The sequence below is a fragment of the Tamandua tetradactyla genome, chromosome 16 (genome assembly GCF_023851605.1).
Source record: "Tamandua tetradactyla isolate mTamTet1 chromosome 16, mTamTet1.pri, whole genome shotgun sequence".
In the NCBI taxonomy this organism is placed as follows: domain Eukaryota; kingdom Metazoa; phylum Chordata; class Mammalia; order Pilosa; family Myrmecophagidae; genus Tamandua; species Tamandua tetradactyla.
In genome coordinates, this window is record NC_135342.1 from 4,956,799 (window position 1) to 5,097,103 (window position 140,305).

The 140,305-nt window shown below is 49.6% G+C and overlaps 6 protein-coding genes, 1 long non-coding RNA gene and 1 pseudogene across 18 annotated transcripts; 3 read left to right on the forward strand and 5 right to left on the reverse strand.

Annotated features, from left to right (window-relative positions):
• Positions 1–3,661: 3,661 nt before the first annotated feature.
• On the reverse strand, positions 3,662–31,819 carry LOC143658638 (leukocyte immunoglobulin-like receptor subfamily A member 6). Of its 4 annotated transcripts, none has more exons than XM_077130782.1 (7): positions 9,820–10,013; positions 9,557–9,592; positions 9,084–9,368; positions 8,654–8,953; positions 8,151–8,432; positions 7,538–7,810; positions 3,662–4,219 (listed from the first exon to the last, which is right to left on the reverse strand). In XM_077130782.1, the coding sequence occupies exons 1-7, from the start codon at positions 9,866–9,868 to the stop codon at positions 4,083–4,085; spliced, it is 1,362 nt and encodes a 453-aa protein (XP_076986897.1). In that variant the 5' UTR covers positions 9,869–10,013; the 3' UTR covers positions 3,662–4,082. The 4 variants fall into 4 exon arrangements, with proteins under 4 accessions (XP_076986897.1, XP_076986896.1, XP_076986898.1 ...); XM_077130781.1 differs by having other exon boundaries at positions 3,665–4,219; positions 7,538–7,837; positions 9,820–10,012; XM_077130783.1 differs by lacking the exon at positions 9,820–10,013 and adding an exon at positions 31,605–31,819 and having other exon boundaries at positions 3,666–4,219; positions 7,538–7,837.
• LOC143659944 (leukocyte-associated immunoglobulin-like receptor 2) lies at positions 21,207–21,759 on the reverse strand (annotated as a pseudogene).
• Positions 31,820–36,042: 4,223 nt separating the features above from the next.
• LOC143658639 (leukocyte-associated immunoglobulin-like receptor 1) lies at positions 36,043–41,873 on the reverse strand. Its single transcript, XM_077130786.1, has 6 exons — positions 41,715–41,873; positions 37,686–37,811; positions 37,549–37,591; positions 37,438–37,475; positions 37,191–37,240; positions 36,043–36,693 (listed from the first exon to the last, which is right to left on the reverse strand). Exons 1-6 carry the CDS (start codon positions 41,863–41,865, stop codon positions 36,547–36,549), a joined length of 555 nt encoding a protein of 184 aa, XP_076986901.1. The 5' UTR covers positions 41,866–41,873; the 3' UTR covers positions 36,043–36,546.
• A 32,554-nt stretch (positions 41,874–74,427) lies between these two features.
• Positions 74,428–78,797, forward strand: CDC42EP5 (CDC42 effector protein 5). 6 transcript variants are annotated; one of them, XM_077130790.1, is made up of 3 exons: positions 74,451–75,081; positions 75,386–75,551; positions 78,063–78,797. In XM_077130790.1, exon 3 carries the CDS (start codon positions 78,272–78,274, stop codon positions 78,737–78,739), a length of 468 nt encoding a protein of 155 aa, XP_076986905.1. In that variant the 5' UTR covers positions 74,451–75,081; positions 75,386–75,551; positions 78,063–78,271; the 3' UTR covers positions 78,740–78,797. The 6 variants fall into 6 exon arrangements, 5 of the variants coding, with proteins under 5 accessions (XP_076986905.1, XP_076986904.1, XP_076986902.1 ...); XM_077130789.1 differs by having other exon boundaries at positions 74,452–75,077; positions 75,412–75,551; XM_077130787.1 differs by having other exon boundaries at positions 74,455–75,081; positions 75,412–75,551.
• Positions 78,798–79,729: 932 nt separating this feature from the next.
• Positions 79,730–81,939, forward strand: LENG9 (leukocyte receptor cluster member 9). The gene has a single exon (XM_077130796.1). It carries the CDS (start codon positions 79,827–79,829, stop codon positions 81,627–81,629), a length of 1,803 nt encoding a protein of 600 aa, XP_076986911.1. The 5' UTR covers positions 79,730–79,826; the 3' UTR covers positions 81,630–81,939.
• LENG8 (leukocyte receptor cluster member 8) lies at positions 81,593–93,859 on the reverse strand. 4 transcript variants are annotated; one of them, XM_077130795.1, is made up of 16 exons: positions 93,694–93,852; positions 92,110–92,202; positions 91,420–91,594; positions 90,948–91,049; positions 90,060–90,170; positions 89,134–89,386; positions 88,706–88,847; positions 88,250–88,453; positions 87,514–87,792; positions 87,293–87,433; positions 86,813–87,098; positions 86,151–86,252; positions 85,990–86,058; positions 85,777–85,906; positions 85,490–85,697; positions 81,593–82,909 (listed from the first exon to the last, which is right to left on the reverse strand). In XM_077130795.1, the coding sequence occupies exons 2-16, from the start codon at positions 92,145–92,147 to the stop codon at positions 82,747–82,749; spliced, it is 2,403 nt and encodes an 800-aa protein (XP_076986910.1). In that variant the 5' UTR covers positions 92,148–92,202; positions 93,694–93,852; the 3' UTR covers positions 81,593–82,746. The 4 variants fall into 4 exon arrangements, with proteins under 4 accessions (XP_076986910.1, XP_076986909.1, XP_076986907.1 ...); XM_077130794.1 differs by having other exon boundaries at positions 82,793–85,697; positions 92,110–92,198; positions 93,694–93,859; XM_077130792.1 differs by having other exon boundaries at positions 82,793–85,697; positions 93,694–93,857.
• Positions 93,860–93,998: 139 nt separating this feature from the next.
• On the forward strand, positions 93,999–104,522 carry LOC143658645 (uncharacterized). Its single transcript, XR_013163267.1, has 3 exons — positions 93,999–94,176; positions 96,602–96,800; positions 98,836–104,522. It is a non-coding gene; the product is annotated as an uncharacterized LOC143658645 (long non-coding RNA).
• Positions 103,792–119,718, reverse strand: TTYH1 (tweety family member 1). Its single transcript, XM_077130798.1, has 13 exons — positions 119,531–119,718; positions 116,220–116,398; positions 114,340–114,451; positions 113,536–113,756; positions 110,684–110,779; positions 109,267–109,339; positions 108,969–109,044; positions 108,487–108,542; positions 108,192–108,284; positions 108,017–108,109; positions 104,864–105,006; positions 104,716–104,761; positions 103,792–104,548 (listed from the first exon to the last, which is right to left on the reverse strand). Exons 1-13 carry the CDS (start codon positions 119,654–119,656, stop codon positions 104,510–104,512), a joined length of 1,353 nt encoding a protein of 450 aa, XP_076986913.1. The 5' UTR covers positions 119,657–119,718; the 3' UTR covers positions 103,792–104,509.
• Positions 119,719–140,305: the final 20,587 nt, after the last annotated feature.

The window sequence follows — 140,305 nt, forward strand, 5'->3', positions numbered from 1 at the left end:
TCTTCCTGGCAATGTGGGAGAGGACTCCCAGGGATGAGCCTGGCACTGCCACCATGGGATCAACAATGCCATCCTGACCAAAAGGGAAAAATAAGTATAACAAATAATGTATCAGTGGATGAGAGAGTTCAAACAGAGTCGAGAGGCTACTCTGGAGGCTACTCTCAAGTATGCTTCAGCTTGATATTGCTACTTATCATGGTTTGCCAAACCTCAACCAAAACCATTCCCGCCAACCCTAAAGAACACCTAGGGCTTTATCTGAGATTCTGCAGAAGTTCCATGCACTGTGATTACTTTCCAGAAACCTACAACCCCCAGATGGGTTTCTAGGTCAGATGAGTCCAGAGATGCATAGGGACCAGCCTCTCCAGAATATTGGCTAATTTCATCCCCCATCCCATATTATCGCCATCCCCTTCCAACATGAAAAAGTTAGAATGGGACTAACCCAAATACCTATTAATGTTGGGAAAAAGATCAGAGGAGAAAGTGGAGTAATAACAGAGAAGATAGGATTTAACAAATGAATATGCTTGCTGAATCATATTGATATTTCTTTTAGTGTCTTAGAACAGTTAGGAAGAAAAATGTAAAACTGTGGAATTGTAACCCATACCAAACTTCAAAACCTGTTCTACAACTAATTGTTGCAGTGTGCTTTGAAATGTGTTGCTTTTTTGTATATGTTATTTTTCACAGTAAAAAAAAGAAAGTTGGTGTATTATACTCACATGAGACAAAGTGACATTTTAGGAAAGACAGTTGGTAGAGATAAAGAGGGTTATTTAAAAATAATAAAAGTTTTTAATTTTGAAGGGCATTATCGAAAAAGAGAAAAGAAAATCCAAAGAACAGGAGAATGCAGTTGCAGACCATATATCTGATAAGTGTTTAATATCCAGAACATATAAAGAACTGTTATCATTGAACAACCAAAATATAAGAAACCCAGTTTTGAAAAGTGCAAAAGACTTGGATAGATATTTCTCAAAAGAAGATATACAAATGGCCAAAAAACACATGAAAAAATATGTTCATTCTGAATAGATGCAAATGTTTCAAGAAATGATCATGCCGATGAATATGCAACTATGTGATGATATTGTGAATTGCTGATTATATATGCAGAACGGAATGATTAAAAGTCAAGAATGTTTGCACTTGTTTGGTGTTTTTTGGTATTTTAAAAAAATTTTAAATTAATTAAAAAAATATATGTTCAATATCATTAGTTGTAAAGGAAATGCAAATCAAAACCACAAATATATACCACTTCAACACCCACTAGAATAGCAATTACTTAAAAATGGAAAGTTACAAGTATCAACAAAGATGCTGAGAAATTGGAACCCTTATATATTGTTTTGGGGATCGTAAGCTCCTGTAGCCACAGTTGAAAATATTTTCTTATTTCCTCAAATTGCCATATAACCTGGCAATTCCAATCCTAGGTATATGCCCAAAATAACTGAAAGCGGGAACTCAAATTTATACTTGTACATCAGTGTTCCTAGCATCATAGTTTATAATTGATTGATGTAGAAAAACTCAAATGTCCATCATCAGATGAATAGATAAGCAAAATATGATATATCTATATGTTCTAGTTTCTAGCTGCCAGAATGCACCACACCAGAGATGGATTGGCTTTCAATAAAAGGGGGTTTATTTAGTTAATGTATAGTTCTTCAGAGGAAAGGCAGCTAACTTTCAACTGAGGTTCTTTCTTACGTGGGAAGGCTCAGGGTGATCTCTGCTGGCCTTCTCTCCAGGCCTCTGGGTTCCAACAACTTTCCCCAGGGTGATTCCTTTCTGCATCTCCAAAGGCCTGGGCTGAGCTGCGAGTGCTGAGATGAGGTATGCTGAGCTGCTTTTGCTGTGCTACGTTGTGCTCTCCCATTTAAGCACCAGCCAATTAAGTCAAACTCATTCATTGGAGCAGGCACGCCTCCTAGCCGACTGCAGATGTGATCAGCAACAGATGAGGTTCACATGCCATTGGCTCATGGCCACAGCAACAGAACTAGGTGCCTTCACCTGGCCAAGTTGACACCTGAATTTAACTACCACACCATACTATGGAACATTATTCAGCCATAAAAAGGAATAGAGTTGTGATATATGCCATAATAGGGATGAATTTTGGAAGTTTTACATTGTGTAGAATAAGCCAGGCACAAAAGGACAAATATTGTATGAATCTACTTACACGAACTATCTAGAACAAGCAAATTCATAGGAACAGAAAGTAGATAGAAGTTATCAGGAGCTGTGGAAGGAGAGAATGGGAAATTGTTGCTCAACAGATAAAGAGGTTTGACGAGGTGGGTCATGATAAAGTCCTGGTAATGGATGGTGATGATGGTGCCACAACATTGTGAATGCACATAACACCACTGAAATGTACACTTAATAATGGCTAAAATGGGAAATTTTATGTGTTACCACAATAAAAAAATGATATTTCAATGACAAGAGCTCTCATAATCCTTAATCTCCACCTAAGTGATATAGATATTTTGTAAATTTTTTGTAATTCTAAGAACATGTGTTATCTTTCACAATAATATGATTCTTAGGTGTGGATGGTGAAATAACAACTTTGGGAGAAATCCTCATACGGGTGTGGGAGAGGGAGGAGGAGCAGGCATGAAAGAAGCAGAGGTTCCTGTCCCAGCAGCCAAGGACGGGGAGAGGTTGGGGAAGGGGCAGGGTCAGCAGGAGCAGACACTTCAGGAGGTCCCAGGATGAGGAACCACAGAGGCCACGGGAATTTCTCCATAGTCTTAGTCAACTCTGTACCTGCGGCACGAACTTGACCTTTCTCCCCCTGAATATCTTCATGGAATTAAATGATTAAACCAATGAATAAAAATATACTAAACAAAATACTTTTATGGACAAAGCTATATTGGAAATTTACATCGTGTGGGCACAAACCCTTTTTACTGAACCGCAGTGGAACTCCTGATGGATGCCCTTGTAGGGTCTCTCCAGGATCCTCGTCTGGATTATCAAGCCTTCTGCTCTGCATTACCCCTAACGCCCTGTTTCCCCACCACTCCAGCACACCGCAAGCTGAGTGGGACCGCATTAGATGTGGGCCATCCATCACTCTGCTGGGTCCAGAATATCTGCTCCATAAATAAGGCCAGCGAATTGTATTTTTCCTCCACACATCTTTTCAATAATGGGCTTTGCTACCCAGCACCAAACCACAGCCTGTTCACCCAGGGACTTGGTGATTACTGGGGCCTGTGAGCAAGATTTCGCCCATCGAAGGTGGGGACTCCCAACAATGACACTTAAGAAACTCGGTGTTACCCCGTCACTTTCCAGGTGACTGCCTCTAATGGAGATGAGAGAGATTCTGGAGGGAACATTTCAAAGGTGGCCTCCAAGGACTGTCCCCTAGTATTACAAGTGTGGCCCCCACTCCTGGAGCATCGGGGGATCTCTGGAGCAGGGGCAGGGCGGGAACTTCCACTTAATGCCTTTCTGTTTGTCCTAGACCTGAGCCAGGGGCTTTCCCTTCCCCAATTCGTATGGTGGCCAAGGACACCTTGCTCCTCTCAGTAGGAAACATGAGTGAATGAGGCTTTTGCCTGAGGTATGCATCCACTGGCCACCTGAGGCTCAAAGTTCAAGGTTTTTATTTAGGGTTGCACCTCGCAGACACAATGACGAGCCACAGGAAAGGGGAAGAAATCACTTTATGGTGCTCACCATAAGTCACAATGCTTGTACAAATGGTTGAGAGAAGCTGGTACCCCAGAATTCAAGCCCAGAGACATCAAACACTCGTACCCACTAGGAATGTACGGCATGTTCCAAAAGCCACATTCTGAGTGGTCAGTTGGTGCCTGCCCTGCAAGCAGGCCCTTCCAAGGAGTCCAAGCTCAGACCCGTGAAGAAACTCATCCCGGTACACCAGGCACCTGCCTTAGTTCTCACGCCCCCGAGCCCTGCAGCAGAGTCCACGCAGAACGTGCCCTGACTCTTCCTCCACAGCCTTAGGGGCTCATCTCAGCTTTAGGTCTGTGGATTCTCCAAGGATCTTCAATCTGAGAGCACTCAATTCAGATGCGCCTTGAATTCACCTCCTGGCAAATCTTTGGATCTTTTCTGCTCTGCCAAGCCTGAAATAGCAGCCTCCCAAGAAACAACAGAATCACGCCAGCAGTGGCCATCCGGATGAGATTCTCCACCGTGTAATCTGCGGACAGGACAGAGAGTGGCTGGGGGAAGAACTGACCATGCTCACATTGAGGACCCGGATGGGTGTTTATGTGCCCACCCTCTGAACAGGAAATTCCTCGTCTGCTGTGCTGGGCCTCCGAGCTGGAATTTCCAGTCAATCGTAACTCCAGGAATTGGGGTTGGTGGGCAACGGCTTCACAGGGTCAGGAGCTACTAAGATAAGGGCAGGGCAGGGCATGCATGGTTGGAGCCGTCTTAGCCACCAGGCTCACCAGCTACTTCCTGTTAGCGCTCCTGTCTTCTCATGAAAACATTGCTATGAGTCTCCTTGCTGACCCCAACTCCCTGGGCCCCATGTTCCACTCCAGTTTGTTCAAGTGCTTGCACTTCCATGTGGCCATAACCCTCCTGTCAGTTTTGGTGAGTCTAGGATTTTGGTTTTAGACCCATAGCTCAGGTGAGGGTGTATAAGTTTCCCCATGTGTGTGAATGCTCAACTAAGCTCTTTGCCACCAGATGAGTCTTTAAGCCAGAGAAACTCAAACTCTGCTCCTTGAGATGAGCATCTATATTATTTACTCAACTTGCAATACATGATCGAAGATGAATATGTGGGACTTCAGATTGTCTGAGAATACAGAACACAGAGGAGTTAAAGGTGGGCTCTGCTTTTCCTTTCCTCCACCTCAGCCAGTTCCCTCTCTTCTCTGAATCGGCACCATAAATCACTACCTCACTTCTATTTTATCCATCTACCTGCTTTGTCTTCACAGTAAATGATGGCATGTCCACACCTTTGCCAGGCTCTTTTTCTTGGATCAAGAACTATTACAATTAACAAACCGCACCTGCTCATTCAAATTGGGTGGCAGACAGGGAGGTGGGGTATAAAAAAAAATCACCTAAAAGATAAACAATAAAGGAAACCCGTATTTGGAGGGATACATTTTATAAACTGTGTTCTGTTAATAAAAGAAATTCCATGTTATACTTTGTGTAGGAATTACTTAACTCAGGTCTGAGGGAGATTCTTTTGCAGTCTGTATCACGTGAGGTGAGAAAGAGCTCCTCAGATGAGGTCTGAGAAACAAAATTAGATGGTTAAGGGCGACCTAACTGAAAAACTTTGATATTGGAAAACAAAGAAAGGATCCTAGGGTTACCCTAATTAATTGATAACAAGGATATAGAAAAAGTTGTATAAGATAATGAAGATATGTAACTGTATATGCAAAATTACCTGTGCAATATACCATTACACAAAAATCAATCAATCACTCAATAAAGTAAGGAATACCTACACACAGTACAGCCACTTCTGAAACTGTGTGGTAGACGGAGATACAGGTACATAGGCTATCTCTGAGCAGTCAGATTGTGAAGAGGGGGAAAAGGGTCATCAGTAGAGGATAAACTTATTCTTTCCATATGACCTCTGGCAAATGTTGAGTGATTTTACTTAGATCATTAGTCGCAATAAAACGATGAGTTGGCTTTGGCAGGCAGCGATTGCAGGGGGACACGCAGCAGCAGGAAATGCAGGTACTTGGCAGAAGTGATGCAGTGAGGGTGAAGGATGTTTGCATCAGGTGGGTGGGGAGGGATGTGAGGCCATGGCTGGCTTTGATGTGTGTTGGTTGTAGTGTCAACATGGCTTGGAGTTGGATTTGGGTTTAAAAATGAAGAATTCATCAATTGCTCCAACTTCTCTGATTTTATCTAGAGGGTGGGTCAACATGCCATCCTTCCCCAGTCTCAGGTGTGGAATGAGTTCCACTGAACTCCAGATCACGGAAGTGGAGTGGACAGGGCTGTGAGGAGGGAGGTGCCAAACCTGGGATGACTTTCCCCTAGACAAGAATTCTGACATATAAGCTCCCAAATTCCCTCCAAGGGGACTCAAGTTTGACAAAGAGAAACCTGATCTCCTGATATAAGGTGTCCCATACTATTCATATAAGTGTATTTATGCCAAAAATACAAAGCTCAGATGGTCTTGGATTACGAAAACCAATGGGAGTTGAGGTCTTGAGGAAGCTGTCTCTTTTCCCCAGAATACACTGAACTCATTCCTTAAATTGGCTTCAGCATGACCAACAGGCTCCCAGGATGCCTAAACCCTAATTACCTTTAACTTCTACTTCCTTTTTTCACACCCACAGAATTAGTTGGTATCTGAACCTGGGAGATATCATATCTTGAGGAGGAACGGAGGGAGCCTACTGTAGGTGGTAACAGAGCTGAGCTTCACACCCAAGCGCCTGACTTTAAAGTCCTTGCTTCTCCATAATATGACAGAGGCCCCTACAAAACAGAGAGGCTGGTGCTCACAGATATGGGGTAGGGGGCCCAGCAGGCATGGCCCTGCCCTTCCCTTATTTCCCACGTGGTGACCACAGTTATGACGCGACAGGACGTAGCCGGAGTGGCCCAGAGACGCAGGAAAGCTGCATTCAGATGCCTCTTTCCTAGTGGCCCCTCGGCACACAAGGTCAGAACTGACTGGGCCTTGGCACTCCCTGGTAAAGGTGGACCTTTCATACCTTGGCCAATCAGCACAGGCTTGTCTAGAACTCCAGGAATAGTCTCCATCCCGAGAGACGCCGAGCCAACTCAACGTCAGCTATGACACTCAGGGATCCTCCAAGCACCGTGACCCCCGAAATAAGAGGTGCACATGTTACCCTTTCTAATGTGGTGTGGGAACAGGACCATGGAGAGGGACGAGGGGCTTGCCTGCCCTTCTCTCCCAGCACATCTGGGCCTCCAGAAATCAGGACCAGAGACAGGGGTGCAGGATGGAGGGACTGAGCCCCTGGGCCTCGTCTCTCCCTCATGGCCTGACCCCTTGCCCTCCAGGCACGCTGGAGGCTCCACGGTCACCAGCATCTTGGGGCCCCTGAGACTTGAGAGCCCTCCATTGATCTCATCTTCTTCCCTAGCTCCCCTGCAAAGAATCCCTACTGTAAAGATTTTAAGAGAAGGACAGGCTGTGAGCACGGGCCAGACCTGAGGTGGGGGTGCAACATCCTCTAGGCTAGGGCAACTCTGACTGGACTCAGCCGTCCTACCTCCTCCAGGTGGGGGAAGGGGCTACTGACCGCAGATGCTGCCTGTAAGAGGAGCAGGAGGAGCAGGGGCCTGTGGCAGCCTCTCCTGACCCTTCAGACCAAGGCCAAGCTGTGCCCTCCAGTCAATTAGCCGTGTCTGTGCCCTCACATGAGTTTCATCAACAGAGCCCTCTGTGCCCCTCTCCCCTCCCAGCCCAGAGCTCTTCTGGGGACAGGCCCTGAACTGCCTGTAACAAGGGGAGGACGGGGTCTGGGCTCCTCACCTGAGACCAGGAGCTCCAGGGGCTCACTGGGCTCTGACAGCAGGTGGGGGGCCTTGCTGCGCGAGCCGTAGCACCTGTAGGTCCCCCTGTGGGACGAGGCCACAGGACTCATGGTGAAGTCCGCCTGGAAGGTCCCAGCCATGTTGGAGGCACGAAGGGACTGGGGTGGACCTACTGACCCCTCCTTGGACAGATGGAACATGTCAAACGGCGTCTCGGAGCGACACTGCAGGGTCACATTCTCTCCCGTGGAGACTGAGGGGCCCGGTTGGGCTGAGAGGGAGGGTTTCCTGTCCAGCCCTAGGAGAGCAGAGCACTGTGGTGTGGAGGGGGACGCCCCCTCCCCAGGCCCCTGGACCTGGAGCTGAGGAGCCCTTCCCTGTGCAGGGCCTCTCAGTGATGACCCCCTCTTTTAGCACCCCGGCGCCGTCTGTGCTACTCTATCGCTGTCTCTCGCTCCCTTGTCTCCCCCGTCTCCCTGCTCCAGCCCCAGCTCAGTCTCTGCTCCAGGACCCTGTCTCCCTTGACCCATCCCTACGGGGGGGGGGGGGGACCTCCAGGCCCATGTCCTGAGAAGACCACCTGGACATGGGGCCGCGCAGGGGCTCCTCACCTGTCACCAGGATGTCCAGGGGCTGACTGGGGTCCGACCACCCGGGGGAGAGCCTGTGTCCACCATAGCATCTGTACCGGCCCCCATGGGTGCTGTTCACCCTGCCCAGGGGGAACTGGGGGCTGAGCTGCCTGGCGAGGCCCTGGGGGGCTGTGAGCTCCTCATCCTTGGTCAGCGCGAATGTGTCAAAGCCGGCCTCCGAGTGACACTGTAGGCTCAGGGTGTCTCCAGAGAGCACCAGCGTTCCCGGTGGGCCCGAGAGTGAGGGTGCCCGGTATAGCCCTGGAGATGGGGGCACAGGCACCTCAGGGAACATGCTTCCCACACTGTCCACCGTGGCTGCAGTGGGCGCTCCCTCCAGTGCAGCTCCCGTGCTCTGCCCTCTGGGTCTGGACCAGGAGCCTCACGTCCACGACCGCCCATCCCCACCAGCTCTCCCTGGGCACCTGGCTTAGGTCATTCGTTGTGGGATCCCCAAAAGGGATGGGGTTGGACTCCCTCACCTGTGACCTCGATGGCCAGAGGGTCACTGGGCAGTGACCACACGTCAGGGTACGAGCTGGAAGAGCCGTAACACCTGTAGGTACCCCCGTGGGGGGCAGTCACGGGGTCCATAGGGAAGAGGGCCTGGTACGCCCCAGCAGAGAACTGTGACTTCACAGCACTGGCCGGGGAGGCTCCTCCCTCCTTCAGCAGATGGAAAGTGCCCGTGAGGTACTGAGAGCCACAGGAGAGGGTCACGCTCCCTCCTGAAGCCACCACAGGGCTTGGCTGGGCTGAGAGGGAGGGTTTGCTGTAGGCTCCTGAGGGAGAGGAAGGCAGCTGTGTTAAAGGGGGGCTCCCATCACCCCAGTAGGTCCCTGATGGCCAGGCTCCCCTCCTTTCTGCGTGAGGAGGGAATCATGGAGGAGGGGGCTGGCTCTTCCCTCTTACCTGTCACCACCAGGTGCAGGGGGTCACTGGGCTCTGACCAGCCCCCCGAGCTGTGATAGACACACCGGAACCGCCCTGCAGTGTGTGCGCTCATGGATTCGATGGAGAATCCAACCTTGTCCCTGGAGTCCAGTGGGGTCTGCGTATCCCAGGGTTTGGAGAACCCCTCCTTACTTAGATGGTAGCTGTCAGCCTGCTGGGTCCCCTGACACCAGAGGGTCACGGGGCTCCCCAAGGGGATCATGGAGCCTGAGTCAGCCCAGAGAGAGGGTTTGGGGAGGGTCCCTGCAAAGGAGTCAGGCCTGGAGTGTCGAGGGGTTCCCCTGCCCTCAGTTTGCCCAGCTGTCACTCAAAGGCCCCTCCCAGACTGGTCACCCTCAGCCCAAATCTGCTAAGCCCCCACCCCAGTTGCCTACAGGGGTTCATTGTGTTGAGCCAGGAGATGGGGGCTGGGAGGTCTGGGGAGGACTCACCCGCCTGGACATGCTCCCACCGGCCGCTGCACATCCCTGGAAGAGAGTCCCCGTGAGGGGCTCGTCCCTCCACCCACACAAGGAAGCTCCTTCCACGGTCTGGGCCCCTGAGTGATGGGTCAGACCTGGGGACGAGCACATTCTCTCCATCCCCCAAAGGCTCAGCCTCTCCCTGGGCTTCCTAAGTCCCTGGGGTCTCCAGTAGGACCATGACATTAATGTGGGGAGGGCACCTCTTCCCTCCCCATGTCTCCCCTGCTTACTGAGACAGAGAAGGGCAGTGAGGGTCGCAGTCACCCTGCTGCCTCCCATGGGCCCCAGCGATGCAAATGAATTATAAAGTCCACGGAGACCGGCCGGGTGGACAGCCGCACTGAGAGGGACGTGTCCTAGGCTCTGCGTTAAATGGCAGATGGTTTCCTCATCGCGTCTTCACAGGAAGGGGCATAGTTCCTCCCCAGGGTATGTCTCTGCTTCCCCGGAAGTTGTGTTCAGTGACACAGCAGGTTCGCGAGACCTCCCTGCCAGGTCTGAGTCCAGTCCTGCCTGCCGTGCGCAGAGGCTGAGCTAGAGCACGTCCCTTCCCTCCCGCCCCCCTTCCATCAGCCAGACGATAGACAAACGCTGGCTGAGCGTCAACCATGGGCACCCCTGGCGCCCATCCTGGAAGATGCGTTTTGAAGAGACAGATTCCTTCCTGGGTTCCTGGACTCCGCTTCATAGAAGACAGGCATGGAAAGTACATAAGCGATGGAGAACTCAGCCACATGCACGCCAAGTGGTAGGACAATAGAAGCAGAGGTTCACGGAGACCCCATATCAGGGAGATACCATGCAGCTGGGCCATGGGGACAGGAGAGACCAACACGGGAGTGGGGTGGGCAGGAGTGTAGGAGGGGAGGGCGTCCTGCACCAGGAAGGCTCCAAGCCGGTCAAGGAACTGCACGTAATTGCGTGGCAACGGGGCCCTGATCACACGGCATCTTTGGATTTTATCTTTACGGCTCCAGGAAGATGTTAAGCAAGGGAAACGATAAAGAGATTTTGGTTTTGAGACAGCCACTCTGCAGAGATGGAGGCCAGGAGAAATCTATTCACAGCGGACACTAGTAAAACCCCAGCATTCATCTAACTCCTAGCTTTTGTGCACATCAGCAGCCTAAGTGTTTACACAGGTGCCTCTCGTTCCCTCTACACAATTCTGTGCAAAAGCCCTTGCAGGTGAGTGGAAGGAAGCAGGAAGGTTTACTGGTCTTTATCTTAGTCTCTAAGGTTGCAAAGCAGGGTTGCTGTGTTCACATTGACCAAAGCAGCTGCACAAACTTGTTTAATAATTCAGGGCGCATGTGAGTCTGGGCAGGTGAGAGGCATAATCAACTGCGATGAGCTTGGCTGGGGAAGGGGGAGTTGGTTTGCTGGGGCTGCATGGTTTAGCTCAGACCCAGCTGTCAGGCAGAGATACATGAGTCTTACTTTGAGGAACATGGAGACCTGTGGAAGGATTTTGAATGGCGTGAGCTCAGCCAGCGTCAGATCACTCTTGGGCCAATGAGAAGGTTGAGGTGCAGTAGGGTTGAGGGCTGTGGGGGACCAGGAAGCCGGGTGGTTATGGCACAGACAGGAGGGAGGAGCCTTCAGTGGACTTGGGGTGTGCGATGGGGCAGGAGATGCAGAGCAGAAGGGTCAGGGGGCAGTACGGTGTGGGTTTGCTGGTGGTACACAAGTCAGAAGAGAGTGAGGGATTGAGGATGATCCCTCTCTGCCAACTGAATGTTAGCACCAATGAGGCCATCACAGGGACACTGACCCCAGGGGGAGAAGGAGGCATGGGGAGATGGGTAACTCAGAGGCAAGCACAGCCGTGCCTCCTGGACTGGGTGTGCAGTTCTGCTTCTCTCACACAGTTCCCCTCGCTGACTTCCTAGTTTCTCTAAGGAGCAGTTTTGTTCCCGCCATCACTCCCTGTCAAACCTCTGAGTCATCTCTGCTTCCACACCTCCTCTTCCTTCCTGACCGCAACCCTTCAACTGACATGAATTCTGGTCCACACTTTGGGAAAGAACACTGGCGGGAGGTAGACAAAGGTTTAAATTTAATAAACGGCTGCTACCTTCACTATCAACCTCGAGCAGACAACACCCCCTCCTGCATTTTCATCACTGCAGGAAACTGATAATGATCCCCCCTCCCAGGTTTGTGAGGAACCCGCAGAGCCTGAGCCGCGGAATGGACTCCACCGGTTTAGTTCCAACTCGCAGGTCCATGTAGGGGTGAAAAGAGCACTTAGAGAAGGAAGGGCTAATCGGAAGCCATTCGCTGCCCTCTTAGCCACCCTGGTGAGTCAGAAGCAGCACTATGTTCTGGGGAAGAGCGAGGGTCACAGACTTCGAGGACGCGAGTCTGCCGGTCTTCATCAGAATTCCGTTTGCATCCAAATGGTTATTTCAGAGGGAAGGTGGGAGGCTCACCGTGGGTTAGTGCCTGAGCACTGTGGGATTTCGAACTTCCCTGAGCTCACATAAAAATCCACTGGGTCTTGGTGCAACTTCATTTTTTATTTAACTTTTTTATTGTGGTAAAATATATGTAACGTAAAAATCATTTTAAGCATCTTGTGGCATTAAGTGCATGGACAATATTGTGTAACTTTTATCACCCTTTATTTCCAGAACACAATCATCACCCCAAACAGAAACTCATGCCCATTGAGAAATAACTTTCCGTGCCTCCCCCACCACCGGTAACCACCAGTCTGTTTTCTGTTCCTGCGAATTTGCTTATTCAAAGAATTTCATATGAGAGAAATCCTACAATATCTGTCCTTTTGTGTCTGGCTTAATTCACTCATCACAATGTTTTCAAGTTTCATTTTTGTTGTCTCATGTATCAGAACAGAAAGCTTTCCAGTATTTCACCACTGAATACTATGTCTGTTCTGAGCTTTAAATCTTAGTCATGCTGAGAATGTCCCCTTCCTTTCTTAATTTTCTCTTGGTTTTTGCCCTTTTTGTGGCTGAATAATATTCCTTTTAAAGTTACCATATTGTGTTTATCCATTCATCCGTTGATGGGCCCTTGGTTGCTTCCAGCTTTTGACTACTGTGAGTAGTGCTGCCATGCACATGGTATAAAAGTGTTTGATCACTGCTTTCAATTCTTTGGGGTATATACCTCGAAGTAGGATTTCCAAGTCACTTGGTAATTGTTGTTCAAGTTTTCTGAGGCGTTGTCAAACTGTCGTCTCCAGTGCCTGCACCCTTTTACATCCCACCAATAGTGCATGAGGGTTCCTGTTTCTCTGCAGCCTCAACAATGCTTGTAGTCTTTTGTTTTGGGATTTTTTTTTTCTCGCATGGGTAGGCACCGGGAATTGAAACCAGGTCTCCAGCATGGCAGGCGAGAACTCTGCCTGCTGAACCAGCATGGCCTGTCCTCTGTTTTTTTTTTTTTTTTTAATAGCTATTCACATGCGTATGAAGTGGTATCGCATTGTATTTTTCATTTGTTTCGTAATGTCTAATAATGCTGAGCACCTTTTCTTATGCTTATCAACAATTGGATATCTTCTTTCAAAAATTCTTTCACGTATTTTCCTCGTTTTTAATTGGGTTTTTTGTCTTCTTACTGCTGAGTTGTAGGCATTCTTTATATATTCTTGATACTATGTATTATCTGATAATATGTTTTCCCAATTATTTTGTGCTGTTTTGTGGGTAGTCCTTTCACTTTTTCAATAATATCCTTTGATGATAAAAGCTTTTACTTTTGTTACTTGCACTTTTGGTGTAAAATCTAAGAAAATATTGCCTAATACACGATCCTGAAGATATTTCCCTGGTTTCTTGTAAGAGTTTTGTAGTTTTAGCTCTTAAAATTTAAATCTTTGATCCATTTTGGATTAGTTTGTCTGTATGGTGAAATTGCAGAATTCGTGTATTAATACTAGTAGTTTTCTTGCCAGTTCTTTTGGGATTTTCTAAATTTAGGATAATCTTATCTATGGATACAGATACCTTTATTTTTTCCTTTCCAGTTTGAATACTCTCTTTCCTTTCTCTGGCCTGATTGGTCTGGATAAAACTTTCAGTACAATGTTTGATAACAATGGTGAGAGAAGGCATTCTTGTCTTGTGTCTGATCTTAGGGGAAAGCTTTCAGTCTTTCATCACTGACTACTACGTCTGTTCTGAGATTTAAATCTTAGTCAAGTTGAGAAAGTTCCCTTCTTTTTCTAATTTTCTGTAGGTTTTTATCATGAAAGGACGTTGGATTTTGCAAAATGTCTTTTGGCTTCAAATGAGATGATCATGTATTTTTTCCTTGATTCTGTTAACATGCTATAGTACTTGATTGATTTTCTCATGTCAAACCATCCTTGTATTCCTTGGATAAATCTTACTTGGTTGTGGTGTATAATCTTTTAAATACAATGTTGGATTCCATTTGGTTGCATTTTTTAAAGGATTCTACATTCCTTGGGATTGCTAGGCTTATTTGTTGAGAATTAGAGCAATCAGTTTGTGACTTCCCCATACTTCTGCTCCCAAATAGGGAATGAAAATAGAACAGAAGGTGAAAAAACTGAAGTACTGTCTCTTTAAGACTCTCTGCACTCTTGCTTGAGGGGGGCTGAAACAGTGACTGCCCTCCATGCAGCCCTGCCCGACACAATCTCAAGTGGCTGATCAAAAGCTGTTATCAGTGATCAGACCACACATCCCACGACTTTGAAGGGCAAGGCCCTTCTCACCCACTCTGGCCCCAGCAAGCGGCATCAGAACCCTGGCTGCAGTTCTCCACTGGTGCCTGCCACGTGGTTGGGGGTGGGGGTGGACAGACACTATAGGGAAGGTGAAATTCACCAATATCTACCACCACTTACCATCTTTTCCTCCGGCTCTTCCCTGGATGGTGCGAATGCCCTACTGGACCCCAGAGTTCCAAAATTGTTGATTCAGGCAGTGCCTGTTAGTTCAATAGTTGTTTTTTGGACGAAATGATTCCTGGAGCTTTCGACTCTTCCAGTTTCCATAATCCTTCATTTGCCAACTTCTTTAGGTACAACGAATTTATAGGGAACTGCGTCTGTTTAAGCAGGATATATATACATTTTTCTCATTGTTTGGATTATATATTTTAAAAATTTTATTAATAAAACCAGTCAACATACAACGTGAATATTTTTAATGTATGAACATTCCATACTTGGTGTGCAATCAATGGCTCATCATATCATCACAGTTGTATATTCATCACCATGATCATTTCTCAGAACATTTACATCACTCCAGAAAAATAAATAAAAAGAAAAAAAACTTCATACATACCATAGCCCTTACCCCTCCCTCTCATTGACCACTAGTACTTCCCTTTACCCAGTTTATTTTAACACTTGTTCCCCCTATTATTTATTTGTTTTGAGTCCATATTTTTGACTCATCTGTCCATGCCATAGATAAAAGGGGCATCAGAACAAGGTTTTCAAAATCACAAACATCGTGAAAGCCATATCATTACACAATCATCTTCAAGAAACAAGGCTACTGGAACACAGCTTTACAGTTTCAGGCACTTCCCTCCAGCCTCTCTTATACACTATAAACTAAAAAGGGGTTATCTATGCAATGCATAAGAAAAACATCCAAGATAACCTCTCGACTCTGTTTGGAACCTCTCAGCCACTGACACTTTATTTTGTCAAATTTCTCTCTTCCCCCTTTCAGTCAAGAAGGTTTTCTCAGTCCCTTGATGCTGAGTCCCAGCTCACCCTAGGATTTGTGTCCCGTGGTGCCAGGGAGGTTTACACCTCTGGGAGTCATGTCCCATGTAGAGAGGGGGAGGGCAATGAGTTTGCTTGCCCTGTTGACTGAGAGATAGGCCGCATATGAGCAACAAAAGAGATTCCTGGGGCCTAATTTTTTTTTTTTTTTTTGCATGGGCAGGCACCAGAAATGAACCGGGGTCTCCAGCATGGCAGGTGAGAATTCTGCCTGCTGAGCTATCGTGGTCCTCTTAGGCCTAATTTCAAATAGGCTTAGCCTATCTTTTCTGGGGATAAGTTTCATATGAACAAACCCCACGATTAAGGGTTCAGCCTATTGATTTTGTTGTCCCCACTGCTTGTGAGAATATCAGCCCTTCTCCAAATGGGAAAGTCGAATTTTCCCTCTTTCTCACCATTCCAAGGGGACTTTGTAAATGCTTTTCATTCACTGTTCAAAGAACTCTGGGATTTATCAGGGCATCCCTCTGGACAAACCTACAAAACCTCATCCCCTACTCAAGGTTCCATATACTTATGGTGTTCAGTTAATCTGTCCACATAAGTTATATTAGGAAATGCACTAGTCAAAATATAAATTTTGTACCAAATAAACAGTTTTTGCTTTAGTCTCACACATAAGTTAAAGTTTTAGAATATGAATTATCATCTGTTTTCAACACCCTGTAATACTGACATTCCATTGTTCTTCCTCAAGCAAAAACATTTTTAATTTCTACATTTAGTCACTATTATTGATTATACCATCTCAGTCTTTGTCGTCTATCTTTCTTTCTGATTTCATTTGTGCCCCCAGCCCTCCTCCTTCTATCATTCTCACATTCAGCTTTATTCAGTGTACTAACACTATTGTATTACAGTTACGTAGTATTATGCTATCCATTTCTGAATTTTTACAATCAGTCCTGTTGCACAATCTGTATCCCTTCAGCTCATATTACCCAATATCTACCCTATTTCTATCTCTTAATGGTCTCTATTCTTAACTGAAGTTCTCCAAGTTCATTCATTAATGTTAGTTCATATCAGTGAGACCATACAGTATTTGTCCTTTTGTTTCTGGCTATCTCACTCAGGACAATGTTCTCAAGATTCGTCCATGTTGTTACATACTTCATAACTTTATTCTGTCTTACAGCTGCATAATATCCCATCGCATGTATATTCCACAGCTTGTTTAGCCACTTGTCTGTTGATGGACATTTGGGCTGTTTCCATCTCTTGGCATTTGTAAATAATGCTACTATAAACATTGGTGTGCAAATGTCCGTTTGTGTTCTTGCCCTCATGTCCTCTGAGTAGATACTGAGCAATGTTATTGCCGGATCATATGGCAAATCTATAATTAGCTTCCTGAGGAACCACCAAACTGCCTTCCACAGTGGTTGTACCATTTGACATTCCCACCAACAGTGGATAAGTGTGCCTCTTTCTCCACATCTTCTCCAGCACCTGTCATTTTCTGTTTTATTGATAATGGCTATTCTGGTGGGTGTGAGATGATATCTCATTGCGGTTTTGATCTGCAACTCCCTAAAAGCCAGGGAAGTTAAGCATCTTTTCATGAGCCTTTTTACCATTTGTTTTTCCTCTTTGAGAAGTGTCTGCTCATGTCTTTTGCCCATTTTGTAATTGGGTTGTTTGTCTTTCCATTGTTGAGTTGAACAATCTCTTTATATATTCTGGATACTAGACCCTCATCAGATATATTATTTCCAAATATTGTCTCCCATTGTGTAGTTTGTCTTTTTACTTTCTTGACAAAGTTCTTTGATGCACAGAAGGGTTTACTTCTGAGGAGTTCCCGTTTATCTATTTCTTTCTTCAATGCTCATGCTTTGGGTGTAAGATCTACGAAGCCACCTCTTATTATAAGAATTATAAGATATTTCCCTATATTTTCTTCTAAAAGTTTTATGGTCTTAAATCTAATGTTCAGGTCTTTGATCCATTTTGAGTCATTTTTTATAGGGTTGAGATATGGATCCTCTTTCATTCTTTTGCATGTGGATATCGAGTTCTCTAGGCACCATTTATTGAAGAGACTGTTCTGTCCCAGGTGAGTTGGCTTAACTGCCTTATAAAAGATCAACTGTCCATAGATGAGAGAGCTTATATCTGAACACTGATTTCGATTCCATTGGTCAGTATATCTATCTTTATGCCAGTACCAGGCTGTTTTGACCATGGTAGCTTCGTAACACGCCTTAAAGTCAGGTAGTATGAGACCTCCAACTTCATTTTCTTTCTCAGGATATTTTTAGCTATTTGGGGCACCCTGCCCTTTCAGATAAATTTGTTCATTGGTTTTTCTATTGCTGAAAAGTAAGTTTTTGGGATTTTAACTGGTATTGCATTGAATCTATCGATCAATTTAGGTAGAATTGACATCTTAAGTATATTTAGTTTTCCAATTCGTGACCACAGTATGCCCTTCCATTTATTTAGGTCTTCTGTGATTTCTTTTAGCAATTTCTTGTAGTTTTCCTTATATATGCTTTTTGTATCCTTAGTTAAATTCATTCCTAAATATTTTATTCTTTTGGTTGCAATTGTAAATGGAATTCGTTTCTTGATTTTCCCCTCTGATTGTTTATTACTAGCGTATAGAAACACTACAGATTTTTGAGTGTTGACCTTGTAACCTGACAACTTGCTGCACTCATTTATTAGCTCTAGTAGTTTTGCTGTGGATTTTTTGGGGTTTTCGACATACAGTATCATTTTTTCCCATTGAGGATGATGTTAGCTGTGGGTTTTTCATATATTCCCTTTGTCATGTTGAGGAAGTTCCCTTCTATTTCTATCCTTTGAAGTGTTTTCAACAAGAAAGGATGTTGAATTTTGTCAAATGCCTTTTCTGCAGCAATCAAGATGATCATGTGGTTTTTCTGCTTTGATTTGTTGATATGGTGTATTATAGTAATTGATTTTCTTATGTTGAACCATCCTTGCACACCTGGGATGAATCCTACTTAGTGTGTATAGTTATTTTAATGTGCTGCTGGATTCAATTTGCAAGAATTTTGTTGAGGAATTTTGCATCTATATTCATTAGAGAGATTACTTGCAATTTTCTTTTCTTGTAGTATCTTTGTCTGGCTTTGGTATGAGGGTGATGTTGGCTTCATAGAATGAGTTAGGTAGCCTTCTCTCTTCTTCAATTTTTTTTGAAGAGTTTGAGCAAGATTGGTACTAATTCTTTCTTGAATATTTGGTAGAATTCACATGTGAAGCCATCTGGTCCTGGACTTTTCTTTTTGGGGAGCATCTTAATGACTAATTCAATTTCTTTACTTGTGATTGGTTTGTTGAGATTGTCCATTTCTTCTTGAGGCAATGTGGGTTGTTCATGTCTTTCTAACAAATTGTCCGTTCCGCTTACATTATCTAGTGAGACCATTCAGTATTTGTCCTTTTCTTTATGGCTAATTTCACTCAGTATAATGTCCTCAAGGTCCACGCATGTTGTTGTATGCTTCATAACTTTATTCTGTCTAGTTTATTAGCACAATTTTTTCATAGTATCCTCACATTACCTCTTTTATTTCTGCGGAGTCAGTGGTTATGTCTCCTATTCCATTTGTAATTTTATTTATTTGCATGCTCTCTCTCTTCTTTTTGTCAACCTCGTTAAGGGTCCATCAAAATCAAAATCTTATTGATTTTCTCAGAGAACCAACTTCTGGTTTTGTGTTCTCAATTGTTTTCATGTTCTCAATTTCATTTATTTTGGCTCTAACCTTCATTATTTCTTTCCTTTTGCTTACTTTGGGGTTAGTTTGCTGTTCTTTCTCTAGTTCTTCCAAGTGGACAGTTAATTCTTCAATTTTTGTTCTTTCTTCTCTTTGATATAGGCATTTAGGGCAATAAATTTCCCTTTTAGCACTGCCTTTGCTCCATCCCATAAATTTGATATGTTGTGTTTTAATTTTTATTTGCCTCTAGATATTTACTGATTTCTCTTGTAATTTCTTCCTTGACCCAATGGTTGTTTACGAGTGTGTTGTTGAGCCTCCATATATTTGTAAACTTTCTGGCCCTTTGCGTATTATTGCTTTCCAACTTCATCCCTTTGTGATTTGAGAAAGTGTTTTGTATGATTTCAATCTTTTCAAATTTTTTGAGACTTACTTTGTGACCCAGCATGTAGTCTATCCTTGAGAATGATCCACAAGCACTCGAGAAAACGGTGTATCCTGCTGTTGTGGGAGGTGATGTTCTATAAATGGCTATTAAGTCTAGTTCATTTGTTCTATTTTTAAAATTCTCTCTTTCTTTATTGATCCTCTGTCTTGATGTTCTGTCCATTGTTGAGAGAGGGGAATTGAAGTCTCCAACTATTATGGTAGATGTGCCGATTTCTCTTTTCAGTGTTTGCCTCATGTATTTTGGAGCACTATGGCTTGGTGCATAAATATTTATGATTGTTATGTCTTCTTGTTGAATTGTTCCTTTATTAATATATAGTGTCCTTCTTTGTCTCTTTTAATTGTTTTACATTTGAAGTCTAATTTGTTGGATATTGTATAGCTACTTCTGCTTTTTCCTGATTGTTGTTTTCATGAAATATCTTTTCTCAACCTTTCATTTTCAACCTATGTTTATCCTTGGGTCTAAAATGTATCTCCTGTAGACAGTATATAGATGGGTCCCGTTTTTTAATCCATTCTGTCAGTCTGTATCTTTTGATTGGGGAGTTTAAACCATTAACATTTAGTGTTATTATTGTAAAGCAGTATTTCCTTCCACCATTTTGCCTTTTGGATTTTATATGTCATATCTAATTTTTCTTCTTTTTACCTTTACCCAAAGTCTTCATTTCTACACTTTCTCCACACCTCTCTCTCCTGTCTTTTCCTATCTGTTTCTAGTGCTCTTTAGTATTTCTTGCAGAGCTGGTCTCTTGGTCACAAATTCTCTCAGTGATTTTTTGTCTGAAAATGTTTTAATTTCCCCCTAATTTTTGAAGGACAATTTTGCTGGATATAGAATTCTTGGTTGGCAGTTTTTCTCTTTTAGTAACTTAAATATGTCATCCCACTGTGTTCTCACCTCCATGGTTTCTGCTGAGAAATCTACAAATAGTCTTATTGGGCTTCCCTTGTATGTGTTCGATTGCTTTTCTCTTGCTGCTTTCAAAATTCTCTCTTTCTCCTTGACATCTGACATTCTGATTAGTAAGTGTCTTGGAGCACATCTATTTGGATCTATTCTCATTGGGGTACACTGCACTTCATGGATCTGTAATTTTAAGTCTTTCATAAGAGTTGGGAAAATTTCAGTGATAATTTCCTCCATTAGTTTTTCTCCTTTTCCCTTCCCTTCTCCTTCGGGGACACCTACAACACATATATTCGTGTACTTCATGTTGTCATTCAGTTCCCTGAGTCCCTGCCCCTGGTGGGGACCTCCACAGTGGACCAGGATTCCAGGAGCTCCTGGGGGCTGAGCACCCTCAGGACATGATGTCTCACCCCAGTGGTTACCCTCAAAGTACTGACCCATTCTGGTTGGGGGTAGGGGTCATCCCTGGACAATGTGAACATGTCCAGTGGGAAGGGATCCACACCAGGGGTGTGTGTTGCTTGCACCCAGATTCTGCCTCAGTTTAGCACAGTCCTTGTAGGTTTTCTGACCCTTACCCAACCCCTGGATCAGAGGATCCCAGGGGCTTGGACCACCTCTCCACCCACAGCAGTGTCAGATCTGTACCATCCTAACGCTGGAGCTGAGTGTCCAGGCCACCCGTGGTGTCCAGAGGGGACCCAGGACCTGAAGGCAGAGGGGCTGTGTGCACTGAGGGAGGGGCAGGAGGGTTAGGGAGGGGGCAGGGGGAAGGTGGGGGCTGGGGGCTGGGGACAGGACCTAGGGATCTGGAGACCAATCTGAAGGCAGCACCTGAGATGTGTGGGGGCCCTGGGTGGTGTCCTCATCTCTCACTGTCAGCTTCAGGTAGTCACTGTGCTGGGAGCAGCTGGACCATTTATAATAGATGCAGTTATAACGTCCTGTGGTGTCCTCACTCGCTGCGGCCGTGGGGAATCTGACCTCTGTGTCCTGGTGCTGAGGCTTCTTTTCACCCACTACCTTCTGTGAAGACCCTTCTTCCTTCTCCAGGTGGAATATTTCCACCCCAGGAAGCCCTCAGCATACGAAGTTCACATGGGCTCAATGGCAGGTCACTGGGCCCAGCTTGGCCGAGATGTATAGTTTGGGAAGGTGACCTGGGAGGGAATTAGAGCAGGGACCTCAGCATCCACCCTTGAAGAAATCACCCTTCCCTTTCCCCAGTTGTGAGGCATAAGCATGAGGAAGTGTGGCAAAGACCACTGGGTGCCACCCACAATCCACTCCCCTTTTCTTACTTTTCTCAGAGTAACAATTTAGACCTAGAAACTTAAAAGTTACATATGGTCATATTTGGAGGGAATGATACGTAACTACAATTGTTTTGTGGGACTTATGGAGGGAAGCTTAATGGGTGTTGACTAGTTCTGGAGGGACCTTTTCACCTTTTGCCTATTCTATTATCTGCATTTTCTCTTCCTTCCAACCTGCAAATAGATGTGGTGGCTGGAGCAACAGCAGCCATCTTTGACCAAGAGGTGACCTTAAGCATGGTGGCCATGAACCAAGATTATGGAGCAGATTATAAAGCATCAGCATCCCTGGTGACATCCTGGAGCTGCCACACACTCTCCGGCCACACTCCCCAGAGACAGCCTTTCTGTGCAAGAGAAATGAACTAACAACATGCTCTCTGCTCTGCAGCTGATGTGAATCCTAACTGATACAAAGGGGTGTTCCCTTTGCTGAACATGCAGCGTCTGCAAACACCTGGTCGTGGAGCTTTCTATACCTCCTCATTGCCACCCTCTTGTCATCCCATTTTAGAGAAAAGGAAAGGCAGGCAGTAAAAGGATGGTCTTGCTCAAGATCCCACAGGGAGTAAGAAGCAGTTCCCGAGTGCATCTGCCTACAAAGCCAGTCCCGTCCTTCTCACCAGCTGCCTCCACGGAGGCAGAGGAGCGGGACAGGCTGGCGGTGGACACTGCAAAGGCTGGAGGCCCCCAGCTCACTAATGGCGCTTTAAGGACAAGGGAGTAGGGGACGGGGCCATGGCACGGCAGGCAGGTGGGGCGGTGGTGGGAGGGACATGGGGTGAGGACAAAGCCTGGATGGCTGACAGACCTGTGACAGGTGCTCTCATGTGTACAGAGAACAGGTAATAAGGCAGACACGTCTCGTCTGGGAAGCTTGGTGGAGACCTCACCTCGGGAAGAGATACTGGGGCTGAGCTGAAGTCGACTGGACATCCCCAGATCTAGCTAGACAGAAGGGCTACGGGCATTCGGGGTGGAGGAACTGGTGCCAGATGGTCCTGACTTGAGTGAGAGCATGGAGTGTTGGAGAAACAGAAAGAAAGCCAACGCACCTGGAGGAGAGAGAGGTGCCCAAAGAGCCTGGACAAACAGGGTCAGACAAATGCTTTGAAAGGGGATCTGATTTGACGTGAAATACACGAAGGAAGGGTTTTAAGCTGGAGAGTGGGATCATTGCACCGTGTGTCTTAAATCCTCCTGTAGGTGGAGAACGGACTGGGCAGAGACAGGTGAGACTTGGAGACCCATCGGTATCACCTGTGGAAAGCAAAGCCCTCTGCTCAGGTGAGAGATGGCCGAGCTTCAGCTTGGGGACGAGGGAGATGTGGGCAGGTGTGAGGACATCGGGGGTAAGGTCAGCAGATGCTGCGGTAGATTAAATACGGTGGAGATAATGGGGAGTCCAGGTCGAATGCTTGGCCCTGCTCCTGGAACCCTTCACACTACTGAAGAGAGAAAGGAGGGGCAGGAGGAGAAGATGTGGGGCGAGACTCAAAGGTCTGGCTGTGGAGGGGAGGATCTGAGGGGCACCAGCGCCTGGGCAGGCATTTGGGGACGCCCAGGAGGCTGGCGGGACAGTCCCATCTGAATTTGGGTGGGTGTTTCTAGGTCTACTAAGATGCTCCAGGAGCCTTAGTTATCCCATCCAGAGCTGCCCCCGGGGTGGAGGGGGAGATGGAACTCTGCAGGACGGACTCACCTGTGTGTGCTGGGGTCCCCTGTCCCAGGCTGAGCACCGGAGGGGAAGCTCAGTGAGGACAGAGGCACTGCCCGATCCCCTACACCAGGGTCAGCGGTTGTTTCGTGCAGGGTGGGTGGGGGAAGAGTCAAGCGCCCATCATGTCCAGCATCCTTGGTCAGCATTGCCTCCAAAAAGAGTCACCTCCTTCCTCCGGCCAGGTGTAGGGCGCGTCCCCAGGCGCCTTCCAAATTGCCGGCCCTCCAACCTCTCTGGTGCTGCCCGCCCGGCCCCGGGCCCCCTTCCGGGACACACTGGCGCCCGATGCGGCCCCGAGGTGCAGGGAGCCCAAGCTGATGCCTGCCGTCCACCACAGGATACTGGGAGCGGTCACCCGGCCGGACACCAGGAATAGCCGTCCGTGGGCACAGTGAAGGGAGGGCGGGCCAGGTCCCGGGCAGGGCGGGTCAGCCGCTCCCCGGGAGCGCTGTTGGCTCCCTGGTTCTGCAGAGTTCCGTCTCCCCCTCCACCCTGGAGGCAGCTCTGAATGGGGTGATTATGGCTCCTGGAGCATCTTAGGAGACCTAGAAACACCCACCCAAATTCAGAAAGGACTGTTCTGCCAGCCTCCTGGGCATCCCCAAATGCCTGCCCAGGCGCTGGTGCCCCTCAGATCCTCCCCTCCACAGGGTCCAGCCACGCTGCGCTCATCTTTCTCTCCGCCTCTGCAGTCGGGGAGGGGCGGCCTGAGGGAGGCGGGGCCTCAGGAGCCCGGTAGGAAGTGCAGATTGGCAAGCTCCCTAGCTGTCTAGATTTTTTAAAATATACTTTTTCCATATTATTATTGCAATTATTTTTATTTTATTTGTATACATTTTATTTTACTTTTTAATTTTCTCTTCCTTCTGTGGGTGCCAGTCTGAGTTCACAGCCATTATACCTTGGGGTATCTTCTTCTGAATTGGGGCCTACTTTTGCTGCTGAGGTGTGTCTTTTTAATTATTATTTTCTATTTTATTTTATTAATATTATTTGGGGGGGCATGCATGGGCTGGGAATCAAGTCCGGGTCTCCCACATGGCGGGTGGGCATTCTGCACTGAAATACCCGTGCACCTCTGCCTAGCTTTTAGTAGACCCTCAAGCAGAATTGTAGCCCATGCGTGAGCTCTGGCCCTTAAGCTTGGTGGGGAATTCTGATAAATCAAGTCCAAAAGGAACCTTCAACACAAAACCAAATAAATACAAAACTTTAGGTAAGTGAAGGAAACCACGTGGTAAAATAATTGTATTAAGATAATCAAATGCCCTAACAAAACCTAAAATCCCAAAGCACATGAAGATCCAGGCAGAAATGGCTCAGCCAAACAACCAAATCAAATCACCGGAGGGAACACACAGTATGGAACAACGGCACAAGGACATTTATAAAGAAATAAAGAATATCAGGAAGACACTGGAAGAGCACAGAGAAGAATTTGAAAGATTAAATAGAAAAATGACATGGCTCACAGAGATGAAAGGTTCAGTAGACTGAATGAGAAACATATTAGAGACACACAATAGCAGATACAAAGAAACAGAAGGAAGAATAAGTGAGCTAGAAGACAGAACAATTAAACCAGAGCACATGAAAGAGTAAATGACAAGAAAGTTGGAAAAACGGAACTGGATCTTAGGGAAAAGATGGACAACCAGAGCTGCACAAATATAAGAATTATTTGTGTCCCAGAAGGAAAAGAGTAGAATTCCGGGAAGGTTAGCTGAAGATATAATCAGGGAAAACCTCCCAATGCTTATAAAAGACATAAGTATGCAAATCAAAGATGCCCAATGAGCCCCAAATAGAATAAATCCAAATAGGCCTACTACAAGGCACATTTTAATCAAACTGTCAAATGATGGAAGAGAAACAGAAAGTTATGAAAGCAGCATGAGAAAAATGATCTATAACATATAAGGGAAAAAACCTAAGACTCAATTCAGACTACTCAACAGGCACCATGGGAGCAAGAAGGCAGTGGTATGATATATTTAAGATCCTGAACGAGAAATGCTTACCAGCCAAGAATTCTTTATCCATTCAAGCTGTCCTTCAAAACTGAGGAAGAGATTAAAATCTTCAGAGACAAAGACTGAGAGAAATAGTCAACAAGAGACCCGCTCTATAAGAAATACTAAAGGGAGACCAGTCAGCTGAAACAAAAGGACAAGAGAGGGAGGTCTGGAAGGGGGCACAGAATTGAAGAGTTCCAGGAATGGTAACTTAAATGATAGAAAGAGGTGAAAGAATATATAGCAATGACAAATAAAAACCAAAGGATAAGATGTTAGGTTCAAGAACTGCTTTTACAGTAATAACTTTGAATGTTAATGGCCTAAACTCATCGACTAAAAGATACAAATTGGCAGAATGGATTAAAAAATCCATGCATATGCTATTTATAAGAAATGCATCTTAGACTCAAGGACACAAATAGATTGAAAGTGAAAGTATGGAAAAAAGATGCTCCATGCAAGCTGTAACCAAAAGAAAGCAGAAGCAGCCATACTAATATCAGATAAAACAGATTTAAATGTAGGGACATCATAAGAGACAAGGGGGGACCCTTGATGTTAATAAAGGGGGCAATGCACCAAGAGGAAATAACAATCATAAATGTTTATGCTCCCAATCAAGGAGTTCCAAAGTACATGAGACAGACATTGGCAAAACTGAAGGGAGCTATAGATGTTTCAACAATAGCTATGGGAAACTTCAATATACCACTCTTCTCTATAGATAGAGCAACCAGACAGAGGATCAACAAGGAAATAGAGAACCTAAACAATGTGATAGGTGAATTAGACCTCATAGACATATATAGATCATCACACCTCCAAACTCCAGGATAGACATTCTTCTATAGTGTACATGCAGGTGTTGCCAGGATAGATCATACGTAGGGAGCAAATAGTCTTTATATGTTTAGTAAGACTGAAATTATCCAAAGTACCTTCTCTGACCACAATGAAGTGAAGCTGGAAAGTAATAATCACCAAAGAATCAGAAGTTTCACAAATATATGGAGATTAAACAACACACTCTTAAAGTAATCAGTGGATCAAAGAAAACTGGAAAAACTGGTAAATATATGGAGACAAATGATAATGAGAATACAAAATATAAAAACTTATGGGATGTGGCAAAATCAGTGCTGAGAGGAAAAACTTATTGCCCTAAATGCTTATATTAAAAAAACAAGAATGAACAAAAACTGAGGACTTAACTGCCAAACTGGAGGAGTTAGAGAAAGAAAAGCAAACTAACCTCAAAGTAAATAAAAGAAGAGAAATAACAAAGCTTAAGGCAAAAATAAATGAACTGGAGGTCAAACCAAACAAAACTGAGCAAACCATAGAAAGAATCAGCAAACCAAAAGTTGGTTCTTTGAGGAAAATCAATAAAATTGATGGAACCCTAGGTAGATGACAAAGAAAAACATTGAGAAGGCAAATAAAATCAGAAATGAAAGGGGGGGTCATTACATGGATCTTGAAGAAATTTTTAAAATCATAAGAGAATACTTCGAATAACTTCATGCAACAAACTAGACAACTTAAATTGGAAAAATTCCTTCAACACATGAACTACCTACACAGACTGGAGAAGAAATAGAAGATCTCAACAAACCAATTACAAGCAAAGAGATTCAATCAGTCAACAGCGATCCTACGCAAAGAAAAGCCCAGGGAAATTCTATCAAATATTCCAAAAAGAACTAACACCAATCCTGTTCAAACTCTCCCAAAAATTTGAGGAAAAGGGAATGCTACCTAACTCATTTTATGATGCTAACATCACTGTAATATCAAAACTGGATAAAGACGTTATGAGAAAGGAAAACTAAAGACCAATCTCATCTCCCCAATGAACAAAGATGCAAAAATTCTCAACAAAATACTAGTGAACAGACTCCCACAACACATTAAAAGAATTGTACATCATGGTCAAGTAGGGCTTATACCAAGCATGAAAGGGTGGTTTAACCAAAGAAAATCAATCAACGTAATACAGCACATTAACAAATTGAAATGGAAAAATCACATGATCATATTCATTGTTGCTGAAAAAGCACTGAACAAAATTCATCATCCTTCCTGACAAAAACACTTCAAACGTAAGTATCAAAGAAAACATCTTTAATATCATAAAGGGCATATATGAAAATCCATCACCAACATCATACGTAATGGTGAGTGACTGAAAGCATTGCCCTTGAGATGAGAGACGAGCAAGGCTGCCCATTCTCACTACTGCTACTCAACATCGTATTAGAAGTTCTCACCAGAGTGATTAGAGGAGACAAAGAAATAAAACGCATCCAAATAGGAAAGAAAGAAGGAAAACTTTCATTATTTGCAGATGGCATGATCCTATACTTAGACAACTCCAAGAAATCTATGAGAAAACTACCTGAGCTAGTACACAAATTCAGCAAAGTGGTGGGATATGAGATTAATGTACAAAAATCAGAAATGTTTCTATACACATGTAATGACCTATCTGAGGAGACCAATTCAGAAAAAAAAATCCATTCAGAATAGAAACCAAAGGAGTCCGGTATGTAAGAGCAAGCCTAACCAGGGATGTCAAGGACTTGTGCACAGAAAATTATAAAACATTGCTAAAAGAAATTTAAAATGACCTAAACAGATGGAAGGATATTCCACACTCATGAATAGGAGGTTGAATGTCGTCTAGATGCCAATTCTACCCAAACTGATCTACAGATTTAATGCAATTCCAATCAAAATCCCAAAAACCTACATTGAAGACTTGTAAAAGCCAGTTATCAAATTTATTTGAAAGGGAAAGAGACCCCAAATAGCTGAAGATATCTCTAAAAAAAAAAGTGAAATAGGAGGACTAACACTTCCTGACTTTAACGCTCACTATAAAGTCACAGTGGTCAAAACAGCATGGTACTGACACAAAGACAGAAGGGTTGATCGATGGAACAGACTTGAGAGTGCAGAGAGAGACCACCAAATCTATGGTCAACTGATCTTCAATAAGGCCTCCAAATCCGCTGAACTTGGACAGAACAGTCTTCTCAATAAATGGATATGAGAGATTATGTATCAATAGCTGAAGGAGTGAAAGAAGCCCCCTACCTAATATCCTATACAAAAAGTAATTCAAAATGGATCAAAGGATATAGTGGGGCAAGAGGGAAGCACAGTGAGGGGTGGATTTTAGGTTTGTCCTGCAGAGCAGACAGTGAACAGGCAGGAACTATGGAACAACTGCTGGTGGGACATCAGTGACCATACACACCCTACATCAGTCTGGACCAGGTGGAACAGCTGAGACCCCACACAGAGCTGTGAGTCCCCCAGGCTGCAGAGGCCAGCACCCCTCCCCAACAAACATAGCAGCCTGTTCCCTGAAGGAAAAGGAAATAGACTTTACTAGCAGCAAAGGCTTAGCTCAACCACGCTCCAATTGTCGAATTAATTAACAAATTCTGACTTCAGGAAACAGGCCCCCAGCACAGATATACCTGGAATAAGCACTAAAGGAAGCACACGTTTTCACCCTGAGAAGAGAAGGGGCAGGGCTGATGGGGGGGTGGTTTGAGTCAGACAGAACAAAACACTGGAAAAGGGTTGGACCCCCAAAAAATGGAGCACAAAGAGCTTGGAGATACATAGAGCCATGTATCAACTAAAGCTCTTGATTGGTGGACCTGGGGAGGAGGGCAGGCTCTGAGAAGGCTTTTTATTTTCTTACCTCTTAGCAGCTCATAGATAGAACTGCAAGCACGCTCAGGCTCCAGTACTGCCCTAGGCAAGGGTGGAACTAAGGCATGTTTGAGAGACAAAGTAAGTAGGTAGTGAAAGGGGTTAATTCCCTAAAGGGTGTATCTTCCCCAAGAAAAGGGGGAAAAGGCCCAGCTGTTGTGGAATTCCTCCTTCAGGGAATTCATGATTCCCTGGGACTGGAAAACAGAAGCAATCAAAGAGACCAAGGCTACTGCAGCCTTGGTCTCAATCACACCCTGGCATGAAGAGGCTGCTGAAGTTAAAGGCACCACATCACTTTACACTGGTGGAAAGCCACAGGCAGATGAGAGCCTCATGCTGGGCAGGAGAGGAAAAGTACTGAGCCTAGAGGCTTCATAAGAAAGGCTGACAACCTGCTTGGTCTCACCCTCAGGGAAAACTGATGCTGGCTACTCTTGCCTTCTGAGAAGTGGGCCTGTCTGGCCTGGGAAAACCTGACTGGGGTTGATGATATAGGAGGTGACCCTCCTGAAAAAAAAAAGGCTCAATATAAGCAGGGCAAGAAATACAAAAACAAGAACTGAAAAATTCTGATTGGTTAAGCAGAACCTATGCTAGAGGTCTAGAATAAGTTGAATGGAATGTCGAAGAACAGATAGAGAACAAAGACATCCAGCAAGAAAATCCTAGGTAAAAGAGTGAAAACAATCTCCAGAATAAATTAATTAAGGAAATCAAATGCCTTGATGCCAGCAGAAAATAACGAGTCATACTGGGAAGGTTGAAGATATGGCCCAATCAAAGGAATAACGAACACTTCAAATGGATACAGGTGTTGAAACAACTAACACAAGTTGTTTGAACAGACATGGAAAATCCCATCAAAATAAAATCAATGAGTTGAGGGAGAATATAAAGAAGACATTGGGTGAACATAAAAAAAGAACTCAAATGTTTGAAAAAACAAATTGCAGAACTTATAGGTATGACCGGCAAAAAGAGATAAAAAATAAAACAATGGAAACCTACAACAATAAATTTGAAGAGGCAAAAGAAAGGATTAGTGAACCAGAGGACTGGACATCTGAAATCCAACTCACACAAAAACGGGAGAGTTTAAAACATTTACAAACAGACACTGAGACACAATTGAACAAGAAATTGGCTCTGCAAGAAATACTAAAGGGAGCTCTACAAGCAAATAGGAAAAGGCAGGAGAAAGAGGGCTGGAGAAGAGTGTAGAAATTAAGACCATCAGTAAAGGTAAAAAGAAAAAAAATCGACATGACATAGAAAATCTAAAAGACAAAATGGTTGAAGAAAGTATTGCTCCTACAGTAATAACACTAAATGTTAATGAATTAAACTCTCCAATCAAAAGACACAGATTGGCAGAATGGATTAAAAAACAGAGCCCATCTATATGCTGTCTACAGGAGACTCATTTTAGACCCATGGATGGAAATAATTGAAAGTGAAAGGTTGGGAAAAGATATTCCATGCAAACAACAATCAGAAAAGAGCATGGCCAACAAATTAGATGTCAATTGTAAAATAATTAAAGGAGACAAAGAAGGACACTATGTATTAATAAAAGGAACAATTCAACAAGAAGCCATAACAGTCATAAATATTAATGCATCAAGCCAGAGTGCTCCAAAGTACATGAGGCAAACTGACAATGCTGAAGGGAGAAACAGACACCTTTACCATAATAGTTGGAGAATTTAATTCCCTGTTCTCATCGATGGATACAACATATAGCCAGAGCATCAATAAAGAAACAGAAAATTTGAACAATACAATTAAAGAACTAGACTTAATAGACATTTACAGAACATTACACCCCAAACCAGCAGGACATAGGTTTTTTTTCCTCAAGTGCTCATGGATCATTCTCAAGGATAGACCAAATGCTCTCATCACAAAGCAAGTCTCAATAAATTTAAAAAGATTGAAATAATACAAAACACTTTCTCAGAACATAAAGGAATGAAGTTGGAAATCAATAATAGGCAGAGTGCCAGAAAATTCACAAATATATGGAGGCTCAACAACACACTCTGGAACAACCAGTGGGTCAAGGAAGAAGTTACAAGAGAAATCAGTAAATATCTAGAGGCAAATTAAAATGAAAACCCAACGTATCAAATTTATGGGAGCAGCAATTCTTCCCAAATTGATTTATATATTTAATGCAATACCAATAACTTAATTTGTGGAAATAAAAAAAATAATCAAATTTATTTTTTAAGGGCAGAGTGCCCTGAATAACTAAAAATATCTTGAGAAAGAAAAATGAAGCTACAGTGGTCAAAATAGCCTGGTACTGTCATATAGATATACTGACCATTGGAATCGAATAGAGTATTCAGATATAGACCCTGTCATCCATGGACAATTGATCTTTGATAAGGCAGTCAAGCCAACTCACCTGGGACAGAACAGTCTCTTCAATAAATGGTGTTTGGAGAACTGGATATCCACATGCAAAAGAATGAAAGAAGATCCATATCTCACACCCTACATGAAAATTAACTCAAAATGGATCAAAGACTTAATATTAGAGCTAAGATTATAAAACTTTTAGAAGACAATGTAGGGAAGTATAAAACTTGTAATAGGAGGTGGTTTCCTGGACCTTATACTCAAAGCATGAGCATTGAAGAAAGAAATAGATAAATGGGAACTCTTCAAAAGTAAACACTTTGGTGCATCAAAGAACTGTGTCAAGGAAGTAAAAAGGTAGCTTATGCAATGGGAGACAATATTTTGAAACCACATATCAGATAACGCTTAGTATCCAGGATATACAAAGAGATTCTTCAACTCAACAACAAAAGGACAACCCAGTTTTAAAAATGGGTAAAAGATATGAAGAGACACTTCTCAGAAGGGAAAATACAAATGGCTAAAAGATGCTCAACTTCACTGGCTATTATGGAAATATAAATCAAAACCACAATGAGATATTATCTCACACCCACTAGAATGGCCATTATATATATATATATATAAACAAACCAGAAAATGACAAGTGCTGGAGGGAGAACGTGGAGAAAGAGGCACACTTATCCACTGTTGGTGGGAAGGTAAAATGGTACAACCGCTGTGGAAGGCAGTTTGGTGGTTCCTCAGAAAGCTCAGTATAGAAATGCCATATGATCCAGGAATCCCATTGCTAATTATCTATTTAGAGGACATGAGAGCAAGGACAGAAATGGACATTTGCACACCAATGTTTATAGAAGCATTACCTTTGCAAGAGATGGAAACATTCCAAATGCCCATCAATGGATGCGTGGCTAAACAGGCTGTGGTATATACGTATGATGGAATATTACAAAATTGTGAGACAGAATAAAGTCAGGAGGCATGTAACACACATAACAATGTGCGTGAACCTGGAGGACATTATGCTGAGTGAGATTAGCCAAAAGAAAAGAACAAATACTGTATGGTCTCACTGATATGAACTGACATTAGTGAGTGAACTTTGAGAATTTAAGTTAAGAAAACAGGTTTTCAGGAAATAGAAATAGGGTAGAGACTGGGCAATGGGTGCTGAAGGAATACAGAGTGTGTCACAGGACTGATTGTAAAAATTCAGAAACGGATAGCACAATACTACCTGATTGTAGCACAATAATGTCAGTACACTGAATGAAACTGAATGTGAGTGTGATAGAAGGAGAAGGACTGGGGGCATGTATGAAATCAGATGGAAAGATAGAGGAAAAAGACTGAGAAGGTATAATTTAGGAATGCCTAGAGTGGACAGTGATGGTGACTAAATGTACAATTAAAAAAACATTTTTACATGGTGGGGATCAAATGAATATCAATATTGCAGGGTGTTGAAAATAGATGACATTTGGGAAAAAGTATAATCAATGCAAGCTAGGGTCTATAGTCAACAGTAACATTGGAAAATACTTCCACTGAATGTAGCAGAGGCATTTTGCCAAAACTAAATGTCAACAGGTGGGGGGCATGGGGAAGGGGTATGGATTCTTAGTGGAAAAAAAGGAAATGTCTTCATATAGATTATGGTGGTGAAGACATGTCTATTTGCTTAGGTTGGAGTGTATGATATGTGCATAAAAATGTTTAAAAATGAACAGAGAGAAACAGGTGCTAGAGAAAATGTGGAGAAATAGATGTACCTATTCACTGTGGGTAGGAAAATGAGGGGTGCAGCCCCTTGGAGGGCAGTGTGGTGGCTGTACAGGAGGCTACGAGTGGGGTTACCCTATGATCCTGAAAGCCTGATGCTAGGTATATACCTGAGGAACTCAGTGTGGGGACAGGAATGGGCATTTTTACACTGGTATGTATGGCAGCTGTGTTTGCAATCGACAATGGATGGAGGGGGCCTAAGGGTACAATGACTGAGGAAAGGAAGGGGGAACTGTGGTGTACACACACAATGGACTACTGAGCAGCCGCAAGAAGGAATGAAGTTGGAGACATGCAACCAGATGAATGAACCTTTAGGACAGTATGTTGAATGAAATGTCAGACACAAAAAGACAAATATCATCATGCCTCACTCATATGGACTAACTATAATATCAAAGTTCTGTGAATTGAAGTCGAGAGCATGGGTTATCAGGTTGGGGCCTGTTCTAGTTTGCTAGCTGTCGGAATGCAATATACCAGAAACGGAATGGCTTTCAAAAGCGGGAATTTAATGAGTTGCTAGTTTACAGTTCTAAGGCCGAGAAAATGTCCCAATTAAAACAAGTCAGTAGAAATGTCCAATCTAAGGCATCCATCCAGGGAAAGATACCTTGGTTCAGGAAGGCTGATGAAGTTCAGGCTTTTCTCTCAAGTGAGAAGGCACATGGCGAACACGGTCGGGGCTTCTCTCTTGGCTGGAAGGGCACATGGCAAACACGGCATCATCTGCTAGCTTTCTCTCCTGGCTTCCTGTTTCATGAAGCTCCCTGGGAGGCGTTTTCCTTCTTCATCTCCAAAGGTCTCCGGCTGGTGGACTCTCTGCTTCATGGTGCTGCAGCATTCTCTGCTCTCTCTGAATTTCCCATTCTCCAAAACGTTTCCTCTTTTATAGGACTCCAATACCAATCAAGACCCACCCAAATGGGTGGAGACATGTTGTCACCTAATCCAATTTAACAACTACTCTTGACTAAATCACATCATCCAGGGAGATGTTCTGATTACAGTTTCAAACATACAGTATTGAATAGGGATTATTCTACCTTTATGAAATGGGACTTATATTAACACATGGCTTTTCTAGGTGGAATACTTCCTTTCAAACCAGCGCAGGGCCTATTGTAAAGGGTCCTAGATTGTAAGCTCTTACAGCAATCGCATATATTCAGGAATTGTAACAAGTGATTTATAAATCCTGAGATCCTGAGCTGTTTGTGGATAACCTCACTGTTCCCAGAAACTTCAGGTATTTATGAGACAGCTGAGATTCAGAGTTAGAGCTCTGAAGCTAGGAAAGTCAGCAGTACCCCGTACAGGAGCTGTCTAGAAAGTTGAGAAAAGGAGCAGACTTTGATGAGAGAGATGAATGAAGCGGATCTGGACAGGACTAAGGTGGGTCAGGATACAGGGTAAAGGATGAGAACTTTACCTTATAGTGAGATCAAAAGTAGGATGTTTATTTGGTGTAAAATTTGTATTTTGGGTATTGCATTTCTTAATTTAACTTGTATGATCTGTTTAGTTGAACACCATAAGTACATGGACTCTTGAATCGGGCATGAGATCTTGTTGGTTTGTCCAGGTTAGGGTGATGCCCCGATATATCCCAGAATAATTTTTAGCAATGTGTGGTAGTTAGATTCAGGTGTCAACTTGGCCAGGTGAAGGTGCCTAGTTCTGTTGCTGTGAACATGAGCCAATGGCTTGTGAACCTCATCTGTTGCTGATTACATCTGCAGTTGACTAGGAGGCGTGCCTGCTGCAATGAATAACATTTGACTTAGTCGACTGGTGCTTAAATGAGAGAGCGCAACATAGCACAGCCCAAGCAGCTCAGCATACCTCATCTCAGCACTCACAGCTCAGCCCAGGCCTTTGGAGGTGCAGAAAGAAATCACCCCAGGGAAAGTTGTTGGAACCCAGAGGCCTGGAGAGAAGACCAGCAGAGACCATCCTGTGCCTTCCCATGTAAGAAAGAACCTCAGTTGAAAGTTAGCTGCCTTTCCTCTGAAGAACTAATGAAATAAATCCCCTTTTATTAAAAGTCAATCCGTCTCTGGTGTGTCACATTCTGGCAGCTAGACAACTAGAACACAATGAATAAAGTATTTGCAAAGTCAACTTGGAGCCTGGGGAGAAAGGAGGAAATATTCACCTTCCCCATTTGGAGAATTCCTGATATTCTTGCAAGCAGTGGGGACAACCAAATCAACAGGCTGAGCCCTCGATCTTATGGTTTGCCCCTATGAAATAGGCGGAGAGGCTACAATGCCCGGTAGAACGCCGCCTGGGAGGTGGCCAGCAAGGTACAGTGAGGGGCCTGGGGGGGATGCTCCGGGCTCCCCCAGGGAGTGCCCTCAGCCCCCTCAGCCCAGTCCCCTTCTCAGGCCCTGACCAGGCGCTGGCCCCAGGTGGGCTGCTCACTTCAGCCTCCTGAGCGAGGGGTCCGTCCTGCATGGGCTCAGCTGGACAGAGAGGCTGGTGGTTCTGGTCGATGTGTGCACGTGTGCGCACGAGGGCGATGCTTGTGTGTGCACGTCTGTGTATGTGTGCGTGCCTATAGGTGTGTGTGCGCATCTCCCTGTGTTTGTGCATGTTATTCTAGTGTACATGTGCGTGTGTAGCTGCACACGCTTGTGTGTGGATGTGTACACGTGTGTGCAGTACTTGTGGCAGTCATGACTCAGGCCTCAGAAAATATTTATTGGTGAGCAGAGGGTCTGGGTCTCAGTGGCCAGCTGGGTGGGGACAACTGTCTCAAGGCGGCAGGTAAACTCCAGGGCACTCTCTAGGGTCAGCTGAGAACATAACAGAAGTGGAGGCCCAGGGGGCAAGCAGGGGCTCACAGGGGACATCGCCCCCCCCCCCCCGTGGATGGCTGCAGGATGCTTTATGAACTCAGCTGGGCACTTGCAGTGGGGTCTCTGGGGGCAGCTCAACACTGAGGCCGGGTCAGTGGAAACAGCTGCCACAGGGTCTCTTCAGGGAGCCGATCAGTGGGGGCAGGATCCCCAGATGACGGGTCTCTTCGGGGTTGGTCAGGGGCATCCAGGCTCCTCCACTGTCTCCAGAAAGAGCGGCTGGCTGGCTTTCCAGGCAGGGGTCATTCCACTGGGCATCTTTTCAAGTGTCCACCTCATGCTCCTCCAGGTGACTTCATGTGTCCTCAGGGAGCAGGTGCTGGGGGCCTGTGGTCAGGACCTGGAGACGGTTGCGTACGTGCTGGACTCGGCTGTGGGCTCCATGGGTTGTGGGGACACAGCTCGGGCCACCCCGTGTGTGAGTGTCCAGTGGTCCAGCTGGGCATACGTCACCTCCTGGGGGTCTCCTGCAACAGGAGCCTGAGGGAGACCAGGGTGAGGCAGGGACCCAGGAGGGCCAGGGGGGCCATGGGAGGGCAGTTGGTGTCAGCATGCAGCCTGGCCCCCAACAATCCCAGCCCTGGAACCACGTACCCTCCCCTGGCCTTTGGGCTGGCCTGTGACCCTGAGAATCTGGAGAAGGGGACTGATGGCACGTCACTCCAAGGCCAGATCACGGACGACTGCAGCTTCTGCCCTCTCCTGTAGGATCTCACGCTCTAGGGAGCCGCTGCCTTGGGGGAGCCCACGTGGGGAGGAACCGAGCCCCCCCCCCCCACAGCCATGGGGGTCAGCTGTCTCGAGGTGGTCCCCAGCCCCCCCAAGCCCTCAGCCCCCAGCAGCTCTGGTCATAGAAACCACATGGGAGATGGGAGCCAGAACCACCCAGCTTGGCTCCGCCTCCTTTTCTGAACCAGGAAGCTGCTAAATCAGGGTCCTTTGTTATGCAGCAACAGAGCACGTCTACAGGGACTTACTGAGGTGTCCTTCTCTCTGTCCTCAGGAAGTTTCTCCTCTGTGGCCACTCCTGGAGGTGAGGGGACACGTGGTCACTACTTGGGTGGACCTTGGCAGGTAAACTTGCCTGAAGCGGCACAGCTCCAGCTTGCACCCTCTCCCCATCTAAAACATCCTAGAATGTTCCCAAACATGCCCTCCTTCCCTCCTTGCTTCCTGACTTCCCACCTCTCCTCTGCCAGCCCTCTCCCCACTCCTGCCCCTCACCTGGGGGTCCCTTTTGGGCCTGGACACTGGGGCTGAGCCTGAGGGGAAACGGAGTATTAGAGATGCCTGGAGGCGAGGACAGTGGGGACTCCGCGGTCCCAGTGGCCTCACCTCTCCTGCGGCCTGTGCACCTCACGCTTGCTGTGGGGGGGCCCTGCGGACAACCAGGGGTCCAAACTCAGGCAGGGGCTTCTTCCAGCTCCCCGATCGCCGCCCCAGTTCTCCCCACCCTGCTCCCTGAGACCTACGGTGTGTTCTGCGGTGCAAATGGCGGAACAGGAGGACCAGGAAGAGGAGACACAGCAGGCAGGCCACGGACACCCCGATGAGAACATAAAGATGCTCCGACAGAAGGACTGACAGGCCAGGCGGGTCTAGGAGACATGGGGTGGGATGCCAGCAGCTTGCTCTATTGAGCACCTACTGCACACCACGCGCAGGCCAGGGGCTTCTCAGGGACCTACTTATACCTACAATCTCTCCCCACATCAAATCCCGCCTCCCAAGACTCATTCTCCCATCTGCAGATGGCGAGACGACATCCTGGTGGTGAAGGCGTCCGACAGGAGGAGGCGGCGCCTCGGGTCTGAACCGGGACCTGGCCCACCGCCCGGGCTGCACTCCTCCTGCCCTGGACGCAGGGGTCCTGTCCAGGTGGGGCTCTGCCTCCACGGCCAGGGCTGGGCAGGACCCGGCCCTCCACCCTCACCACGGCCATCTTCACGCTGTCCACCTGCGCCCACTGCCACACTGGGCTCGAGGATCCGTAAGGACCAGAGTCCAGGCTGGACAGAGAGGGCTCCAGTGCCGCCGGCCCACGAGGGGCTCTACTGGACAGCCCTTAGAGAGCTGACGTCCTATTGGTCAGAACAGAAGGATGCTGGCATCCTATTGGACAGGAGTATGGCTGGTGACTTCCTATTGGACAGCCCGGTGACGCTGACATCCTATTGGACAGCACGGGTGCAGAATGTGCCTTCAACCAGGAAGTGTCCATCCTCGCTGCTCGCCACCCTTAGCGGACCGTTGTAGAGACTGACAAGTAGAAATGCTGGACAGAGACCACCCCTCGCGGACCTCCGTCTGGGTGCCCGCCCTGAGGGTGACATGCCCGGTGCCTAGGTTCCTGCCCGGCAGCCTCTGACGGTGAAACCGCCCCTCTCCGGGTGAAGAAGCCACAACCCGGATAGTCTCACACTGCCCAAAGCCCTGCAGATGGCGGGCGAGGACACTGAGCGCCACCCAGGTGGGCCAGGCCATTATGTCCTTCCGCACCTTGGCACTGGGGATGACACTGCCTCGTGTCACAGGTGAAAAGCGAGCCCCGGGGAGCTGTCCAGCCCCGGGACGGGGACAGAGCTGTTCCCTCTGTCTGGAGCACCACCCGTTCCTCTCTCTCCTGCAGACCCTGCCCCTGAATCTTCAATATCCTTAGGTAAAAAAAAAATTGCACCCTCTGGGAGAATTCTTCCCTGACCACCTTATCCCAACTCCCCCCCCATTCTACATCATTACTGCCTAAGCTTCCTCTTATAGCTTTATTGTAATTTAAAATTATATCTCTAAATGCATATATGTTCCTGAAAATCATGTAGAATTTTAAATTTTACATTTACAATTTAAATATAAACGAATCATAAAAAGTATGTTTAATCTGGACTATATCATACAATGTATAGCATAGTGTATACTGAAAATATGTATAATTAAATGTATTACTATATATTTATATACATTTACATATTAATTATATTAATATACAATGAAATCATTATATTGTTGCTATGTATTAGATATTGTAAATATAATACATTATACCGGGTATAATGTAATATATGTCATATAATATATTAATATATTAGATATACTATTTATATGTGGTATATATGTATGCATTCTTATATGTGATTTATATCTATACTATCTTATATTTTAATATATACAATATTTTACATTGTATATAATGCTAAGTATATTATATATGACATGATGCGTTAATATATATGTTGACATATAATTGTATCAAATATGCAATAGAATTGTGTAATTTAAATTGTCCATCTACGATTTAAATCACACATTTCTATACACAGCTGCATCTCTATTGTGCATTCTCTTTCGTTTCTCCCACTAAAGGTCAGGTGGGAAGGAAACAAACCTCTTCCTGCCCGGCCGGCAGGGCTGACCCTTCCCAGGTGGGAGGAAATACCTGTGCCCGGCGGTCAGGGTGACTCATGTTCGGGGTTTCCCCTCGGCAGGCGCCGCCTCCAGCGCTGCTGTGAATGGGCGCCCGTGGCCTCGGAACAACCCTGTGCCTCGGTCCTTTGGTGGCTGCCTTGCGCGGGAGGTCCCCGGGCCCTGATCCTGAGGTCACCCCAAGGGGGCCGCGGAAAGATTTGCCGCAAACCAGATGGCGAACCGGGATCTGAGTGGGGATCCGAACGCGGTCTGCGCGTGCCCGCCCCGGGCTCAGGACCCCTCCACCCCCCACCCCACGCCCCGGGGTCTCTGGGGAGTAACCTGCTCCTCTCCCGGCTTTCCCACCTGTGCCTTCTGCCCCCGTGCCCTGCCTGGTCTCGGAGCCGCAGCCGCAGACGGGCCTGCCCCGGGACTCGGACCTGGGGTGGAGGACAGTCCACAGACGCCTCCCGTCGGGGTCCCCACCCCCTCCTGGGAGGTTCCGGACAGACAGAGGGGGAGGAGGGCGCTGGAGCCTGAGCTCTGGGCCGTGGGGCGGCTGGACCCCCGCATTGTGGCAGGGAGAGCCAGCGAGGCAGGGGCTGGACAGACAGAGGGACGGACGGGTTGGCCTCAGCCCTTCTCCTTTCCCAAGCCGCGGCCCTCGCCGCGGGCGCGTCCTCTGGGCTGACCTTCTGCCCTGCCTGCCCGAGACCTTGTCACCTGACCCTGGGGTGGCGGCGCCGCACGACAGGGGCTGCTTCCGCCTTAGGACACCCCTCGGACCCTCAGCGGAAGGATCGTGCTCTGGGTGGCGGCGGGTGAGCGCGAGGCTCTGCCCACCCGGTCGGAGAGCACTGGGCTGGCGCTGGGGTCTGGGGTCTGCCTGCGATGGCCGATTTCGGCCCTGTGTCTTGGGGTAAAGACTCTTTCACTTAATTTCTGCCCATTAAAGTAGAGGGAGTGTTGGGGGCCAGACCCGCCCTCCCCTTGGGCTTGCCGCTGGCCTTGAGTCAGCTCGGGGTGCTGGCATCGAGTTAGCTTTCCAGAAAGGTCTGCCCGGCCCTCAGGGTGTGTGTGAAGCTTCAGGGCCCTCGCGACCTTTGGACGGGGTTGGGGGCTGCTCCCTGGTTTCAGGAGTGCGAGGCCCAGGCCAGGGCAGAGGGCTGAGCCCCCGGCCCAAACCCCACTAGAACCCCCAGGCCCTGCCGGGCGGGCCTCTACTCCCACAGCTGAGAAGGAGCGCTCTGCGGGGCAGCCAAGGCGGCCCAGGAGTCCCGAGTCCGCAGGAGGCCTGGAGTGGGTGGAGAGCGGGTTCTGGGTGGGCCGGGACGCAGAGGGGCTGCCGGGCTCAGCCTGGCCACTCGCGACGCGGGCACCGCTCCAAGCTCGCGTCTGGCCATCACCCATTACAGATCCCGCCCGGGACGCTGGGGAAAGGGGCAGGGGGACAGGAGCCCGGAGAGTTCTGCCTACCCGGCCTGCCGAGGGCTAGTCCCTCCGCCAGCACCTGCTGGACGTGGGCTCTGCTGGACTCAGGGGCACAGGTAGGAGCAGGCGCCCTAGGCGGGCCACGTGGAGTGGATGGGGGTCTCCTCAGTGGACCAGGATCCCAGGAGCTCCCCGGGCTGAGCATCCTCAGGACGTGACATCTCACCCCCGTGGTTCCCCACAAAGTACTGACCCGTCCTGATTTGGGAGGGTGTCTTCCCTGGACAATGCGAATATGTCCAGTAGGAAGGGATCCACACCAGGGGGTGTAAGTTGCTTGGGATCACCCCAGATTCTGCCTCAGTTTACCACAGTTCTTGGAGGTGGTCCGGGAGGGAGGTGGTCTGACCCTCACCCAACCCTTGCATCAGAGGACCCCAGGGGCTGGGACCCCCTCTCCACCCACAGCAGTCCCAGCCCCGTCCCATCCCGATGCTGGAGCTGAGTGTCCAGGTCACCCGTGGTGTCCAGAGGGGACCCAGGACCTGAAGGCAGAGGGGCCGTGTGCACTGAGGGAGGGGCAGGAGGGTTAGGGAGGGGGCAGGGGGAAGTTGGAGGGTTGGGGGGAGATGGGGCCGGGGACAGGACCCAGGAACCTGGAGACCAACCTGAGGGTAGCGCCTGAGATGTGGGGGGGCCCTGGGTGGTGTCCTCATCTGTCACTGTCAGCTCCAGGAAGTCACTGCGCTGGGACCAGCCGGACCATTTGTAATAGATACAGTAATAACGTCCTGCGGTGTCCTCACTCGCTGGGGCCATGGGGAATCTGACCTCTCTCTCTGCGTACTGAGGCTTCTTTTCACTCACTACCTTGTTTGAAGACCCTTCTTCCTTCTCCAGGAGGAGTGTTTCCATCCCAAGAGGCCCTCTGCAAATGAAGGTCACATTGCCTCCCCGACGGGTCACAGGGCCCAGCTCCGCTGATATGGACGGTTTGGGATGGTGACCTGGGAGAGAATCAGAGCAGGGATCTCAGCATCCACCCTTGAAGAAATCACCAAACACTGAACACTCGTCTTAGGTGTACAATTCAGTGATTTTTAGTAAATTTACAGAGTTGGGCAGCCACTAGTACAATCCACTCTTAGGACATTTCCATCCCCCCAAAACCGCCTTGTGCCCTTCTGTGCGCATTCCAGCTCTCATCACTGCAGAGGAAGGTACCCCACGGCGGTAACCGTCCCCTCATGGGCCCCACTCAGTGTCACCCCTACGGAGAGCTGCAGAGCCTGGCTGCCTCCCTGTCCACAGTCGCCCTCCAGGGGATGGGGAGAGCACAAAGGGTCGGGGGAGGGGGTTCAAGCAAGGGCAGCGAGGAGGCTGGAGCTGGTGGCCAGAAGGGCAGCTGGTCAGTGCCCAGGTGGATTGGGGGCAGCTGGTCGGCCCTGCGGGTTGGGGGAGGGGTGCAGTGCCCAGGACTCTGTGAGAGGCCGGTGTGGGGTGGGAAAAGCCCGGGCACAGGCCTGGCCACAGCTGACGCCCAGCGCGAGGCGGCCCCTGCCCTAATGCGTGCTCTCTGCGCAGCAGTAGCCTCGGCATTGCCCTCTGCGGTTCCGCCTTTGGCTCTGCTCATTTCCGTTCCCCGTCATCGCCTCTCTTGAAAGTGCCCAGCCTTTCCCGGCTTGGCTGAGGGGGGGTCGGGGAGTGAGGAGATGGGCCTGCGGCCCCGAAGCAGGAAGAGTCAGCGCGTCCGCGGGGCTCCGCGGCTTCCACTCCTTGGCGCGTTCCTTCACCCCCCACCCAGCCACCTGCTCGTTCCTTCTCGACTGGTGGACAGTCGCCTCCCGGTGCCGCTCGTTCTGCAAACGGGAGGAGGAGGGTCCCTGCCCGCGCGGAACTGAGAGCTCAGGAGAGAGGACGGACGTCGGTCCGATGATTGTCCAGACCCGCGGCCACAGACGGAGCGCGGGGCGGGGGGCGCGCAGCCCGTCTCTCCGGGGCTGGGCATCGAGACGGAGCCTCGGGGGGCGAAGGGGCCTCGCCGCGCGGGGGGAACTGGTGGAAAGAAGAGGGACCGGGGGCGGGGCAGCCAGCCAGGGGCAGGGCCGCAGAGAGAGGCGGGCGTCTCTCTTCACTGAACATGCAGGTCGGGGAGCTTCGTGAGAAATAAATGTTTGCCTTAAACGGGAAGAATAGACGAAAATGGAGATAATAAATGAAATCAAGAATGAAAGATATGAAATAAAGTAGTTTCACGGGAAGAAAAGTGAGTGTGTGTGTTGAGGTGCAAACAATGTCGCTTTGGTGTGGGCGAGGGAGTTGCAGAAAGCAGGCAGACCTGCGGGCAGACGCGGGGGAGGAGGAGCAGCTGTGTGGGGACGGAGGGAAAGGGCAAAGCAGATACAAAGGCTCGAGAAGGACGCAGGGGGTGAAGTCAGCAGGACCAGGTGATATCCTGCATGTCAGGGGACCGGCAAGACCGGGCTGGGAGGAACTAGATTCTGCCCTGTGTGACTCTATCATCCCCTGCCGGGGGCCCTGGGGGGCTCTGGGCTCATGGGGAAGCTCGGGGTCACCCCTGCCATGTTGGGGGGAGCTATCTTGAGTCCCGGCGCGGAGCCACCAGGCGCTGCGGGAGAAGAGCAGAGAGAACCCGGCTCGCTGTGCATGTGGGGTGACTTGGAATTTGGGGCATGTTTACGCGTCTCCCTCCTTCCACCTGAGCATCGCCTTCTCCCGCCCAGAGCCGCCCTGGCTGGGGAGGGGATTGGGATTGGAGAAGAGACTCACCCGCCTGCGCGAGGGTCATCCCGCCCAGACAGAGCCCTGGAAGAGAAGCCAGAGTGTGAAAACGCCCGCCGCCCTACACGCTGCTATGGGGGCGCTTGAGGGGTGGGGAGGGGCCTGGAGGATTTCCAAAGCACCCTCCCAGCAGGAGCTCCCAGTACAGTCCTTGCTGCCCAGGACGGCGTTTGCCCACCGCCCGGCCCTTCTCCCACCTGCCGGTTCACTCGGAGCAGTCTCCAGCCCCGCTGCCGCTCCCGGGGCCGAGTGGACACGGCCCGCAGGGACGCGCTCCCTTCCCCTGGTCCCAGGGTCTCCTGGATAGGTCTGAACAGGGACGTGGGCCCGCTGAGTCTCCCACCCGCCCTGTCACCCCCCTTCCCCTCCCCTTGGTTCCCAGACTCACCGAGGCCCAGTAGGGCGGGGAAAGCCGGGCGCATGGCACTCCCCATGCCCGCCCTGGTGGAAGGAGAGACCCGGCAGCTGAGACCAGGGCGCAGGATGTGTTGGCCCCAGTCACGCTGTTTCTTCACCAACTGCCTGAGGAAAGGGGAAGAGCTTCATTCTCCACCCTGCCCACTCCTGGCCCACCAGGGAGGGCTCCGCTTCCTAAAGAAGCTTCTTATCCACATGTTTCCAACCAGACCATCCATCCTTAGATCAAATCCCGAAAGTGTCAATGCTACTGAGCACGTGGGAAAGGGCTAGAAGTCTGCCTTCTTGGATTTCAGTCCCCAGTCCATTTGCTCTATGCCCAGCATTTCCCCATCAAAGACTAACAATTTTACTACAAGTAAATGGGACATCTTCAAAGAACTTAGTTGGCATATTAAAGATAATGAATATGAAATCCCTTTCCTATCTTCCCATGCTGTTTCCATTTCAACCCAGAATAAAGGATGCAAATTATATATATATATATATATATATATATATATATATATATATATATATATATATAAATGTACTTACATGTGAAATCTAAAACCAGTTAAAGGTTGCATTGGCAGATTAGACACAGCTGGTTAAACAGAAAACATCATAAAACTTATCTAAAGAGACAGAGTCGGAAAATATGAAGGACAAAGTAGGAGACATGAAAGATGAAGTGAAAAAAGGCTCAACATACATCTGCTAGGAATTCTAGAAAAACAGAGAAGAGAAAATTGAACAGAAATAATAATTGATAGTTTACAGAATTGATTTTAAAATACCAATTGTAGTTTCTCAACATATCATGAGCTTTACGTTAAAAAAAAATCTATAGCTATAAGGGGGGAAATGTACCTTAATGTAAACTGTGGACTATAGTTAGTAGTACAATTATAGTATTCTTGCATCAACTGTAACAAAGGTTTCATACTAATGCAGTGTTAACTAATGCAAAGAAAAAATCTACATGATTTTTCTGTAAACTTACAACTTCCCCAATTTAAAAAATCGCTTTAATATAAAAAAAGTCTACAGTTATCACAGTATATCTGCAGGGCATCACTAACAGCGTTGAAGCAAGAGAGAAAAGGAGGGTGACTTCACAGAAGCAATGACTTGATGGCCGACTTGTCAACAGCAAAAATAAAAGCCAGAAGAGAGTGCAATGACCTTTTCCATAAAAAAGAAAAAATAGTTGCCATCCTAGAATTCGGCGTCTTATTCAAGGAAAAGAAACAAATGAAGATGTTTTAAATCCAGCAAAAACTAAGGAATTCTTACTCTATCACATGTTGGAGGAAAAGCTCACAGGTTACATAAATGGAAAGAAACTATTCTTATATGAAAAGAAGAAATGCCAAAAAACGATAGTAACTACGTACATGAATCTAAACAAAAATTGACTGAATAAGCAGGAATAAAAGCGCATTTTAGGGTTAAATGGCAATATACAAAATATCTTAAAAGCATCAATAATCACATATAACTTGAGTGGGGGAGAACAGTAAAGTGGCAATTCCATTAGCATGAAGGAAGAATCATTTTTTTAAAAACATGATTCTTGCTGAACACAACCGGTTGTGAATTGCATAAAATTATAAAGAATGACACTACACTTGCTCCAAAGTACTTGTAATTTGGAGCAAAACTTTAGTGTAAGAATATGCAAGAAAAGACCTCAGTGTAGTTATCCCCAATACGGGGGTCTGGACTGGGGCCTAGACCAACCAGGCTTCTTCTCGCATTTATGGAGAGTTTGGGCTGGATGAGTCCCTGTTGCACGGGCCCTCCTGCATCGTGGGGTGGCCTCCACCCACCAGACGTCAGGGCGTCCCCCCTGTGACCACCAAAATTGTCTCCAGGCGATGCCAGAGGTCCCTGAGGTTGAGAACTGCTAATGTAAATCAATGCTTTTGTGGGAAAAAAAACCCTACTGTTAAACAAAACAAAAGTGAAACTGTGAGTTAGACTAAAAAATATGATTAATGATATAGGAAAAAATTGTGAAATGAGTAAACGTTAATGCATTAAATTCTACATTCTCCTTTACTATATGATAGTTTGAAAGCTAATCAAAATATGATGATTATTATATGAGCTTCAGAACAAACTCAATATCTCTGCACGATAAGGTTTTGCCCCAAGTTCTTTTTTCTTTTGGTGGTGGTGGGGAGTGGGGGTGTGCACAGGCCAGGAATTGAACCCAGGTCTTCCACCCTACTTCTTTTTAATTTTACTTTATTTTATTTTAATATGGCAAAATAAACATAACATAAAGCATGTAGTTTAATCATATTTAAGTGGACAACTCAGTATAGCATTAATTGCATTCAGAATGTCATGCAACCATCACCACTATTTCTACAATTTTTCATCATTCCCTGCAGAAACTCTGCACCTCTTAAGTAATAGCTCCCTATTTCTCCTTCTCCATTGCCCCTGGTAACCTCTAAGCTACTTTCTATCTCCATGAAGTTGACTATTTTAGATACTTCACATAAATGCAATCATATGGGATTTGTCCCTTTATATCTGGCTTATTACAGCACAATGTTTTCAAGGTTTATTCATGTGGTAGCATGTATCAGAACTTCATTACTTCCTACAGTTGAATAATATTCCATTGTGTGTGTGTACCATATTTTGTTTATGCATTCATCTATGGATGGAGGCACTTGGGTTATTTTCACCTTTTGGAAATTGTGGCTATTTGCCATTGAACATTGGTGTACGAGTATCTGTTTGAGTCCCTGTTTTCAATGTGTTTGAGTGTATACCTAGGAATGAAACTTCCTGGTCATATAGTAAATTTTATGTTTAACTTTCTGAAGAGCAGCCAAACTCTTTCCCACAGAGGCTGCACCATTTTATATCCCACCAGCAAAGCACAAGGATTCCTGCTTCTCTACACCCTCACCAGCACACCTATTATTTTCCATTTTTTAAAAAAGAGCATTCCTGGTGGGTATGAAATGGTATGTCATTGTGGCTTTCATTTGCATTTTCCTAATGACTAATGATATTGAGCCTATTGTCATAGGTGTATTGACCATTTGTATATCTTCTTTGTAGAAACGTTTTTTCAAAGTCCTTTGCCCATTTTTTCACTGGGATATTTGTCTATTTGTTGCTGAGTCCATTTTTAAAGATTAACGTTAAATCACCATATTTTTTATATCTTTGGTAGAATGCAACTTTTGTCAAGCGCAGGTAAAATTAAACGGGAAAATAAAATTTTAGACACTTGTAAGAACTGAATTTCTGTGATTTATTTTGATGACATAAAAACTAATCAGCAAATTAGGGGATGGTCTTGCAAATCTGCAAAATGTTGTCACTTAACACTACCAATTTGGTAGAAGGTACTGAATTGTATTTCCCATTAAAAGTAGATTCTCCCATGGGATAGCCAATTATCACGAATACAATTTTTACATTAAAAGTTACCTTAAATTTTGATACAACTTTACAGAATAAATGTTGGAAATCACCAGTGACAAAAGATGAAGGATGAATTTCGAAAATACAGAATTGTTTTTGCTTTATTTTTTATCAAATGAAAAATAAATACCCTTAACTTGCTAAAACTGCTTTAAAAATCTCTTCTTTCATTCTTGTCTGCATTCCTTTGTGAGACTAGATTCTATTCCATGAGTTATTCAAACAAAACAGAAACCATTTTGGTTTGCATTATATTCTGAAAGTAGCATTGTCATCAACCGAACATGATTGGATTAATTAATGAGCAAGAAGCAAGTTCATCTGTCAGGTTAAAAATGTATCAAATAGACACATTGTTCATTCAAAGTATTCTTATAAGAATTTAGTCAGGGGAATTGCTATTTATCTCATAACTTTTTACTTATTTTCACCTTAAGAATGATAAAAAGTTAATAATTATAATAGCAATTCTCTATGATTATTACCTCCATGAACACTTTCATCAAATATTTTCAATTTTTATAATTCTTTTTTTTCCCCTGTGTTATGTTTGTTGCAATTATGTTTGTTGAATGTAATGTTATGTTTCTGGAATCTGATAATAAAAAATGCACTTATCTTTGTCTTTGTTGTAATGTAATTCAATATTTTCTCGTAATTTTTAAAATTATATTTCATGGACACATTAGCTCACAAATAATTGGAGGAAAAAGCATCTCTCACCACAAATACCTTTAATGTCCTAGATTAAAAAAGAACTAAAATGGAAAATAGGATATATTTTGAACTGAACTACAATCAAAGCACAATATATTAGAAGTATAGGATTTAATTAAAGTGTGATTATTTGAAATAGTAAAGATATTAAAACATTGACCAAAGGAGAATAATAAAAATAGAGACGATGAACAAAATCAGAAGTTAATTATTTGAAAAGATAAATAAAAATATAAACCCTGGAAAGACTAATATCACTTACAAACATGTATTTAATAATCCTAAAGTAAACACTACTAAGTTTTTTGAATTTCATACATTTATATTCTCCTTAAATCAAGACACCATGTCTCTCCACTCTTTTTATTATTAATTTTTATTCTCAAACACTTTAAATCCAAAAATACTAGTAAATGTGAAATATTTCTCATTTATTCTGCACAATAAATTAAGAGATCAAAGGAGGGGAAAATACCCCACAGTAATGCATTCAATACATGTGAGCACTCGTTTATAGTTTAAAATTTTTTTAATATATTAGGTACTGAAGGGGGCTTGTAAACCTGGTAAAGGAACTTCAGTAACAAATCCACAGCAAATATCAACACTTAATAGCAAAAGGCTGGCAAACTTATGTTACAATAAGAACAAAACAAGGTTTAATGCTATCACCAATCCCATTCAACTTTCTACTGAGGCATCCTAACTGAGGCAATCATATCATTAAAAAGAAAAATAATTAAAAAAAAAAAAAAAAGCAGTGGAGGATTGGAGAGAAAAAGCGTTTCTTCTATCCTTAGCAGGCAATGTGATTTTCTTCATGGAAAATTTGGAGTTCATCAGGATTTCTGGGAAAATAAAAACATAGAAGAATTCAATAACATTGCCACAAAATGGCAGTGGTCAGTTAGAAAATCTAATGGTAAAAATATCATGAATAATTGCAGCAATAAACATGAAAAATAAAAAGACTTGAAGTACAAGAACCAAACTGTGCTAAGACCTAGGTGACTGAAAGAGAACACTGGGTTTATTCAAGAAGTATCAGCCATCTGTCATGGCCACAGAGTAGTGGCCTGTGGCGTTTTGTGGCTGGAGATGAGCCTGGACAAGGAGCTAGGGCCAGACATGAAGGACACTGAATCTCCGGGCTGAAGGGCTTGGTGTTTAACCCAGAACAGTGGGGAGCCACGTTGGTTTTTGTGTAGGGGGAGGATAAAGTGGGGTGTTTGTTCCCTCTGGGTCAGGATCCTAAAAGGACTAAGATGGTCCATTCGCAGCCATCCTTAATAAACTTTCAATAATAAGACTATTTATAAAGGCAAGGCCTATTGCCTTTATAAACTATTGCCACCAATGGAGCTGAAGGTTGAGTGGATGAGAAAGCTTAGCAACGGGATGGGAGCTTCTCAACAGGAGCCAATGCCATGGATAGATAAAGGTGCTGGAAAGCTACAGCCTGGCCGGTGGGTCAGTGGGAACAAGTTTCCCGGCCTCTCCTCCCATCTTATCATGTCCTAACATTGCCTCCCATTGGCTGAACTTAACCTGATGCAGAGACAAGCAGAGCTGGATAATACCGTCCATAGCGTCCTCTTCTAGGGCAAAGAGCAGGTTGGAAAAGGGCCAAGAATGGATCTGGGGGGACTGTTGACAGCAGCCGGTACCATCAGCAAGGAGGATGAGCATAAAGACAGAGACGGAGCCAGGGAGGAGATGGTGCAAGTGGTGTGAAGATAGAGAAGGAAACAAGCTCAGGCAGGGATCGTGGAGACAGAGAGGAAGCTGTGCAGCAAGGAATTTGTCTTCCACAGACAAGTGTGGCCTTTGTCCTGGCTCCTGGGGGTAACTTCTAAATCCTTGGAATTTGCTGAGGGATCAGAGAGTCTGTTATTCATAGTGCACTCCTCAGACTCATGCCTGAGAGTTTATGCTGACGAGGTGACTCAGGGTGGGCCCCCTCGGGTCATGTGGCAGCAGCAGGAACTCTAGAGGGGAAGAGAGCTGTTGGATAGTAGATTCAACCAGATGGGCAATGATTCAATCAGTTATGCCTACGTAATGAAACTTCAATATAAACAGGACACTGAAGCTTGGGTAAGCTTCCAGGTTGGCAATATTGTGTGTGTATTGTCACACGTTGATTCAAGGGGGTAGTGCATTCTGAAGACATGGGAGCTTTGCATTTGGATCCTCCCAGACACTGCCCTATGCTTCTCTTCCATGGGCTGGTTCTAATTTGCATCCTTTCCCTAGAATAAATGTGACTGTGAGCATAGTAGCTTTCAGTGAGCTCTGTTTGTCTTCCTAGTGAATTAGCAAACCTGAGAGTAGTTTTGGGAAACTCCTGAACATGCAGTTGGTATCAGAGGTCTTGGGCACACTTGGTCATCTGGAGGACTATGGACTTAACTTCACAGTTTGGGTAACTCTGGGCAAAGGGGGGAAATGTGACAGATGCAAAAAAAAGGGCAGAATGCAGAGCAGGAGATTACTTATTTCATTTGTGAGGAAAGGTGGGAGGAAGTGAAGGTATTTCTTAAGTCTCAGGCTTGGATGAAACTTAGTAGATGGTGATTCTCAACAAATGAGAAACATGGAAGGAGAAATGCCAGGGAGAGATGCTACCACCACCTCTGGGGGAGGGAGCCCTCCACGTGGAGGACAGCAGAGATCCAACCCTCTCCATACATACTCCACAGCCAAAGGAGAGAGATGGTCTACATGTATGCTTCTCTTGTGTGCTGTGGAGAACAGATATAGCAACAGAGGCGAGCCAGGTGCCATCAAACACAGACATGTAGCCAAACAGTCTCCAGAGAGTGTTTACATATGCTCAGGGGAAAAGAGGAAAGAAAGTACCAGCAGGCCAATATCTGCTAAGGAACAGGTTTCATTTCCAGGCACTCCTGAGAAGGAGTCAGCCCACATTTATCACCCTGCCCTAAGAGCCGGCCAACACATCTAACCCCAAGCACAGGCTTTACTTGTGGGTCATGGAGAAAGGCGGCAAGTCATGCTCAGACCATCTCTTTCCACAAAAAAGCAAGTCTGGGAACAGAATGAGTTCCATTTGGCCACTCTGAATTTGCAGTTCCTGCAGAAGGCCCAGCTTGGAGATTTCAAATCAACTTCTAAACTTTTGACCAGTGGTTCAGAAAGAATGATTTGAGCTGGAAACAAATTTAGGAGATATCAAATATGAATAGTTCCCGAGCACATGGAAGTGAAAATAGGTGCTGGGAAGAGTACAAAGAAAAGAGAGCCAAGGATTGAGAACCAAATGTAACTCATTACACTGGTTTGTAAAATAAAAGACTAAATGAGAGAGGTGGGTGGGGAAGTCTCATTACCAAGAATTGACTGACTGAAGAGAAAGGACAATTCAGAAAATCCGTAGCTTCAGGTTGTAATATAAATTATAATTTCTTCTTAAGTAAAATGGGAAAAGTAATTCCTTTTCTATTAACTTAATGCTTGTGATTATATATATGTATAAAATAATTGATAATGTATGTCAATTATGTATTTTATATGTGCATGTATGTATATATTTTGCATATAGAAAGCGTCCAGTACCATTCCTGAGATCTCATGGATTTTCAGAAGGCTGGTATATTATGTATGATTAAAAGCAAAGGTTCTGAAGTCAAAATGTTTGGGTTCAATAAACATTTGCTAAATTTTTTAGTAGTGTAAAAAACACAAATTCTGGGTCAAGCCAATTTGGGTTTAAATCCAATGTTCACTATTTACTAGCTTTGTAAACTTGAATCTAATCCCCTCCAATACACACTTAGGCTCAATTTTCATATAAATTAAAGCCTGTGAACTCATAACTTAAAGAGTTGCTGTGAAAATGTAATTTTGAAATATTTGTTAGGCACAAGGTCTGGCAGGTACTCCTGTTGCATCCAGAGAAGACAACATTCTCTATGGCCAAACCAAGAACAGGATTCTTCAGTTCCTGCCTTCCTGCTGCCTGCCCCAGAGTAGAGTAGAAAAGAAATGGCCTTTTCCGGTGACAATATCCTGAGGTCAATCAGAATTTCTTTACAAGTTGAGCTTTCCCACCTCCTGAGAATTTCTTAGTCATTTTCTCAGTATTCCCAACACTCCTGGCTCCATATCTAGATATCTGTCCTATTTCTCCCTCAGGATCCAAGCCCAGGAGAGTAGATCTGTCTGCAGCACTGATCGAGACTTTGCCACTTGATTTTAGTTTCAGCACCATGGCCAGAGTCTACAACGCAACAGCGCTTTTGCCATTTTCCGTTATCTCTATTTGGCAATTTCGCATAAGCTGACCCCCATCTTTGGTCCTCCTAATAGAGTCTCTCTGGAATGGGCTAGTAACACGAGGCCAAGTTGAAAAAAGATAAGGGCATGGCAGTGGTTGAAGGTAGAGCAGAATTCATACTCTGTATCTTCTGGCTAGGGTTACAATTTTGAAACTCAGGCTGTTGGTTTGGATTCAAGAGGGCAACCACTGGCATGGTCCAGGGTGTAAGCTAGTGTTGGTTCTCCCCCATCCACCTCAGGATCTTCAGGGTACCTGGCTATTGGGCGCCGTCAAAAGAGAACAGACTTAAGGGGTCACATCAAACTGGTTTCAAAACCTGGACCTTCTCTTGCTATCTGTGTGTCCTTGGCAAAGTCGCTTCACCTCTGTGAGGCTCACCTTGTTTTTCTGTAAAACAACACTAATAGGAGTGTCTTAATTGTAGGGATGTCTGGAAGATTGATGATTAGAGATTATTAGATTATGTATCTCCTGGGGAGAAAGTAGCTCAACTAAGGGTGAAGAAGACAAGCTCTGGGGTCAGGCAGGCTGGGTTTTTATCACAGCTCTGCCTCTTATTAACTATATGACTCAGGGAAAGCTACCCACACACTTGTGTTTTGTTGTTTATAAAATGGGGATAATGCTAGTACAGATCTTGTAGTGTTTTTGTGAGAAACTAAGGAATCAATGCATGTCCTGCAGAGAAAGCACTGTGTATATAGTTATCACTTGTTTAATAATGTGAGCAATTATTACTATTATTTTACTATCATCATTTTCATTACATTTCTAGACAGAGTCTGATAAACCATCAATGCTCAATAATGATGGCAGCTTTTATGAATCATTACTAGAATTCCTGGTTAACATCTTTAGACATCTAACACATTCTCTGGCTTACATTCAGCAGTTCTGGACAGCCCTTTCCCCCATTTCAGGTTTATAGGCTCCTTCTCAGCCTTGAGGGATGCCCTCCACTCATTCATTCATTTGTATATTCATTCATCAAACATTTCCTGGGGTGCTCATGTATCACACTTGTGCAGGGAAGCTGGCGCTACCGAGATGGATGGTACCCACCCTCTGCCCTTCACAGACCTGGACTCAGAGAATCAGTCTCATGAACTTGCTGCCATAAACCCAGGTGCTGTGGTAACAAATACGAGTCACCAAATTTTATTCCTAAGATGTGAGGGAAGGCTCCCTGGAAATGGGAATTTCTCATATGGTGCCCAAAGGAGAAATAATTGACCCAGAAAAGGAAGGGAGAGGTAGGGGAGGTTAGAAAGCACCCCAAGACTAAGGAGAGAACTTGGTGGATTCAGGGAATGTCTGTTGGTAACATATGGCCAGAGCTTCATACAGGAGAGGAGATTGAAGAGGGTGCCTCTGGAGCTACCTACCGGCAGTACATTTATCTTAATGATTTTATGATTTGCCATGGAAGGGAGTGATGCAGGGGTGATTTCAGGGGTGATTCAGAGGTGTTCAGGGAAGGAACGCAGCTCTTTGTGGCTGAAGACAAAGGGAAGGGAGAGAGGTAATGGAAGAGGCTCAAGCAATTAGTCTGACTGAGACCCCTGGCTGCAGCCCTGGCCCCCACCCAGAGGCTGCCCTGGAGGCCGCAGGCAGCTGCCAGGAGGAGGAAAGCCACCATGAGGTGTGATCAGGGGAATTCGCAGCTACAGCGCCTGCACAAACAATAAGAGGACATGCTGATGTGAACATCATTCAAGTTCCTTGGCCCCAGCCCAAGAATCAATGAAGATCTAGACATTGGCTCAGAAGATCCTAAAGTCTTAAATGGATCACTGCCAGCTCTGCCACCTGTGGAGACCCCAAACAGCCATCTTGGCTGCCAAAAATGAGAAGCCAATATTTCAGAAGACACCCCAATTCTTCAGTTATCAGAACTGTTAGAAACAAACTCTACAAAACTGAGGACGGTGTGAAAGTGATGCTGATACACCCTGACCTTCCACCACAGCTAATGGAGGTCCAAAGTCTGCTGCCAAGATTCCAGGAGATTTCCATGGGCTTCTGTACTCATGGAGTCCTGAGCTCAGGATTCCAGGACATCATGTTTACGCCGCTTTTGCCGACCTAGACGTGAAATTAAAATATCCATTAACACATCACAACATATGCCTCCCTCTCTGTCAGACAGCTTTCCCTCTCTGAAACCATTTTGTGAGAGGACACCCAGCCTGACCCTACTTAAGTCTCTCCTTCCTATACCAAGTGACAAGGCATCGTCCTACCCCGAATGCAAAAGATGCATCAGAATCGGTCTTACTCAAGCGTCTATGGTGGACAAGCATCCCTTCTTCTCACTACTCTCGGCCATCCCACACCTCTGGACACCTGGCTGTGTCTGGTGAAGCTCACATCTTTTGAATCTACACCTTTCAAAGTGAAAGCAGAAGCTCCCTTTCCTAACTTGCCCGGCAGAAAAGGCGTAGATGTGTGACTGAGACTGTCAATCAGATGCACCCACGTGAGACATCAGTGTGAAAGTTAGTGACATGGAGAATTAAATGCCACGTAGGATCTCTTTAGGCCACACATAAAGCTTTCAGAAGGACCAGTGCAAGTCTAGGTTAAATGTCCAGGGCTGAGCTCCAGCATTGCAAGTTGTGGTGCCTCTGTCAATCAGTATTGGCAGCGAGAATGTCTCTGTCTCAGCTCAGGATGCACTACTCCTGCCCCCCAAATCCTTTCAGGTATTTCCATTCTGCTTAAATGAGTAGAAAGGGTTTCTGTTGCTTGTAATGAATAAATCTACTCGAAACTGAAGATACTCTATCCCTGATGACAAAGTCAATTGTAGACTCTCACCTGCTAGGGGGTTGAATTGCTCTGCCTTGGTCAGAGAGAGCTTAGGAGCAGGGGATCTGTGTGATACATTTAAAAAAAAAACTTAATTGTGGAAACATATACACAACATAAAATTTCCCATTGTAATGCTATTGTGTTTTGAAGTCAGTGATAATAGTTACATTCACGGTATCGTGCTACCCACACCACCACCCACTACCAAAAGGTATTCATCACCCCAAACAGAAACTCTGCACCCGTGAAGCAGTAATTCCCCATCCCTACCCACCCCTAGACCCTGGAAACCCTTCATCTACTCCCTCTGTCTACTTAGTTGCTTATTTCAAGGATTTCATATCAGTGAAATGATGTAATATTTGTCCTTTGGTGCCTGGTTTATTTCTCTCGTATGTGTTGCCTTCAAGATTCATCCATGTCATCACATGTATCAGAACTTCGTTCCTTTTTTGGGGTGAATAACATTCCATTGTATGGATATACTATCTATTATTTATCCTTTCATTCGTGGATAGTCAAGGGTTATTTCCACCTCTGAGTTATTGTGAATTACACTGCTCTGAACAATACTGTACAGGTAGATTTTGAGTGCCTGCTTTCAATGGGTTTGGATATAAATCTAGGAATGGAATTTTCACATCATATTGTAATTCTATGTTTAGCTTTCTGAGAAACTGCCAAAATGTCTTCCACAGTGGCTGCACCATGTTAAATTCCCACCAGCAATGCATAAATGTTCCTATTTTTCCATATCCTCATCAATATTTGTTATTTTTCACTCTTTAAAATCAGAGGCAACATGTGGGTATAAAGTAATATCTCGTGGTTTAGATACTCGTTTTCCTAATGGCTAATGGTGTTGAGTATCTTTTTATGTGCTTATTGGCCATTTATTATGGTCTTTGGAGAATGTCTATTCAAATCCTTTGCCCATTTTTAATTGGGTTTTTGTTGTAGGAGGTTTTAATATATTCTGGATAGCAAATGCTTATCAAATATATGGTTTTCAAATATTTTCTCCCATTCTGTAGGTTGCCTTCTCACTTTCTTGATAATATTCTTTGAGGCACAAAAGTTCTACATTTTGATGAAGTCTAATTTATCTATTTTCTCTTTGCAGCTCATGATTTTGGCTTCATCTCTAAGAATCCATTGTGTGTGGCCCACTTTTACCACATGGGATATGGGTTTTCTTCATTTTATATTTTCCAGAGAAAATATACAGTGAGAATAGAATGGAATGGAGTGGGAGGGGAGGGAGGAGATGGGAAAGTGACGAGACAATGGATACTGTTCTGAGAAATATCAACATTTAAGGGAGAATAAAAGACTAGGGAGACGGGTGGTTCAGTGGTTAGAATGCCTCCTTTCATGCTGGAGACTCGAGTTCAATTCCTGGACCATGCACCAAAAAGAAAAAAAAAAAAAAAAAGGCTGGGAAGAAATAGCCAGAGAGATAGGAAACAAGGGATGTGGGCCATCATGAGAACAGTGGACAGAGTCAGTTTTTTTAAAAAGGAAGTAGTTAGACTTTCGGAGAAGATGGCAGCTTAGTAAGATGCGTGGATCTTAGTTTCTCCTCCAGAACAGCTATTAGGGGAGTAGAAACGATACAGAACAGCTCCCAAAGCCACGACAGAGATAAAAAAAGACAGCGTACCCCATCCTGGAATGGCTGGCTGGCTGTGAGAACCCGCTCTGGTGAGATCGCCGAGGGGCGCAGGCTTCACCGGGCGGGGTAGCAAGCGGCCGGAGTCACTCCCTTCCCCCTTCCCAGGCCGGCTGGGAGAATTGGACAGGCGATCCCCTCAAACCGCGGCGGCTGGTGCCCATACCACGCACAGCCCCCCGGACCAACTGAGAGAATTGGATCAGAAATCCCCAGGCCGCGGAGAACGGTGATGGGGTGGGGGGCCCCTTCCAAACCCGTGACTCCCCGGGAACAGTGCACTCTCCCGGGCGGGCCGCTGCAGCTGGCGCCCTCCCGCCACGCTTGGCGCCCCGGGCCGACTAGGAAATTCGGACGGGCACTTTCCCGAGCTGCGGTGGCCAGCGACCCTCCCCGCGTTCGGACCCCGGGCCGGCTGGCACTCTTCCAAGCCGCTTCGGCTAGCGAAACTCCCGGATGGCGAGAGTTTTCCAAAGTTAAAGGACCCACAGCACCTTTTACTGGTGGGACCCGCAGACAAGCGTGTGCCACGAGCGCCACCTACTGGGCAGAATAAGAAAAACAGAACCCAGAGATTTCACAGAAAAATCTTCCAAACTTTTGGATCCAACACCCAGGGAAATCTGTCTAAATGCACAGACGCCAGCAGAAGATAATGGATCACGCTCAAAAAACTGAAAATATGGCCCAGTCAAAGGAACAAACCAATAGTTCAAATGAGATACAGGAGCTGAGACAACTAATGCTGAATATACGAACAGAAATGGAAAACCTCTTCAAAAACGAAATCGATAAATTGAGGGAGGACATGAAGAAGACATGGGCTGAACATAAAGAAGAAATAGAAAAACTGAAAAAACAAATCACAGAACTTATGGAAGTGAAGGACAAAGTAGAAAAGATGGAAAAAACAATGGATACCTACAATGATAGATTCAAAGAGACAGAAGATAGAATTAGTGATTTGGAGGATGGAACATCTGAATTCCAAAAACAAACAGAAACTATCGGGAAAAGAATGGAAAAAATTGAACAGGGTATCAGGGAACTCAAGGACAATATGAAGCGCACAAATATACGTGTTGTGGGTGTCCCAGAAGGAGAAGAGAAGGGAAAAGGAGGAGAAAAACTAATGGAAGAAATTATCACTGAAAATTTCCCAACTCTTATGAAAGACTTAAATTTGCAGATCCAAGAAGTGCAGCGCACCCCAAAGAGTTTAGACCCAAATAGGCGTTTTCCAAGACACTTACTAGTTAGAATGTCAGAGGTCAAAGAGAAAGAGAGGATCTTGAAAGCAGCGAGAGAAAAACAATCCACCACATACAAGGGAAAGCCAATAAGACTATGTGTAGATTTCTCAGCAGAAACCATGGAGGCTAGAAGACAGTGGGATGATATATTTAAATTACTAAAAGAGAAAAACTGCCAGCCAAGACTCCTATATCCAGCCAAACTGTCCTTCAAAAATGAGGGAGAAATTAAAACATTCTCAGACAAAAAGTCACTGAGAGAATTTGTGACCAAGAGACCAGCTCTGCAAGAAATACTAAAGGGAGCACTAGAGTCAGAAATGAAAAGACAGAAGAGAGAGGTATGGAGAAGAGTGCAGAAAGAAGGAAAGTCAGATATGATATATATAATACAAAAGGCAAAATGGTAGAGGAAAATATTATCCAAACAGTAATAACACTAAATGTTAATGGACTGAATTCCCCCATCAAAAGACATAGACTGGCAGAATGGATTAAAAAACAGGATCCTTCTATATGCTGTCTACAGGAAACACATCTTAGACCCAAAGATAAACATAGGTTGAAAGTGAAAGGTTGGGAAAAGATATTTCATGCAAATAACAACCAGAAAATAGCAGGAATGGCTATACTAATATCCAACAAGTTAGACTTCAAATGTAAAACAGTTAAAAGAGACAAAGAAGGACACTATATACTAATAAAAGGAACAATTAAACAAGAAGACATAACAATCATAAATATTTACGCACCGAACCAGAATGCCCCAAAATACGTGAGGGATACACTGCAAACACTGAAAAGGGAAATAGACACAAATACCATAATAGTTGGAGACTTCAATTCCCCACTCTCATCAATGGACAGAACATCTAGACAGAGGATCAATAAAGAAATAGAGAATCTGAATATTACTATAAATGAGCTAGACTTAACAGACATTTATAGGACATTACATCCCACAACAGCAGGATACACCTTTTTCTCAAGTGCTCATGGATCATTCTCAAAGATAGACCATATGCTGGGTCACAAAGCAAGTCTTAACAAATTTAAAAAGATTGAAATCATACACAACACTTTCTCGGATCATAAAGGAATGAAGTTGGAAATCAACAATAGGTGGAGTGCCAGAAAATTCACAAATACATGGAGGCTCAACAACACACTCTTAAACAACGAGTGGGTCAAAGAAGAAATTGCAAGAGAAATTAGTAAATACCTCGAGGCAAATGAAAATGAAAACACAACATATCAAAACTTATGGGATGCAGCAAAGGCAGTGCTAAGAGGGAAATTTATTGCCCTAAATGCCTATATCAGAAAAGAAGAAAAGGCAAAAATGCAGGAATTAACTGTCCACTTGGAAGAACTGGAGAAAGAACAGCAAACTAATCCCAAAGCAAGCAAAAGGAAAGAAATAACAAAGATCAGAGCAGAAATAAATGAAATTGAAAACATGAAAACAATAGAGAAAATCAATAAGACCAGAAGTTGGTTCTATGAGAAAATCAATAAGATTGATGGGCCCTTATCAAGATTGACAAAAAGAAGAAGAGAGAGGATGCAAATAAATAAGATCAGAAATGGAAGAGGAGAGATAACTACTGACCTCACAGAAATAAAGGAGGTAATAACAGGATACTATGAACAACTTTACGCTAATAAATACAACAATTTAGATGAAATGGACGGCTTCCTGGAAAGACATGAACAACCAACTTTGACTCAAGAAGAAATAGATGACCTCAACAAACCAATCACAAGTAAAGAAATTGAATCAGTCATTCAAAAGCTTCCTAAAAAGAAAAGTCCAGGACCAGATGGCTTCACATGTGAATTCTACCAAACATTCCAGAAAGAATTAGTACCAACTCTCCTCAAACTCTTCAAAAAAATCGAATTGGAGGGAAAACTACCTAATTCATTCTATGAAGCCAACATCACCCTCATACCAAAACCAGGCAAAGATATTACAAAAAAAGAAAACTACAGACCAATCTCTCTAATGAATATAGATGCAAAAATCCTCAATAAAATTCTAGCAAATCGTATCCAACAACACATTAAAAGAATTATACATCATGACCAAGTAGGATTCATCCCAGGTATGCAAGGATGGTTCAACATAAGAAAATCAATTAATGTAATACACCATATCAACAAATCAAAGCAGAAAAATCACATGATCATCTCAATTGATGCAGAGAAGGCATTTGACAAGATTCAACATCCTTTCCTGTTGAAAACACTTCAAAGGATAGGAATACAAGGGAACTTCCTTAAAATGATAGAGGGAATATATGAAAAACCCACAGCTAATATCATCCTCAATGGGGAAAAATTGAAAACTTTCCCCCTAAGATCAGGAACAAGACAAGGATGTCCACTATCACCACTATTATTCAACATCGTGTTGGAGGTTCTAGCCAGGGCAATTAGACAAGAAAAAGAAATACAAGGCATCAAAATTGGAAAGGAAGAAGTAAAACTATCACTGTTTGCAGACGATATGATACTATACGTAGAAAACCCGGAAAAATCCACAACAAAACTACTAGAGCTAATAAAGGAGTACAGCAAAGTAGCAGGTTACAAGATCAACATTCAAAAATCTGTAGCATTTCTATACACTAGTAACGAACAAGCTGAGGGGGAAATCAAGAAACGAATCCCATTTACAATTGCAAATAAAAGAATAAAATACCTAGGAATAAATTTAACTAAAGAGACAAAAAACCTATATAAAGAAAACTACAAAAAACTGTTAAAAGAAATCACAGAAGACCTAAATAGATGGAAGGGCATACCGTGTTCATGGATTGGAAGACTAAATATAGTTAAGATGTCAATCCTACCTAAATTGATTTACAGATTCAATGCAATACCAGTCAAAATCCCAACAACTTATTTTTCAGAAATAGAAAAACCAATAAGCAGATTTATCTGGAAGGGCAGGGTGCCCCGAATTGCTAAAAACAACTTGAAGAAAAAAAACGAAGCTGGAGGTCTCGCGCTGCCTGACTTTAAGGCATATTATGAAGCCACAGTGGTCAAAACAGCATGGTATTGGCATAAAGATAGATATATCGACCAATGGAATTGTCATAAAGATAGATATATCGACCAATGGAATCGAATAGAGTGCTCAGATATAGACCCTCTCATCTATGGACATTTGATCTTTGATAAGGCAGTCAAGCCAACTCACCTGGGACAAAACAGTCTCTTCAATAAATGGTGCCTAGAGAACTGGATATCCATATGCAAAAGAATGAAAGAAGACCCATGTCTCACACCCTATACAAAAGTTAACTCAAAATGGATCAAAGATCTAAACATTAGGTCTAATACCATAAAACAGTTAGAGGAAAATGTTGGGAGATATCTTATGAATCTTACAACTGGAGGCGGTTTTATGGACCTTAAACCTAAAGCAAGAACACTGAAGAAGGAAATAAATAAATGGGAGCTCCTCAAAATTAAACACTTTTGTGCATCAAAGAACTTCATCAAGAAAGTAGAAAGACAGCCTACACAATGGGAGACAATATTTGGAAACGACATATCAGATAAAGGTCTAGTATCCAGAATTTATAAAGAGATTGTCCAACTCAACAACAAAAAGACAGCCAACCCAATTACAAAATGGGAAAAAGACTTGAACAGACACCTCTCAGAAGAGGAAATACAAATGGCCAAAAGGCACATGAAGAGATGCTCAATGTCCCTGGCCATTAGAGAAATGCAAATCAAAACCACAATGAGATATCATCTCACACCTACCAGAATGGCCATTATCAACAAAACAGAAAATGACAAGTGCTGGAGAGGATGCGGAGAAAGATGCACACTTATCCACTGTTGGTGGGAATGTCAAATGGTGCAACCACTGTGGAAGGCAGTTTGGCAGTTCCTCAAAAAGCTGAATATAGAATTGCCATAAGACCCAGCAATACCATTGCTGGTAATCTACTCAAAGGACTTAAGGGCAAAGACACAAACGGACATTTGCACACCAATGTTTATAGCAGCGTTATTTACAATTGCAAAGAGATGGAAACAGCCAAAATCTCCATCAACAGAAGAGTGGCTAAACAAACTGTGGTATATACATACGATGGAATATTATGCAGCTTTAAGACAGGATAAACTTATGAAGCATGTAATAACATGGATGGACCTAGAGAACATTATGCTGAGTGAGTCTAGCCAAAAACTAAAGGACAAATACTGTATGGTCCCACTGATGTGAACGGACATTCGAGAATAAATTTGGAATATGTCATTGGTAACAGAGTCCAGCAAGAGGTAGAAACAGGGTAAGATAATGGGCAATTGGAGCTGAAGGGATACAGACTGTGCAACAGGACTAGATACAAAAACTCAAAAATGGACAGCACAATAATACCTAATTGTAAAGTAATCTTGTTAAAACACTGAATGAAGCTGCATCTGAGCTATAGGTTTTTGTTTTGTTTTGTTTTGTTTTGTTTTGTTTTTACTATTATTACTTTTATTTTTTTCTCTATATTAACATTCTATATCTTTTTCAGTTGTGTTGCTAGTTCTTCTAAACCGATGCAAAGGTATTAAGAAACGATGATCATGCATCTATGTGATGATGTTAAGAATTACTGATTGCATATGTAGAATGGTATGATTTCTAAATGTTGGGTTAATTTCTTTTTTTCCGTTAATTAAAAAAAAAAAAGAGAGAGAGAAGGGGTAATTGGAGCTGAAGGGATACAGACTGTGCAACAGGACTGGATATAAAAACTCAGAAATGGACAGCACAATACTACCTAATTGTAATGCAATTATGTTAAAACATTGAATGAAGCTGCATATGAGGTATAGGTTTTTTTTTCTCTCTATTATCGTTTTAATTCTTATTCTGTTGTCTTTTTATTTCTTTTTCTAAATCGATGCAAATGTACTAAGAAATGATGAATATGCAACTATGTGATGTTATTAAGAATTACTGATTGTACATGTAGAATGGAATGATTTCTAAATGTTTTGTTAATTTTTTTAACTAATAAAAAAAAGGAAGTAGTTAGGAGGCTGTAGACATCAAAGGGATAACAGAAGGGTATGTCGGAGCAGTGGTTCTCCACTGGGGCTGCCTCCTACCCATCCCAGCCCCCCAGGGGACATTGGGCAATGTCTGGAGACATCTTTGGTTGCCAAACCTGGGATGGGGAGGCCCTACCGGCGTTAGTCCATGGACGCCGATGGACATCCTACAACACACAGGACACCCCAGAACAAATAATTCCCTGGCCTAAAGTTCCAACAGTGCCAATGGGGAAAATCCCTGAGCGAAAGTGAGATTTGCCTGCTGGTAACAGAGCTCTGATTGGAGTGGCTGAAACGCAGATTTTATGTGAAAATACAAGAAGTCCAGAGAGGGTGGTCCTCCAGCACTGCTGCGGTGCCCTCAGGAGCTGTTCAGAGACTCAGGATCTTTTTCTAGGGTCTGCTGTGCTGGGCTTCCATGCTCAAGGTCATTTCCTGAGTCAAGGTGGCTAGGGAGTTTTGTCCAGTTTATCCACATTCTCTGCAGAGGAAAAAGGAAGAAAAGAAGCCCTTGCCCCTCCCCCCTTAGAATTCGTCTCCAGAATTGACACTCTATGGTTCTCCTTACATCTCACTGGCCAGAATTTAGCCATGTGACCCACTAGCTGCAAGGGAGTCTGGGAAACAGAATCTTTTCATAGGGCACACGGCTTCCTGAATAAAACCAGGGCTCCCTTGCTAAGAAGGACAATGGTACTTGATGTGGTGGTAGATGGCTAGCAATTTACACCCACTGGAAGTTGCTTCAGGGAGTGTCTGAGTTTGCACAGGCTTGTGTCCAAATTCCTAGCTTAACCACATCTTGATCAAGCAACTTCCTCTCTGTGCACATTAGTTGTAAAACAGGGATAATACAACTTCTCCCTCGAATTGGGTATGAGAGCCAACGCGTTCTTGGTTGTAAAATTCCCAACAACACAGCTGTCGCATGGAAAGTATTCTGGTTACCGTTGATGTGTAACCCCAAAACGTAGCAACTTAACACAACCATTTTGTTTTCTTCATAACTATATGAGAGATATTCAGGGGGTTCTCACCTGGGTCTACGTTGGTTTGGATCTGTTATGTACCCCAGAAAAGCCTATGTTCTTTTAATTCAGCCCTGGGGTGCAGACCTATGTGGGTGGTTCCTCTTGCTTTCCATGAAATGTGACCCTGTCCATTCAAGGTGAGTCATAATTCCTTTGCTGGAGTCCTTTATGAGAGGATGAAAGGCAGAGACATTTTGGAGAGAGCACAGAGACATTTTGGAGAGGGCTCAGAGACGAGAAAGTTTAGAGAAAGAGAGAGCTTAGAGAAAGAAAATGCCCCAGGAGAAGCAAGAAGGACCCACAGAAGCTGAGAGAGCCATTTTGAAATTAGGGCCCAGGAGAGGCCAGCAGAGGTGGCCATGTGCAAATCCATGGGACAGAGGAGCCCCGGATGCCAGCAGCCTTTCCTCAGAGAAGGTATATCTTCTCTTGAGCCTTAATTTGGACATTTTCATGGCCTTAGAACTGTAAATTTGTAACCTAATAAATCCCCATTGAAAAAGCCAACCCATTTCTAGTATACTACATTCCAGCAAATTTAGCAAATCTCATGCAGTTGAAGTAGAAACAGGCTTGGGCTGCAGCTGTCTGAAAATCCATCGTGGCTGGACAACGGAAATGTCTCATTCACATGACTAACCACCAATGCTGGCTGTCCAGCTGGGAGCTCAGCTGTGTCTATTGACTAGGGCTGACCTTTCTAGCATGGCAGTGTCAGAACAAATGTATATGGTGGCTGGCTGCCACCACAGCAAGCGTCCCAAGAGAACCAACTTGAACGAAGCCACATGGGCTCAGATGTCCTATTTTTGCAAGCTATTCAGTGTTATCACCACCATATTCCATTGGGGTGAGCACCAAGGTACACTGTTGGTGGGAATGCAAAACTGAGGAAGCCACTGTGGAAATCAATTTGATGATTCCCCAGAAATTTGAACATAGAATTACCAGATGGCCCAGCAATCCCACTCCTAGGTATATACCTAAAAGAATGGAAAGCAGGCACTCAGACTGGTATTTATTTTCCAGTGTTCATCACGGCACTCTTCACAATAGCCAAAAGGCAGAAACAGCCCAAAGGTCCAACAACAGATGACTGGATCTACACAACATGGTGTCCACCCAGTGGAATTCTATTCAGCCATTAAAAAGGAGGAAGTTCTGACACACGAGACAACATGGATGAACCCCAAAGGCATGATGTTGAGTAAAATAAGCCAATGCAGAAGGACAAATATTGTATGATTCCACTTATATGAAATATCTAGAAGCAAATTCATAGAGAAAGATAGTAGATTAACAGGGGCCAAGGGGGTTGTAGGAAGAGGGTGTTATTGCTTAAGTGCAGGGTTTCTGTTTGGGGTGATGAAAAAGTTGGGGTAATGGGTATTAGTGATGGTGGCACAGTTTTAGGACTGTAATTAATACCACTGAGTTATACACTTGGAAGTGGTTAAGGTTGGGAATTTTGAGTTGTGTATTTGGTGCTGCAATAAAAAGTTAAAGAGAAAAGTTTAAAAAAAGAAAAGGTCATCCTGGAGTCAAGGAGACTCAACCCCAAGCGCTCAACGAATTGACAAGTATGTTTTAGAACCAGCACAGCCAACGTCCATGCAGGGCAGCTATTATGACCACTGGACTGTAAGCTCCAGGAAGGCCGGACCAGTTTCTGACAGGTTCCTGGTCATATCTTCATTGCCTGCAAGTGCGTGGTAGGACTCGACGTACTCCATCGAATGAACGAACATTAGGAAGAATGGGCCACTAGGGTTGCAAACAGGGTCCCGCTGGTCTTCTATAAGCTTAAAAGTCTTCCCAACTCATTCCAAAACACTGTGAAGGCGGGCAGGACCACTTCTGTCCCTCTATGGGGGAAATTATCCCATTGCTGTGAGCATTCAACAAGAGAGCAGAGCACAACACCTGAGAGGTCTTAATCTCTTTCTCAGACTTCTCCAGGCTTGTGGTCCCAGAACCCAAGAGGACCCAAAAGCAAGCAGCAGGTTCAGCATTTTTTTGAAGACTTACCATGCATTGGGTGCTGTCGTGGTGCTAAGTCATTTACGTCATTGAAACCTCACAACGAATCCTAGGACTTTGGTGTTATTATATCTCCATTTACAGACGGGGAAACTGAGGCTAAGAGATGAAAAATGAGGCTGGGTTGCAAAGCCACGCCTGGCTGACCCCAAGGTATGGGCTTTTGCCACACTCCCTCCCTGTACACCTTTAGAGCCAAAGCAGAAAGGACCTCAGGGATCCCTCAACCCGCAGATGGAAAACTGAGGCTCAGAGAGAGGACAGTATGCGAGCAGGAAGTGATCAGCTATGATTCCTTAACCTTTCTCTTCTCAACTTTTCCAGTCACTCCCAGGAGTCTCCTTTTCTTCACAGAACCTGCAACTGGCTCCCAGGAACCTTGCCTGGTGGCTGGGTGGAGAGGTGGCTGGGTGGAGAGGAGGCAGAGCGCAGGGGTCTGAGCTCAGCCCACAGGGGAGGCCCTGAAAGAGGAAGGAGCTGAGGCTCAGAGCAGGGTCTGCAGCCCGCTGGCAAGTCCAGACGCAGAGCCCGGCTGTCCTTGGCACAGTGACTACAGCCCATTCCAAGGGTCCTGACCGCCTCTCCCACGGCTTCTGCTGTGGTCACAGTCTCCCTCCCTCCCTTCCTTGTCCCCATGCATCTCTGTTCTCTTCTTTCTCCATCTCTTGCTCTCTCTGTCTCTTCTCTCTTCTCTCTCTCTGCTTTCTTTGCCTTTGTTTCTTTCTCCCTACCCCCTCTCCTGGCCTCTCTCTCTGGGCCTTGAGCCCATGCCGTGTGGGTGCCTATTTCTGTCTGTCTGTCTGGGGCCTCTGCTCTTCTTTCTGAGTCTGCAGCTCTCTCTGCCTCATCTCCGTCACTCTCCCCGGCCCTTTCTGGCCCTTGCCAGCTCTCTCTGGATCCAGAGGCGTAATGGGCCCTCGGAAACCCTGGGAAGCATCTGGAGGGCCTTCTCGCATGTGCCCACGCCCCCTGCACCCCCTGCCTCGGCCCTGGTGGCTGTGAGCCCGTCTCCTCCCTGCCAGCAGAGTCCATCACAGGACCTACCACCCAGGCCGCCATGGGGCCAGCTGAGGCCACCCAGGAGAAGGTGTCAAGAAGGACCCAGCAAGCGCTCGGGGGGGCTGCAGCCCCCGGGGCGGGGACCAGGCACAGCTCCCCTTCCTCCGCCACCCCAGCTGCCAGCCCAGCCTCCCTCCTCTCTGAGAATCCTGGGCTCACCCCTCCTGCAATCCTGCCCAGGCTGCAGCTCGGCCTCTCCTTCTCCCCCCCCCCCGCCCCCACCTCCAGGAGGCAGCCCCCAGACCCTCCCCCAGTGTCTGCACCTGCACCATCCAAAATGCCGCCCACTGGCCAACTGTGACTATTTAAATTTAAATCATTTAACATTAACTAAAATTAAAATTTCAGTTCCTCAATCCTGCAAACCTCATTTCAAGTACTCACAACCACACCGTATGGGACAGCGTGGGAGCGGGGCAGCGCCATCCTCGCAGGAAGTCCTGCTGGGCACGCCCCCCCTCTTCCCCGCTCCTGGGGGACCCCTCTGCAGAGATCACATCCTCTCTCTCGCCGGAGTTCAAATCCCACCTGCACAACGCATTGACTGTGTTCACTAAGTTACCTAATTGCTCTGTGCCTCGGTTTCCCTAATGGAGATAATAAATACACAATAATGAATTGTTGTGAAGATGTAATGAAGTCGTACCCGGAAGATCAGCTCCTGGCAGATTTTAAACACCCAACAAGCCTTGGTGTTCGTAATAGTTATTACTTACCATCTGTCGTAGTTACATTCAGGTGTCAACTTGGCCAGGTGAAGGCACCTAGTTCTGTTGCTGTGAACATGAGCCAATGGTACGTGAACCTCATCTGTTGCTGATTACATCTGCAGTTGGCTAGGAGGCATGCCTGCTGTAATGAATGACGTTTGACTTAATTGGTTGGTGCTTAAATGAGAAAGCGCAACATAGCACAGCCCAAGCAGCTCAGCATACCTCATCTCGGCACTTGCAGCTCAGCCCAGGCCTTTGGAGGTGCAGAAAGGAATCACCCCGGGGAAAGTTGTTGGAACGCAGAGTTCTGGAGAGAAGGCCAGCAGAGATCACCCTGTGCCTCCCCATGTAAGAAAGAACCTCAGTTGAAAGCTGCCTTTCCTCTGAAGAACTGATGAAATAAATCCCCTTTTATTAAAAGCCAATCCGTCTCTGGTGCGTTGCATTCCAGCAGCTAGCAAACTAGAACACCATCTTTGCAACACTGAAATAAATTCAAGCCTCCTTCTTCTCAAATCCGCATGTGCAAACAGCAATGATTCCCAAAGCATGCTGTTAAATGTAACAAAAAGTTACCCTTCACTTTTTGGTAAAGTGTTACCCCCAAGCACCCAGTGGGATTTCTTCTGTGTATTTAAAATGGGGTGGGGATGGGGTGCAAGGGTGGTTCAGTGGCAGAATTCTTACCTGCCATGTGGGAGACCCAGGTTCGATTCCCGGCCCATGCACCTCCCCAGTAAACAAGCAAACAAACAAAAAAACCTAACAAACAAAAATTCAGCCATGGTGCTGCAATAATGGGATACTCATGATGAAATGTGGCAACCCGCCCCCCGCCCCCCAGACAGCATACCAAAAAAAATGTGCCATATGCTTTCTTTGGACACCATCCATATCGGTCATTCTCAATCAGGGGCGATGTTACCCCAGTGGGCATTTGGCAATGCGTGGAGACATTTTTGGTTGTCAAAACTTGGGAGGGGGTGGTTGGGGGGGGACATTGGCGTCCAGCGGGCAGAGGAGGCTGGGCGTGCTACTGGTCATCCTGCAATGCACTGACAGCCCCTCGAATCAAGGAATGGCAAGACCTGAAACCTCAACAAGGCGGAGGCCGAGAGACCCCAGTCTGTTCCCTGTTAGCTGCGGTTGAGCTTTACAAGGCGAATATGTTCATGTATCACTTGTGTCACTGAAAATTAATTTTAAAAAAGAGATAACTCTGGAGGTCGCTCTTACGCAAGCTTCAGTTAAACATTGCTTCCCATCATAATGTGCCAATCCCCGATCTAAAACATTCCTGCCAGTCCTAAAGAACACCTAGGGCATTATATAAGATTCTACAAAGACTCCATGCACTAGGGAAACGCTCCAAAACCTACAATTTCAGGATGGGTCCCTGGACCGGATAAGTCCTGAAATCTAGAGGACTCAGCCTCTCCAGAACATCAGCTAGTTCCATCCCTCTACCCCATATTATCAACAGCCCCTTCCAACATGAAAAGGTAAGAACAGTCATAGCCCAGATAACAGTGGGAGAAAAATCAAAGGTGATGGTGGAGTTATAGAGATAAAGTAGGGTTTAATAAACGACTGTGATTGCTGAATCATTAAATCAATATTTCTTTTAGTCTCCAGTGTCCTAGATCAGGCAGAAGTAAAAAACCTAAAATTGTGGAATTTGTAACCCATGCCAAACTCTGAAATCTGTTCTACAACTAATTGTAGTGCTGCACTTTGAAATTTATTGTTTTTTTTTGGTATATATGTTTTTATCACAAAAAGAAGAAAAAAGGAGATAAAAGAGTGGTAAATTCATCAAAACAGACCGAACCCTTCCTTTGACCCCACGTGTTCTATCTCTGTCCCCTTCCCTTGCAGCAGATGCCCTGAGCCGTCACCCCTTGTTCTCCTGTCCTTCCTCACCTCTTCGTCACCCTGCCTCCCCCACTGCCATGTGCCTTCCGCCCTCCCAGCCCTCTTGGACCTGCCGTCACCCTGCTCACCAGCAGTCTCAGGGTTGTTACTGAATCCATTGGGTTGCTTTTTTATCATACTTGCCCTGTTTGGGAGACGGCAGGGAAGGAGACTGGGCTTCCTGCCCCAGGTTTCTGGAACTCTCCCCTCCTCCTTTTCTCTCTTTCTCTGGGTGTTGCCAGGACCTAGTCCAACTTCTTTTTCTCCTTCTTATCGCTAAGTGTGTCTTTCTCAGATGCCTTGTCCCAGCACCTCTGCTATTCCCACAGTTCAGTCCAGGACTAGCTACATAATTTACAGGACCGGGTGAAAAATGAAAACGTAGGCCCCTCATTCAAAACTCTCAGGCATTTCAAGATGGCGACAGTCTTCCGAGCGTGGGGTCCTGTGAGCCTGCGGGGCCCCTGTCCTGAGGCCGGTTCTGCTTCAGTCTCCCCGGGGCTCGCCCCCACTGCTCTTCCCCCAGGAGGCTCACTGCGGAAGGCAGAACGGCCTCCCAGACAGATCCCAACCCTGAGGCTTGTATTTCTCAGTTCTCCAGAGAAATAGAAGCAACAGATCTCTGTGCTTATATTTGAAGAGATTCATTTTAAGGAGTGGGCTCATGCAATTGTGGGGACTGGAAAGGCAAGCGCTGTGGGACAAGTGGCAGACTGGAAATCCTACTAAGAACTGAAGTTGCCATCTTGAGTCTAAAGCCCATAGGGGAGGCCAGCGGGCTGGGAACTCAAAGAGGAGGAGACGGTGTAGTCTTGAGGCAGAATATTCTCATTTTCAGAAATCTCAGCTCCTTCTTCTTCAGGCCTCCAACTGATTCAATGAGATTCTCATTATCTCCTTTATGTAAAGCCAGCTGACTGGTGGCGCTGATCACATCTACAGAGCACTTCACAGTGACACTTAGGCTGGGGCACCGCCGCCCAGCCAAGTTGACCCACGACACTCACCATCACACACAGCCAGAGGGAATGTGCAGATTAATTAAGTCTACAGAACTCAAGGCAGGGATGACCTCGTGGACCCAGTCTAATCACAGGAGCCTTTCAAAGAAAGGGGCTTCTCCAGCTGGACTTAGGAGTGGCTGGAGGAGAAGTCACTGAGGTGCGAACACAGGAGGGACTCGACCCGCCATTGCTAGAGAGGATGGCATGGGAAGGATGAAGGGGATTCCAGCAGCAAGGAAGCAGGGACTACCTCCAGCCCAGCCCCTGAAAGAGTGTGGGCGTGGACTCTTCCCCAGAGCCTCCAGGATGGAACCCAGTCCTGAAGTCCCCTTGACTTCACCTTGCGAGGCCTTAAGCAGAGGACCCAGCGGAACCCACCCAGACGTGTGACCTATCAGGACTGAATTAACAAACCTGTTAGTTTAAACCACGACATTTGTCATCACTCATCAGGGCAGGAGTAGAGAAACGGATAGACTATAGGTCATAGGTAAATCCACCACCAGTCTGAGTCGGCCTCCTGACTGTCTCTGGGTCCATGCCTTCCTCTCCATCCCTGTGACCCTGCAGCAGTCTTATCTTCTCTCCCCCAGCCCCAGTCTCCCTGCACCCATCTTTGTTGCCCCCCATATGGAGTGGGGAAGTGAGGCACTCACCCCAGGCACAGGATTTAAAGGGATGTTGAAACGCAGTGTTGTGGTCTGCCAGGGCTGGTAGAACAAAATACCACGTACCAGCTGGCTTATACAACAGGACTTTATTGGCTCACAGTTGGGGGCTGGAGATCCCAAAGCAAAGAATCAGCAGGCCATGCCTTCTCCAAAGTCTGTGGGGTCTTGGTCGGGGCGGGGGGGCGCAGGCCATTGGGTTCTGCCTCGGCAGCAGGATGACCTGCCCTCCTCTGTCTCCTCCAGCGGCTTCCACTTCTGTGACCAAAATCCCTTTGCTTAGAAGACTTCCACCCATACCACATTAAAGCCCACCCTCAAAGAGCTGCTTACAAATCAGTTCACAGCCACAGGGCTTAAACTTAGGACCTGAATATGTCTTTGCAGGGGACGTGATTCAACCTGCCACACCAGGTAACCAGGACAAGCAATATTTTACTGCAGTGTTTCAAAAAAAAAAAATCATATTAAAAAGTCACATTGAAGAAAATATCAAAATTTTAAATAAAGGCAGGATCAGTATTTGCTGATGCTTCCTTTTGACCTCAGGATCCAATAGTATCACAGCATGGGTTTTGCCTATCTTTGATTTGTTGATCTTTTATTCATTGTGGATTGTTTTGCACTTTTAAAAATATTGCATGAAAATATTACTTATCTTAAACCAAAGGTAGTACATCCCTACTACAGAATATTATTCAGCCACAGAAAGCAGTGAAGCTCCAATGCATGTGACGACATGGACAAACCTTGAAGACATGATGCTGAGTGAAAGAAGCCAGACACAAAAGGACACCTAGAGTGTGATTCCAGTTATGTGAATGTTTTGGTTTGCTGAAGCTGATGAGATGCAATATACCAGAAATGGATTGGCTTTTTTTTTTTTGGTGTGGTGGGGGTGGGGTGGGGGGTGGGGGGTGGTCCGGGAATCGAACCCGGGTCTCCCGCATGGGAGGTAAGCATTCTACCACTGAGCCACCCGTGCACCCTGGATTGGCTTTTAACAATGGGGATTTATTAGCTTACAATTTACAGTTCTTTAAGGCCGTGAAAATGCCCAAATGAAGGCAGCATCGGGACAGTATTTCTGCCTGAAGAAGGCACACACGGCGTCTGCTGGTTTCTTCCTTCTCTCATGGGTTCTGTGGCTTCCAGCTTCTGCTTCCTCTCTGAGCCTCTTTGTGGGTTTCTCTCTTGTAGCTTCACTGGGGGCTCTCCTGCATCTTTTATCCTCTTACAAAGGACTCCAGTAAAGGATTAGGACCCACTTGAATAGGCTGGGTCACATCTCAATTGAAATAACCTAACCAAAAGGTCCCACCCACAACAGGTCTGCACCCCCAGAGCAGATTAAAAGAGCATGATCTTTTCTGGGGTACAGAACAGATTCAACCATCACGATGAAATATCCAGAATAGGCAAATGCACAGAAACAGAGAGTAGACTGGTGGTCACCAGGGGCTGAGGGGAAGGGAGAATGAGGAGTGACTACTGACGGTACAGGGTTTCCTTTGGGGGTGATGGAATGTTCTGGAACTAGATAGAGGTGATGGTTGCACAACGTTGCAAATGCACCACATGCCACTGAATCGTGCATTGTAAAATGTACGATTGTAAACTGGTTAATTTTACATTATGTGAATCTTACCTGAATAATAAAGTTAGTTAATAAAAATGGGCCATTAAAAAATATTTATCTTGATTATTGCATTTTCTGGCCCTCTCTTGGCCCTTAAATTCTGCTCTGGACACTTGTCCTGGGCCTGCTCCACTCTAGATGGGCCCCAAAAGGAACTTTCAAACCCGGATCTGACTCTATCCCTCCTCTGGGTTCCCCGGGCCTCAGGTCAAAGTCTAAGCGTGAAATGGCCTTCGAGCTCCTCCCCATGGTCTGACTTCTCTACGCAGATGGCCTCTGCCCCCCGGCTTCTCGGCCTCCCTCTGAAGTCCTTCTTCCTCTCCCCTGCCCTGAAAACTCCCGCTCACACTCAGGATCCAGCCCGAGCTACACTTCCTTGTAATCTCTCCCACTGGTCCCCCTTCTCCAGCACAGGGCTGAATCACCATGCATCCCTCACCTGGGTCTGCTCTCCCCCTCCCCACTGCCCAGCCTCTCCCCACCACCCAGCCTCTCCCCACAGCCCCAGCCTCTCCCCACTGCCTGGCCTCTTCCTACCTTCCAGCTTCTCCCCACCACCCAGCCTCTCCCCACCTCCCAGCCTCTCCCCACCACCCAGCCTCTCCCCACCATCCAGCCTCTCCCCACCTCCCAGCCTCTCCCCACCACCCAGCCTCTCCCCACCACCCAGCCTCTCCCCACCTCCCAGCCTCTCCCCACTGCCTGGCCTCTTCCCACCTTCCAGCTTCTCCCCACCACCCAGCCTCTCCCCACCACCCAGCCTCTCCCCACCTCCCAGCCTCTCCCCACCACCCAGCCTCTCCCCACCTCCCAGCCTCTCCCCACTGCCCCAGCTTCCCCGGTCTCTGCCTCCCCTCCCCACCGTCCTCATACTGGCCTCAGAGGGTGCTTCCAACACCCACAGCCCCCTCTTTTCCGACCCCCTCAGGGACAGGCTCTCCAGTGATGTAATGTCCTTTGTGACGACTGGCTGAAGGCAGGGGCATTAGTCCACGGGACACCTCACCCCTAAAGCAGGGTGCTCGCAGACCTCCTCTGTCCTCCTACTGGTTTCTCTCTCTCTCTCCCAGCCCCCAACAGCTGCAATCTGGAAGAAATTACTCTCCTAAACAGCCATACTTCCCCAGTTTCAGGAAATTCCAGGCTGGGCAAGGGGAGGGGCCGGGCTCTGGGGGCGCGTCCTGTCCAGCCCCCCCGCCCGCTGCGTGTCCTCCACGCACACCCAGTCCCGGCCTCCTCCCGCCCCCACACTCAGCCCTGAGGGCCCCAGCTTTTCCACCAGTGCCTTCTGATCCTTTAAGCCCTTGAGGCGAACTTTTAGGGGAGGGGGTTGAATAAGGGAGGCTGGGAGGTGCCTGCGCTGCAACCCTCCCTGCCCGGGGCTGAGCCGCGCTGGGCGGTGATCCCGCTTCTGCTTGGGCTGCGACCATGGCCCTCGAGAGGGGCTGACACCTCAGTTCCCGGTGTAGGTAGGGGAGGGGCCCGATGACTGGGCCTGCCTGGACCCCCGGGGCTGAGGGAGGAGGGGCTGGGGGCCTGGATCACCGGGTCTGAGGAGGGAGGGGCTGGGGGCCTGGACCCCTGGTTCTGGGGGAGGAGGGGCTGGGGGACCCCCGGGTCTGAAGGGGAGAGGCTGGGGGACCCCCGGGACTGAGGGGGAGGGGCTAAGGGACCCCCCGAGGCTGATGGGGAAGGGCTGGGGAACCCCCGGGTCTGGGGGCCTGGACCCTGGGGCCCGAGGCGGTGGCACTGTGGATCTGGATGCCTTTCTAGGTTCCGCCCGGCTCTTCCTTTGCCAGGTGAGCTCCCTGCGGGAGGAAGCGGGAGAAGCCGCGGGCCGGGGTCCGGGGGCGGAGGCGGACGCCCAGCCCCCAGAGAGGGATCCGGCCTCGGGCGGGAGCCTGAGCGCGCGCCCACCGCGGTCAGCGAGGACCTCAAGGTAAGGGGAGCGGCGGGCGCGGATTCCCGGTGCCAGCCGCAGGAGAGAGGGACAGGCAGCCCCAAAGGCCCGGCAGCCAAGTCCCTGCCACAGCCACGTGGCCTCAGCTGGCGCGCTCTAGAGCCCGAAGGCGGCCCGGGGTCTCCGAAACCGGGGTCCCTCCGCCCGGCCTCGGCCGCACCCGACTCCCCTCCGCTCCCACGGGGCTGAGAACCAGTCGGGCCGGATCTGGAGCGGGTTGTTATTTCCGCCCTGGCCGGGCTGAGCGAGGGCAGGGGTGAACCCAACGTGCCCCCGCCCCCTGCAGCTGCCGCCCCCGCCCTGCCCCTGCAGGAAAGCGGGACTGGGTGGGTCCGGGCCGGCGGGCTCGGCGGCAGCGCGCCCTGGCTTCCTATCCTGCGCCCGTTCCACGTCTGTCCCAAACAACGGCCCCTCTGTGCAGGGTGAGCCTTCGCTGCCTGACCGGCTTTTTCCCAGCGTGACCTAACCGCCTCCAACAAACATCGCCACAGAGATGAGAGCCTTCCACTTACTAGGGACGAGCCAGCCAGGCTCCAAGGCATGGCAGGATTTGTCCAGGGTCTCAGAGCTAGCTGGGAGTAGAGGGGGCATTCAAAACCGATTTCTGACTCACTGGTGTCCTCTGCAATGGAAAGGAAAAAAAAAAAAAAAAAAAAAAACAAAGACAGTTCACAGGTCCTCGGTGTAAAGCAGTCCCTGGCCTTCATATCAAGTCAGAACATTATTCTTTCCATGGGTTGCAGGCCCGTGTTATCAAAAGAGGTGGGACTGGGGTGTGTGAGTGGCTAGAAGCAATATTTCATCGTCCTTGGACTCTGGAGTTCATCTGCATGAGTTCAGAATCTGGCCACACAGTTCTTACTGTGTGACCCAGGGCAAATTGCTTAACCTCTCTGTGTCTCAGCCACTGGATCTATAGAAGGGACATTAGGAGAGTCTCCCCTCTGTGGGTTGTCACAAGGATTAAATGGGTCGGATCGCGCATGTGAAGCCTGCAGGCCAGTGCCTGGCACTGAATAAGGGCTTGGGAAATAGAATGTCAGCATCATGTGTGTCCTTTTCAACAACCCTTCACAAACAGGAGTTTTGATTCCCTTTTCTCAGTTGTAAACTGAGGTTTTGATTGAGAAAGTTCAATTCAGAATCAAACACAAAGACAGGAAAAAATCGAGGCCTAGCAGGTTTTAACTGGCTGCTGAGTGCTGGGAAAAGACAGTGATGCCTGCCTGCAGGGCAATGGAAGGACAGAGGGATGCTGTCCATGAGGCTGATGCAATTATTCCCATTTTATGGAGGGGAAACCAAGGCTCAGAGGCACCAAGGTCCAAGCTGCTTGACTCACATGTAGGTCTGCCCGACTCCAAAATGCTCCTGACTGCCATGCTATGCTTAAGAACTAACATTGAGTCTTCCTTTAGGGCAGGCCACAAGCAGTGTGCTTCCCATGCCCTTCAAAATTGCTCTCTAATTTGACCAATAAAAAATGTCTCCTTCTCAAAAATGGTCCCTCCAAATACAAGTGCTGGCTTGGCCACTAGGCCCACAGACATGTTTTCATTTCTTTTGAAATCAGAAGGAAAAAAAAATGAATGTAATCCGACCTGGATTTTATTTATCTTTACAGTGATGCAGTCATAAAGTAGTTTTAATATTGTATATGAATGTTAATAGGTATTAATATTTTATCTTCATATTTTATATCTTTATGTTTTTGAGTGGAGGAAGGGCTTTGCCAAGGACTCACAGAAGTCCTAATGTGAGCTTGCCTGGTGACTGTAATTTGGGAGGTTTAGGGTGGGCCTGGAACTCTAGCCGCTTGTATAAAATTTTATGATTTGAATTCTCAGATTCTGAAAGACCATGACCTAAAAATATAACGTCTTAAAAAAAAAAAAAAAAGAAGAGATATTAGTGAAAACTGTCAGGGAGAGGTCAGTTCAAGAGGCAGCAGACGGTGGAAGGCATTTGGGCTCTGGAATTAGCCACTTGGGTTCTGTCCCCTTGGGCAAGTCACACACCCTCTCTGAGGATCTGTTTCCTTCTTTGGGGAATGAGCCAAGCAGGGACTCAGCTGAACACTTATTGAACATTTGCTGTGTGTCAGGTTCTGTGCTGAGACTTTCATGGATGATATCTCTACAATTCTTGTAAATTCCCCTATGTTTAAAAAAAATGGCAAGAAAGGCATAAATTCGAAGCTGGCAGCTTGGTGGTGAGTTGTAAACAAGTAGTGGGTTTGATGATGAATAGAAATGCCCGCTTCCCTCTGCCCATATTCTGGAGCTTGGCTTGTTTTTCCTGCAAGTTCTGGGAGGAACTTTGATGTCCTGCTATTGACCCCCTGCTTTTGTTTTAATAGTCACTGTTGTTATAACGAAAAACCTTCTTTTATATTGGAGGCCCGGCTCTATCCCTTGTATGCGCTTAGATAAGTTAATGTTTGTTTTCCAATCAGTAAAAACGGATTAAATAACATCACCTTCCTTGCAGGGCACAAAGGCAATCTCAGTCAAAGGGAATGTAGTACTGCCAGCCCATTGGAAGAGCCAGTGTTGGGTGGCGGATGCAGCACCAAACACACCAGGAAGCAGAGCAGCCAGCATTGCTCTTTTACTAACTAGCACTCTGAGAAGTGTCGATGATAATGTGGAGAAAAATTAGACCGCTGCAGGCGGTCCTGACCCCCGTGCCCTCCACAGATGCCGGTGCTGAAGCAGCTGGGCTCGGCGCAGCCAAAGAAGCGCTCGGAGCGCGGTGCCCTGTCCATCTCCGCGCCGCTCGGCGACTTCCGACACACGCTGCACGTGGGGCGCGGCGGCGACGCCTTCGGAGACACCTCGTTCCTGAGCCGCCACGGCGGCGGGCCGCCCCCCGAGCCCCGCGCCCTCCCCGCGGGGGCCCCGCGCTCCACGCCGCCTCCCGGCGTCCCGCAGCTCCCGGCGCCAGCCCTCCGCGCGCCCGCGCCCGCGCCCGCAGACCCGCTGCTGTCCTTCCACCTGGACCTGGGACCTTCCATGCTGGACGCGGTGCTCGGCGTCATGGACGCGGAGCGTCCGGGCGCCGCTGCCACCAAGGCCCGCCTGGAGGCCGGTTCCGGGACCCAGAACCCCAGGGTCCGCTGCCAATCCAACGCGGACCTCAAGCTGGACGACGTCATCGGCCTGTAGCCGCCCCCGCCCTACCCGCGCGTCTCCCCGCTTTATACATAAACAGTCAAGGTCTGTGCCCTGGGCTCCGTCTGTTCACTTTGCAAGGGGAGGGCGTGAAGTGGGGGGCACGGGGGTGTCGGGGGAGCCAGGTGTACCACCTGGATCTCTGGTCCTCACGGACAGGTCCAGGGCGCGGAATTGGCCTTCAGGGCTTAGATGCGGCGCCTTCAAGGGGCCCGGGACGTGGCCAGGCTACCTCTTCCTGCCCGGGCCACGGACCCGCCAGCCCACTCATCCGTCAGATGCTGACTGCCTGCGCCCCCTGCCCCGGGCGCGGCCGCAGAGGGAAGTGGCTGCCCCTGGCGCTGCTCCCAGGTCGCGGGTCTGCCTCCCGCAAAGCCGGTGGGGGCGTGGCCGGGCATGCAAATATAGTCTGGGGGCGGGGCCAGGTTCCTGAGCGGCTGCGGGAACCAGGTGTGGGAGGGCGGATTTGGTTTCCCGGCAGCTTGGCCACACATGTAAATACTTTGATGGTCTCGCGGGGCGAGGAACTTGGCTTCCTCGTACCGGCAGGGGGCGGGGTCGCAGAGGGGCGAGGTCACATGCAAATATTTGTCTAGGGGGTGGAGCCGGGTGCCAAAAGCCTCGAAGAGGATCGCTACCGTCCCTCTAGGGGGCGGAGCTTAGCTTTCGGGCAGCGGCAGCGGACAGGACCGATCCTCAGGAGGCGGGGCCTGGCAGCGGACAGGGCCGATCCTCAGGAGGCGGGGCCTGGCAGCGGACGGGGCCGATCCTCAGGAGGCGGGACCGGGCAGCGGACGGGGCCGATCCTCAGGAGGCGGGGCCGGGCAGCGGACAGGGCCGATCCTCAGGAGGCGGGGCCTGGCAGCGGGCGGGGCTGATCCTCAGGAGGCGGGGCCTGGCAGCGGGCGGGGCTGATCCTCAGGAGGCGGGGCCTGGCAGCGGGCGGGGCTGAGCCGAGCCTCAGCGGGGTGCGACCCGCGCGCGCTCGGGGCGCGGCAGTCGGCACCCGACACCCTTCCGCATCGTTTGCTGTCTCTCGGCCCCGGCGTCCGGGTCAGGCCGCCCCCGCCCCGCCGGCTCCATGGCGGAGTTTCCGGCCTGCCCGTTCTTCCTGCAGGGCCGCTGCCGCTTCGGCGCCCGCTGCCGCCAGCCGCACCCGGGGGCCGCCCCGCCCGAGCGGGCGCTTCGTGGGGCCCAGGCAGAGGCCGGCGCCAAGAAGCCGCCGCTGCGCACGGCCGCCGCCGTCATCCAGCGCATCCGCTGGGACCCGCGCCTCGACCCGGCCGACTTCTCGGTGGGCTACGCCGACCGCTTCCTGGGCGTGCGCGAGGAGCCCTTCTCCGCCTTCTGCTGGGACGAGCCGCTGGCGGCGCTCGGGCCGGGGATCCTGGCCGTCCCGCAGCACCGCGTGCGCTACTTCCGCTTCCGCGGCCGCCTCGTCTGGGACCGCGCGTCGCGCACCGACCGCGTCTTCGGCTCGGGCTTAGCTGCGGGCCGCGGGCCCACCATCCTGGACGCGCTAGATGGGGACAGCGGGGAGGATGGGGACGAAGACAGACCCACGATCGTGAATGCGCTGGACGGGCATGACGGGTCCATCCTCCTGGAAGAGGAAGGCGAGGACGGAGACCATGGATCTACGACCCTGGATGCGCTGGACGGGCACGACAGGCCCAACCCCCTTGAAGGGGATGGCAGGGACGACGAAGACGAACCCACCATCCGGGGCGCGCCTTGGGTTCTGGCTACCGAGGCAACGGAGGCACGGACTGGCGCGGGTGCGGGAGGACACGGAGACCCAGTCCGCACCGATCCCGGGGAAACCTGCCGGAAGCAGGTATCAGCAACCTTTGGACAGGAGAAGGTGGTAAGGACTGAGACGGGCAGAACCCGAAGCCAGGATTCAAAGCGGATGACCGAGGCAGAGGCCACCGCCCACGCCACCCAGGAATTAGACTCAGATAAAAATACACAGCGAGGGCACACAGGGGCACTGGAATGGGAACAGAAGCCAACAGAAACATCCAGAACCACAGGGCAGGCAGCAGGCAAGGAACAAGCCCTTGCCCCCCCAGGGCAGTCCCTGGGAGCCGTCCCTGAGATAGGACCACCCACTGGGGAAACTCCAGTAGGGTGGGGATCTGGGGCCTGGCCATCTGAAAACGAAGAGGTAGTAGTCAGAGCCAGGACCCCTCGCCAACCCCGCCCCACACACTTTGTGGCCCTCATGGTGACAGAACGTGGGCTGCAGGCAGAGGTAGCCAAGGCCCAGCAACGCTTGGCAGAGGTTGCCCCAACCTGTGCAGCCTTCGTGGTGCCCCCCCAGGACCTACATCTGACACTAGCCCTGCTACGGCTAGCTGGCACTGGTGAGGAGGAAGCCGCCATCAGGGCCCTGAGACAAGCACTCTCAGACCCAGGGCTTCCAGCACCCCAACAGCTGAGCTTTAAGGACTTGGTACTCATTGGTCACCATGTGCTTTGTGCCCCACCTATCCCCACACTGGACAGCTTGGTCCAGGTACTGAGCCAGAGGCTAGAGGCCCAAGGGCTCAAAGTGCTGCAGCCCCTCAGGGGGCTGCACCCTCACCTCACTCTGGCAAAGGTGCCCTCTGGTTTCCAAATCCACCTTCCCAAGCCTGGGTTCAGCCTGAGCAGCTATGCAGGGAGCCAGCCCGTGGAGAAGCTCTGGCTGTGCAGGCTGGGGAGGGCAGGGGGTACCTACCAGCCGGTGGCTGAGATGCCCCTGGCTGGGGACTCCCAGACCCACTCTGCCCAAGACAAGTGGGACTTCAACCCCAAAATAAATCAGCACCCAGGACCCAAACCAAAGCATGAGATAGGGTCTAAGCAGGAAGGACAAAGCTCTCTCTCTCCTTTTTAATTTTGGTTTCTCTCAAGCTTCCAAATGGTGCTCAGTGCTCCAAAGAAAGAATGAAGGAAGGAAAGGGGAGGGGGGAGAGGAGGGGGAGGGAAGGCAGAGGAGAAAGAACATCTGGAAAAAAAGCAGCCTGACAGTCCAGCTGTTTGCAAACTCATTGCACATCATCCAGTTACATGGCAGAAGAGGAAGGGACCGAAAAGAAAAGGGGGAGGAAGAAGAAAAAATAACTTAAATAAACACACACACAAAGAAAAGAGAAGGAAAAATGACGTGAGCTGGTGATCCATGAAGGCGGGGAAGGGAGGGGAGGGGGTAACCATTTTACCTGTGCTGAACCAAGGGGAGGAATGGGGAGAAGGGAGAGGAGGGAGGGAGAGGGAAAAAAAAATCAGAAGAAACATTGGGGGTAAGGGAGGAGGAGAACACGAAGACAACTTAATACAACTTGAGACGAGGCAGGCCGAGCCGGCGAGGTCCCGCGGTGGCCTCCGGAGTCCTCAGTGCGGTGTTGAGGCGATGTTCTGGTGGTGGCAGTGGTGTCGGCATTTCTGGGTGAGGGGCCAAGGGCAGAGCACAGTCTCTAAGCAGCTCCCCTCACCCCTAACACTGAGGCCCCGGAGGGCTGGGCAACAAGAGTCTGTGTGATGGGCAGGTGAGGCGGTGGGCGGATTGCTGGGCGCCCCCCGCTGCGGGAGGGCATGGGCTGGACTGGACGGCCTGTCTTCTTTCCACTGGCCCCCCCAGCATGGGGTGGGCCAGGGCGTCGGGTCAGGTACCGGAGTACAAGCTCGAAAGAGAGAGAGAAAAAATACTGAGACAGCATTAGTGGAGGTGAAAGGTGGGCACAGACAAACCTAAAGACCCCCAGCCCTCCGCTGCCCCATCCCCTCCTCCCCCAATCCCATCCCTCTGAAGCAAAAAATAAAAATGTAGAAAAAAATCTCTGTACAGACTCCCCGGTGGGAAACGGGGGCAGGGACAGTGGCTCTTCCTGGAGCGCACTCCCCACAAATTAATTTACAACCCAAGTCCATGGCTCAAAAACGAACTCCACCAAGGCGGTGCTGGGGGGCTGCGGCCCCTGCCCCCGCCCCCCACCCCCATCCTCGCTGGGTGCTCAGAAGGCTGACAGCTGTGCCAGGCTGAGGCGGCAGTCGATGCTGGAGTTGTTCGGGCCCGTGTAGGCCAGGCCCAGGGGCTCTAGGAAGGCCCGGCAGGCGGCCTCGCCCTCGAAGGCCAGCACGGCCTGCAGGTAGGAGACTGGCAGCGCAGGGCGGAAGCTAGGGACAAGAGGAGAGATCGATGAGGCGGGTGGGCGAGCAGGGGGAGGGCCCCACGAGCGGGAAGTGGGGGCCCCCGCCCCACCGTTCGGGCACCCGAAGGGCCTCCTCAGCACATTACTTCTACCTTCCCCACCTGCTCCCAGCCTCCCCACCTAAGGGGCTCGGGGGGGCCCGGGGTGGAGCTGGTGGCCCCAACCCAGGTGTGCCCCCCCTTGCCCCCACTTACCTGTGCAGGGGGGACCAGGAAGGAGAGGGACTAGGAGGGGAAGAGCCCAGCTGGCTCCTGCGATGGCTCGAGGGGCAGGCGTGGGGACACCACAGCTACAGAGCTACTCTGGTGGGGCTGCTCCCCTGCTCTGGGCAAGCCCCAGCGCCTAGGTCAGACTGCCTTCAGGAATGCCCCCAGGCAGCAGGGGTCAGCCAGGCAGTTTCCTACTCACAACAGCCATTTTTAGTTACAAATAATTAACAAGAGATGCTATTCATTGAGCACTTGATGCTATTTATCGAGTACTTAGCTGTTCTAAGCTCATCCATGTTAACACACGGAATCCTCTCCTCTAAGAAATCACCCCACCCTCTTTATAGGTGCAGGAACTAAGGCTCAGGAAGGTCACCCAGGAAGTAACAGAACCTATACGTGGACTCAGGCGGCATGCTGCCAAAGCCCAGGTTTATCTTGCCCAGGGGTCCTGGGGGTGGGATCCCAACAGAGCCTGCTGGGGGAGCAGGAGGGCCTGTCCTGCCTTCCATGGCAGAGCTGCCACCCTGCAGGGACCCGCTCTGGGGATCTGGGGAGGGACACCCTCTGCCCAGGGAAGGCATGAGGAAAGGAGCCACAGACCAGGGCCCCACCCACAAGTTTATTCACGACAAAGCAGGCCTTAGTTTGTGTACCTAAACAAAGGCCACCAGCCCAACTACAAGCCCCTGTGGACGGCACTGAGCTCCTGACTGCTGAAGACGGGTCCCCAGGCCTCAGAAAGTGGGCTCTGAACGGAGACGTCACCAAGGGACACCTGGCGAGTCCCAGGCACATTTAAGGTACACTGTTTCCCAGATCACATGCCAGGGTGGCATCCTTGCCTCCTCCCTCCCCATCACTTCAAGAGCCAGGAACCTCTAAGCCTACCTATCCATCCTGCCTCTTGGGCTTTTAGGGTCTGCCCTCTGGTTTCCTCCGCCCCTGCCTGGCTCAGGCCTTTGCCTCTCCTGCCTGACACAGCCTCTCCTCTGACCCCACACTTGGTCCCTGGAAGGAGCTTGCTAACCTCTAAGCAAGACTGCCCCTCAGCAGTCTGGACCATCCTACGGCCTCCCTGTCACCTTCCTAAGGCCAAGCTGACTGGCCTGGCACATGTGGCCCTTGGATCCACCAACTCTCTGACCACGGTCTCTCAGCACTACTGGCCTTTAGGGCTAAGTCACTCTGCTGTGACCATCCCATGCATCAAAGGATGCTGAGCAGTGCCCTTGACTGCTCAGATGCCAATAGCACCACAGTTCTGACAACCGGGAAGCCCCCTGACAGTGCCCTGGGGGATCTCAACCCCCTGTCTCAGAACCACTGCTCTAAGCCCAACTCAAACACTGCTCCCCCAGACACAGCTGAGCTTCATTCAAGTCATGTCCGGTGAATAAGGGACATTTGCACCCAAGTGAGGGCCTGGCCAGCTGCCTTGAGGCTCACCTCCCTAGCCACCCCCATGCCTGTTCTCTGAAAGGGTATTGAAATAGGGCTTTGTCACATGAGACCAGAAGCTGCCATGAACAGGGAAAATCTTTTCTAGTTCTCTCTAGTCAGGGAGCAGAGTGACGGAAGCAGTGGAAGTGGACAGAGACCGCAGAGTGAGCCCAGAGAAAGGAAGAACCAAAACTAGGGTCAAAGGAGCTGTGAACAAGAGGAAGAGAGCTGCGCAGAGGCAGGCGGAAAAGGGGGCCCAGGCCAGCGAGACTGAGAGCACAGGAGTCAAAGACAGCAACGGATAGGGACCAGAACACAAGAGGGTGGAAGAGGGACCCAGGCCAGTGAGAGAGCGAGCCTGGAAGACGAATTCAGAAGATGTGAGGGTTGAAGGACAAGGGCATGAAGGAGGGGAGGGAAGGGAAGGTGCGGGGAGGGGAGAGGAGAGAAGGGAAGGAGAGGAGAGGAAAGGGAAGGAGAGGAGAGGAGAGAAAAGGGAAGGGAAGGAGAGGAGAGGAGAGGAAAGGGAAGGGAAGGGAAGGGAAGGAGAGGGAAGGGAAGGGGAGGAGAGGAGAGAAGAGGAGAGGGAAGGGGAGGGGAGGAGAGGAGAGGAGAGAGAAGGGAAGGAGAGGAGAGGAAAGGGAAGGGAAGGAGAGGAGAGGAGAGGAGAGAGAAGGGGAGGAGAGGAGAGGAGAAGAGAGGAGAGGAGAGGGAAGGAGAGGAGAGGGAAGGGAAGGAGAGGAGAGGAGAGGAAAGGGAAGGGAAGGAGAGGAGGAGAGGAGAGAGAAGGGAAGGAGAGGAGAGGAGAGGAGAGGGAAGGGAAGGGAAGGAGAGGAGAGGGAAGGGGGAGAGGGGAGGGAAGGTGCAGGAAGGGCAGGTCCAATGCCACATACGTTTTGATCACCGCCTTGAGGGCGGCCTTGCGCTCGCGATCTGCGAACTTGTCCACGAGATAGCCAGACATGCAGGGCGCCTGACAGTAGAGCCGGAAGAACCGGTGGTAGTTGCCCAAGGCCCAGGCCGCCCTGAGTGCCAAGGCGTGGGCCACGCAAGGATCTGCCTTCAGCTCCCGCGTCAGGTACGCCAGCTCGGTAGTGATGTCTGGGGGAACAGGAGGCAGAGGGAGGTGAGGAGGGCTCGAGGCCGGGGACCACGCCTCCCACCCTGGCCTGCCTCTCACCGCCTGAGTTCTTGGTGAAGATGTAGTAGAGGATCCGGTAGGCGGTGAACTCCCCGACATTGCCCGGTAGGTTCTCAGCATATAGTGACTTGAGCTGCGTCTGGCACTGGTTGAACTCTTCATGGTCACCCTGGAGGACACGGACAGGGCAGGTTGAGGCCATGGGAGGAAGCAGGGAGCCCAGGAGCCAGGAGGGTCCAGGCACCTGCTTACCTTCTCCAAGGCGATGCGGGCATGGGTCTCGTACACTTCCACTGTGAACTCTGTGCGCACACCCTGGACCTGGGGGAGCAGAGGGTCAGGCCAAAGCAAAGACGGCCGGCCAGGGCGGAGCAGCCCAGGGCCCACTGGGAGCACCCACCAGCCAGCCTCACCGTCAGATCCTGCCGGATTGACTTCATCTGCTCGCAGGCAAATGCGTAGTCCTGCTTCTCTTTCCAGTGGGACTTGACCATGGATAGGGATTTCTTTAAAACCTGAGGAAGAGATGAAACGAGGTTTGGAGTAATGTGGAACAGAGAGGGCGTGCCAAGCCTGTTCTAGACCCAGGAAGCCCCACTAAGCTGGATTTTTTAAAACGCGGGGGTGACATCAAACCATGCTGACATTTGCTACCGTTTAAAAAAATAACAGAAAACAAACTACCAGAAGCATAGGGCGAGAACAAACACTCCTGGGACTTATGTTGCCTGCACAACACAGCTGCACTGCGGAGTGGAGCGCTACTGTTTCCACCACAGGAGGGCTGCAGTCAGGATACCAGAGCACCCAGCATGCCACTGCTGTGGACCACACATGTGCCTGGGAAGGGCTGTACTCTACTGATTGCAGAGGTGAACAGATCACGGCTCAAAGTAGTCAATTTTCCAAACCTGGCCACAAGAGCCCAAGCCCCTTTCCTGAACTGCAGGGCTCCAAGCACAGGCTCTGTCTTTGGTTCACCACTCAAGACCAGACCAACCTAGCAGACCCAACTGTGAACTCTCAGGACAGGTTTCCAGCACCAGCCACCCCCTCCACCTCCTCGAGCACTCACCGGCACCGGGCGCACAGTGGAGGGGTCAGGGGCACAGGTAAGACGAAGGTAATGCTTGGTAATGTCGGGGCAGGTGCCCACAATCTGCAGCTCCTGCCAGTCGGGGTCGGCCCCGCTGCAGTCGAGGCTGCCCATGTGCAGTACCAGGGGCTCGAGCCGCAGACGGCGGGCATGGCCGTGCTGGAAGCGGGCTGCACGCTTCTGCTTCTTCAGCTCGCGCTCTGGGTCCTCACACTCCAGAGCTGCCATCTTCTTGCGACTACGCTTGGTGGGGGCAAGATCATGCCTAAGCCGGGAGGAGGGAGGAGAAAAGAATGAGCGGCTAGAATTCTCGCTGCACCCTCCAGCCCCGACCTTCAGGGTAGGCATCTAGGGCCCTGCACACACTGGACCCCAGGCCCAGGCTCCAGGCACCCCCTTTCCTAGGAGTCTGGATCTCAGACCTCTCCCCATTCAAACCCCAGAAGCCCCCAGTCTCACCTTTTCCCCCGCTGTGCCCTGCCTCGGCCCCGATCCATGTGGGCCCCCCGACCACCCCGGCCCTTGGGGGGTGGGTTCCTGCGACCCACAGGATGACACTCATTCCCTGAATAGGAACTGTCAGAGTCTGAGTGGGAGTCACTGCAAGAAAGAAGTGCGAAAGTCAGGCCACAGCTGGTTCTTTCCCACCCTAACCCCGCTCACGCCCCAAGCCTCCATACCTGCGGCGGAAGTGGCGGGTTGGAGACCGGGAGGAGGAACGGGAGCGGGAGTCAGTGCTAGAGGAGGAGCTGTTGTCCTTCATGAAGACATTGCGATTGCCAAACTTGGTAAAGCCGCTGCCCCGGGCTCGGCCAGCACCCCCAGCCCCTGGTGCCCCTCGTTGGGACTGGGGACCCCCGCCCCTTGTCGCCGAGCCTGCCCCCCTAGGAGGGTGAAGGCTGTTAGGGGCCTCCCACCGCTTCTTCTTGGGGCTCTCAGCCACAGGCTCCCGACTCAGCCTGAGAATACAGCAGGGAAAGGGTATCACCAACCCAGGCGCTCACTCCAACGGGATCAGAGTTCCCCATCCCAAGATCCACCAACCCACCAGGGACACAGCCTCAGGAAAGGAGAGGCACTTACCCCAGGCGACTCAGCTAAGAGGCTGCAGAAATGGGATGCAAACCCAAGGTTTTCTGTTTCCAAAGGGTGATCTTGACCCCTGGGCAATACCTCTCCCTCAGCCCCCATGGCCTTCACCCTACTCTGGGATCCCAACCCTTGGCAATTCATGGCTCTCTGTTCCTCCCTCCTGCCCACCCCCACCCCAACCAGACTTCATCCTTCAGATCTAGTTTTCCAGGTCACTCCTTAAAGCTCCAGGTATCCAAGATGCCACGTCTCCCAACTGCCAGATGCAGGTACTATGCAGCATCGCCCTGACCCTTGCACCTCCTTCTCCTGGCCAAGACTAACCCAGGCAGAGGCTCCCGACTCCAATCAATGGTGTAGGCTGAGCCATCCTGGAGCCTGGCCTGCAGCACCTCCTTGAGCAGCTTCTCAGTCCGGTCTTTGTCCTCCTCCGATTCACAGGCAGTGAAGCAGCGTTCCACATACTCCTTCATGTCCTGTGGCCAGTCATCAGGCTTCCCAGACAGGCCCCCTCGAGAGGAGGGACCACTGTGGGGCAGGTAGACCCAGGAATCAGGACACACTCCTCTCCCAAGCAAGGGCTGTGTCACTCAGCTGACACCATGTGCCAGATGAAATTCGAGTACTTTCCTTCCTCTACCTCATTCAGTGCTCACAACCACCCCGAGAGGGAGGGATCACTTTCCCATCTCCCAGCGCAGCATGAGACCCAGGGTGGGAAACGTGCTCCTTGGCACGCAGTAGTGGGACTGGGTGGGAACAGATGGGGCGGGGCATCACCTGTGGTTCGAGGCCTTCTCGGTGTTGGGCTGGGGGCCAAAGCTGCTGTGCTGCACCTCAGAGCTGGAACCAAAATTCTGGTTGGTGACAGCAAAGGGCCGTTTCTGAATGTTGAACTTGAGACCTCCAGTCCCAGGGGCCGCTATTAAGGTAGTGAAAGCTGGGGTTAGTTTCTTCCCTGGCACACTTGGAAGATCACCTGCCCCCAAGGAATGCCAAAATGAAAACTACAAAGCAGAAGAGAACAGGGATTCTGGCATGGGAGAGGCCAAGTTCCAGGAAAGGACTCTATCAAACTGTCCTAGCTCCAGAGCAGCCTCAACAGAAACCCTGGGGTGATCACGATAGCCAAAACAAAGAACCAGCATGGCCTCGGGGCAACCTTCAACCTGTCCTCCCTCACCTTACCCAGCCCAACACCAACTCACGCTTCATGCGGTTCCACAGCTGCTGACCCTTCTTGGGCTTGGCTGGCTCAGAATAGCCGTGCTGCCCATAGGCCTGGCCCGAGGCAGCCCCTGCCTGGCTGTGCTGTGCCGATGGAGCGGTCCCGGGCTGGGGACCACTGCTCAGAGGATGTGCACCATGCTGGGGGTTCGAAGGCTGAGGGGGCTGGCTTGCCGGCAGTGGCTGAGGGGGTCCCTGGTAGGACATGCCCTCGTCCATACCAGGGACTGGGGGCTGTAAGAGTTAACAGGTGCTGAGGGTGGGAGCCGAAGCTTGGCGGGCCTGCTCTCACAACCGTTTCTATAGTCACCCTTTCGCTCAGCTCTCTCAGTCCTGTGCAAGGGCCTTTGGGAGTCAGCTCACTCTGAAATCCTCAGAAGACCCAAGGTATGTACTTATCTCAGCTGAGAAGACCCAGGCTCAGAGACCAAGCTGTTTTCGGCAGTCCACAGCCCTTATGGCTGCAGAGTTGCGTTTTCTACTGAGAGCTACCACAAACAGTACACCCATCCCAACACTGTAAGTGTGTTACACGCTAGGCAAGATGCAAGTAGGAGGGCAAATGCCCACAGCAACCTGCAATCAAGTTCCACCGTTCCCCTTTGGTAAACCTGATTGGCAGAGAGGTCACATGACTTCTAAGTCAGTTCACCACCAGAAAGTGAGAGCACTGGCACTCTAGGCCAACGACACCTTCCAGCTGCATTTAAAGGCAGGCTGCCATACTACAAACCATTCCCACCATCTCCACACCTCCAACCCTGGCCTTGCCTAAACCCTAAACTCATAACGGTTTTAAAAACTGCTTTGCTGTACTCATTCTCATCATTTTCAGATCAAGATCTGTTTGATAGGATGGAAAAAAACAGAGAGAGGAGTTACTGAGTGGCCTGGGCTCAGGCGGTACCTGGTTCAGGGTCCCTTGGTGCTGGGGTGCTGATGGCTGCTGTGGCGTGGCTGAGCCATAGGAGCTGGCCATCCCGTACTGGGAGGGGGAGCCGTAGCTCTGGTACATGCTCTGCCAAAGGCACAGGGGAGAAGGGGTCAGCAGGCAGAGCCAGTTCCTTCCAAGTGGTCTATGCCTTCCCCTGCTCCTGCAAGCTCAGGGACCACCCACAAAACTGCGGGCCTCAACTTAGTCCTCTCCCCATCACACAAACACACCAAATTTTCTCATATATTAAAAGCAAAACAAAATCCCTATCAATCCCATGTCCTACTGCAGCAAGTTCTTGGAAGAATTTATTCAACTAATATTTATGGCGTGTCAGCTCTTTTAAGCACTGAGAAAGAACACAAATAAAGGACAAAACCCCATGCCTTCTAGTGTTATACGTGCTGTAGACCTACACAGAGAACATGTCCAGCAGTAATAAACATCACGAGAGCCTAAGACGGGAACAGAGGAGCAAGGGGGGAGAGGGGTGTGCTACTTCACACAGGTGTGCCAGGGCAGGGCTCTCTGATAAGGTGAGGAGGCAGCGAGCAGTACAAATGTGTGAAAAAAGAGCACTGCCATGGCAGAATAAAGCATGAACAGACTCAATGAGCCATGTGCTCATCAGAGAAATAGCAAGGAAGATGACAGGTGGCCAGGAACCAAGTTACGAGAGCGACCACTGATAGGACATTCAGGACCATGCAGGCCCTGGACTTATCCTGGGGCAATAAACTGGTTATGGTGTGAGCAGTGGAGTTATAAAGAATTGTCATGCTGTCCCAACCTACTGACTACCCTCAATGCACTCCAAGCCCAAATTCAGGCCCCACCCCAGCCTCTGGGCCCCACACTCACCATAGGGTAGTAGTAGCTGTACGGATAGGCATAGCTGTACTGCTGGTACCACTGGTAGTACTGCTGCTGCTGCAGAGCCGATGCCTCCGCCTGGGACACGTACTGTGCAAACAGAGCCATCAGGATCGGCAGCAGGAACCCACGGGCCCTACAGCCCCTGAAGGACAGCCTCACTACTGGTGTTTAACTGGCACCAAGGAATAGAAGACTCTCCAGGAACTTCAGAGAGTTGATCAGACTCAGGGCACCTTGTGGACCTGGGCACACTTCCTTCATAAGGCTCGACCCCCCCCCCCCCCCAGAGGCAAGGACCATATCATGTCCTGACTCCTCAAGGAAGTAGCCCTTATCAGACTAGGGCTCGTTAGTCCTCATGTCCCCCTCAGAGTACTCCACCCTATGGATGCAAAATGCCAAGGTGTGTCCCTCCCACCCCCACTTGAGGTACTCAGACGCCAAGGGGCCTTCTCACCTGTGCACTGGCCACAGGACCATTGCTGCTGGCCTTGGCGGCGCTGCCGGCAGCTCCTGCTTTGCTGATGCTGGCCAGGGCCTGGCGGGCCTTCTCCCACTCTGGGTTCTCATGCATGGGGGTCTCCATACCATTCTCTCTCCCTGCCCCAGCCACCATGCTGTACTGAGGGGGCCTGCACAGAGGAGTCCAAGTCAGCCTGCCCGACCCACCACACACAAAGGCAGTGCCTGGCACAGAACAGTCAAAAATCAAACAAAAAAAAAGATAACCAATGTCCACAGAACATAATATAGGACCTGGCATGCAAGTGTTTTGTAAGTTAATGAGCTCTGTCTGAAAACACTACCCAAGTTATCAGGTTATCACAGTTTGGGAAAAAAAGAGAAATCAGCAGAAAGATAAATGAGTACTGAAGGTTGGAAGTTGCCACCTAATTATAATCCCTTGAGGAGATCATCACAATTCTGACACTAGCACCGAACTGTGGAAAATAAGAACCCAGAGCATGTTGCCACTCTCCACACTACGACCAGTTTCCATTTGTCCTCTGGCAGATAAGAGCCTCACTCCCACCCCTCCTACCTCCCATCATGGGATCCGTTTCATCACTTCCCTCCACCCTGTGTGAGGTCCCACCCCGAGGACAACACTGTGTTTTACTTCCTCTTTCTCTCCAGCCCCACTAACCAATCTGTGCTACGTTGATCACCCACGTTGGCCGCCATCTGGACCCTGGGGCGTAAGGGGTGGACCTCGGGAGCCAGACTGCTTTTTCACTGTCTGCGAGAGAAAGAGGGGATTAGGAAGACTCAAAAAGAAATGAGAAACATGCCAGAGACTGGGAAAGAGAAGTCTCCGGAGACAAACAATCTGAAAAGCATTTGAAGTCTGGGTGTGGAATGAAAGGGCTGGAGTATGAGGGGACGCCCATGTACTCCCCGAAATGCTCTAGGGGGGAAAGGAAGGACTTGAAAATAGGTCTGAGGGCATTTCCCAAACGGAGAGGGAAGGGTCTGAAATCCGTATGACAAAAGAGAAGGGTGTGAGGGAAGCCCTGAGAGAGGCTGGAGGAAAGTCGGGAGAATGTGACAGGGGAACTTCAGCCAAAGGTTCAGAGGGAAACAGAAGTAACAGGTCAACCGAAGGAGCAAAGTCTGAGTGATCCCTTAGGGACAAAAGCTTGGGGAAACTTCTGGAGGAACCCTGTATACAAAGGAAAGCCGATGAAGGAGCACTGAGAGATAAGGGGAGGGGCTGGGACAGAGAGAACTTTAAGATTTCTACAAGTTACCCTAGAAGCAGGGAAAAGTGAGAGAGTACAGGATGGGAACATCACGCGAAACAAAGGGTTCTGATTAGGCTTTTAAAGACTGATTTCAGAAAGGCTCTCTAAGAGCAAAGCAGAAACGTAAAGGGGAGGTTTCAGAAATGAGCCTGGGAAAGAGGAAAAGAAATCGATTCTCTTAATTGGGGACCTGGGGATAAAGCTTCGGGGTTGCTGAACAGGCAAAACATCTTTAGGAAGTTATTACTAGAGTGGGGTGGTAAGCGCCGAAGGAAAGAGAGGGTCTTGGGAACCGAGACTGAAGAGGGCTTAATGTCCCTGAGGGAGGAACAGGGGTGGGGTCAAAGGCGAAGCCCGATGAGAAATGAAGAGACGGGGCAGGAATCTGGGGCCCGGCGAAGCCCTAGCGAGCAAACAGAACCTGGGCGGAAGCAGGGGGTCCGTGGGGACAGTCCTAGGGGGTGGGGTCTTGGGCGAGGTCCCAGAGGGGCCTCACGAGGGGAGCACGGAGCTGGGAGACCGGCCGGGGAGCACCTGGTCGTCCAGCAGGACCGAGGCAGGCGAAGAAGGGCGCGGGGTGGAAGAGGCCGCGCGGCCTGGGAGCCACCGCCCCGGGCACGCCGCGCCTGCGCACCAGGATCCCTGGGGGGAGGAACGCTGCTCGCGGGACGCCTGTCTCCCGGGGCAACGCGGCCCTGCTCGTGGAAACGTCCTGTCAATGGCAGGTGGGGCGCCTCCGGGACCCGAGAACTCCCGAGCAGGGATGGGGGGGGGATGAAAAGCGGAAGACCACGGCGCATGCGCATTGACCCGCCCGCGTTCCCGCTCCGAAGCGCACGCGCAGTGCCCGGCCTTGCCCGCCCCACCCTGTGGACGCTCACGCGCCACGGCTGTTGGTATGACTGCCGAGCAGGCCTTGGGGCCCGCCGGGCATAAGCCCTGAGGGAGCAAACGCCCCCTCCCCCATCGCTCGCCGCCGTCCCTACCTGCCTCGACCACGAGCTCCCGGGACTCGTCAGCGGTGCCTCAAAGCGATAGCGACGCGACAGCGGAACCGCTCGGCGACCTGGCCGGCTCTTCTCTTCTTTTGGCTTCGACGATCGGACCGCGGCGTCCTGACGTCACGAGGAGGCCGCGCCCCGCCTCCCTCGCTTTTGCCCGGCCAATGTGCGCCGCGAGCCGGATCTGAGCCCGGCCTCCCACCTACGCATATTAAAGCGCTGGGCCGCCGCGGGCCAGCAGGGCTGGGACGGTGGCCCCGAAGGGACACGCCGCGCAGGCGTGAGTCGTTGATGCGCTCTTCTCCCTTCCGGGCTTCCTTGTTTGGGCTGGGTTGGTGGTAACCATCTTTACTCCTTGCTGTGAACTAGGTTGATGGGCATGGCTTATAACGTGGGAGCCCAGGAGAGGATGGTTAACTCAGCGGGGGCGTCAGGAGAGGCCTCCACCCAGGAATGGCGCGCGTGGCTGTGGGTCGTGGGGCCCTGGGCGGCGGGAGAGGACGGTGGGGCCTGGAGGGGAGAGAGGGCGGCGGAGCTGGTGGTCGTCGTGTCGGGCTGCGGACTTGGGATCCCCGGGAAGCCCCCGAGCCCCCTGTCCCCACAAGCCCCTCCACGTCCTCTTTTGTGCTATTGCTGAGCCGGGGATTGGCGTCTTAGTGCTTATCGACATACTCGGGTCCTCTTTCTGATCATTTTTTAAAGCCCTTTTTAAGCCCGACTTCCTGAACTCTGCCCTGCGTCCTTGTTTATAGAGAGGAGGATAATAGTGCCTCGCGGGGTTGTGTGAGGAGCACAGGAGTCAGTCTCTACATGTCATCGCTGTGTGCGTAGCAGCTGGGTTTTAAATCATTGCTTAACCTTATGGAACTGGGTTCTCTCGGTGCATCACAGACATACTGTCAGGTCCACAGAGAGAGGTTTATCTCATTCTCCTCCGTGGCTTAATAATATTCCACGCAGAGCACTCATTCGTTGACTCGTTGGGTAGGTATTAGGGGTGGGATCATGTGACCATGAGAAATCCCTGTCTCCCAGGACATCTGGTGGGAGAACAGTCAATACGCAGATAACACGGACAGATCTGTCCTAGGCGGCGCTTAGGCCATGCCAGGGCTGGGTGTGGTTTAAGGGGAGGTCTGAGAGGTTGGCGTGGGAGTGGGTTCTGGAGGAGGAGAGGGAGAGTCGGGGCCCCGTCCTCCAAGCTCCCCCGATGGTAGCCTCCTCAGAGAAGGGCAGCTTGGAGGCTGTGGCTTCTGGAGCGCAGACCTCAGGGCTTGGGTCCTGAGAGGAGGAACCTGCAAAACACGGAATGAGGGTGCAGTGCCTTTTCCGAAAGGGTCCCTGCCTCGGTTTCCTCAGATATCCTAGCTATCCTACAGATAGCTCCTCCCAGGCCACCCAGCACAGATCTGAGACCGGCTGCACCTTAGGCACAGATGGGAACGCCATCTCATCTACTGTTGTGCCGGTGTTCTCATTTTAGTTTTTGTTTTTCCTGCTTGCTCCTCCAGATCTAACCTTTGCCAACCTCTGCCGTGCCTCTGTGCCCGGAGGCTGACTTATGAACTGCACTGTGACCCAGGCACCTTTACCCTTTGCCTGCCCTTTGCATTGGACCCGGCAGGGGATGGGAAAAGAGAGGTCGTGATATTCGTTCCCCTGGCCCTCTCCTCCCTGTCCTGCTGCCATTTTGGACGTGGTTACGTGCCTCTCCCTGTGGCCACAGCCCCTGTCTGGCTGGCTGCCCACCCCCAGGCTTTGGCTTTCTCCAGGTACTGGGGTTCTGGCAGCATTGCCCCCCACCCTCTCCCTCACCTGCCTTGGAGTGGGAGTGGCTGCCTGGGTTCACCTGCGTTCCTTGTTCCTTGTTCCTAGTTGGTTCCCTTAACCCTTTCTCTAAACTCCTTGCCTCTTTTCTCTAGGACCCTGACTGAAAAAATGTTCCATCCAGTTCAGGGACAGTAGAGGGTGGTAGACCATTTCAGAGACGATTTCCTTCCCCTTCTCTACCAGTGTGACCTTTTTCCTTGGTAACTGAATCATTTTATTAGTGTTAGCGTGGCAGATCTTTTTCCAAGTTTGTTTTTTCTTAAAAGTGAATTTTTTTGTTTTATTTCAGGTTTAGGGTTAGTTAGTTAATTTAGTTTAGATTTACAGAATAATTGCGAAGATATTAGAGTTCCTGTGTACGTTACATCGTTTCCCTATATTATACATTGCCATCATACTTTGTCAAAACTAAGAAGCCAAAATTGGTGTATTATTATCAACTAATCTCTGAATTTTATTTGGATTTCATGACTTTTCCCACTAATACCCTTTTTTTTTTTAATATGCTCAGTCTCATCTAGGATACCACATTGCATCTAACAGCCTTTCACTCTTAACCTTTACATTGAAAGTGTTTCTTGTTGGGTCTTGTGGTGTCCACCCAGTCTGACCATCTGTGCCTTTCAGTGGGGCTGTGTGAGTTTGCATGCTGCTGGAATTCCATATACCAGAACTGGAACGACTTTAAAAAAGGGGAATTTAATAAGTTATAAGTCTATAAAAATGTCCAACTAAGGCATCCAGGGAAGTATACCTTAACTCGAGGAAGGCCGATGGGTCAGGAACACCTCTGTCAGCTGGGAAGTCGCGTGGCTGGCATCTGCTGGGCCCTTGCTCCTGGGCTCTGTTCCTTTCAGCCTCTGTCCCTGTGGGGCCTCCTCATTTTGCTTCTCTAGGGCTGGCTTTCATCTCTTGGCTTCCCTTGGCTCTCTCCAGGTTGCTTCACATCTCATGGCGACGTCTGCTGGGCTCCAAGCATCTGCAGCTGCTCTCTCTGTGGACTCTGAAGCTTCTCTCATTTCTGTAGACTCTAACTCTCTCCAAAATATTTCCTCTTTTAAAGGATTCCAGTAAACTAATCAAGACTCACCTGGAATGGGTGGAGTCCCATCTCCATCTAATCCCAAGGTCACACCCACAGCTGGGCACCACATCTCTGTGGAGATAATCCAGTCGAGTTTCTGCTGGCAGGGTTGAATCGGGATTAAAAGAAGCAGCTGCCCCCACGAGTTCGGGCCAGGATTGATCGTGGCTTTTCTGGGGTACGTAATAGATTCAGACCAGCACAGGGACAGTAATAACATTACACTCAGCCTGATTGCTCAGGTGATAAGGTTTAAGTGTGTCGTCTTGCCATTTGGTTTCTATTTTTCCCTTCTCTTTGCTTCCTTTTTTCTATCTTCTTTTGGCATGAGCGTTTTTAATGAAACCATTCTGTCTCCTTTACTGGTTAGTAGATGCCACTCTGTTATTTTAATGATGGTTGTTTTGGTTTGCTAGAGCCAACCAAATGCAATATACCAAAAATGGACTGGCTTCTCTCTGAGCTTCTTCATGTGCCCTTCATGTATTATCCTCTTATAATGGACTCCAGTAAGAGGCTTTAGATCTATCCTGGGGCGTTCCTCCACTGAAATAACCTAATCGAAAGGTCCCACCCTCAACAGGTCTACACCCACAGGGATGGGTTAAAAGAACGTGGTCTTTTCTGGGGTCCATACAGAGAAACCATCACAGTGGTTTTCAGGTTTATAGTGTGCATCTCTGACTCAGCAGCCTGCCTTCACACACGTGGTGAGAGGGTTACAGCCGTGCACTTCATTTCACCACCCCCAATCTCTGTGCTGTTTGCATCCATTTTACTCTGCGTGTGCTGCAAACCCCATACCACATTTCTGTTTGTTTGTTTGAATACACAGTTATCTGTGTGTGTGTATTTGAATCAGAGATTCTGTTTTAGAAGAATAAAGGCTGGAGGCTCAGTGAATGATATTTCATATTTTAAATTTAAGGTTGTTCTCTTTAAGTTTCACGTTAATTCCATGCTGCATTTCAGTAAGAAAATAAAGATTATTCTGTACTTGTGGCTCCTCTCAGAAAGTGGTTGATGGAGCAAAGAAGGGCCAAAGTGGGGGTCAGGAGGTAGAGGAGAGGGAAAAAGAAGCAGCACCTGAGCACACCTGCAGGATTTCCAGACCACCTCCAGCGCCCACCTGCTCCGTAGGGAGCGCAAAGAATCGTGGCCCGGAGCAGCACTGTGCCCTTCGGCCACATTGCAGGGGAGTTTGAGACACTTATTACAGCAAAACCATTACAGTAAACTTCCCAGACAAACTTTCAGCACCTCAAGCTAACACTCAATTAAATTTAAACATCGGTATGAAATTTGATTTAAACGTTTAGAGAAGGGAAAGTGGTTGCCTCGCATCCCCCATGGCACAGTTACCCTCTCTCAGACATCTGTGTTTCCTGGAAGTCTTTTGGCCTCTGAAGGTAATTCCCACTTCTAACAGCTGTCCTGCAAAGGTAGGAACCCTGACAGAGCCTCTGAACTTATGTTGGGACCAGTAAAACCACAGAAATTCAGTTTTGCCTTTAAGAACATTTAGAAATTGTTTTTTTTTTTTTAAAAAAAAAAAGCGCAGAAAACCTAACTCCTGATTCAGATTTGGTGGTTCTCAGTGACAGTGGGAGATTTCACAGGGATGAGAATGAGGAAGTGTGGGTTTCTCTTGCTGGCTTGTACGCCTTATGGATTTCATCTTCCATGTCCTGCAGTGCTGCTTTATCCCACTTTTCAGTAGTTTCCTGTGTGTCCCAGGTTCCTTGTGTCAGGTTATTAGATAATAACCCCATGATAAGTGGAGAGACTTTATAGCTTTCTCTATCCCAACATACCCAGTTCTGCAATTGCATCCTCAAAAGCTGCTTTTGCCAGCCTGCAAGCATGGTTAGGGAAATTAAGACTTTCATGTAGAATGTGGAAAAATTGAGGGCAAGACCTAAGCAAATGACACGTGTCGATGGAAGTTCTGTGATTGCAACATCTCTGGCAACTTTAAGGTACTTGGCTATTTTCCACCTCATTTCCTGCAGCAAATGCAGTCAAACACCTGTGGTTGTCTCCTTTCATTTCATAACAGAAAGCCTTGGACTCAGCGTTAGCTGCCACGATGAGGTGTTTGTCCATTACATCCAGGGTGTTGTAACAGATTAAATTTAGCTCGGGTGCAACCATTTGCTAATGTTCTCGAATCACTTTTTGCCTTCTCCCTTGTTTTCTTCTTTTTTGTTCAGTGCTGCAGATTCGTCTCCAGGAGGCTCCTGTAAGTGCAATCAGATTTTTGTATGCAAGACAGGAGCTTTCTCTCTTTATCTGTCAACTCCACATCCACCCCTGTTATTTTCTTCATTGTCTCCAGCATTTTGTCGTCTTAGCGCTCGCCCTGTGTGCTGGTTTGAAAGGAAGTATGCCCCCTAGAAAAGCAATGTTTTAATCAAAATCCCATTTCATAAAGGTAGAATAATCCCTATTGAATACTGTATGTTTGAAACTGTAATCAGATCATCTCCCTGGATGATATGATTTAGTCAAGAGTGGTTGTTAAACTGGATTAGGCGATGACATGTCTCCACCTATTTGGGTGGGTCTTGATTGGTTTACTGGAGTGCTATAAAAGAGGAAACATTTGGGAGAATGGGAGATTCAGAGAGAGCAGAGCAGAACGACATAGCCACGAGAAGCAGAGTCCACCAGCCAGTGACCTTTGGAGATGAAGAAGGAACGTGCCTCCCAGGGAGCTTCCTGAAACAGGAAGCCAGGAGAAGAAGCTAGCAGATGACACTGTTCACCATGTGCCCTTCCAGATGAGAGAGGAACCCTGACCGTGTTCACCATGTGCCTTTGCAGGCGAGAGAGAAGCCCTGACTGTGTTCACCATGTGCCTTCTCACTTGAGAGAGAAACCCTGAACTTCATTGGCCTTCCTGAACCAAGGTATCTTTCCCTGGGTGCCTTAGATTGGACATTTCTATAGACTTGTTTTAATTGGGACATTTTCTCCGCCTTAGATCTGTAAACTAGCAACTCATTAAATTCCCGTTTTTAAAAGTCATCCCGTTTCTGGTATATTGCATTCCTGCAGCTAGCAAACTAGAACACCCTGCTCTGTCTGGTATGAAAGATCCTCCTGTCCGCCCTCCAGCGTGGCAGTGGTCTGCAGTGGGCGCAGCAGACGGCGTCCCTGACTTGGTTATCTTTTCTTTTCTCTCATTTTTATTGTGGTGACACATATACAACATAACAGGTCCCATTTTAACCATCACCATTTAGTGGTGTTAATCACAGCCACAGTCTGGTGCTGCTGTCACCATTACCCCCACCCTGCCCCTGGTAAGCTGTACTCTAATTTCTGATCCTGTGAATGTGCCTATTTTAATCATTTCATATCAGTGGAATTATACCATATTTGTCGTTTTGGATCTGGCTTATTTCACCCAAAAAGATGTCTGCACGGTTAATGCCTGTTGTCGTGTATATCAGGACATCGTTCCTTTTTACTGCCAAATAATGTTCCATTATGTGCATATCCGCTTTGTTTATCCATCCATTGATGGACAAGTTGGGTTGCTTCCACTTTGGGGAGTTGTGAATAACGTTTCTGTGAACATTAGGGGACAGGTATTTGTTCAAGTCCAGAAAAGGGATTGCCGGGTCGTATGGTACTTCTGTACTTTTCCTGTGAAATGGCCCCACTGTTTTCCACAACTGTTGTGCCATTTTACATTCCCACCAGCAACGCCCAAGGCTCCTATTTCTCCTCTCTTAATAATCCTTGAAACAGAGTTCGAAAATAAAGGATATCATATTTTTGCCCATTTCTGGCATTATTCATTCTTCTTGTAGATCCAGTTTCTATCTGGTTTCATTTCCTTCTGTCCAACTTCCTTTCTCCTGAGAAACGCTTTATTTCATCTTTGAATGGTATTTTCACTGGGTGTAGAATTTCAGGTTGGCAACTCTTTTCCTTTCAGTATTTTAAAACTGTTGATCCGCTGTCTTCTCATGTGCATTGTTCCCAGCAAAAAATCTGTCATCATCCTTATCTTTGTCCATCTGTATGTAATGTGTCTTTTATTCCCGTGGCTGTGCTTAAGAGTCTCTCTTTACCATGGCACTGAGCAATCTGATTATAATGTGCCTTGGTTTACTTTTCTTCATGTTTCTTGTGCTTGTTGTCCATTGAGTGGGCCCATGAGTTTATAATTTTCATCAAATTTGAAAAAATCAGGTCCATTCAAATGTTTTTTTCTGACCCTTGCATAGGGACCACAAATTACATGTACATTAGGTTCTTTTTATCAATTTTTTTCCTTTCTGTGTTTCGTTTTGAATAGTTTCTATTGCTGTGTCTTCAAGTTCTTGAATCTCTCTTCTGTGATGTCAAATTTGCCGTTAATTCCATCCAGTCTTTTTCATCTGTCATTGTAGTTTTCATCTCTAGAAGACCGATTTGGGTCTTTTTATACTTCAGAGCTTCTGATTAAGTTTTTTAACATGTGGAGTACAATTGAAATAATTGTCTTAAAGTCCTTCTCCACTAATTCTGGCAACTGTGTCAGTTCTGAGTTGGTTTCAGTTGACTGATTTTCACCCTCATTACATGTCAGATTTTCCTGCTTCGTTGCATCCTGGCAATCTCTGCCTTGTTGGCTCCTGGTTATTTATTCCTATAACTATTCTTGAGCCTTGTTCTGGGCTGCATTTAAGTTACTTGGGAGATAATTTGATCCTTTTAAGTCTTACTTTAAAGATGTGCTCTGCTGTGGTCCTGCCCTATAAGTCTTTAAAAGCAGGGTTTCATCTGGGACTAATTGTCCCCCACAGCTCTGGGGTTCCTGGTCTGCCTGGCAGGAGCAGGCCCTTCTCCCAGCCTAGGTGGGCACTGTTCCCTCCAATCCTTTCATGTGGTTCTTGGCCATCTGCGGATAGCATTGTCACACGCACGGGCCGGTCTGTACTCCGCTGGACATCCGAGGGTCCTTCAGCTCTCCGCAGACCTGCCTTTCTGCATGCCGGTCCTTCCTGGTTCTCTATCCCCAAGCGCTAGCTGCCTCGGCCTCCCCGGACTCCCACCTTCTCTCCCTCCACTCAGGGCATCTGCCCGGCTCTGCCTCGGTCCCCCACCCTATCCTCTGGCTGTGGAACTCTCCAGGCAGTCATCTGCACAGGTGCAGGGCTCACCTTTGTTTCCCATTTTATCCCTGATGTCTACAGTCTTGAAAAGCATTGTTTCACTTATTTTGTCCAGTTTTTTTTTTTGGCTGCTGCAGGCAGGAAACAAAAGGTGTTACTGCATCTCAGTTGAAAATGGAAGGCCATGTATATATCACTTTAAAAAATAGATTTGCCTCCTTTTAAAAGTCAAGCCAAATGTGTTTCTTTATGGGTTAACGCTTCCTGATTAAAGATCAACCTCTGGCTCCAGGACCGGAGAAATCAAGTGGCCTGAGTCTCAGGGTTCCTTGAAAAGCCGCAACCTGTGAGCAAGTGCTGCAGCTTCCCTCAAGCAGGGATGCAGTCCCTGCGAGCAAGGATGCCAGAGTCGCAGCAGGGCCGGGGCCCAGCACCGACCCAGGTGGTCAGCCCCTGAGCTCGTGAGAAGACAGGGAGATGGTGTTGTGACCCCACAGCCCCTCCCTCCAGACTGCACAGATGTCCCCCTTTCCCACCCTCAGGCCCACAGATCGGAAGCTCCATGTGGTGCACGGAACAGAAAGGACTCGCAAGCATGGAGCATGGGTTTTAGGACCGGTTTTTCCAAGGTCTAGAAGGGGAATGTGATGCATATTTTGCATCGTACCCAGGACCCCATCCAGCACAGCCCTTTGAAGGAAGCTGTCAGCAGTCCTGCAGGGAAATCGGTGAGCAGTCATGTTGCAGATGAGGGACTGAGAACTATTTCATGATGCCCATTCGAAGGAGGGGCAGACACGACCAAACAGGTCGAGTGACTTGCCCACTCCTCAAGGCCCCCTCCACACCTGTCCACCCTGCTGCCGGCCGCTTGTCTGCCAAACTCTTCTGTCAATGCTCCCTAAAATTCCAGACAGAGGCAAGAGCTGCTGCCTTCCAGAAAATCCTGTTGTACAAGGATTTACTGCACTCCTCTTTTTCTGGACCTCAAAGTTGTTTCCCAGGATTATCTGATAGAAATACAGTTTATCTAATAGAAACAGCCCTTAATATATATCCTTGGGCACCTGTCCCTTGATTTCTCTAAATAGGTTCCTTGGGTCAAAGGGCAAGGATGGTTTTAATTTAATGACTGGTTCCCAGGTTATATTTTGTAAGGGGCAACTGTCGGCGATGCCAGCAGCCGTGTCACGGCCTCCTGCCCCTCAGGCTAAAAGTCTTTTTTAATTTTTGATAACAGATGGTGGGTAAAATATTTTCTGGTTGTTTCAGATGGCATATTTCCTAATCATCAAAAAGCTTATTCAGATGTGTTTTGGCACTGAGATTTTCATTCCATTGATTGTCCATGTCATTTGCTCATTTTAAAATTGGGCTGGTTTGTCTTTTCCTTCTCAGTTTATGGAGGCGTTGAAGATTATGCCGAGGGATTAAGCATGATGTGCCTTCTTGGCCACATGTGTTAAGAAATATCTTCTCCCAGACTTTCAGTTTGCCTCGTGAACTTCTTTGTGGTATTTTTCTCATTTCACAATTAGCCTGAGTTATCTTTTCCTTCTGGTCCGAGGGAATCTTGCGTTAGGCTGTCTTCCCCCCAGGACACAGAATGTGCAGTTCTGCTAGTTTCTCCTGACATATTTCTGTCCCTTTACTTTTATACTTTTAGATTTTTAACAACCTCGTACATAGAGAGTTTTCTTCCAGATGGAGAGCCAATTATGTTGGTGTTGCTTCTAAACCCAACGGCCCTTTTCACACCGACTTGGAGTCTGCCTTCCGTTTTATATATATATATATACACACACACACACTTAGATCTATTTCCAGGCCATCTGTTCTGTTCCAGGGATGCCTGCCTCTTCCAGTGTCAGGACGTGTATATTACTTTCAGAATCAGGAGAAAAAGGTTATATTTTTAAAGCAGCACAATCCCTTTTTGGAACCATCATGGAGGCTGTGTAGGAGCAGAAGCGCTGGGAGACCCGGTGGGCATGAGAGGGCCGGTCCCAACAGAGAGGCCGAAGCAGAGCAGGGGAGAAATAAGAGGGACCCGGCAGCTTGTAAAATAAAGTCTTCCCTTTTATTTCAAATCAACCCATTTCTAAGTTAGTGCTGCCAAGTTCAGACCAGGGGCCTGAGCCCACTGGGATGTGAGGAGGTGGGGATTTGTTTCCCCCACCAGTTCAGTCCCTGCGAGGGTGGGACTGGCAGCCAGGGATGGGGGGGGTGCAGGGGCTGCTGTCGGCCCCTCCCTGGCCAGCCCTGCCCTTGCTCTCCCCACCCCCCAGCTGAGGCAAATGGAGGGAGGGATGGGGGCAGGGCAGGGAGGCAGTACAGATGGGGAGTCCGTGGCCAGGAGTGTTAGTGGTTGCCCAGTCAGGCTGGGTTAGTGGGGTCATCTCCAGCAGGGAGACGGAGGAGAGGAAGGAGTGCAGCCCCACAGGGTACCACAGGGCATCGCGGGGCCTGGCAGCCAGCAGTGGGGGGCCTGCCGGTATCTGCCCGGAGGCAGGGGACAAGTCTGCCCTCTGGCCCCAGATCCCTCTGCTGTGCCGTGGGAGCCCCGCTCCTGTGTGAAGGTGGTTAGAGGATAGACCTGACCAACCGTTTGTGGGTGGGGCGCCAGGGGGGCTTCTCAGGGCCCCTTCCCCTTCTGTGACTCCACGCTGCTGGAGTTTGGGAGAGGAGGCAGAGGCCAGGATTCAGGAACTGGGGCGTCCCTCTGGAAGCTCACTGACGGGCGAGGGCAGACTCCGGTCTGGCGGCGAGGAGGGGCTCAGATAGACGACTGCCACTGCACAAAGCGCTTGGATTCCTGTGGGGTGGAGACTGGGGTGAGGGGGGCTGCAGAGAAGGCTCCTCCTCCCCCAGCCCCAGAGTCCAGGCCCCCAGCCCCTCCCCGCTCACACCCGGGGATTCAAGCCCCCAGCCCCCCCAGCCCCCCCCCCCCCCCCCCCCCCCCCCGGCCCCAGGAGCAGGCACCTGAGGGTTGAAAGGATCGTCATCGTCTGTGTCGTCGTAGTCGTCACTGGGGTGCGAGGGGCAGTGGCAGAGAAACAGGACGGGGACCGTCAGGAGGCTGCACCCCGGCAGTGGCCCGTGGCGCTGCCCCCTCCCTGCCCCTGCTGACCTGGGGGGGAAGAGGGCCCAGGCGCGGGGCAGGCTGCAGAGGGCGGTGGCCAGGGCGCCGGCGGACAGGAGGGAGCAGAGCAGCAGGAAGAGCAGACCCTCCAGGGCGTCTTCGCACAGGCCCCGCAGGGCTGCGCCGTAGTCCTGGGGGGAGGGCGGGCGTCAGGGCGGCGCCCCTGCCGCGGGCGCGAGGCCGGCATCCCTGCCGCGGGCGCGAGGCCGGCGGCTGGTCTCCTTTGCGGGCGGCCTGACTCCCAGAGCCTGGGGGCTGGGTGGCGGGAGCTGCCCACTAGCCGCAGGCCGTAGTGCGCGGCGCTGCCAGGGCTCTCCCGCCGTCGGTTTCAGCCGCTCGCGAGCCTGCAGTCGTGTGGGTTAGGGCCAAACCTTAACTAAAACCTTCCACAGGCCCTCTGTACACGTAGGCTCACGCCCACGGGGGGGGGGTGAGGCCTGACCGTGCCTTTAGTGGGGGCCACCATTCCAGCCCCAGTTCTCCTTAAGGGCTGCAGCCTGTTTCCCGCAGCCCCTTGCACCCCGCATCCTGAGCCGAGCCCAGCACCTCCACCCAGACCTGCCTGTTGTCCAGGGGCCACCTTGGCAGCCTCCCCGCCCCCCACCCAGCACCTGAGAAGGGGCCTTGCTGCTGCAGTCCCCTCCTCTCCCCCTAGCCCTCTGATCGCTCCCCCAACTGGCCACTGCACCAGCTCTGCCTGGATCCGGATCCTTCTTTGTTTTGGGGGGCTGCTGTGGTTTGAATTTTAACCCCCAGAATGCATGCACAGTCCTAAGCCCTGGTCCTGTGACTGTGAGCCCGCTTGTGAGTAAGTTCTTGAAGATCGTGCTAGTTAAAATGAGGCCAGAGTGGACCAGGGCGGGCCCGAATCCAATAGGAGTAGTGTCCTTCTAAGAAGGGGGATTTAGACGTGGTAAGAGATCAAAACCCTGTGCTGGAGGCGGAGATGGCATTTGGATTTACGGGAAAATGCTACAGACTTCAGAAGACTGGTGGCCCTGCCTGCAGCTTGCTTTCACACTGGTCTCCAGAATAAAGCAGCCTCCTGGCCTACCCCATCAGATGCCGGAGTGTCCCCAAGTTAGGGCAGCCCACAGTGTCTCCAGGAACCACCAGATGTCCACTGGGGGCAAAATCATCCCCACTTGTGGACCCCTGACTTAGAGCAACACCTGGCACTTAATTCACTCTCATCAAGTGTTAACATTTGTGTCCATCACCTTGGAAATCACCAGGGCCCCAACAGACTGAGTGTCCAGCAGGGCCCAGCCGGGATTTAACAAAAGCCTGTTCTTTCCCAAGGGCCAGGACACTTCAGTCTACAAGACCGAGAAGGCCTGGCTCCCTTGGAATCCACGGCCAGGAGACAACTAAAGGGTACACCGATGATTTCAGATGACCATTATTAACGAGGCAGTGCTGAAGTGGAGGCTGCATTAGCTGGCACGGCCCCTGACAGCAGACCCGACCAACAAGGAGTTAGGCAGATGGGACAGCCGGGGAACAGAGCTCTCTGGGCAGGTGGAATTGCAAGTGCAAAGGCCCCAGTGAGAGGGGCAGTCGACTGCATCTACAATCAACAGAGGGCACGGTCCTCACCAATGTGGGTGATCTCATCCAAGCAGGTCATCATAAAAGCCAGAACCGAGGGTTTCAGAAGGAGAGAGAATTCCTGCCTCTATTTCAGTATTGGCTCTCGCCATTTTCAGCCAGCCAGCTTTCCCTAGGGAATGCGCACTAAGGACTCCAGGCAGCATCACCTTTATCACTGTTTCTAGCTTGCAGCCTGACCTGCGGAGCTTGGAGTTGCCAGCACCCTTGGTCGCATGAGTCAGTTTCTTATTTTTTATGCATATATACATAGTTGTTCTTACATATGTAATATATATATAGTTGTTATTGGTTCTATTTTTACATGAACTCTGACTGATGTTCCAGTGGGACATACTTATAGTAAAAAAAAAAAGTCCTTTGCTCAGTTTCCCAGGGGCCTACTCTAGGGCCCACGGGGAGGACAAACAGGAAGAGAGAGGTCAGGGAGGAGGCAGCTGTGATGGTGCGGTCCCCACCGGCCCGTAGTGTGCATGTGGGGCTGCAGGAGGCTGTGTGTGCTTAGGGGAAAGGGCGGCCGTGCCCACACTAGGATGGACTGCGGTGACTTGGTGAGTGATGAGAGGTGGCAGGGGTGGGGACCTGGGGAGCTGGAACCCCTGCCTGCGGTGGAGCCCACCTGCCCTGCAGCTCTGATGGAGGGGTAGCTGGTGGTGAGGCTTCAGGCAAGGCCCTTCCTTCACTGTCCAAGTCTCTTTCATGGGATAAGAATATTTCCCTCTTCATAGCATTATAATGAGGATTCAGTGCGTTTTAGTAAACTCCGTGTGCATGCGAGCTATCACGGGGATGGGAGAAGCATGCTATTAGGGCAACCCCCACCTTCCTTTTTTTAAAATGAAGGTTATTTTCTTTTCAGCCCTCTTAACTGTGCAGTAAAGAAGTCCTCTGCTGCATTTCGCGGGTGGGGAGAAACACATTTTGAGAAGTTCTCCTGCCTCTGGTCGCACAGCTGCAGCCAGAGCAGAACTAGAACCCGGTCTGTCGTGGGACTCCAGGAGCTTTCTCGCCGTGGTGCCCTCCCTAACTCTGCTCCCCCCCATATGACTGCGACAGACCTTGTGTCCACAGTGCTCGCCATGTAAGGGCTTTACGCGTGGACACTCCTGCAATCCCAGTTTTATAAGTGAGGAAACTGAGGCACGGAGAAATTATGTTGCCCAAGGTCAGGAGCTCGGACTGGAGCCCAGGCTGTCTGGCTCCAGAGTTCTCTACACTGCCCAGCCTCTTGGGGGGAGGGAGGGGGAGAGAGGGGAAGGGGGGAAGGGGGTAGGGACAGGGAGGGGCAGAGGACGGCTGGAGGAAATTAGATAAGTAGGTAGGGAGATAAAGGAGAGATGGTGCACACAGATGGTAAAGGGCAGAGGACAGATCAGGTGGAGGGATGGATAGATGGTGGGCGATACAGATGAGAGGGCTTCTCATGGGCAATGGGAGAAGGCCTAGGGGAGGGTCCCGGGGTGGAAGTTTGCGTGGGGAGGATGAGGCTCCGGGGAGGGGGTCTGGGGGGAGGGGGGTAGCCAAGTTCACCTTGTGGAGGCCGCGGCAGTGCAGCAGTGCCACCAGCTGCTGGAAGTTTCCCTCCGTCCCGTTCAGCGTCTCCTCCAAGGCCCACAGCGGTTTCTGCAGGGCGGGGCGAGCAGAGGCTGCTATCCCACCTGCCCGGCTGGCCGCCCCACCCCTCACGCGGGCCCCGCCCGCCGACCTGAGCCGAGGGGAACTGGGGAGCAGCTTCTCTCTCCAGGCCCTGCAGCTGCGAGTGGATGGTGGCCAGAGCTCGCTGGGACAGAGTCAGCCTCTGGGGGAAGACGGAGGGAGGGAGAGCCCAGCAGTCCTTGCCCGCAGCCCCTGCCCCCTTCTGGGAGCACAGGAATCCGGGCCCCTGTCCCTTCATCTTCCCTGGGACGCCAAGTCCCAGCCCCCAGCCCCATCCTCCTCCCTTTAGGAGTCCAGGTGCCAGGTCCCCTCCACACCCACGTCCCTTTTCCCCCGGCCCTAACCTGCTGGAAGGGGTTGGAGACGGCCTGGTGGCAGAGGAAATAATAGTTGAGGATATCTGAAGCAGGAGGGGAGAGGAAGAAGGTCATGAGCCAGCACCGGGGTGCAGGACCCTAACTCTCCAGCTCAAGAACCCTCTGTGGCCCCAATGGCCTGCCTTCAAAGACCCTCCAAGGCACCAGTCCCAAATCCCTTCTGCTCTAGCCCCCTCCAAAGCACATGCTGGCTTCCCAAGTCCAACCTCTGCTTCTGCCAGTCCCCCACCCCAAATAACGCGTGCACCCCTGCTTTCTCCAAGTGGTCCTTCCTGCCCTGCCTGGAGCGGGGCCCTGCCTGCCCCTTCCGCTGTCTTCATGTTTATCCCTCCCCTCTTCCTGCCTGCGGGAAGGAGGCTGAGAGCTCCCAGGGCTCCCTGCCCCAGCCCAGGTAGCATGGGGCGCAGGGGCCCTGAGGGGCCATGGGCCGGCGGATGCTGCCGAATCACCTGAACTGAGCCCGGTTTCCTGTTGTGTCAGGTTCAGGATGTAGGTGTCAGGGTTGGAGCAGAAGTCGCTGAGGCCCTGCGTGCAGGGGAAAGGACGGCCTCAGACAAGGCGCCCACAACTAGAGGCCCAGCCTGCCCCCTAGTCCCTGGGGACCCAGGGTCTCCCTCGCCTCCCCCGCACCCCTCAGGACCCAGGAAGCCAGCCCACACCTGGCTGTTCCTCCCTGGGCCCCAGTTCCCACTGGGACCCTCCCCAAGGACCCAGAGTCACCGCCCCCGGGCCTGCCCCAGCACTCACCACAGCTGCGGCTGCCTCCAGGCCCAGGGAGCCCCAGCTCAGAACAAGAACCAGGAGACTCATCACCGTCATTCTGTAATGGGGGGAGAAGGGATGCTGGGCCCTCGATCTCTCCACTTCCTCTCCCCCCACCCCTCACCCCCACCCCGGGCTCTGGAGCCTGGAGGAGCAGAATCGGGGGCAGAGAAGTTGGGGAGGATGGGGGGGGCGGGTTGGACGGGTGGATGCTGACGTCAAACTGAACATCTGGACCCTGGATGGCGGGTGGGGGTGGAGGGGCACACCCTAGGCCAGCAGGCATTTGTCCCCAGCCCTGCTCTGCCCCTGCTTCGCTCTGGGACTCTGGGAGCACCTCACTCCCTGGGCCTCAGTTTCCTCCCCAGCACAGTATTTCTCAAGCACTTCGGAAACAAGGTCACCCCCAAAGCTTGGTCGGCCCCCAGCTCCACCCGACAGTTCCAGGGCTGAGCCGTGCCTTGTGATTCTTCGGGCGGTGAGGGGAATTACCATTGGTAGCGTGGTCAGCAAGGAAGGAGACTCCCCCATCCCCCACACCAGAGGCCTGGGCTCAGCTCAAATCCCACACCTGTGCCCAAGCCTCGGTCTGGGCCTGAATGGGGTGGCAGGGTCTCCCACCCCGAGGGAGCGTGGAGATGGCGGGCACAAGCCCAGCCCCCTCCCCCAGGGGCAGGAAGGCGACCAGCGTTCTTCCATATGTGCCCGGCCAGCCTGTTTCAAATCGCAGCTCCAGGGCCTGCTAGCTGTGTGATCTTGGGTAAGTGGCCTAACCTCTCTGAGCGCCAGTCACCCCCTCTGTTAAATGTAGATAACAGAATCGTCTTCCTCGAGGGTCAGCTCGAGGAGTCTACGATGTACCTGATAAAAAATGACCACGGAAAAGAGCATCTGGTGCATAAAAGAGCTGTTGAGTAAGCATGTGGGTCTGCAGCTCAGCCACACCTCTTAGTGGCTGTGTGGTCCCAGAATCCATCGCCCTGTGGCTAGGGGACAGTGGGCCTCTCTTAGGGGGTGTTGTGGCCACTGAAGAAGTTAAACGTGCACAGAACTCGACATACCAACTGCAGTCTTCGGCATCGTTGCGTGCGGTTATTAATTTCCTGCGACCACAGACTTTCTGCCCACACAGTTTGCCTGTTTCCAGGTCCACGCCCCTGCCCACTCTGCACTGGTCTCGGTCTCAGCCCCTAGCACAGTGCCTGGCGGGGACTGGAAACTCCATCGAGACCAGCGTGACAAGCAGGAAGGACCAAAAGTGAGCTGTGCGGCTTGGTGAGGTCCTGCCCGCCGGGAAAGGTGCCTGGGCATGGGCCGGGCAGTGGGAAACCAGCCAGGGGCCCATGCGCTCGCGAAACGTGCGGCCAGGGCCAAGTGGGCTGGGGACGCCGCCCAGACTTACACCATCACCAGCCACTTGCTCTGCTTCGCCAGGCCTAGGAGGGTGAAGAAGCAAATCAGCAGCTCCAGGAGCAGCAGGAGGACGTAGGCCAGCCACCTGGGAGGGACAGTGTAGGGCTGAGGCAGGCGGCCGCTGCCAGGACATGCCGGGCCCCTCCAGGTCTCAGGGGGCCGGCAGCACCCCCATGCTCTTTCGCGTCCCAGCTCCTGCTGGCGGTGTGAGCTCCCCTTTGCCCTGTGCCAGAGCCGCACTCAGGGTGGAATGGGGGCGGGCTCTGGAGGTCGGGCCCCCCGCATGGTACCCCAGCTGCACACGTAGGCTTGGCGGCCATGAGCAAGTGGCCCGGCTGCTGTACTCCAGATAAGTGGGGTCCATTAGAAGCGGAGGGGGAGTCAGGCAGAGGGGGTAAAGACACGGAGCAGCCAGAAGCCGGAAGTCAAGGGACCCAGAGGGGAGAAGAGAAGACGCCGCCGTGTGCCAGGCCACCGAAAAGCCAAGGGGCCCCCGAGATCGCCGGCCAGTGGGGAGGTACCGACCCCGGGAGAAGCCAGCCTCCTAGCCTCCGCCACCGGGAGCCAAGAAATTCCTGTTGTCACGCCAAACCCATTGTGTGGTGTCCCCTTTAGCCTCTGGGAAATTCAAACCAGGGCCACGTCACATGACTCCAGGGCTGGAGGCAGGGACTCCCCGGGTTCGAATCCAAGCCCCTCCACTTCCTAGCTGTTTTACCTCCCATGCCTCAGTTTCCTCACCTGTAATGCAGGCAGAACAACAGTACCTACTTCAAAAGGCAGTTGTGAGGCTAATGAGTGAATTCATGTCAAGTAGTTAGAACGCCAAGGGCACAGACCTACTTCAGTGTCAGCTTAGAGAGCAACGAGGCGAAATGAAGTGCTGAATTAACTGTGATTAGGTGGAGGCTGCATGGGACGCCACTGCAGATTCTAAATGCCCAAGAAATATCCTCAGTGACATTCCTTTGCAGAGCTGCCTCCCTCAACCCGTGGCAGCCTCCGCTTAGGATTCCCTCTGTCCCAGCCTCTGTCCCAGCCTCTGCAGGGACTCCCTCTGTCCACCTTTCCCTGGAACACCTGAGCACAGGCTTCCCCCGGGGAAGCTGAGGCTGGGCTGAGCGACCCAGAGGCCCTGCAGGAGACTCTGACCCCCAGGCCGTGCCTTCAGTGTCCCCGGCCAGTCCCCACAGGGCCCAGCTTCCACCCACTTCAAGACCCTCCCCCAGGGACGGCTTTGAACAGCTGTAGATTCCTCCAGGAAACTGGCTGCGGTTACTGAGGGCTGACTGTGTGCCAGGCACTTTTTGTGTCCGTGAACCCAGAAAACACTTCCTGGGGATGGTGGGTTTGCCCGGCCTGGCCCGGCCCTCAGGCGCCCCGACCTGGGAGAGCAGACACCCAGAGCTGGTGGCCCTGGGCTCGGCCGCCACGCAGCCTGGACCCACACCCAAGCCGCCCGCGGCTCCCCCATGGCAGTGACAGACCGCTTCAGCCCTGGGGCAGCTCATTGTGTGTATCCACTTGGCTAGGCCAAAGCACCCAGTCACCCAGGCCAACCCTAACCTGCTGCAAACCTGCGTTGCGGTGACACGGTCGACTTTAAGACCCCTTGTAACACAGATGGTTTCACCCAATGGGCCAAAGGCCTTGAGCACAAAACTGAGGCTGCGCGGAGAAGAGCGTTTCTGCCTCCATCCCTGTCTGTTTCCAGCCTGCAGGCCTTCCCCACAGGTTTCAGCCTTGCCTGCCCCGCGATCGCGTGAGCCAATTCCTTAAAATAAATCTAATTTATTTAAATATATAAGCTATATATATCTTATTATATAAAACATATTTATAAACGTATGTCCTGTTGATTCTGCTTCTCTGGGGAACCCTGGCTGGTACAAGCCCCAACGTGCCCCCCCACTAGAGCGGGGGCTTTGTGGGCACAAAGCTGAGGACCCCTTCTCCTCTGTCTCTGCCTCGTGCCCAGGGCGGGTCCCGCAGCGGGCGCAGGATGGAGAAATAATTACGAGTGAAGGAAGCAATGCGTGTGGGGTCACACCTGCTTCCCCAGAGACTGTTCTCTCATGTCCTACAGGTATTTTGAGTTCAAGATCACCTTCTCAGGTGACCCCCCCTGAACCCCAGATTCAAATCACTCCCCTCCCTCTCTCTTGTGCTTCGTTTTCTCCAAACCCCCTGTGGTCACCCCCAGACAATGTATTTTACAGGTGCATTTGTTTGTTGCCGAAAGCGAGGCCCAGGTGTGCAGGCCTTGCTGTTTGGCTCACTTGTACTAAATCCTCCATCACCAGCACTCACTACGTACTGGTCGGCACTCTGAGCGCTTAACAGGTGCCGACTCATGTAATCCTCAGAGGGGGACACACTACCATCACCCCCACTCCACCGGTGGAAAGTAACTTGCTGAAGGCCACGTGGCTGGAAAGCAGCCAGGTCCGTCTGGACCCAGGCGGTCTGGCTTTGGGTGTGACGTCTCTCTCTCGCCACAAGGTGCTAAATAAACATCTGCCCAGTGAGTACGTGTGTCGAGTGGGGCCAAGCACTGGGTGAGTGCAGCAGACATGGGTTAGTCAGGGAGTGACAGCGTGAAAATGAATCGCTGAGCCAAGGAATGGATGGGTGAGTGAATAGACGAGTGAAGTTACAACCCTGAGACATGTGAGAGGATGGGCAGGGGTTTCCCGTCTACACCGGCTGCCCGATCGCCCCTGGCACACTGCCGGGTGGAGCGGGATGACCCTTCTTCGCTGTGGGGCCTGGCCTCCCCCATGCGGCCGGGGCCACCGCCCCGTCTCCGGACCCTGCCCAGCGTGCCTGGGCTGTGCTCACCTGTACTCCTCCACGAAGGCCACGTCTTTGGCCACCTCTAGGGGGCTGAGGGGCACCCCCTGCCAGAAGGCCAGGCCCTGCAGCTGCTGGGCCACAGCCTCCGCCTGCCTCCGCGCCCCGCGGGCCGCGGCCACCAGCTCCGTGCGCTGAGCCAGCACCTCCTCCAGAGTGGTCAGCTCTGTCCTCACCGCCTCGCCCAGCCGCGCCACCGTCTCAGACACCTGCGGGGAGCAGCGGGCCTGAGCTCGGGGGAGCCTGGGGTTGGGGGAAGAGTGTGGGGTGAGGTTAGAGCATTGGTGGGAGATTTGGGGTGTGGGACATCTGAGGGTCCAGGACCAGAGGAGGTATTGGGGGGGGCGGTCTGAGGGCCCATGGCCTCTGCGAAGGACTCTGGGGTGGTCTGCAGCTCCAGTACCGGACAGACTGGGCTCAGCCTGGGGTCCTACATCTGGAGTCTGGGGTCTCAAGCCTGGGTTCCAAGGCCTAAAGTCTGCAAGGGGATAGGAAATCCGAGGTCTGAGGTTGGAATTGTGGGGCAGGGGTGGGGGCTGAAGCGAATGTCCGGGTCCTCGCCCAGTGCCCCAGGTCCCACATCTGCAGCCTCGGGGTCCGAGGTCAGGGGTACAGTCTCAGCTCTGCCCATCTCAACCTCAAGTTCAGGGTCTGGGCTTTCGGCTCTGAGTTGGCATCTCCCTTCCCTGGGAGGGGGCCGGGACTTTCATAGGTGGGTGTGCGGTCTCAGGTCCCAGGGTGGGGATCTGTCCGGCTGTGGGTCTGGGGTCTGGCCAGTCCTTGGCCCCTCACCAGGTGGTCAATGGCACTGAGCGTGTGGTTGGCGTGCAGCAGAGCGGAGCTGAGCTGGGACACCCCATCACTGGTCTCGCTGTTGCCATAGAAACCGATGCCAATGCCTGCACTGAGAGGAGGGACGGAGGTAGGGCAGGGAAATCTCAGCCAGTCCCGGGACCCCGGGGCCGCCGCGCCCCTCCCCGCACGCCCATCCTGCCCCCCGACCCCCTCCCCATTGGTCCAGCCTGTCGTGGGAAAGGAGCCCGTCCGCCCGGCCCCCACAGGTTGCCAAGGAAACAGGAAGTCCTCACTCCCCCGGCTGGAGGGACGTCATTGTGATGCTAATGGAGGGTGGGGAGGCGGAGGGGCGGGAGCCCCCAGATTTAACTCGCAGCTCACCGGAGTGGAGCCCCCAGCTTCACCCATCTAGGAAACGGCTGACCCCTGTTCATCCACCCTGTCCTTGTCCAAACATCCATGTCCTCAGCACCTGCCCCCTGGGGACCCAGGAGCCCCCATCCCTGCCTCCGGGGGGGCTCCTAGGAGTACACCTCGGGGTAGAGGGGGGACACAGAGCCTGCCGCTCCCAGCTCCTCCCACCCCCGGACCCCCAGCGTCTAGCCAGCTGGGAAGGAGGCTGGAGCTTGGGCGAGAGGCTGGCGCCCCCGCCCCACCCCAGCCAATACAGAGCTCCTTTGTGGGGCCTGAATGCGGGGTGGGGGGGCTTCCCCTCCCCCCTGTGTGTCCCGGGGTGGAGGGGACTTGAGAGCCGGGGAGGAGGGAGGCTGGCCCTCACAGTTCCCAGCCACACAGCCACAGGCCCCTGGGCCCCCGCGCCCAGCCATGGATCGGACACCAAGCCCCGTGCCCCGGCCCCATTGTTCTGAACCCACAAAGCACCTCTTGTTCCCAGGCTGTGGGGGCAGGGCCGAGTCTCTCCCCCGCTGGGCCTCTGCCCACTCCCACTCGGTGAGACCCTGAGCAGGAGGTGTCTTGGATCTAGGGCACCCAGCTTCCCGGGCCCCACCCCCAAACACACACGTGCTGCTGCCCCCCACAGCGAGGGCGGGAGGGGGAGCCCGGCCTCTCCCTGGCTGCTGGAGGCTCAGTGGAGACCAGGCCCTGCTCTGGGGCTGGGATGGCTGTGTGGGAGCTGCTGGGAGCTGCTGGGAGCTGTGCACACAGCCCTCAGTGCCAAACGACGGGTCCTCACCAGGTGGTCAATGGCCAGTCCTCTCCTCTCTGGGGGTGTCAGAGGCGAAGACCCCTGGACTTTGAGGGGTTAGGGGGGTCAGACTAACTTGAGTCTGCTCTCCACTCGGCCACCCCGGCCACGTGACTAAGTCCCTCTTTCTCCCTGAACCTGTCCTCTTTCCAAAAGGGGGCACGACATCCTTGCATCCAGCAGGGCTACTATAGGAGAGTTTGAATTTAAGTGTCCACGCATTGTCTCTCTTCAGTCTAGAATATCAGCTCCGTGAAGGCAGGGACCCAAATGGCTTGCTCAGTGTCTCCTGCACTCGGTTGGGACTCAGCGAATCTTTGCTGAATGAATGAATGAATGGCACCCCTAGCTGACATCCACCGAGCACCAGGGTGAGGCAGGCACGGTGCCACTCGTTTAATCTGCCTGTGCTAAGCAGTGGGAGTGACTCTGAGGTCCACTTTACAGGATGAGAACACCGAGATTGCCTTGCTCCCCGGGCAGCTCAGTGACAGAGCCACCACCCTGCCTCTGGGAGGTCACTCACCCCTGGGGGTGTCCATACATCAGATGGGACACCCTGCTGCTTCGAGGTGGAAGGGGATTCTCGCCTTCCTGCCCGCCCCCCCTCATGCCCCCACGCTCCGGGAGACCCTCACCCACCCACACACTCGCCCTGGGGCCCCATTACCAGCCGACGAGAAGGGCCGCCACACAGCTCCAGGTGACACAGCCTGCCCCGGGCTGGGGGCTCTTGGTCCCCGGGGGCTCTGGGGGCCGGCAGCAGCAGAAGCGGATAAGGTAGGCAGCGATGAAGATGAGGCTGAGGCCCAGACCCAGGCCTGCCAAGGCCACCACCAGCAGCAGGGCCTGGGGGAGGCGGCGGGGGCGGGGAGAGCATCAGGCCTCGGAGGGGACACCGAGCGCCCGCCCTGCTGCCTGCCGTCTGGGTCTGGGGGTGCAGAACCATGAAGGTAGGTAACCCTGGCCAACCTATTGATATTCAGGTTGGTGGGGAGAGATGGGGTCCCCTGCCCTTCTCTAGCTGGCAGCTGGGGCTCTGGGGTGAAGGCCTGGGTCCCCAGAGGGAGCTTCGCAGGGGGAGTTTTCCACCAGGAGGCTCAAGTTCTGCTTTGTTCTTGATTGCTGTGTGACCTTTGGAGGGGGGATAAACCCCTCTGAGCCTGTTTCCTCCTCAGCAGTGCAATGAGACTGTTGGACAGAAGCATCTCTGAGGACCTGCTGAAGCTCCCCTAGAACTGCATGGGATGAGGGGTGGGCGTGCGTGTCTGTTCCTGGAGGCGTGCGTGAGGTTGGCGTGCTTATCCTTCTCTCCTCCTCTCCTCTGTGCTTGCCTCCCCACCCCCGCTCCCTCTCTCCCCTGCTGCTGAGCTCCACACACCCACCGCAGCTGCGAGTCTGTCAGCCAGGGACTCACGGGGGGGTGGTGGCGGGTTCTGCTTCTGTGACTCTATGTGTTTGTGTGTGTGTGTGTGTGTGTGCTCACAAGAGTCAGAGATGGAGAGTGCAAGAGTGAAGACAGAGGGGAAGACACAGAGGCAGAAAAACACAGCAAAAGGGAGATGAAGACAAACATGGACAGGGACGGAAAATGACAGAGACCAAAAGAGATTGGGTCAGGGATGCAGAGAACAGAGTCAGAGAAAAAGAGTCAAGAGACTGAAACACAGAGAGGTGTAGAAAAGCAGAGACTCAAACACAAACACAGAGAGATGTAGAAAGGCTGGGAGAAGAGACAAGGGGAAAAACGCATCCGTGGCTGGGTGAGCGCTGCAGAGAAACGGGGCTTTCCACATTCACAGTGGCTGCCGTGCCAGCTGCACACTTTGTGGAGAGGACAGGCTTTTACCTGCAGTGACCCAGAAGGCAGGGGCAGCAATCTGGCTTCCCCTAAACCCGTGCCCCTGCCTTTTCCTCGCAGTGGTGTGTGTGTATGTGTGTGTGTGTGTGCGCGCGTGCTTACGTGTGCATGAGAGGCAGCAGTGTGCAGTGTTTGGGTTTCTGTTTGTGCGAGTGAACACTTTATCTTTGAGTTTGTCTCCCGTGAAAGAGCACAGCTCAGTGTGTTTATGTGTGTCTTTGCGGTGCATCCGTGTGAGAGAGCGCAGCTCTGGGCATTTGTTGTGGCTCTGGGCACAATTCTTTGCATCCATGCATGGCCTCCAGCGGGTGTGTATGTGTGTGGTGTTGGAGTGTGAGCGTGTGTGAGGGAGTGTGTTTGTGAATGTGTGAGTGTCTGAGCATGCGAAAGTATGAGTGTGTATGGGTATGTGAGTATATGTGTGTGACTGTCAGAGGGTAAGTATATGAGTACGAGTATGGGCGTGTATTTTAGAGTGTGAGTGTGTGTGTATGTGACTGTGTTTGTGCCAGTGTGAGTGAGTGTGTAATGTCAGGGTGAGTATGTGTGTGAGTTTATATCTGAGTGTATATGTGTATGATTTGTGACTGTATGAGTGTACGTGAGTGAGTGTATGTGTCCGTAGAGGTGTACAAGTGTGTGAATGTATGAGTGAGTATGAGGGTGTATGGGTGTGTGAGAGTGTCAGTGTGACTGAGTTTGTGTTTCTAAGTGTAAGCGTGTGTGTGTGTGAGAGCGTGTGTATGAGTGCCGCACCCGTCTAGGTGTGCATTCCACTGTGCCTCCAGCTACCCCCACAGTGGGTTTCCGCGTGGGGCACACCCACAGGGGTGCGTGACTGCTTGCACACGCCCCTTTGGGGACTCCGCCCGTGGGCGGGGGCGTGTGAGCGCGTCTCTGCCCACGTGAGGGCCTCTGGCTGTGACTAGGTCCTGGGACCCCGGGGGGTGTCTCGGCCATGAGGCTGGGCGTGTGGCTGTCGGAGTGGAAGCTGCGCTGGAGGTCGTGGTTGTGTAACCGTGAGGGAAGGAGGGTGCGGGGCGTGAGCCGCGGTGGGGGCCGGCCGGTGGTGTGCTGGAGGAGGCGGGATCGTGGGCAGCCGGGCCGTGGGGTGGGCAGGGAGAGGCGGCTTACAGCTGTGCCAGCCGTGACCCAAATCGCCCGGGATGGAGACCCCGTCCCCTCCGCGCTGTCCTGGGACCCTCCCCTCCTTCTGGGCTCTGAGCCCCGGGCCCCCTTTCCCGGGAGCGCCCCAGGACAGACCCAAGCGGCTCAGACCTGCAGGCAGGCCCCGGACCCACTCCAGCACCCCAGCAGGGCGTCCAGCCCCCACCCCCACTTCCAGCTCAGCTCATTAATCTCAAAGTCAAAGACTCGAATTAAACCGGGTCAGGGGACAGTTCTCGCGCCCCGATTGGAGCCGACCCAGGTAGGGCCTCTTCCCGGGGGGGGCTCCGGTCAGATGCCCACACCAGCCCCGCCCTCCAGAATCCGTCTCTGTCGCCCCCGGCTCCCGGAACCCCACCGCGTCTGGGACCCCCACCCTCTCCAGGCTCCGACCTCTGTCCTGGGACAGGCTGGAGCTTTGGCTTCCAAACCCCCCAACCCCTTCCCCATATCAGCTTCTCCATCGCATCCCAGAACCAGGGTCCCCCAGCCTTTTCCCAACACTATCACGCCCTCTCCTTCCTGGCTCCCACCCTAACTGGAACATATTTACCTGCCCTGATGGGGGGGGGGGGGTGTCTTCTTTTTAGGGCTCTGGAGGGTGGACCTACGCCTCACGCAGACCTAGAGGTGAGGTTTTCTGGGAACCCCTCTTCCTCTCTGAGGTCCAAGAACCCAGGGAGCCCCAGTTCCCTCCCTTCTCAAGGACCCCGGGGTCCAGGCCGCAGACCCTTCTCATTTAAGGGGCTAGGGGTCCGGGGCCCCGCGCCCGTCCCGGGGAATCTCCAGGTGCGGGTGCCCCACGCTCCTCCCCCTTCACATACCCCAAAGTCCCGGGCGGGCCCCCACTCCCAGGGCACACAGGAATCCGTGCCCGAGCCTTCACCTCCCTCGGGACCAGAAGCTGCGGCCCACCCGAGCCCCGGCGCCCGGGACCCCGCGCCCGGCCCCACCTGCTGGTATTCCTGCTCTTGGGGCGCGAAACCGCTGGGCACCGGGCGGAGCTGGAAGTCGGCGCGGGGCAGCTGGTGGAGGAGATGCACCCAAGCCGAGGGCCGGTAGCCCGGGGGCGTCCCCATGGCCCCCGGGGGAGGGGGCAGCGGGGCCGGCGCCGGGGCTGCAGGAGCCTCCGGAGTCGAGCGGGGCGCGGGCGGAGCGGGGTCTGGCGGGGCTCGGGGGAGCCGGGGCGGGGGGAGGGAGGGGGTGGGGGGCGGAGATTAGTGGGGAGGAGGGGGGGCGCGGGCCAAGCAGGGGCGCTGCTGCCCCTGGCGGCGGCAGGAGGGACTGCCCGCGCCGGACCCCGGGCCCCAGTCCCCCTCGCTCCTCTCCAGGCGCCGCGATGTCCGCGCTGCGCCCACCTGCCGCCCGCGCAGGTACGGCGCTGCCCGCGTGGGATCGAGACCCCACGGCCGCGGGACGACGTGACAGTGTCGGTCCTCCTTGTCCTCTGTAAGGCCCCTCATACTCGGTATCGCCCTGAGAAATAATGATGACCCTTTTATCGTTGTGGAGACCCTTTCAATCTTGTCACCTCCCCACCCCGCGTTTGTGAATTTTTCAAACCAAAACGCCTCTCATCTGAGTGTAAGGGTGCGCTCACCTGCAAATGCCCCTTCCTGCGGCCCGTATAAGGACACAGCTTCTACCCAAGCCTTTCTGTGTGTATAGACCATTCCAGAAGGTGTGGAAACCGCTCAGGTCCCCACACCACCGTAAGGACCCCCTCCTATCTGCATCCGGGCCCCTCCCATTTGTACAAAGACCTCCCCTCCACCGGCGTAGGGAAAGACGGGCCCTCGTGATAAGGACACCGCCCAGGTGTGTAAGAGCCCCTCTAAAATGATGAAGGATCACCCACCAATCACCTTGGCTTTTTTTTTTTTTTTTTTTTTTTGCATGGACAGGCTGGGGAAATTGAGACCCGGTCTCTGCATGGCAGGCAAGAACTCTGCCACGGAGCCACCCTGGCGCCACCTTCACCTTAGCTTTTAAAGCATTTCCCTAGCCATTGCCCAGGTTGAGTTTCGCAGGATCTGACGTGACACCCTGACAGTTGGGGAAGCAGAGGCCCTAGGAAAGGATCCAGCCATACTAAATGTCCCCCAAGGCCCCAGGCATCCTGCCCAGAGGACTCCCTTTGCTGTGGAGCCACACCTGGTTCCCCCAGGGGACTGCGATGGATGGGAAGTAGAGGAGTGGAGTGCTCCACCTTCCCCGTCCTCGCAGCGTCCCAGATTGGCAAGAAGGAACTCGGAGGGCAGCTGCCTACCCCTCTAGTGAGCACGAAAGTGATGGTGGTGATGGTGGTGATGATGGTGATGGTGAGGATGATGATGGTGGATGATGGTGATGAGGATAAGGATGGTGGATGACGGTGATGATGGTGATGACGGTAGTGATGATAGTGGCAATGGTGATGATGATGGTGATGGTGATGGGGATACTGATGACGATGGTGATAAATGGTGAGAATGATGAAGCTGTTGGTGATGATGGTGATGATGATGGTGGTGATGGTGAGGATGATGATGATGGTGTTGGTGAGGGTGATGGTGATGATGGTGTTGGTGATGATGATGATGGTGGTGTTGGTGAGGATGATGATGGTGATGATGATGGTGATGATAAATTGTGAAGATGGTGGTAGTGATGATGATGATGGTGATGATAAATGATGAGGATGATGATGGTGGTTAAGGGATGGTGATGATGATGGTGATAAATGGTGAGGGTGATGATGGTGTTGGTGAGGATGATGATGGTGGGGACGTGGTGGCAAGGATAAGAACTGTGCTGATGTTTAGTGAGCACTTCCTCTGAGCCCACCATCTTCTAAGAGCTGTATCATCTCATTGGGTCCTCACAATAAGCCCACGAAATATGTACTGTGATTATCCCCAGCTGTCTTAGTTTTTCAGGGCCTCTATAACAAAATACTACACACCGGGCAGCTGAAACAACTGGAATTTACTTGGAGGCCAGAAGTCTAAAATCCAGGCATTCGCAGTATCTGGTTTTCTGCGAAACCTGTAGCTTTCTGATCATGGCTTGCCAGCAATCGCTCTCCGCCTCCATCCTGTGGCTGGCTTCGATCTCATCCTGTGGCTGCTACAGGCTGAACACATCTGAATTTCCTCTGCTAACCAGGTCATCATTTTGGATTAAAGCCCACCTCGATTCAATCTGGCCTCATCTTAATAGTGTCTTCAAAGATCCCATTTACAAATGAGTCCACGCCCAGAGGGTTAAGGTTAGAGCTTGAATTTATCTTGTGGGGGATGTGATTAACCCCCCCCCCACCAGGTGATAGATGAGGAATCTGTGTCCCAGAGAAAGGTGGAGTGACTTGTCTGAGATCACACAACCTGAAAGTGGCACAATGGATCCTTAAAACCAGGTAGTCTTTCTGAACAGCCTCCACAATTATCTACTAAGAAAACTGCCTTGACACCAAGGGAGAGAGAGCTGAAAACAAAGAAGAGAGAAATTAAGAGACGAGAGATTTGGGAAGGCAGACACCAAGGAGACAAAGAGAGTCAGCAATTTAGAGAGAAGCAACAAAAGTGCTGTGAGCCTACTATGTGCCACGACACGTTCTCTGTTCTACCCTTGAAATAGCTTAACCTGCACAGCGGCTCTGGGAGGGAGGCCCTAGTGTTATCATTCACAGTTTACACATAACAAACCAGGGAACAGGTAGGTGAAGGACTTTGCCAAGGTTATATAGAACTCACGAGGAGCCGAGCTGAGCTCTGAGCCCAGGGAGTCTAGCCCAAGTTCTCAGTGCAGCCTCTCTCTCCTCGGTGGTCTCCAGCTGGGCGCTAGGAAGGAAGATGAGATCAAAACTGAGATGTGCACAGACATGGGGAAGCACGGAGGGACATGGAGACCCAGACAAAGGTCAGAAAGAGAGGGCAGACCACATTTGGGGCAGGGACAGAGCCATGATTCAAAAATAGGAAGAGAGAAAGGGTCTCAGGTGAAGTCATGGGTTGAGAGAGTGAAGAATGTTCAGGGAGAGGAGGCCACGGTAGACACGACTAGGATGAGAGTGGGGAAACTGGAGAAAGAGCCAACGACAATGTAATGGCAGCTAACACCTATGTGGTGCTAATTATAAATCAGCGTCTGTTCTAAGTGTTTTCCACGTATTGACTCACTTGATGCTTGCTACAACCCTGTGAGGTTGCATAAGATGATGATGGGGATATGATGGTGATGATGTTGACATCCTTGTATTAGGGGTGAGGAATCTGAGGTACAGAGGGGTCAAGTAACTTGCCTAAAGTCACACAGCTAGTAAATGGCCGAGCCATGATTCAAACCCAGGTGGTCTGGCTCTAGAGATGACGCTCCAAAAGGAGAGAAGTGGGCTGTGGAGGGACTTGGAGGCAAGGGAGAGTGAGGAGTGCTTCTCCTATGATACACACATGTATGCATGTATCTCTTTCAGCTCCCCTGCAGTTCTGGCTAGAATCTTGTCCACCAGCCCCGCCCAGCAGAGACCAGGAGTTGAGGAGGACGCTGAGACAGGCATTTGTAGGGTATGTTTATTACCCCAGGCAAGTGATTTCACACCTCGGAGTCTCTTCTTCCTATATGTAAAGCGAGGGAGAAGGGGCAAGAGCAGACTGTCCTAAAAGCCCCTGTTTGGATGGTCTCCTACATAACGTCCACAGCCAATGCTTGTTGAGCCAACAGGACTTGCCGCGAGAGAAAAGGATGCCAAGTGCAATGATGCGCGTGGTTGGGTGTGTGTGCACGAGGGTGGGGGTTGGTCTGAGGTGCTCCCCCTGATTCTGCACCTCAGGAGGGCTTGGTGGCTTCTGCTTCAGGATCCGCCCTCTGTCCATGCCGTCCTCCATCTGGCCCTACCTTGTGGGTGGTCGATTTCCAAACCCAGAACAAGCTCCCACGAGGCTATATTTTACATGGCGATCCTGTACCTGTGCGCCACCCACCCACCCTTTCATACACCTCAGAAGAAAGTGAATTACTCAAACCTCTCTCCCTCCCTCCCCCCTCCCTCCCCCCTCCCTCTGCATCTTTCTTTTTTCCCATCTCTCCGACTCTGTCACATATGGATTGACCTGCATTGTAGCCTCTTTAGAAAATGGCTTTGGCACGTTTGATGAAACCCAGTCCATGCACCCGAGTGCCGAGGAGACCTGCAGCGCTGTTTGATGGAAATTCTCCTGCCTGACGTTTTCTGCCATTGTTCTCAGGTCTTTTTCTCCTGGGGAGGACACACAGTTATTCCGGGGGTGGGGGGTCTTGGGCTATTTCTGGGGTTCTTGGCTGAATACCATTCCAGTTACTGCCTCAGGCTGCAGGCTGATGGTGATGGTGGTGGAGACGGTGGTGTTAGTTCGTGGCTCGGCTCGGGGCGGAGGAGATCTCTCTGGAGGAGCAGGAGGGAAGGGATGGTGGGGAAGCGCGCATGGCTGCTGCAGTTTAGCTCCAGCCAATGCCTGCCCATATGGGGCGAGGGACCCAGCATTGCCAGATGTTCCAAATTTCCAAGGGAAGACAGAAATCCTGATATTTTTGGAAGCAAAATCCCTCTGCTTTTAAATGTTAAAGCAAATTCAAATTAAAAAAAATACTCTGTGGGCCAAATAAAACCTGTCTGTGGGTTGGCTCTGGCTGCCTTGTGAGCTCCGATCCAGCCAGATTTTGAGAACACCAAGCTGAAGAGGGCAGGCCGAGAAAGAGGCTGAGAAATAGCATCGAGAGAGGGGGTGAGGCCAGGCGAGAGGCAGTGATGCCTCCTCCTCCAGGAAGACCTCCTGACAGAGAGCAAGGGCAGGGTCTGGCTAAGGGCTCAACGTGTGCCTTCCCTGACTCTTGGACCCTCCTTGTTGGACGGGGTGGCTGTGAGAGGGCGCAAGGAGAGCTGTCTGCCACCGCCTTAGCCCTAAGCATGGCACATAGTGAGTGTCTGTAAATGGGAACTGGGAACTATGGCTGTGAATCATTAACTTATTCGTTCCACACGCATTTATCAACTGTCTACTATGTGCCGGGCACTGCTTTAGGTTCAGAGCAAATGGAGACAGCGAAAATAGACCCAGGCACAGGCAAAGTCTCCTTTCCAAGGGTCTGATATTCCTGGAGGGGGGAGACAGAAAATAAATGAAAGACAAGAGAAGCCTGGTCTATAATTTCACGTAGCAGGAAATGATAAGCAGAGTGTGCAAGTGCCTGTGTGTATGTATGTGGTGGTTGGGGGTGCTATTTAAAGAAATCGCCCAGGAAATGTCTCCACCGCCAATTAGCTGGCGTTGGAGCAGAGACCCGAATGAAGTGAGCCCTTTCCTTTTATGATTAGCATTATTAAGAGCTTGACCTTCAGGGCCAAACCACCTGACTTGAGCCCTGGCTCTGCTAATTGCTAGCTGGATAGCCTCAGGCAATTGTCCTTACCTTTCTGTGTCTCAGTTTGTGCGTCTGTAGAATGAAAACAGCAACAGTGACTCCTCTATCCATTTGTGAAAATGACGCGAGTGAACACACAGACGTGTTTAGTCCAGAGCAAGTGCTCAGCACTTGTTAGCTGTTATTATTATTGCAGCTATTGCTATCATTTATTATTTTTATTATTCCTATCACAGACAGGAATCTATCCAAATAGGGGGAGAGTTAAGCAGGTGGATGCATCCACAAGTAAATAATAGAATGCCTGGGAAGGGAATAAGTAGTGGAGCTACGGTCTTTGGCAGTCCACTCAATCATTCATTCAGTTAAACGTTTACTGAGCACCTCTGTGTCGTGCTCTGTGTTAAGTAAGAACTGGGATTTATGAATAAAAAGAAAAAGAATCCCTGTGTCATTCATTCATTCATTCATTCAGGTATTGACTGGACACTTAGCATGTACCAAACATGGCTCTAGGCCCTTAGAATTCAGCACAGAGCAAAACAGAGAAAGTCTCTGCTCTCATGGAGCTTAGGTCTGGTGGTCAAGAGAGACAACTCATGAGGAAATGAGCAAGTATGCAAGTCATTTTATTAAATGATGTTTCAATTTCAAAGCACAGACCATGAAATGAGTAGACTTTAAACAGTGGGAATTTATTAGCTTACAGTTCGAGGTCAAGAAAATGCCCAAATCAAGGCATCCTCAGGGTGATTCTTTCTTCCGGAGACCAGTGGCTGATGACCCTTGGCTCCTCTGCCACATGGCACATGGCAGCGTCTGCTGGTCTCTCTCTTCTCTTCTGGGTTTTGTTCATTTCAGCTTCTTACTTTCATGGTCCCCCCCCTTCCCCATCCCCTTACTCATTCCATGTATAACGGGCTCCAGGAATAGATTAAGAGCCACCCTGCAGCCGCTGGGTCACACCTGAACTGAAGGAGTCCCATCAAAATGTCCTACTTACCATAAGGTTTACATCCACAGGAATTGACTAGGTTTAAGAATATATATTTTGAGGGTACGAAGAGCTTCAAACCATCACAGATGGGTGGGCTTAACACAACCATCTGAAAGCCTAAGTATGATTGAAAACACCAAACTTGGTGAGGTCGAGACCAGAACACTCATACATTATTGACTAGAGTATAAAATGGTACACACACTTTAGAAAAAGGTCTGGAGGTTTCTTTTAAATCTAAACTTACATCTACCATATGAGCCAACATTTTTGCTCTTAGGTATTTACTCAAGAGAAATGAAAGCATATATCCACATCAAGAATTGTACAAAAATGTTTTTAGTGGCTTAATTCCTAAGAGCCCCAAACTGGAAACAGCCCAGGTGTCCATCAATATAATGGATGAGAATTTGTGGCGTATCTGTGCAAAGGAAAATTACTAATCAATAAAAACAATCTGTATCCCCTGCAATAACATAACCTGGGTGAATCTCAAGACCTGATGCTGTGTGAAAGCCTCCAGAAAGAGCGCATGCTGTATGATTTCTTTCATATGCCATTCTAGAACAGACAAAACTGATCTATGGTAGCAACACACACACACACACACACAATCAGAATAGTGGTTGCCTATGGAAAGATGGGGCGGGGTTTCTGTGGGAAGGGGACTAAAGGAACTTACTGGGGTGATGGCATTTTCCTGTATCGTGAAAGGGTTTGGGGTTGCCTGGGGATCTGTGGTGCAGTTAAGATTTGTGCATTTCACTGTATGCAAATTTTATCTCGAAAGGCAAAATAACAATTCTGGAAAGGTATGCATGCTTAGGTATTAGGCAGGAAGTGCAGGGATATCCGCAATTTCTTCTAAAATGAATCAAAAAAGAAAATAAGATGAATTGATGGATGGATAGATGGATAGAGATGTAATAAAGCGAACTGAGCAAATATTAATAGTAGAAGCTAGGTGGTGGCTATACAAGTGGCCGTGTAATATTCCTTCAACTCCTCTGGGTGTTTGAAATTTTGCACAATAAGATGTTGAGAGAAAAGGCTGCGCTATCATTTGAGTAAGAAAATAAGCCATGAAGAATTGGAATAGAATCCAAAGTATAAAATTAATATTCATGAGTCCATGCTGATTTGAATCGATGATTGAATACATGAATAAGTAGGAGAGAAAAGACAAGTCTCCCATATGGAAGAATTCCAAATAATTTATATAGACACCCCCGTGCAATGAGATGGAGTATTATCCCAGTCCTTAAGTGTAGGCTATGTGTATAGAGACTTCCTTCCAAAGCAAAGAAAGAGGTGAAAAACCAATTTTACAGTGGCGAAATCTAATACATCCTACCTCAGTCATGTGACAAGGGTTGGCATCAACAGTAAGAAATCCTGTAGATAGTATGTGCCTCCAGTGGGTTGAACTGCATCCCCCCCCACCCCAAGAAGTGTCCACCTGGAGCCTGTTGAATGTAGATTTATTTGGAAAAAATGGTCTTTTCATATATAATTAAGCTAAGGAACTCCAGATGAAATTTAGGGGTTCAGCCAAGGGGGAGCCCCAGCAGGAGAGTGGACAAGGGAAGACGGTGACCTTGAATGCATTTCCACAGCCCCCACCCCACCCCCTTGCGTTGCCTCTGCCCCTTGAAGCCAACTGCTGTCACTCTATCCTCCATGCTGCCAGAAAACACTCTTTCCTCACCCCCTCGTATCCGCAGACAGTGACAACCTTGTCTTAGTTTGCCAGAGCTGCTACGAGAAACCTTGTCTTAGTTTGCCCGAGCTGCTATGACAAACACACGCAATGGGTTGGCTTGAGCAGGGATGTGCTGTTTCATGATTTTGAAGCTACAGGTTCAAAGTCATCTTCCTGGGGTTTGTAGTATTCTGGTGCTATCTGCCTTTCACACAACCATCTCTCTCCTCTCTGGCTTCTTCTGTTTTGGGCATGGGCAGGCACCAGGAATCGAACCCGGGTCTCCAGCATGGCAGGCAAGAATTCTGCCACTGAGCCACCGTGGCCCGCCCTCTCTAGCGTCTTTTGATTCTGTCTTCTGTTGGTTTCTGGCTTCCACTGACGGACTGTGTCGAATTTCCTCCCCTTATAAGGCCTTCACTCTTACGGATTAAGGCTCATTGGACTGATTTAGCCACATCTTAATAATAACATCTTCACAGGCCCTGTTTACACCACAAGGACACGGATTAAGATCAGAGCTTGTCTTTCGCTGGGACACCCTTCAATCTCCAACAGGCTGTCATTACTAGAAGCCAATGGCAGGGAACTCAGTTGTATTTTCCCTCACCCTGCCCATACTTTTGTAAATGACCCCTTTGCTACAATCTCCGAAAATTACCCAACTGGAGCACGCCATGTTTTCTTGCCTGCTCCTGGGCCCATATGTACCTCTATCAAGGGAGAAGAAACACCAGGGTGCCTTCTACCCACAGTGAATGTCACAGAATCTTTTGTTTTGGGACTCCGGCCTCAAGACGGGTGACAGGATAAGTGTGTCATTTTGGGAGCAGCATGGCAGGTTCTGCAAGGATGTGTTCAAAGCCTCTCTTTGGAATGGGTGCACATTTTATGGCGCCTTGACTTCATCTTTGAGACCTCAACCAAAGCTCAGGAAACAAATGGGAAATGTTCCTCTTATCATCCCGTTATACCCTCCTCTGAGAAGATTTTGGCACCCTCACACACAAAAAATAATTATCCATGCTTTTGTAACTGAACTTATAAGATTGTTTTCTTTGACTTTTTTTTTTTATGAATTTGTATGTTTCCTTTTTTATTTTAAACTTTATTTTGAAATAAGTTTGGATTTATGGAAGAGTTGCAGTGATGGTGGAGAGTTCCCTTAAATCCCTCACCCAGCTTTCCCAGTGTTAACCTCTTACCTTAACTGCGGTTCCATTTGTCAAAACTAAATAACATCACCTGTATAGTACTATTAACTAAATTGCAAACTGTTAAAATTTCCTGAGTTTTCCCACTGATGTCCTAGGATCCCACGTTGTGTTTAGTTACTACGTCTTCCTAGTCTCCTCTTGGCTGGGATGGTTTTGTGGTCTTTCCTTATTTTTCATGATCTTGACATTTTTGGAGAGTACTGGTAAGGTATTTTGTCAAACATCTCTTGGTTTGGTTTTGTCTCGTGTTTTCTCGTGGTTGGGACCGGGATTATGCATCTTGTGGAAGAATACCAGGTGGATATTGTGCCCTTCCCATCCCTCAGGCTGTTTTTGCATCTCTGTCATGTTTTCAATATCATTACAAATTGCAAAAAGGGCTATGATGGAAAGAATGAGGATCTTTGAGGGGGTATAATGAGGGACCTATTTCATTTGGAATGGTCAGGGAGGCCTTTTGGAGGAAGTGATGGAAGATGGGATCCGAAGGATGAGAAGAAGCTGGGGTCAGAGTTTCAGGCAGTGTCAGCAGCATGTGCAAAGGCACTGAGGCAGAGATGAGTATAGCATTGGAGGAACTGAGAGATAAACAGTATGTGGGGAATGCCTGACATGAGCAAAGGTATGTGCTAAAGGACAAAGGTTTTGCTAAAATCTCTAAAAATATTCAATTGGGGTGCACCATGTTTTCTTGCCTGCTCCCAGGCTTCTTAAAGAAGGGTTCCAGCGCCAGATGACATCCTGGGTTCAGATCCCAGAGCTTCACTTGCCAGCTGTGTGACCCCATGCTGTGTGGGTGAGTGGGGGCGATGGTAGTTTAGAGTTTACTTATAGGGCAGCAGAAGCCATTGGAGGGTTCTAAGCAATTTCAGGCATGGGAGTGCATGTGAACGGAGATTGGCAGGCAGTAGCTGTGGACCCAGATGTTGCAGATGCATTTACCTCTGGCAGGTGTGACAAAAATAAAGCAGTTTTATTTATAACTGTTAGGCACCTAGAAACCCACCACCATAACAAAGAAAAAGGCAGCATGACTGTTCAGACTCCTGGAGACCTCTCTCAGTAACACCAGACAGGTATGCCTTTCTTGGGCTGGTAGCAAAGGGACTGTTCAGGGATTTCAAATTATGTTATGTCTTTCCTCTTTTAAAATTTATTTAGCTCTCACTTTCATGCTCACTCTCTTTTGTGGGGGGTGGGAGGTTTCACCAAACACACGCATCATAGGAAATCCTGCTCAGAAGCCTAAATATAGAGAAGAGTGCTTCTGTGATGGAGGAAGGCACGGAAACCCCCAAGCCCTGTGTTCCAGTTTGCTAGCTGCTGGAATGTGATATGCCAGAAACAGAATGGCTTTTAAAAAGGGGAACTTATTAAGTTGCCAGTTTACAGTTCTAAACCCATGAAAATGTCCCGATCAAAGCAAGTCTATAAAAATGTCCAAATTAAGGCACCAGCAAGAGGTTACCTTCACTCAAGAAAGGCCGATGAAGTTCACGGGTTCTCTCTCAACTGGAAAGGTGCATGGGGAACATGGCGATGTACGCTAGCTTTCTCTCCAGGCTTCTTGTTTCACGAAGCTCCCCCAGGGGCATATTCCTTCATCTCCAAAGGTCTCTGGCTGCAGGGCTCTCGTGGATCTCATGACTCTGAAGCTTTTTCCAAAATGTTTCCTCTTTTAAGGATTCCAGTAAATGAATCAAGACCCACCTGGAATGGGTGGAGACACAGCTCCCTCTAATAAAAATTTAATACCCACAATTGGCTGAGTCACATCTCTGTGGAGATATGCTAATCAAGTTTGCAACCTACAGTGCTGAGTAGGGGTTAAAAGAAATGGGCTGCCTCCACAAAATGGATCAGGATTAAAACATGGCTATTCTAGGGCACATAATCCCTTCAAACTGGCACACCCTGCAGAACTGATCTCTCCCCCTTCCCCTAGTGGAGTCATTTTTTAAAAGTAGGAGCTCCAGTGTCAGATCCCAGACCTGCCACTTGCCAGCTGCGCCACCCCGTGCTTGGAACATTCGTCTCCAAAAACGCGTGAAGTCGCTATGAGCATTCTTGGACAAGTTTTTGTGTCAACATATGTTTTCATTTCTCTTGAATGAACAAACACCTGTGAACGGAACGGCTGGTCCTTAGACTGGGATTTAAACCTAAGTTCTCAGGACTCCAAAGCCACGCTGGGCTGTCTCTTTTCCTAAAACATCCCAGCTGACAGGGTCGTGGAGTCAGGTAATGTGGATGCTGGCTCGGGAGCTGCCCAGTCAATGTCCACTTCCCACTCTGTGGCCCCTTAGCTGGGAGGGCGTGGCAAACAGTTTACCTTCTTTGCATCTCAGTTGCCTCCTCCATAGAGTGATGATATGGGCAGTACCTGCCTCACAGGATGGATGAGAAGATAAAGTGAGCTAATAGATGTTGGTAATTTAGGGCAACGCCTGACAGGGGCTTGATTAATGTTGCATTTATGGGGCAGAGTTAAATCCTCAGGAGGAAAGCAGAGACAATAATGTATATCAGAACTGTGCTTCTCGTTGGATACGATGTCTGCAAAGCCCTTGATACAAAGCAGGCATTGGATGAATAATGACTAATAATACCTCCTTCCCCTTTCCTGCCTTCAGAGCACCATTTGTAGAGTAGGAATGATTATCCCATGGGGAAGGAGCCGAGGAAATACTGGGTGGCAGGAAATACAGGATACCTGGTTAAATTTTCATGTAGAATCAACAACAAATAACATTTTAGTAATTTTTTTTTTCATTTTTCAGTTTTGAAATTCAAATTTTATTGGGAATCTTGCTTTTTTTTTTTTTTTTTTGCATGGGCAGGCACTGAATCCTGCATTTTTAATTTTCTAAGTCAGGCAAATTAACGAAGTCATAGTTAAATAGCTCAGTACAAATGTAATCTTAATGACACCAGTTGCTGTTTTTTTTTATCACCAGCTCTGTTACCTGCAGTGAGCATGTCTCTGAATCCTCAAAGAAACCTTACAAAGTGGAGATTGTGAGTTTTATTTACAGCTCAGAAAACCAAGGCCCAAAAAGGATGTGAGCGGCACAGTTTCACGGACCTGTTGGTGAAGGAGCTGGGACTTAAACTGATGTCTGCATCCCTCCAAGCTCACTCTCTTTCTCCAGGTCGTTTTCCCGAATCTTCCACAAGCATCCCAGTAGTGGTGACAGTAGCTGTAATTGTGAATAAAATAAATAGCAACAACAACAACAACAGTTACCATTTTTGAGCAATTACTTTGTTCCAGGCACTACTTAAGCTCTTTGATGTGCATTGATTCATTAATTCATAGCATTTTACGGGGTGGGGTTGGGACACCATGTGTTAATTCACTCCGTCATCACCTCTAAACTGTGAGGCAGGCACCACCATTGTTGCAATTCAGTAAATGAGAAAACTGAGGTGCACAGACGGGAAGCCGTTTGCTCGGGATTTCACAGCAAACGGTAGCTCTCTGGCATTTGGAAGAGAGCTGTGTGGTTCACAGCCAGCATTTGTAATTGTAACACTTCCTTGACCCCACAAACCAGTCCTAAGGCAGAAGACTCTATAAAACAACCCTGCATCACTGAATATGGCATTTGCTGTCCAGAGAATCTAGGTTAAATGCCAGCCTAGTAACCCAGAAACCCCACTCCACTCCCAAGACAAATGAAAACATACAGCCAACCAACATTGGTTCGAGAATGTTCAAAATGGCTTTGTTTACAAAAGCCCCAAAGTGGAAACAGCTCAGGCGTCCAATGACAGGAGAATGTAAAAGAAAACTGTGGTTTTTCCATTCAATGGAGTATTGCTCAGCAATAAAAAGGAATGAGCTACTGATACACATGCTATTGATTCGTCTTGGAAACATTTGCTGATTAGTAGGAGCCAGAAACAAGAGTTCATGTGTTATGAGTCCATTTTCATGAGGTTCCAAAACAAGCAGAATTTGTCTATAGTGGAAAAAAAAATCAGAGCAAGCTGCCTCTAGGGGAATTAGGGACATGAGGGAACTTTCTGGGACAAAGGATTGGTTCCCTGTCTTGATAGGGGTTTAGGTGTGCAATTGTCAAAATGCAGTTAATGGTATGTTTAAGATCTGTGTCTTTAATTGTATGCAAATTTTATCTGAATGGAAAAAAAAAGAACTGGACAAATATTGAACTCTAGGGAAGGGTGAACTTGCTAAAGAATTCAGGGCGAAGTGTACTGACATCTGCAACTTGCTTTGAAATGCACCAAAAAAAGGGAGATGATTGATGGCTGGGCAGAGAGATGGGAAGATACGTGATAAAACATGGGGGACTTGAGGCCGTGTGTATATTCTCTGTAAAATTATTTCAACCCTTCCGTATGTGTGAACATTTCATAATAAAACCTTGGAGAAAAATTCAGCCTGTAAAAATTCTCTCACCCACAGCCTTTGTTAGTGTCTCTAAGTTAAAAACAAACAACAACTTCGAAGAGCTGGCAGGAAAGGTGTGAGAAGAGAGGTTTTATTTAAGAGGTCATCTTGATTGGGACGCTTGGGTCATTTTTGCAATTTCTGGCTCCTGGCGTATGAACCCTTTTCCTATTTGCAGAGGAATTCCTGTTATCAGTGTCAGTGGGAAGGCTGGCCTGCCCTCTAGGGAAGCCAAGGTACTCGCTCGTCTGTCCTTTGGAGGAGAGCGTGAGCGTGGGTGCTGGCTCGGTCAGACATTCCCGCGTGGGACCTGCGGTCCTGAGGGAGCTGAGTGCCCAGCGCCGTGTTTGTGCATTTCTAATCAGGCTGCCCCAGTGGCGTGCCTTTGGCTCTTCACCCTGCCTCACTCCATTGGTTCTTACCATCTTCAGAGCTTGACTCTCCAGCCTTTCCTTAGCATGTGTCTGCAGCTTGCTTTGAAATGCACCAAATATCTGCAACAAAGAACTTTTCTGCCTAAATTAGCCGGGGTCATTTTTCTGCTGCTGACACACCAAATTCGGAATTGATACACTCCTCGTCCTACTGTAATTACAACTCCTTTTGTCAGCTAACCTCCCTTAAGGGTTCTGTGTGTCCAAGACCTTTTTGCACATTGCCTGACCCCGCGGACCCAGTTGGCACGGCTAGTGTGGCAGAGCTGGGATTCCAACCTGGCACATTGAGAACTGGCCGGCAACACGCAGCTCGAGGAATGGCTTCCGTCTTTCCAGCGAGGTTCATTATGACATCTGCACCTTTTCTGCTTCTCTTCACCAGTATGTTCCGTTCTGGCCAAAACCCAGAGAGGAAGAGTCCGATTGGCTTAGCTGAGAGCCTTGGACTCTTTGGGGCAGGTCCTTCATGCCGGGACAGTGCACGGATGGCCAGCCCGGGAGCCCCTCCTGGGATGTGAGCTGGTCAAGGAAGGTCAGTTTCCTTTCCTTTCTCGGAGCCCACCGCACATCATCCGTGTCTCTTCTCCCTCCTCGCAGCAGGCGGGGGCTTCTCTGGGGGGGAAGGCCGACCTCTGCGGTGGACATTTCTTCATGGCGGACGGCTGTAAGGATGCTTCCCTCCCATGCGGAGGTGACCGCTACCCTGAGCTTAGTGTTGGCCATTCCTCATGTGTTTGAAACAGCCTCCACGATGTACTGCATTAAGTTTCGTGAAATGCCGACATACACAGTCCCTTTATGACATTCCTCTCCCTCAGTATTTCTAAGGTTCATCATGCTTTGTGCATTTTATACCTTCATTTTCGGTGCTGCAAAGCATTTCACTATATTACAGCTCTTCCATCCCTTCTCTGATTGATAGACCTGTGGGTTCCTTTCAGTTTATTTATTTCTTCCTATCATGTAAGGAGCATTTTTGTACATGGCTCTTATACACATGTGCAAGAACTTTTCTAGAATATAAACCTAGGAGTGGGATTTTGGGTAGTAAGGTGGCTGCTTTTCAATTTTATGGAAGTGTCAAATTGTTTCCTGAGATAGCTTTACCCATTATTTATTCTTCCACTGGTAAGGTATGAGTGTTATTGTGGACCCACATTTCACCAAAACGTTTTGCTATTATTGGACTTTTCATTTTTCCAAGTCTGGTGACTTGAGGGTACGAAGGACATCTCACTGAGGTTAGTTTACATCTCCCTGACATCTTACAATATGTTGATGGGCCATTCATATTTTCTTTTCTCTGATTGCCCGATCACATCTTTTGCTCACCTTTCTCCCAGGATTTCCTGAAACTATCATACTACTGTTTTATAATGGTTTAAAGGAAAGGCTGGGACCAGCGAATGGAATTGTTTCTGGTTTTGGCAAGATTCTAAAATTCCCTCTCCTCTTTACCTAAGGCAGGGTCTGCAAAGGGCAGCAGCAGGGGCACCTGGCACTCATTAGGAATGCGAATTTGCAGCCCCCAGCCTGGCCCTCCGAGTCCAAAACCCTGGGATGACCCTGCAGGTAACTGTGAAGAGGGTAAAACCCCAGGGCTCGGTGAGTCATGTGACCGGCCGAATAGCAGTGACCAGAGCCGTCCACACCTACTGCCCCAGAGCCTGAGGGCAGGTCCCCTCCACGGCCAGTGGGGATCTGCAGGTGTGATTCGTTAAGGATCCTGAGATGGGAGATTTCCTGGATTACCTGAGCCCCGATGCCATCCCGCAGGTTGTCATAAGCCGGAGGCAGCAGGGGCGGGGTCAGAGGAGGTGCCTTGGAGAGGAGGGGGTGACCGTGCATCACGGCGTGCAGGAGCCTGGAAAGGCCAGGACACGGGTTCTCCCGTTGCCTCCGGAAGGAGCACAGCCCTGACAGTCTACTTCGGAACTGGAAGAGAGTAAGCTTGTGTTGCTTTGAGCCATTGCATTTGTGATTCTGCTGCAGCAGACGCAGGAAGTCACGCGGCAGCGAAGGCCCTGGTGAAATTCTGCATCGCACCCCCCTGTTCGCTTTCTAAGTGGGCGTTGGTCGCAATAAGCTACTCAGAATTCCCCAACACTCGCAGGTGGCTGCAGGGCACTGTGGTTTGGCCTGGGCCACTGTGCTGGTTTGAAAGGAAGTATGCCCCCTAGAAAAGCAATGTTTTAATCAAAATCCCATTTCATAAAGGTAGAATAATCCCTATTCAATACTGTATGTTTGAAACTGTAATCAGATCATCTCCCTGGATGATATGATTTAGTCAAGAGTGGTTGTTAAACTGGATTAGGCGATGACATGTCTCCACCCATTTGGGTGGGTCTTGACTGGTTTACTGGAGTCCTATAAAAGAGGAAACATTTTGGAGAATGAGAGATTTGGCGGGTGGGGGGGAGAGAATGCTGCAGCACCACGAAGCAGAGAGTCCACCAGCCAGAGACCTTTGGAGATGAAGAAGGAAAACGCCTCCCAGGGAGCTTCATGAAACCGGAAGCCAGGAGAGAAAGCTAGCAGATGACGCTGTGTTCGCCATGTGCCCTTCCAGATGAGAGAGCAGCTCTAACTGTGTTCACCATGTGCCTGCTCACTTGAGAGAGAAACCCTGAACTTCATTGGCCTTCCTGAACCAGGGTATCTTTCCCTGGATGCCTTAGATTGGACATTTCTATACACTTGTTTTAATTGGGACATTTTCTCGGCCTTAGAACTGTAAACTAGCAACTTATTAAAATCCCCCTTTTAAAAGCCGTTCTGTTTCTGGTATATTCCATGCCAGCAGCTAGCAAACTAGAACAGCGGTATTTAAGCCTTTTGGACTCCATCCTCAGTGAAGGCAAGAACTTTGTGTCCATAGGTCCTGTAGCACGAAGCTTAACATATTATAGCGCCCAATAAGTATCTGTGTCCACATCTACAGTTCAATCTCCAATGCTGCCCCCGGCTTGCACCAAACCTGGTGTGTTAGCTTCGCGAGGGCACCTACTGGACCGAAATCATCTGCTTCTGCATCTGCTCCTTTCCACCCCAAAGGACCCGGGAGACCTGGATCAGGTCTGATTCACCTCTGTCTCCAGTACTGAGCACAGCGCCCAGGAGACCAGGAAAACGGGAAAAAGCGATATTCAGAGCAAAGGATAAGAGGAAGACAGCCTGGCAACATTCAAGGGGTGTCGAGGTGGGAAAGGCACGGCATGTGACTTCTTTATGCACATAGGAAAAGACACAGCTGGTCACTTGTAAAGACACAATGAGCAATCCACTTGCAATTGCGACTCAACCTACCGAAGGATAAATCAGGGTAAAGGACCCTTGAATAGAAGTCTCGATTCTGTCTCCATGGCCAGTGGGTTCCTCCCGAGCTGGGTTTCCCAACCTCAGAGCTATGGACACCTGGAGCTGGATTGTTCTTTGCCGGGTAAAGCATACCCAGCCTCTGTCCGCCGGGACCTGGTGTGACAACCAAAAATGTCTCCAGACTTGGTCTGAGGCCTGTGTTTGGGACTCCGATTCTTCCTGCTGATTCCAGACACCCTACTGTAATTGCCTGGCTGGTTCCTAAAACCATTCCAAACTCCCCTGCTGATTCCAGGGACTCCAGATATAGGGGCCAATACCTAGAACTCTGCCCCAATCACCTGGGGATTTTACAGAAATCCAGTCATAACTGCCCAAGTAATTTAAGAACATTACTGAGGCTTCAAAAATTCCAGCCTATTCTGGGTTGTGGGGACATAGAAGGAACTTTGATCTTACCCTTAAATTTCTTATAGGCTGCAGGGAGGCAAGGAGAGAGGTTGAGATACAGTATGACACCGTGTCGTGACCGAGTGGGTCCCCAGAGGGCGATCCAGGACCACAGTGTACAGCCAAGTATGTTGTGCCCTGCACAAATCTGGGGTCACCGTGCTACAGAATCCATTGTCCTTATGGGTCCTGGGAGCTGAGTGTGAGAAGCGTGTGATAAACACAGCCTCTCCTGCCTCCTCCTCAGACCTCCCTCCCCATAACTCCCTGACAGCACGTGAGCTTTGGCTGCTCTAACTGTGAAGGCTGCCCTCCCTGAGCACAGCTTGTTTGGAGTAAAGAGCTCAAACCAAGATGCGTTCCCAATACTTGCACACAAGCACTCAGTCACTTTCGTTCTGCCGTCATGCATAACCTCTAGAGAGGTTGCCACAGGTGTGGGATACTCAGATGAACTCCTTGCTCACTGTCCATTGCAATGTAGCTGCAGCTTTCTGCAAGTAAGTTCCCGTAGTAAGTGTGTAAGGACCAGTCACCCCGACGTTAATTACGCATTCTTTGGAATTGCGCCAGCTGCATTATGGGGAGGTTTGGAGCTGTCCTTACTGGGTCTCCCCTTTTTTCTTCTTTGGAGGTGAGTCCTGCTGCTGGTTCAGCAGGATGCATCAAGGTATGTGGAGACTTCTAGGGAAGGCATCTTGGGGCCAGCCAGCCAGCGGTAAGGAAAAGGAGGGAGGTGTTCCACTTTTCCAGAACGAGGTGGAAGGGAAGAGCTGAAGACGTTTGAAGGCTGATAGGATGACCCATCAGCCTTCAAACTCTAGTGGAGCTCCCCAAGAGAGAATCTCTGAAGAAAGTGTGTTCCATCTGGGGTCATACATGCCACTTCGCTGCTCTAAACCTCCCTTCTCCCTGTGACTTCTCATCTCACTCGGGGTCATTGCAGGGGGTCTACAAGGCTCTGCATGATCCGTGGTCCCACCCTTACCCCTTGGATTCACCTCCTGCCACTTCCCCCTCCCTCCCCTCCCTCTGCACCAGCCACCTGTGCACTTACCTCCAGACCTTGCTCCACGTGCTCCCTCCACTTGGAGCCCCTTCCCAGGTGCCACTTGATCAACATCAGACCTCAGCCTAGCCGCTGCTCAAATGCCATGTCCTCAAACCTTCCCTAGTCTCCTTATTAGCTTTGCAGCCAGTCCCACCCCTCATGCTGTCCTTACTGGGTCTCCCCTTTAGATCCCTTGGAACTGCTCCACGCTCTCATCTTTCCACACCCCTTCCCACCTCCTAGCGGACCTTGCATTTACCTATTGCGTTGAGTGTTTATTCTCCGGGAGGCATCTGTCTGTTTTGTCCATTGGCGGTTCTCAAGAGCCTACAATAGTGTCTGGCACATAGTACAGAGCCAACAAATATTCAATGAGTGGAAGAGTGAACTAATTGAATGAAAAAGTCCCTTAGCTCAGAAGACAATTTCCCTACTCTGACCACAAGAGGGTGCCAGAGATAGACGCAGAATCTTTCCAGCTCCAAACCTAGGGCCCCCACCCCCCACCCCAAACCTTCACCCCACCTGGAAACCATCAAAAGACTAGTGGGGCGAGCGCAGAAGGAAAGGGCTCTGGTCCACCTATTTGACATTGCAAAGTCATTCTAATAAAGTGGATAAGCATGACCAGCCGAAAACTATAGTGGTTCTCTCTGGGGTAAAGGTAAAGGGTAATTCTTGTTTTCTTTTGTACCCGGTTACGTGTTTATCGATTACTCCATGATAATCATGAGTTTATTTAACAACTTAGTTCTGAAAGGGAAACTTGTGCATGCTGGCTAATTGATTCACTTAGACGTTTAGCAGCCACTTTCCTGGCTCTATGTTGCTTGCTGGGGACAGAGCTGAACCAGCCCTCAAACTGCTTTCAGGTGTGTGGCCCAGGTGTGCAACCCAGGTATGCTGAGAGACGTGCCAGGACCGAGGCAGCAGGGGGCACCGTGGAGGACTGTGCTGGTTTGAAAGGATTTTATGCACCTAGAAAAGCCATATTTTAAACCTGATCTATCTTGGGGAGGCAGCTTCTTTTAATCCCTACTCAGTGTAGGGATTCAGTACTGTGGGTTGGAACCTGATTAGATTATCTCCATAGAGATGTGACTCACCCAGTTGAGGGTATTGACCTTTGATAGGAGGCAGATGGGACTCCACCCATCCCAGGTGGGTATTGATTAGTTTACTGGACTCCTCTAAAAGAGGAAGCTTTTTGAAGAAAGCTTGAGAATGATGAGAGCCACAGGACAGAGCCACAAGACCCACGAGAGCCCACTCAGTCAGAGACCTTTGGAGATGAAGAAGGAATTCAACCCCAGGGGAGCTTCATGAAAGAAGGACCCTGGAGAGAAAGCTAGCAGATGTCGCCATGTTCGCCACATGCCTTTCCAGTGGAGAGAGACCTGCACTTCTTCGGCCTTTCTTGAGTGAAGGTAACCTCCTGTTGGTGCCTTAATTTGGACATTTTAATAGACTTGCTTTAATTGGGACGTTTTCTCTGCCTTAGAACTGTAAACTTGCAACTTAATAAATTTCACTTTTTAAACGCCATTCCATTTCTGGTATATTGCATTCCGGCAGCTAGCAAACTAGAACAAGGACTAAAACAAACTAACCAGGGTGGAAAGTGAGGGCTTGGGAAATGCCTGAGAAAATTCTTCTCCTAGGGGAAGAAGTGTTATTACCTCACCTGTCCCCATTTAAGCCTGTACTCCCAGATCTTCCCAGAGAGCTATTTTAATTAGTCTGTTATTAATTCTTCCA

Excerpts from the sequence above, each read along its gene's own strand:
- LOC143658638 (XM_077130781.1), bottom strand. The coding sequence starts at position 9,868 with ATGGGAGGCAGCAGGGTGACTGCGACCCTCACTGCCCTTCTCTGTCTC. Across the intron at positions 8,954-9,083 it reads CCTGCACCTGGTGGTGACAG|GAGCCTACAGCAAACCCTCC; the intron begins GTAAGAGGGAAG and ends CCTCTCCCTCAG. Across the intron at positions 4,220-7,537 it reads CCTGGAGCTCCTGGTCTCAG|ATTACACGGTGGAGAATCTC; the intron begins GTGAGGAGCCCA and ends TCCTGTCCGCAG.
- LOC143658639 (XM_077130786.1), bottom strand. The coding sequence starts at position 41,865 with ATGGCCCCAGCGAGTGAGGACACCGCAGGACGTTATTACTGTATCTAT. Across the intron at positions 37,592-37,685 it reads TTTGCACCGCAGAACACACC|GGCCCCCCCACAGCAAGCGT; the intron begins GTAGGTCTCAGG and ends GGTTGTCCGCAG. Across the intron at positions 37,476-37,548 it reads GTGCACAGGCCGCAGGAGAG|GCTCAGCCCCAGTGTCCAGG; the intron begins GTGAGGCCACTG and ends GTTTCCCCTCAG.
- CDC42EP5 (XM_077130790.1), top strand. The coding sequence starts at position 78,272 with ATGCCGGTGCTGAAGCAGCTGGGCTCGGCGCAGCCAAAGAAGCGCTCG.
- LENG9 (XM_077130796.1), top strand. The coding sequence starts at position 79,827 with ATGGCGGAGTTTCCGGCCTGCCCGTTCTTCCTGCAGGGCCGCTGCCGC.
- LENG8 (XM_077130794.1), bottom strand. The coding sequence starts at position 92,147 with ATGGCGGCCAACGTGGGTGATCAACGTAGCACAGATTG. Across the intron at positions 88,454-88,705 it reads GAGAAGGCCTCGAACCACAG|TGGTCCCTCCTCTCGAGGGG; the intron begins GTGATGCCCCGC and ends CCTGCCCCACAG. Across the intron at positions 87,099-87,292 it reads AGGGCACAGCGGGGGAAAAG|GCATGATCTTGCCCCCACCA; the intron begins GTGAGACTGGGG and ends CTCCCGGCTTAG.
- TTYH1 (XM_077130798.1), bottom strand. The coding sequence starts at position 119,656 with ATGGGGACGCCCCCGGGCTACCGGCCCTCGGCTTGGGTGCATCTCCTC. Across the intron at positions 114,452-116,219 it reads GCGGCCCTTCTCGTCGGCTG|TGCAGGCATTGGCATCGGTT; the intron begins GTAATGGGGCCC and ends CCCTCCTCTCAG. Across the intron at positions 113,757-114,339 it reads TCAGTGCCATTGACCACCTG|GTGTCTGAGACGGTGGCGCG; the intron begins GTGAGGGGCCAA and ends TGCTCCCCGCAG.